Source organism: Halichoeres trimaculatus, unplaced genomic scaffold (assembly GCF_033239565.1).
Source record: "Halichoeres trimaculatus isolate MK-OKI-2021-1 unplaced genomic scaffold, fHalTri1.1 fHalTri1_scaffold_8, whole genome shotgun sequence".
NCBI classification, from domain to species: Eukaryota; Metazoa; Chordata; class Actinopteri; order Labriformes; family Labridae; genus Halichoeres; species Halichoeres trimaculatus.
Genome location: NW_027437186.1, coordinates 33,333,713 through 33,477,891, shown reverse-complemented (window position 1 = coordinate 33,477,891; position 144,179 = coordinate 33,333,713). Strand labels below are relative to the sequence as shown.

General features: G+C 39.0%; 4 protein-coding genes across 5 annotated transcripts; 2 read left to right on the top strand and 2 right to left on the bottom strand.

Annotated features, from left to right (window-relative positions):
* Window positions 1–18,323: 18,323 nt before the first annotated feature.
* agpat4 (1-acylglycerol-3-phosphate O-acyltransferase 4 (lysophosphatidic acid acyltransferase, delta)) lies at window positions 18,324–27,606 on the top strand. The gene is made up of 9 exons (XM_074675716.1): window positions 18,324–18,571; window positions 19,351–19,532; window positions 21,667–21,836; window positions 21,922–22,083; window positions 22,176–22,329; window positions 22,446–22,548; window positions 22,636–22,711; window positions 25,309–25,507; window positions 25,914–27,606. Exons 2-9 carry the CDS (start codon window positions 19,355–19,357, stop codon window positions 26,003–26,005), a joined length of 1,134 nt encoding a protein of 377 aa, XP_074531817.1. The 5' UTR covers window positions 18,324–18,571; window positions 19,351–19,354; the 3' UTR covers window positions 26,006–27,606.
* Window positions 27,607–41,930: 14,324 nt separating this feature from the next.
* On the bottom strand, window positions 41,931–47,822 carry prokr1b (prokineticin receptor 1b). Its single transcript, XM_074675985.1, has 3 exons — window positions 47,615–47,822; window positions 46,552–47,129; window positions 41,931–44,699 (listed from the first exon to the last, which is right to left on the bottom strand). Exons 2-3 carry the CDS (start codon window positions 47,007–47,009, stop codon window positions 43,994–43,996), a joined length of 1,164 nt encoding a protein of 387 aa, XP_074532086.1. The 5' UTR covers window positions 47,010–47,129; window positions 47,615–47,822; the 3' UTR covers window positions 41,931–43,993.
* A 508-nt stretch (window positions 47,823–48,330) lies between these two features.
* bfsp1 (beaded filament structural protein 1) lies at window positions 48,331–63,646 on the top strand. 2 transcript variants are annotated; one of them, XM_074675948.1, is made up of 9 exons: window positions 48,331–48,432; window positions 55,250–56,046; window positions 56,752–56,812; window positions 56,997–57,092; window positions 58,390–58,482; window positions 60,147–60,260; window positions 60,907–61,127; window positions 61,799–61,890; window positions 62,086–63,646. In XM_074675948.1, exons 2-9 carry the CDS (start codon window positions 55,673–55,675, stop codon window positions 63,234–63,236), a joined length of 2,202 nt encoding a protein of 733 aa, XP_074532049.1. In that variant the 5' UTR covers window positions 48,331–48,432; window positions 55,250–55,672; the 3' UTR covers window positions 63,237–63,646. The 2 variants fall into 2 exon arrangements, with proteins under 2 accessions (XP_074532049.1, XP_074532048.1); XM_074675947.1 differs by having other exon boundaries at window positions 55,202–56,046.
* A 2,112-nt stretch (window positions 63,647–65,758) lies between these two features.
* pcsk2 (proprotein convertase subtilisin/kexin type 2) lies at window positions 65,759–114,439 on the bottom strand. Its single transcript, XM_074676507.1, has 12 exons — window positions 113,900–114,439; window positions 112,050–112,154; window positions 100,211–100,324; window positions 99,681–99,789; window positions 96,472–96,509; window positions 86,961–87,037; window positions 85,908–85,996; window positions 85,244–85,419; window positions 79,634–79,849; window positions 76,928–77,028; window positions 73,491–73,718; window positions 65,759–66,844 (listed from the first exon to the last, which is right to left on the bottom strand). Exons 1-12 carry the CDS (start codon window positions 114,086–114,088, stop codon window positions 66,355–66,357), a joined length of 1,932 nt encoding a protein of 643 aa, XP_074532608.1. The 5' UTR covers window positions 114,089–114,439; the 3' UTR covers window positions 65,759–66,354.
* Window positions 114,440–144,179: the final 29,740 nt, after the last annotated feature.

Below are 144,179 nucleotides of genomic sequence, written 5' to 3'. Positions count from 1 at the left end.
GGAGGCTAAAACTTCCCCAACAACGACCGGCTTCATTCTTCTGCATAAGGAACAGACAGGTGACATCACAGAGACTACATCCGTATATGACACAGTCTAAGATTGAAACACAGGGTCCCTAAAGGAAGCCCGCAAGTGTGACAGAGTAGGCGAACACTGAAACACAGAATGTAATTTTATAGTCTGTCAAAATTGCATGTAGTATGTTCAGCTTAATCAAACAAATTCAAAAATTTCAACCTCACTTCCAATCTGATAAATGCACATTTCAGCTTCAAACCTTTTTTTTTCCCCTAAAAAGATATTCAGGAAGTAGTTGAGATTACAAGCACATTAAGAGGAGCAAACAAAAGGACAGACTCGTAAATTGAAGGAAAAACAACATCAAACGAGTTGAACTCGTGCAGGAACTACACTTTGATGCACAGTGCAACTGAGTATTCTGCAGTTAAGGAATGAAATTGATTCTTGCATGAAGAACAAGATCTGGTCAGAGTTGTTTCTTCTTAAAAAAAAAATCTCACAGTTTAGGAAGATGTAAAGTTTTCAGAGTTTCCGTCTTAGAGCAGGAACAAGGCAGTGAAGGGGTTAAGCCAATGATGTTGAGGCCAGGAAAAAATGCACCATTAGGGAAAATGGGGGGGGGGGGGGGGGGGGGGGGGGGGGGGGAGTGGGGGCCTGCTCTCGTAGCTGTGTGGCAGAGATATTTGGGTTGAGGATTTGGAAAAGTCCACGTGGCACACACCAAAGAGCGGCTTTATGGGGCTGGCACCGCTGGCTGCTTCACATCCCGCAGCACGTTCCACGGCGGTTCACGCTGGTTTGCCAGAGGATGTCAACGTGTGACACAGTAAACCAGAACTTTCTGCTGAGGCAAGAAATAAGGAACGAGCGAGTGTTTTAAAGGATTAATGACTTCAAGAAATCTGGCTGCAAAGAGCCATCAAGAAAAGCTCCCAGGCCAACAAATTCTTGTAGAGAAATGTCACAAGGTGATGGTTTGGATCCACTTCAGAGATGAGATCATGTTTGCTCAGTGAGCTCAGATAGTTTGGTGTCAATATGTATTAATGTTGGCGGATGTGGAGTTCAGCACCACATTGTTAGTTTTAGCAGAAAGTCGCAGACTGAGGGAAGCCTCTTATTCAAATATTTAAGAAGATCTGTTTTATGGAGCATGTTCTACCTCAGTCACAGAGCTGGCAAACACCAGCTTATCCACGGTGGGCTGATGTAACTGCAGCTTATACAATATTTATCCATCTGTGTGCTTCAACTTCCTCTTCACTTTCTTCCTCTTTGACCATCTTCCATGCCACGTGTGTTTCTCAAAAGTCATCTTCAAGTGGTGCTGGGAAAATGAAAACAGGCTCCAAAAAAGGGTGGAAATAAACTTTGAATCTGAATCATTTAAAGTACAGGAGTTTAGCGAGTAAACAAGTCTGAAGACGATGTGACAGGTCATAAATGTGTAAAGCAAAGTTTATTAGTCTGAGAGGTTTTCCTAACATTGTTTTATTCGTTGGAGCAAGAAAACTATAACAGTTACTGGAATAATTTGGTCGGTTTAGGCCGTAAATCATCATCATTAAGGTCGGTCATTAAAAGAGACGACTTTTACTCGTTACTTTGTGTACTTACACACTTTTTAGTAGAAAGGCAGCTGTGGCTAACTGGTGGAGTTGTTATCTCTCAATCCAAAGGTCAGGGTTCGATCTTGGTTCATTTGTCACATGCTGAAGCGTCTTTAGCCCGTTTTCCACCAAGTGGTTCAGTTCAGTTCATCTTGATTTGGCACACATTTCGTGACATGTCTATCAACTAATCCTGGAACAGATCCCCAAATTACCAACTTGTACCGTCCCACTTTTTGGGACTCTTCCAGAAGGTGCAGCTACAACACTGTTGTCTGTTCATTGGTTTAAAGAATCGCCACTAACTATAGACAGCTGCTGTAATTCCCCTGGCGGCACACAGTCTTCTCTGAAACAAAACTTAACTGTTCTTTGTAACAAAAAGTAATGTGTAAATAATTAAGAAGCCGAATTGCTGAATGTCTCCCATCATTGCTCTTTGTTTACTGTGTTGCGCTTCTTTTCTTTGTTGGATTTATTAAGCAGGTACACTGTTTCAACCTGCTATGGTGTCACGCTTTTATGTAGCTGACATGGCTATCAGCATCCGGCTTTAACGCCCTGGGGTGGATTAATGCACAGGCTCACCTAGGCTGCAGCCCAGGGGCCCCATATGTGCAGGGGCCCAAGGCTCCAGAGGCTTAATTTGTATCCTATTTGATCCCTGCCTGATTCTCTCTCAGCTCTTCAAAACAACTAGAATAATTAATCATTCTTTAATCAATTTAATTTTTTTGCTTTATATTTTACCAATTATTTCTTAATTGAAGAAAAAATATGATTTTTTTTTTTTAAATTGACCGTTTATTTTCAATTTGCTGTTATTAATGCATAATGTGTATGTATTTCTTTTAATCAAAGTTTTAAAAATAAGTCTTTTAATGTTTTCACGTTGACAGTGTTTACTACTGATTTACTGCAAACAAAAATAAATGTTTATGCTTTTATCAAGAGGTCTGTCGTTTACACAGTGTGGCAAGTCACCCATTGGGCTGGAGTTGGTTGCTTATTTCTATTGCAAGATCTGGCAGCATTACCTGGAGCGTGTGCCTGTAGGATAGCATGAACCATAAAGAGGGGGGCCCACAAAAAGAACAGCCTAGGGGCCCATGACTACCTTAATCCTCCTCCCCTACCAAGAGTGGCTGGGGAACGTAAACAGGATCAGGCTTTACCAATTCAACCTGTACCAAACTGTACTGATCCAAAGCGGACCACTTGGTAGAAACGGGCTTTGGAGCAAGACACTGAACAACCACTAGAGGGTCACAAGCCAGTATTCTTGTTGGTGTCGATCCCAAGTCCGGATAAAGGGGGAGGGCTGCATCAGGAAGGATATCAAATTATGCCAAATCAATCCAGCAGAACATAAATCAGATATGAGCGATCTGCTGAGGTAACCTGTATCTGTGACCTTACACACCTGTGCATCTGATTCAGCAAATTTGTGACCACACTTCTAAACTGCTGAGTTGTCAAAAAAAAAAAATCACCTTGTTTAGTGTGTGCCAGTACAGGAATGAGTACCCAGATCCAAACCAGTAAATGAACCAGGCTGTAAATGTAATTCTAGTAAAAGTCAGCTTTTTTTGGTTAACAGTTTCCTGCAGCCAGCTTCAAGTGGATCTCAAAGGACTGTAGTTTTTAGCATTTAAATTTTTCTCAGGGAAGAACCTTTCACCAGTTACATTTTGCATCTATCACTGAGTAAAAGAAGAGAAGCAAGGGGTGAGCTGGCCTCACATTCGGCAATTTTTGGCCCCTGGAATCGTAAATATGGTGTTTATCATTTTAGCTCTGACAAGAACAAACTGAAAGACCCAGACGCACAAAGACTCAAAGTTGGGGAATAAAAAGGCTCTTTATCTGAGTAAAAACGCATTCCAATAACAACAACAACAAAAAGTAATTTATAGAATAGCTTCACAAACAGAAGAAAAGGTATCAAAACAAAAGACTTCAGAGAGTTGACTCAGCAAACAAAAACATGATGATACATGACAAACAAGCACAGGACAACCTGGGACACAAACTATTTATAGTTGAATTAAAGGGAACAAAGAGGCCGGGAACAACAATCACAAAGGTAGGAAACACATCAGGGGCCTGTACCACGAAGCTGGATTAAGTCATCCAGGATAACTCTGCGACAACTCGCTGAACTTCACCGGATCTCCGTCATCCTGATCTGCTGGACTACGAAACTCGTTATCAACTCGATAAGTGAATCCGGCTGTGATCTGTGCGTGCACACATGAAATGGGCGTGGTTATCGGCCCCGGAGCATTTTCCACAATTGAGAAGAGAGCAGCCTACGTTACGGCAGAGGAGCAGTAAATAATCCTGAAAATATACGAGGAGTACCGCAGTATTATCCAGGCCAGGAGCAACATGACTGCGGCTGCGAGAAGCCGGAGGGATTGCTGGCAAAAAATCGCCAACTCTGAATGCGTAAATTTCCAAAATGCTGATATTAATAGACCTATCTCATCATGTGACGACACGAGCAGTCAGGTCCTTATTCATTCATGTTGTCAGTCAGTGTGCGTGTGATCAGCATCATGTCCGATCTTCTAATTAAAAAGAGTCCACTTTCCTACAAATCCCAGGGAAAACGCTCATTATAGGCAGTTTGTATTGCAGATGCAATAGCAGTGGGGAAAAAAGGGCGTGGGAGCAAATAAAAAATAAATATAAAAACATCCTTCAAAGTGGTCAGTATGAAAGATTCAATTTGCACACATTTCTACTTTTCCCTGTCAATGTCTCAGTTATGATGATCAGTAGGATATTGTTTGTTCACAGCCCATAAGAAAAAATGTTGGTCCAAAAAGACAGGGGGCGGTCCCGTGCCGGAGGACTTCACTCCGGCTGAGCAAATTGGTGACTGAGCGGTCTTTTATGCCCGCCTGAGAGAACTGATTGGTCAGCGGGCGGTCTGTCACACCCTGTGAGCTCTTATCCTGGAACTTAACCAGGTTTGGCGTTCAGCATCAGCTACAGAGGCAACGTGTCTGGCGAAAAAGAGATCCACATTCGTAGTGCGGAAAACCCGAAACTTATCCAGGAAGTTATCTCTCTAAGAGCTAATCCAGCTTTGTAGTACAGGCCCCAGGACAGAAAGTGAGGATAGCTAAAAAGAGAGACATTACAGGAGAAAACAAATTTTAAAAAAAGTCTTTTCTTGTTGTTCCATGACGGAAAAGATGCCAGGACGACTGACAGAGGATACCAATCAACCTCCATGTTTGTTTATCAACTGAGGTCACGTTCGATCACTTTAACCCAGACATTAACTGTGTCTAGCATTCTTGAGGAGACGATCAATGTGTTTCCAGAGGACTGTGGTGTGAAAAAGAAATGTGAAGGGTCTTCCTGTGTGTGGTCCACCACATTTTAAAATCAATTAAGATCTACAAGTTGTCTCCAGAGTGTGGCTGGCCTTAGATATGGTTGAACTGGTTTCTTTTGGCAAAGAGATGTGGTCTCTGCAGGTATTCTGGACTTCATTTAGATGAATCCTGATCAAAAATACAGCCATGCATCAGTAGGAGTATTTTTGATCAGAAGGCAATAAATTCTTCTCCTCCCCACATCCAAGTAACATCAGCATTTATTTTTCCCTCCGGCCCTCTTAATGAGTCAACCCAAGTTGTTGCTCAACAAAGAGACGAAGACGCTGCCAAAAGAAAGTGTGCTGGGAAAGAAGTGGGTCTGTCGTTTAAAATCAAGTAATCCATTCATTTCGGGGCATGAGCTCCTCGAGTCATTGGGAAAATATCCTTCCTCCTGCTCTGTGCCAGCCGTAGGGCGCACACTCAGTGCTCCCAGAAAGAGTGAAGGAGTGAAAGAGTGAAAAAGTGAAAGAGTGCTGGGCTGTAAGCAGAAGTCCTGCAGCACCGGGCTCCAAGCTGTCTGAGAACCAAGCGCTCTGATATTACTCACGGCTGCTTTGAGATGCTTCACGTCAGATACTTTAGATGACAGGAGTTGAGACGAAAGCAAGAAGAAGAAGAAGAAGAAGAAGAAGTGTTTCCAAGTGAAAAGGAAGGAGTGGAGAATCTTTCCCATGCAGCTGCACTTTAATGTTTGGACATGTGCTCAGCTCCAGTGAAAACAGCACTTATCTCTCGGGATGTGTGCTCAGTTTGCACAGAGCATGCAACTACGATCCCAAAACGCATCCAGGGTGTCAGAGTGCGGCTTGTTTCCACTCAGGTCTTGATGGCACTGGTGTGAAACCGGGAACAGCTGCATCAGGTCTCATTAAATCAGGTCGTGAAGTCCTGGCCTTGCAGTAACCTTGCACAAAACGAAGCCAGACAGCGCCGATAGCTGCAGGCCTCCGACGTTCTGACTCAGAAAATAAACCCTCGTCAAAAACGAGCTCTGATATCTGCTGGAACGCAGACTCCATCAAGATAAGACATCCTTCACTTCCTCTGCTTGGTGATAAATCACCTCTCATTTGCTGTAATGGTATTTTTAAAACATGCAAACATCAAGAAAGTTGTTTTAATATTTGGAGAACTGTGCAAAAGAAACAGAATTGACGCCACAGCAGCTTGAACAGCCGGGTTTTTGAGCTCCAACTACTTTAAACTTGTTTTCACAAATCAAGGTGCTTCAGCCCAATCAGCCTGAATGATGATGTCTCATTTTTGAATCTTAAAGATAACCACAAATATCTTGAATATTTTCAAATTCAAATTAATTTTGCTTCCGGTACTGCCCAATATGGCAGCATCAGCTATCAGTCACATAGAGGACATAGAGGCAGGAAGTCTAAGCCAGTGGACCCAGACGTTCCTCTTATTAGCCCTTTCTTGGTGATCCTGAGGTGTTTCCAGGCCAGGTGGAATAACACTCCCCATACCCAGGTTTATATTACGCATTTCACTAGCAAGGACCACATCATCAACATAAAGTAATTTGGCAATAAGTTATTAATTTAGTTGGGATAATGATTCTTCATACAAACTGTTTGCTGTTGGGTCCAAGTTACATTTATAAATTTTAAAGGTAGAGTCTGTAGTATTTTCCTAAAGAATTAGAAAGTTAACTTTTACATGGATAATCCTGCTCAATCATCTCTTCCAGGGATCTATACATGTGTGTCAGTGTCTGTGTGAGCCTCAAACCCTCTCCTCTGCCTGTATGTTGATGTTTTGGTTGTATCAGGACACCTCTTCATAGCCCGCCCAGTGCGCAAGCGACTTTGCGTGTTGATTAGCAAGTGGAAGAAACTATCTCAAGCGGTTATGTAGTGGACGTAGCACGGAGGAAAACAACACAACCAAAGTGAAACACCAAACAGATGAAGCTTTTTCGTAAGCAAGGAATAAGCTTGGCTTAATTTTCACTCGCTTTCAGGCATTAGAAGAGAAAGGCGATGCGAGTTAGCTTTCTGCTAACCAGGTCTGTGTCAATATGCCAAGTCTACAGATGGTTGCTGGGTTAGTGAGTGCGTCCACTTAGTCACAGCCAGATGCAGTGGGTGTGGGCTGCAGCTGGCACTGAGCCAAGGAGAAGGAGCCCAGTTTGAATTTCTGTTTACTAACAAGTAACAAAAATTCCAGCAGACACTACCTTTAAGGTAAATAAATAGTGTTCTTTTGGGGTTGAAAATTAATCTTTATTATTGTGGATTTCATTGTACAAGTTAAGAGCGTATTGAAAGTGAGCTGAAAGTAAACTAATTTTGTTAATGTGGATTTCCCACAAAACTGTTGGTTAAAGAAAATAATTTTAGTAGTTTTACTTTTGAGTCCTGTGGAAGTTTTTTTTTTCCTCTTCAAGTGAACATAAAGAGTAAATCTAAGGCTTTTTGATCTTCAACCCGCCACATTCACTGTTGCTGAAGCTCAAAGATCCATCATATCTCCCATGTTGGATGACTCCCCTTGAGACCCCTGTTTCTAGAGGAGGAAAGAGAAATTGGAACAAAAAAAGGAGGGATGTGAAATGCGAGAACAAAATGGGGAGGAGAAAATTTGCTCCTGAAACTCAGCTTTTTAGCACCTCTGAACTGATGCTGTTGCCTTCACTAATGTTAAAGTGCTTAAAGCTATAGACGTAGCCTGACGTGCACCTGGGAAAAAAAATGTAACAACACATTGAAACAACATAGACTGTAAGCAAAGACAGGTATTTCCTGCATTCACAACATTTCCGGAAATGCCAAACTTACATTCCATTTTTTCCTTCTTTGTAGGGATTTCTGTTTGACCTCCAGCAACATTTATCATCACAAATTCAATATCACACTCATAACACACATAGCAGGATGGGGAACAGGTGGTCTGACAGCACAGACATCACTTTAGGCATTAGAAAGAGTTTCACAGACAAATGCAGACACAACAGATCACAAGTGTGTATTGCTCATGACCACGTCAGCCAGTACAGAGCGGAGTCATCGCAAAAGTACAAACCAGGCCTCGGGGTGCTTTGACACCTGCAGCTTGTTGCTTTGCTCAAATTCAGAGTGAATCATTGCTTCATTTTCTTGGATTTTCCTAAAAAGAATCTGAACTTTTGGATCATGAATGTGTGTCTAAACCTCCAGAGGCTGAAGGAGCTGCGGTGTGTGTAGACGTGTAAGAGGAGAGGCTCCAAGCTTTACCACCACGGGATACAAAAGCAGGGACTCGTATGCTTTTTATGGACAGAACACAATGCTACAAGCTCCCCTCCCTTTTCTTACCCAGTGGAAACAAGTGATCACAGCATATCCCTTTACATACTGATGGGTTTCTCAGCCGCGGTGCCCTTCGCTGTAACAAAGCACACACTCCTGAAAACACACACACAGGCTGGTGGAAGATACCAGCTGCTCACTCCTCTCTCTGCTCTTATTTTCATTCCTTCCTCACAGATCTGCAGTTTCAAGAATGAAGAAGCTGCCTTTTGGGAAATAAATCAATCTTAATTCAATAAAGCTCCCACAGAAGTATCCGACGTCTTTCTCGCTAACTTCACTTTAATCTCAGCTCTGAAGAAATGCTGAACATTTCTGGGATCAGTTTATCTTTGACTGATAAGGAAGTAGACAGCAGTCAAACTGGTGCTAACGTTTTCCACGTGTTCTCCGCAGACTTTTTCCGCTCGGTGCCAACCATTCATCTCGCTGCGTGCTGACTGAGTGAAGCCCACTTATCTCAAAAAGTGGAAAAATAAAAGAGAAATTGTTGCGGCTTTCAACACGAGAGGCTGATCTGAAGTATGTGTTGGGAAATCTTCGACTGTGCCAGCATGGACGGCCTCGACTTCTAATAATAAATCTGGATGTTTGGAGTCTTTTTAATTGTTCTGACTTTGTAAAGGAAATGTTGGCTGCAGACTTGTTTGAACACACTGCTGCTGATGTTTGTAATAAGAAAGAAATGTTGGAATGTGTGTGATGGAAGTCTTTGGAGGCATTTCTTTCACTCCTCACTGGCTGCTCGAGGAAAATGACTGTGGAAAACCATGGGGAAACAGAAAATCCAGCACAAAGTCAGACTGAGGAGGTGATAGAGGGAGTGTTTTGGCACATAAAACTTGACTCACGTGCAGCTTGTCAGGTAAACTGGGAAGAGTTGCTCAAGAGCTCCTCAGCAGCATGGAGAGTCAGGCTAAGACCATGTACACACGTAGCCGGGTATTTAGGAAAAAGCATATATTTTTGTACGTTTACGCCTGTCGTCCACGCAAAACCGCACTTTTAAGTCACCGAAAACGATGTTTTCTAAAAACTCCGGCCAAAGTGAAGATTTTAAAAAATCTTTTTTTTTTTTTTGCGTTTTTTCAACTGCGGGAACAAGGGTCTAAATTTAGTTCTGGGGTAATAAATTCACCCCTAAGAGGAACTTCTGGGGGTGTGGCCTGCAAGTGGCACACTTTTAAACAGTAGGTTTAAGATGACCCCAGCTGTGATTGTCTTGGTTTAGTACGTCTTCTTTGAGCCTGATAGTGTGAGTGTGTCTCTGGTATTGTTTGAATGTCAACAATTTTAGGATGAAACGCAAAAGTATTGTTGCGTTTTGGCCTCTTGTTTACACACAAACTGCATTAAAGTCGACCTAAAACAGAAACTTTTGAAAAGGGCCTCCAGAATTGACTTGCTGTGAAACGCAATCTCCATTGTAGCCATGTAAACAGCAAGCCAGAGTTTTCAGTGGAAACGCCAACATCAACTACTGTGTTTTTTGCGTTCTTGGGTGAATGGTTGTCGTATAAGTAGGACCTCTGCTCCCAGTCTCCCAGGGTGACCCTGAAACTGGAAACCAGCTGAATGTGTCAGTGGATGTTAGGGGTGGGTAAAACTATTGATGAATCGATGCATCAAAGTATTTCCTCGACAAATTCAATATCAATTTTGCAAATTCTCTGAATCCATTGGATTTGCAATGTGCGTGTTATTCGCGTTGTATGGACGAGGGCCCCCGAGACTAACAACAAAATAGCCAAAGCAGCAGCAGCAGCAGCAGGAACATAAAGCCAGATCCTTCAGCTTTAAAGTCAGATGTTCTGGTTGTTTAATTGCTCCAAAGGTGAGGTGGCATACCACATGTGTTCACATGGGGCATGAAAATGGATAATCAAAGCATTTAAATCAATATCGAAATAAAGTGAATCAAATTGACTTGAATCAAATCAAATCGAATCAAATCCAATCGAATCAAATCAAATCAAATGGAATTGAATCAAATCCAATCAAAACGAATGAAATCAAATAAAATAAAATCATACTGAATTGAACCAAATCGATTTGAATCAAATAGAATAAAATTGAATTAAATCAAATTGAATTAAATAAAATAAAATTGAATCAAATTTAATTGAATCAAACCAAATTGAAGTGAATCAAAACATAAAGAACTGAAGTGAATGTGTCCTAGTTTAGTTAAATCTGTTTTAAAATCAGCAGATAATGATTTAATTGATCTAAGATGATATTGATGATGTAAGGCTGTTTGAGAAGGATGCTTCTAGCTAAAAGTCGTGAATCAACGTGCTAATCTTCAAGCCAGTTTTGGGGCGAAACACTGGTCAACGTCTGCCGTCGAAAGCATAAAGATGGCGGAGATCAACTAATGTTTCACCATTGAAACTTGCTTTTTGATACAGCTTTACCACTTGCACTTGTCCCCTTTCAAGCCTCAACAAATCCACCTGCAGTGAGATAATGCATGATCAAAACCAGCACAGGCTAAATCAACTCTTTGCTAACAGGCTAACGCATAAAGATGTTCTCTGCTCTGTCCTACTGCCCCCTATTAGTCAGGTTTTGAGTTGCACTTCACATCACTGGCTTAATTTTTATGATCTAACCTGTTCTCTGGCGCAGGAACCATGTAGCTGCTGTGAATGTTTTACCAGGAACTAAAATTTCCTGGACCTTTTAGTTGATAAACACTTTCTGGAAAGTGACTGATCGCCAGAAGCGGCGGGGGTTGTAATGGTCTAACCAGGAACGGGATAGTCCTTTGCGACTTCTCACGTAACCTGCATGACATCATGTGGCTCACCTTAGCCACGTCAGGAACTGCAGAATCTCTTTGTATAGGTCTATGTTATGGTGTTCAAACATACTTATGGGCTTCCCCTACCTGCATCACTTACAGGTTTGACATAGAAACAGACTTGACAAGAACAAAGTCAGCGGTGGTGTGAGTACAAACATCAAGACTGGATCTTCATTCTTGAACGCTCACCTCAGGATTGACCGGAGACCAGTCCAGGGTACATTCTGTTTCTCGCCTAGTGACAGCCGGGACCAGCTCCAGCTCCCCCGCAGACCCAAACAGGATAAGTGGTATTGATAATGCATGGATCTGATCATGATTCCTCCACTCACCCTTTTTTGTAATCGCTTTAACATCTGCTGCCAATAGCATTGTGTTCAGAGACAATGAAAATGAAACAATAAAATTTCATGCTAGCGCTATTACATAAGACTGACATCAACCGCTGCTCTCTCACATGTGCTGCGACCGCCGTCCAGAGCTCTGCACATGTGGCCTCATGTTGAATCACTTTCTCATCCCCCGGCATTCAGATCCACTGACATGTGTCAGAGGACGCAGGAGGAAAAAGTTGAAGAGGAGGACGTTTAATTGCATAACCGTGCAGTATTTGAATGTTGCTCACCTTGGTGATGGCATTACATCAAATAACTTCAGTCAGGCTAAAGCTTTTTGGCACTTCAATCAGGCCTCATGTGAGGGCCCCCGGAGAGCAGGCGAGCAGGTGTCTCCAGAAAAACCTCCCAGACCGTCGGATGCGTGGATGAGGCCCACGTTGTCTGATGAACGAGGCTGCAGATTTGAGCCCTGCAGAGAAACAGACACAGAATACATCAGGATCTCATTACTGGATTTCTGGATATATACACTGTGTCATAAAAAGTTTAGGCCTTGAGCTGTGTTGTCACTTTTTCTGATTTGTACTTTTTTCCCCCTTCGTCCCAAAGCCTCATGCATGCATTCAGACAATCTGAGGACATTATCTCCTTTCATGAAACTCCAACGTGCAGTCATCCAAAACAATGTAATCAGATTTAGCGCCTTATTTACCAAAAGTCTGCAGAAAAACCTAAATGAATGCAGCTTTTTTCCAAGACGGAGTTCTTTCTGAATTATTCAGACCATTTGCACAAATGTTGTCAGTCACAGTTTTACATTTAGAGTATTATTTAACTGCTGCTGGATCTATTGCATCAGCTGGTCAAGCATCTGCATGTCCAGATTTTTCACTTAATAGCCACAAATTGTTCTCCATAAATAATCCATCACAATTATTGGCGAAATGCTCCCACAGTGAGATCCCAAACTCAGAGGAAAGACACGTCCTATTTCCTTAAAGAGTTACACAAAGGAGTTAAATCAGCAATAATGTGTTTTGGGTGAAAGGAGTCAAAGCCAGTCACAGGCTATTGACGCAGGATGGCTCATAAATCACACTTACGCAGTGATTTCGCTTAATCCTCCGCATTCTTTCGACGGCATCCTCGTCCAAATCACCCCTGTGTTGCTGAGCCAGAAGTAAAAGTTCTTCCTGGATAAAAGCAGTTGGCTTTGGCCGCTCGTATCAACCTGTCTGAAGAATGTCAGCTGCAGGCGCTGGTTTTTAAAAGACTATCTAATTAATATCAAGAAGTAAATAAATAAGAAAGCTGTTAAAAACTGTTCTGTGCTCCTAATAGGGTGAAAGAAGAGATTAGAGAGGATGCTTCAGTGCTGAGTTGGCCAACTTTCCCAAATGTCAAAGAGGCATGTCGTCCAGCTTCATTACATCTGGTGTTCAGTTTGATCTCTCAAGGAAGCTTTTTCAAATTATCTTTATAGCTGCTCTGCTTGATTTAACAGTGGACAATAAATAAGAACAGCAGGATGTTATGCAACAAATGTCAGAAGCTGCTCTGAGTCACTACATTAGTCTTATATGGTGTCGAATTTCCAGTTGGACTAAAGACGGGCCATACAGCTTATACCATTAAAACACATATCTCATTAAAGACGAGCCGGCGTTTCTTGGAAAGTGGGTAATTTCTTGTGGTGGGTTCCCCTCCCATCCCCACAGTATAACTCTGAGTTCAGTATCCTCATATCAACTGAACTTTTTCCATGAAAGACTCAGGGAAATGTAAATGAGACTCCCTCCTCGCTCAATAAACACTCTGATGGTTACTCTGCTCATGTCAACAACAAATTTAAAGAGTGGTGTGATGTACATTTTCCATTCAGCAGCCTGTCCTGTGGACTTGACTTTTACACTGTTGGGTTTTTGCTTGAGATACAGATTATTCTTTAACCCTTAAAGCCCCGGCCTCTTTTCTGGGTCTCTGCTAAAAAAAAATGACATAACTAAATTGAAAAGAGTAGATGTCTGCACTGCAAAAACTGAAATCTTATCAAGTGTTTTTGTCTTATTTTCATAAGAAAATGTCTTTTTAGACTTAATATGAGCCACATTCACCTGACCAGTCCAGAAAAATGTCTTATTTTGAGTAGTTTTAAAACAAAAATAAGGTCTGGATTGCTTGTAACAACTAAAATAAATCTGCCAATGTGATAAGAGAAAAGTTACTTGTATTAAGACATTATTCTAGTTTCAAGCAAAATTTTCTTGTTCCATTGGTAGATCTTTTTTTTTACTTGTTACAGCAATTTAGACCTTATTATGTCTTCAAGCAGCTTGAAATAAGACATTTTTCTGAACTAATAAGTTGAATGTGACTCATGTTCAGCATAATAAGACAGTTTTTACCTAAAATAAGACAAAAACACTTGATAAGTTTTCCGTTTTTTTTGCGATGTGTATCTACAAGGTCAATGTAAATCTCTGGTGTCATAATAAAGGGAGTACATGTGAAATTTAAGAGGTGTCAGTATTAGTATTTATGTCACTGGCTCAGAGTAATAACTTAAGTATTACGTTAACAAACAGAAAGTTGGGTTGAAGTATGACTTGACAGCATTTGTAGCTGAGTTTTCTCCTTTCTAATCAATTTTTCTATATTTACATGATAAGTGCTTTGTTTTATACATTTTTTTCAGTCTGAACTGAACAGGTGCTCATCCTGCAGGCTGGATTCTGACATCACAGCACAGTGTGAGGCCTACAAAAATATAAAACTTTAAACTTCTTGCACATGTAGAGTAACACATGAAAAGATAGTCTTCTAGTTAACAGAAGATTTATACCTTAGCTTTCATTGAAGACAATGCATATGTCCAAACACTGACTTTTGAATTTATAGCAAATGATAGCATTTATTCATCCTTTCTGTCCGCTCTCATGATACCCACTTCAACTGCAAACATTAAAGTACCATCCAGATGTTTTACTCCTGCTTGTAGTAATTTAGCTTTAGAAAGTGACTCAATTGAGTGGCAACATTAAAATTCTCCATGCTAACGTCTGCAGGAATTTGTGTTACTTGATAGAAACACAACAGCTCCTACTTCTTGGCTCACATCCAGTGTCTCCAGCTGTGACTACACAAACACATTCAATTGCCCAGCAACTGCCTTTAGCATTGTGTTTCTGCCTGAGAACCTGTGCACCTGACTTAGCATGTTAGCACAAGCTAATCATAGGTATTTGACACATACCTGGTTAGCAGAAACCCAATTCGTGTCACTCTACATTTTGTGCTGCTCTCCAAGTTTCTGAAAGTGAGTGAAAGTGGAGCCGAGCTTCACTCTTGTTTAGGAAAAACTTTTATATTTTGGGTGTTTCTCTGCACTTAGGTTGTGTTTGACGTCCTCTGTGCTGCATCCACTGTTTTAGCGGATAGCTTGTTTTGCTCGCTACCATCAACACTAAAGTCACTTGCACGCTGGGCGTGCTGTGATTGGCTGAAGAAACCACACTTACACTCCATCCAAAAACCCAAAAACAACCAAAACATCAAAATACAGGCTGAGGAAGGGGTTTGAGGCAGACAGAGACACTGACACACATGTACAAACGCCCAGAGGAGACGAGATGATTGGGATTATTCCGATAAAAGTTGACGTTTTATTTTTAAGAAATTCTGCAGACTCTACCTTTCAGGGCTTAAAAAACCCTGTGTTATTTAGTCATAGACTGTAGAATACATGGACATAGTCTCAGTGACATCAAATGTTGAATCAAAATGTTTTTTCAACCAGTAAGGATTTTTTTTTTTTCTTTTTAAATTATTGTCTTTTTTATATGTGGTTTCCAGTGCTTTTGCCGAAGCCTCTAGTGGATGCTTGATGAACTTCAGGTTTATCATTCCACACATGATTAATATTTTAAGACCAGTTTGGTTTTAACACAAGCCTGATGAGACAAAGAGCCAATCATGGTTTGAGAGTTTGGCATGTCGACAGGGAAAGCTTACCGGATTTCAAAGGAGGCTCATGCCACCTCAAGCCAACCCCCAGGACATCCATCATCTTTACTGTTTCCCTGTTCAGGGTAGAAGGGGCCTATTCCAGCTGTATCGGGGAAAGGAATAAATGGAGAGAACATGCAAACTCTACACACAAAGACGCCCTCCAGCCAAAGGGCATCCAACCAGGAACCTGTTTTTGTTGCTGTTGTGTCATGAAGTCAGCACTTTTGTGACTGGATCTGCAGAAAAACACGTGTATAAGAAGTGTGCAAGTTGACTCAGCTATTTTACGTTCACTGTGTGATTTTCAAACATCTTCTAAATGCGTTCAGACTCTTATATTCTGTGTTTCCTCTATTAACTGTGTAAAATCTGCAGTGATCCATCACTTCTGCAGCTACAAAGTGACTAACCCGTTCTCTACTCACTGAACATTTCCCCCCTGAGCCCCCTCACTCTCTTTGTTGTTGGTATTTGAACATAAAACGCTGCCTGAGCTGCCTGACTTTATGTTTGGACCTCTTCAGACAGCCATCCCTTTTTCTTCAAGGTTATTTTAGTCGTAAAAGACACGAGGGGCTGGAGCATTTGGGACCTGTAAAACGAGAACTCTAGGAAACACTTTTCAGCAGCCCCCTAAGGTGGAACAGCCTGGGACCCCACTGACCTCTTTTTAGGGTTTCTGGATCACAGAGAAAAATAATCAAACCCTGTTTTGTTTGGCATGGAGGTGACTTATAGATAACATGTGATGGCTTCTGCAGACAAAACAGAAAAAAATGTGTTGCACTAAAGAGTCAGGTCAGGGAAATTTACCCTGAGAAAGTTTTAGTCATTCAGCAGAGCTGATTGATGCCTCTGTGCTGCCCTCTAGAGTCAGCAAGAGGAAACTGTCCAAATATTTTTAAAAGAGAGCCACATTTAATTTTGTGAAAATGACCAAGGGCCAACAGCTCTGACATATTTATGAACGATGAAAATAAAGTATGAATTCTCAGCTTGTTAACAAAAATAATCGTGATGTTTCATATTTAGATCATTTTGACCTGGAAACAACATTTTTAGCCACTAATTCACATCTTTAATCTAGTCATGTATCCTTGGATATGCTTTTTGAACCCTCACATTTTCACACCATGATGAAATCATTCATTTAGAGCTGTAAGAGTTGTTGAGTTTCTGCAGAAAGAACAGAGCTTAAGCTTTATACAAGCAACCTATGCATTGTCCAAATGTAGTTCTGTGAAATGAGACATTAGATTAGATATATTTTAGTTTTATTAGAGCATGTGATTCATTTCAGTCCCATAATAAATACGTTGTAGTCTGACAGCTGGAGGCCAGATTAAAATGATACTGGTACATGATTGGCTCCTGGGAATGTCTGATGTACAGTGACTGACCGGGGTTTAACACCAGCCAGATTAGGCTGATCTTTACAATGAGATAACATACTTTTATATTATTTTTAGTTCATTTTGATAAAGCAAACTTTTTCATATTCAATCATCATCAACTTTTTATTTAAAAGAAGAGATCTTAACTGTCTTGAAAAATCATCAAAAATGCATTTTTGAGGACTTTTCTTTGCCCATGTTTCTATGATGACTGACAGGTGTAGTTTGCTAAATTGTGCAGCAAAACCGCAAAATATTGCAATACAGCCACAAAAATGGCATCTATGATACAAAAGGCAATAAAGAAAAACACTTTTATTTTTCAGTAGTCTGACAGTTCATGAAGGTGGAATCGCACAAACTTGACTTGAAATTAGCTGCAATGTTGATACAAAACCAGCAGAGGGAGCTGTCAACAAAGTTACACAGCGCCTATAATCTCAACAGGAAACTAAATAGGAAAAGATGCTTCATTGTTTCTTCAGTTATTCTTTAAATCCACTCGTTTCAAGGAGCTTTTATCCTATTCCTCTATTTTTTTTTTTTTTAACTTTAATAGCCTGTTTTGTTCTTATGCTACATTATGAGGGGAAAAAATACACATGACGTATGTGTACCACCCCTACTCTGAATCACTCACTCAGTGAGTTTCCTATGACCAAACAGGGTAACGCACAGAGAAGTGAAATTTTAAAAGAGATCTCACTCTGTTTCGTTTTGTGGCTCCAAAAAGAAATTCATGATGGTGACTTGATAAATGGTTTGTGTTTTTATCAATTGGATGTATTTATGGCTCAACGTGATGACAGAGCAACTATAATGACTTAGATGTTGATTTTTACTTTATTTGAAGGAAAGATTCAAAACGTTCATAACTATAAAGAATGTAAAAGAATAGTGTTTAGTCTTTTTTAATGCCATTATATTTTAGCATTTGCCTTATTGTAATTTTTTTTAAAGTCAAATTGTTTGACCCTATATTAAGGATGAATTTAGCTGGACAGGGCATGACAGTCAGCTATAATTTCACATTTTATTTATTTATTAATTTATTTATTGATTTATTATTCATTGATTTATCATTTTTATTATTTTTGTTATTATTATTATTATTATTATTATTATTATTATTATATTTTTTATTAGACATTTCTTTTCAAAACTACATTTTATGCAGCTGAGGCTATGCTGAGGATTTCACAGATTTGTTGAGTAAATAAAAACTCCAACATATAAAAAACATTATGAATATAGATATGTAACTTGTTCCCTAATGAAAAAATCATCTATCAAGTGAGTTGAAGAAGTTTTTCGGATTATTTCAGTTTTTTCTGATGTAACTACCCGAGGACAGATTATGCATGTTTCTGGTAGCATGTCATATCTCGCAGTAAATAGACGATCTTTGTAGCCAGCCTCTCTTCAGACTCTCTAGAAGGAAGCAGCGCTGACATGCGCCTCCATGCCCGGCTTCAGGCGCGGCTTTCAGATGGGTGTGGTGCGCGAACAAGGGGAGTTGTCTTCCTCCAGTGAGTCGGCGAGTGGTGAATCTTGACACTGAATGAACAAAGTCTGAAATCTGAGGGAGAGGATCCTTCCGTGGCATGGTGACTGACTTTGTTTTAAATGTTTATTTTCCTCTTTTGGAAAGTTAACCCGGGATTTCTGGAGCCCAGAGACTGATCAAGGTAAGAGTCACGTGTTTGAGATTAACCAAAGATCTGATATGTAGGAAGGTACATCAACCTTTCGCTCAGTCTGATTCAGTGTGATGAAGTAATATTACTTTTTTTTGCTGTTAGTTCATTTCACTCTTTAAATTTAACCACCTTATTTTATCATTCCACATGTGAAAGTTTTAAAACTTTGCATCCTTCAAGTTGTTGTTACTAGTTAATCTGCAGACTTTCAGCTTGTTTGTTTATTCATAAGAAACTATTTCATGTACAATTATAAAGAGAGATATTTAAAGATATGTGGGACAAATGGTCAGGTATGTTATCAAAACCAGACTCTTGGGATTATATTTGTCATGTTCGACTCATTTTTACAAACTTCTGCATCCCTGTTCATACTTTATGCTGCCTGCGGCCTGAAGTAACTTGTTTTACTTTGCAGGACTTGCACGTAATGTTTTTCCCTAAGAAGCACATGTAATGCATGTAAACTGTTATTACTTTGGCTGTTAACACGTAATGATACAGTGCCCCTAACCCTGTAAAAGTCACATGCACTGTCAACAGCAAACTTTAGCACCAGGCCGAGTATGCACAGTCCATCTGAAAGGCTCCATTCAGCAGGAAGAGCGAGAAAGTCCAGTCAAAGACGGCCTTTATACTCCATCGGGCTGCTGAGTCTGCTGTCACAGACAAGAGCAACACGAGCTGATGTCTCTGTTTGACTTCTCTGCGTGATGAAATGTGTCTCAATAGAAGGTGTGATGCTTGGGTTTGTGCAACTTTTGCAGAACAATGGGGCTCCTGCAGATGCTGAAATCCCAGTTCCTGTGTCACCTGCTCCTCTGCTATGTGTTCCTGGTCAGCGGGCTCATCATCAACCTGCTGCAGGTCTGCACTTTACCTCTGTGGCTGGTCAGTAAACAGCTGGCCCGCAGAGTCAACATCAGACTGGGATACTGTATCAGCAGCCGTGAGTACTGACCTCTGATACAGTTTATAGAGAAATCACTTCCCCTTTTTTGTAAACATGAGGCAAATGACCTTTACATTGGCCTACCCCGCCCCCTTCAGCTTATGCAATAATAGACATGCTGAGACTTGAATTAATGTTTCCCATGCAGTTGAGAAGTGAAAGCCTCTACACCTAAAGATGAGAAGATTTCGTCATAGTCTCTTTGATGTCTTTTAACGCTTTAATTTCTCTCTAAGTCTGCTGTCAAACTGAAATCAGAAATACATTTGCGTCTATAAAAATGAGAGCCAGGGCAAACAGATTTCCTGTTTAGACAAGATAAGACTTTATGATTCCAAAGGAAATTCTTGAGTCGTATATAAAAAAAGTTCTTTGTTTGAACCTGTTTGCTTGAGATCCTGTGAAGCCGGTTTTCTACGTACAAACTGTCCTTGAGTAAGAAAAAATAAAAGCAGTGGAGACTTTTTTGATATGCACCAACATTACTGAGCTTTAACTCCAAACTGCACCAGGTGCAAAGTGCATTTTAAAGGCCATGTAAGGACTTTATACGTGTCCATAAAACAGCCTCACTCTTATATATACGCCTGCTTATAATCCAAGATTTAAAATGAGATTACCAGTGCTAAAATCAGTGATTTCGAAATGCTATTTCCCAGTATCTGTGGTTGGATTCGATTTTTCCATGACAACACAAATACAGTTACAGAAAGTAAACTTCTGTGAGTCATTTTATGGTAATGTCGGACACTGGAGCTGGACTGTCAAAAAGAAAAAGGAGGCCAGAGCAGTAGAAAGCTAATCAAGAGAGTGATAGAACATGGGTTAATCTGTTTGTGTTAATGTTGACTCCAACCCACAGTCAGCAGTTATTCTGCAGTGGTCTGTTCAAACTTGAGAGTCTATCAATAAAATGAAGAGTGAGGTTACGTTAGCTCTGATTGGTAGATGACTGGCAGAACATAACCAGGATTCACTTGCGTTACAAACACGTTTCAGAGCACCTGGGTGCGAGGAACACTAAACAGATTGTCTCCTCACCTTTTGGACACTAAACTACAAACTGAGTTCACAAAGTTTGATTGTTGTCATATGTTAAACTGTAGCACCACGTAACTACACATGAATCCAACGCTTATTTGCTTTTAAACAAAGAGACACAGAGTGTCTGTTTGATTTTACATGACTGATTTATAATGTTTTGACCATCTAGGGCTTTCATAGTGTAGACAGGGAGAAACTCTGTGCAGAGAAGCATCAACACAGCTCCTGAAGGCCTGCAGTTTAAATTATTTCTTATCATTTTTTTAAGGGGCAGAAAAACATACTCCTGTGGGTATTGATAAGAAGACTGATTTTTGTGTCTGTAGAAGGCAAAATAAGCTCATAGACAGTAAGATAGTCACAATGTTAATTGAGTTAGCCTGTCAGTGGGTTTTTCCCTCGACATTAGCATTATCGGCCTTCGGATTAAGAAATAAGCAGATGCTGACATGCCCCAAAATGCCAAATATCGGCCCTAATAATCGGCCTGGCCAGTAATCGGTTTCTCCCTAATATTAACTTCAGTAATTCAATATACTCATTTTTAGCCTTTTACCCAAAATATTACTACTCTTATCCCACAGTGGGGCATACAGGTTATAATTTGATGCGGTTATCGGATCAGTATCGGTATCAGTATTGGTCGATACCAAAGCCCAGGTATCGGTATCGGAACCAGAAAAGTTGGATTGGAGAATCCCTATGCTAAACAGATAGTCTTTACAGAGTCTGAAATATTCACACCAACACCTTCTACTGTGACTTACCAAAGAGGATTAGGCCAAGTCCTCCGTACACTGAGTCCAGTTCACCTTCCTTTACTTTGCTTAATGTGATGTAACCAAAATTTGCTTCTATTTCTTCTCAGATCCTTTTTTCTTCTGAAATCTTGATTCACTTTGTTTTGTGTAAAAGTCAGGTGAAGTCAGTGATTTACCACACTTCCCTTTTAATGCCTGCCCTGTTCCTTATCAGTTTGATATCGTGGTTTAATCAGCAGCACTTACACTGGTTTCACTCTGTGTCTTCCAGGTTTACAGCTTTGTTCCTGTTGTTTTGACTTGTCTTGTTTTGCCTTAATCCTCAGAGCTGGTAGCAGTCCTGGAGTGGTGGTCTGGGACTGAATGCACACTTTACACAGACCCAAAGAGCTACCTGCTGTATGGAAAGGAAAATGCAATTGTTGTTCTCAACCACATGTTTGAAATCGACTTCCTGTGTGGTTGGACTTTCTGTGAGAGGTTTGGTGTGCTGGGGGTAGGTGAACTTAAATCACTCATATCAGTAGTTGACTGTTTTTTACCCATGAGGCATTTTTTAATTCTTTGTGACCTGTTTCCAGAGCTCTAAAGTGTTATCCAAGAAAGAGCTGAGCTACGTACCTGTCATTGGATGGATGTGGTACTTCCAGGAGATAGTTTTCTGTAAGAGGAAGTGGGAGGAGGACCGGAGGACTGTGGCTCAAAGTCTGCAAAACCTGAAGGATTACCCAGAAAACTTTTGGGTGAGTTGAAGTCTGAGAATTGATTTCTGTGTTTGGATTAAGAGTGAGACATTAGGATTAATTCTTTGAATAATCTTATTTTTGGGGGGTAGTTTTTGCTTCACTGTGAAGGAACACGCTTCACACAGAAGAAGCACCAGATCAGCATGCAGGTGGCTGAGAGCAAAGGCTTACCCAAACTGAAGTATCACCTTCTACCCAGGACCAAAGGGTTCTGGATAACTGTTCAAAACCTCAGGGGGACTGGTGAGTGTGTTGTATAACCACAGATACTGCGGTTGGCTGTGTTTGAAAGTGAAATGATCAAAGCATTTGCAAATCAAATGAGTGGTAGACTTAACTGTCAGGCTTTTCTGTTGCAGTCGCAGCCGTTTATGACTCCACGCTGAACTTTAGAAACCAAGAAGCACCAACGCTGCTGGGAATTCTTAGCGGGAAGAAATATCACGCAGATTTATACGTGAGGTACAGTGAAAGTCAAAATGAAGATATAATATGTTCTCGTTGATCTCATCGTTCTCTGAGAGCTCTGACGTGTCCTGTGACTCACAGGAGGATCCCTCTGGAGTTGATCCCAGAGGATGACGCAGAGTGTGCTGCTTGGCTCCACAAACTCTACCAGGAAAAGGTGAGACAGCGTCAAAGGTTGAAGCACAGATGACTCTAGTGCTGCAAAATTTTATATCCCAATAAAGGCCAATTTTAATTCTAATAACAATATGTCTCCTAGGGCTGCTTTTTTAATCACCAAACCATGTGAAAAAGTCAAATGATGATGATGATGTGTACAGACAAAATCAGGAGCCATATTTTCCCATAAAATGACAGTCAAAGAGAAAATAAAGAGAAACATTTCACCCTCTGCTGGAGAAAAGTGGTAACTTTTTTCCAATTTAGTTTATAATCAAAGACTGAAATGAAGAATTTGAATCTGGAAAAAAATGATTTTTTGACAAAGAATCCTGATTTTGATATTGTCAAACCAAAAATCCTGATATATTGATTTTTGATCTTTTCTCCCAGCCCTAATGTCTTCCTATACAGTATTTTTCCCCAAAATTACCAGAAATCAGTAGCGTTGCTGCAATTACATTGGCGTTAATTCATTGTTCATACAACGTAATGACTAAAATACAGCGGTTGGGCTGTGGCAGGTCTCAGCGTGTGCACAACCGTCCAGTTTTGGCTGGATGCCGGAGCTTTGACTCGTCAATTTGCCGAGCCCGAGACAGGAAGTTATGCACAGAATCTTTATTATACAGTCTATGGAAACTACCTGAAAACACTCAGTGACTTTTAAAAGAAAACAAACCATGCCCAAACCAGATTGTGTTTAGCTTGACTACTACAACAAACAGACATTATGAGAAGAGCCAGACCAAAAGTCAACAGGTGGAGTGGAGTGGGAAGTGCAAAACTCCACGGTCTCTTGACTCCAGCTGTCTGTCAAACATGCAGCCTGTGTGATGTCCACAGGCAACACCCAGACCTGGAGATCTGGTGTATTTGAGCCGTTAGTGGAGCAACAGAGCCGGACCAATACACATCAAAATCACAAAATAATCAATAGAGGGTTATATTGTATGGTAGACGTCTTTATATTGCACTAGGATATATATCCTAATATCGCACAGCACTAGATGATTCGATGCTGACCCCGACTCCAAGAATCTAGTGTTGACCAGAGAATCACAAGCTTCAAGTCTGAAGACTTTTCAGCTTGTGACGCTAAAAAACATACAGGAAGACACAAAGACTGCATAAAATGATCAAATCAGCTAAATAATCATTGTTTAAATTATTAGAGAAATGAAGTAAGGCTTGACAAACAGTTAGTGTCTTTGTATAGGCTGTTGCAGAGACTATTCATTAAGTAATGATAAAATCAAACTATTATCTTCTACAATTCTAAAATTTCATTTTGTCCAAAGCGACATAAAACACACGCAAGGATTTAGACAGAAGGAGAAATCTTGGTGAGTGCAACAAAGAACTTCTTGTCTTTAGCCCCCCGCCCCCTGTACAACCCACTCCACCATAAAGATGCGCTCATGTTTTGGCGACAGAAGCAGCATTTAGGGCTGATCATTCAGATGAGTTAGCCTTCTGTAACCTCCTTAGACCCAGCGTCCACATATGTGGTCATCATATTTCTGCCTCTCAGACCCTTGATACTTTATTTTTTTAAACTTTGACCTATTAGCCGCATTAAGGGACACTGCCCACATCATCTTTTGGTGGAATCACAACATTATACCCATTTTAGTGAAAAATCAACACATTTAAGTACAGTAACACTACTAACAAACGACTAATAATCAAACCTCCTGCAGAAAGACTAAATTTAGTTATTTTACTTGCTAGGTCTTACTGATCCAAAACATCAAGGTGAATTAAAAATGAACACCAGACAAAAGCTTGAGGTTAAAATGAATTAAATCTGTACGGAGCCTAAAAATGTCTGGTTGTTCTGCAGTGGGTTGTCAGAATGATACTAGATCTACTGATTTCCGACAGGATCCCGACTGTTTCAGGGCAACCAGTGTTTTGGGATAAGGAGTGACCGTGCTAACTGATGACCTTCAGCTGAATGTGTCAGCAGGCGGTCACCAGTTAACAAGGTCACACTTTACCCTGAAACACCAGAGACATCTGTGGCTGTGAGCTATCAAATATGAACTCTGTATCAACCTCAGTTAACCAGGTTTGACTGTTGATAACTCATTAACTGGTTAAAATCTGAATCCACTTCTCACTTTGCCTAGTTAATGAAAGAGTTGGTTTGAAGCCAAAGTTATGACCAGTGATGACACTTAGGGCTCGATATAGAGTAAATAGTAAAGGGAAGTTTGAACTATGATCATGATTAATGGAACATATTCTCAAACTAGGTCAAAGGTATCTTTATTGTCCCAACAGAGAAATTTGTTTGCAGCCAGAGACAGGCAAGACAAATAAAAAACAAAAAAATATATCAAATAAATACTCCACATGAAATACATATGACATGAAACATGAAGCCCAACAGAGATTCGTCAACAATAAGATTAGAGATGATAATTAAGATTAAAGAGATAAAAAGGGATTAACTATTTACTATTCTAATTAGAAAACTGAAACTAAACATAGATACAACAAATGGATTCTCTACTTTTGCTCCAGTGTGTCTTTCACTCATCCGATGAAGTTGGCTTTTGATTTTCCTCTGCTTTAATGTGTTTTCAGGACGGCTTTCAGGAGCATTACACCCAGACAGGGCGGTTCCCCGGCCCTGCAGTAACCCTTCCTCGACGCCCTTGGACCCTGATCAACTGGCTCTTCTGGATCAGCGTGGTCCTCTACCCGCTGGGCCTGCTTTTCGTCCAGCTCATCAGCTCTGGATCACTCCTGACCATCCTAGCTGCTCTGGCTGTCTGCTCTGCAGGTTGGTTTCATGCATGAGTGCCAAATGATCCTGAAGCAGATGTAGATAACTGTTCTTTCCTTCAATTTCTTCCGTTTTGTCTTGCAAAGCGGCAGATTTGACGCCTGTAATGTGAGTATGTGTTTTTCGATAGGATGTTTTTATCAGATTGGAAGCATGCCCGTAACAACAGTCTGGCATGATTTTACTGAGTAGAGTTAATCATTGAACCACATGGAGAGATGACTAACAGAGAGATGCTTTCTCCTACAGCATAAATAAGAGTTTATGTTCGTAACAGAGGGGAAACAAAGCTGCTCATTTACAGTCCTGAAAAGTCATTTTGAGGCAAATTTTTTATCAGTTGGAAAGAAAATTTACTCCTACAACAGTTTAAATATCATCTGTTTAAATCCTTTCCTCTCAGTCTCTCTTGGCGTCCGCTGGATGATTGGCCAGACTGAAATAAAACGAAGCTCCAGCTACGGGAACAAGGAAGTTCCTCTGAACAACAACTGAAGCCTCCTGCAGGTCTGTTGGCAGCTGAATCTAAACACCCGTCTGACGGGATCTGCTGGTCCAACATGTGTGAACCTGCTTCCCGGTTCAGTCTTCCTTTAACACTTATATTGTGTTTGGGTCAAATTTGACTCGTTTTCAAGTCCAGGTATGTAAAAAGTACCATTTGCATTTTGTACCATTTGGGGATCAATCACATTTAATGAACACAAACTCTGACAGAAGTCATCTTTGAGGTCTTTATTCCTGCAAGCCACAGATTTCACACCTTGAGATGTGTCTTGCCTCCCATTTAAGGGAGCTGTTTGCATTGGAGGGTGGAGATTCCTGACATTATGTTAATACTAACTAAATCAACACAAAGCTAAGGTAGTTGAATCTGTGACAAACAAATTTTAAAACCTCACTCAAGTACAAAACACAGGGAATGAAATCCAGAGAGAAAGACGTTTGTTGCAGCCTCTCTGATTTTTTTTATTAACACAAAGGGAAGTTATTACAAAATAAACTGAAAAGAGACTGAGACAGAGACTCTCCAGCTCTGAAACTTATACCAGTGTCTTATGTATCTTCTTTGTTTTAAAAAAGAAGATGATGGTGTTTATTGATTATTTGAAACCTTTGATTTTACTGAATAATGCCCTAATGAAATATCATCATATCCAGATGTTGTTGCAGGAAGATTACCAAGATTTCAAACAGTGAAATAATATTATGATGTTGTTATTATACAAAAGAGAACCAATTATAATTTTATTAAGAAGGATCACATTCTAAATTTCATACTAAGTAAATCTATAATGTTTCCAAAGACTTGAATACAGACAGTTAATTGTCAATACCAAACATGCACAGCTAATGCAACCAGTGTTGGGCAGTATTTAAAAGAAGTTTAAGTTTTAAGTTAACATTCAGTCCCATCCCTATGGGGTCTGAGGGTGGCTGAAGCAAAATTAAACAAAAGAATACTTTAATATAATCGCTCTAGTCTATTGCATTATGGTAAATGTTACTTTTAGTGTCCTATGTAACATGACTGATTAGCTAAACATCATTTAACTTGACCCTTAGACATTGTTTTTGGTTTATGATCGGTTGAAAATAATATCTTCATTGTGGTGTTTTTCCATGTTGTGCACTCCCTCTTGGTTGATTTGTTTTTAGCTCAAAACCTGTGAGTTCATTTGAATTTGAACCAAATACAAACACACTTGGCAGAGCTCACAAATGGATAGACATGACTGTGGATGAATACTATCGAGCATTTCAAGAAACACAAGGTGATATTTTTATATGTATTATTTTATTTGTGACACTACACTGTCATTGCTGAACAGGTGGAGATGAGCACAAACAGATTTGTTCATATACTCTCTTCAAAACCTAGGGCCAATACATTTTTTTCGACATCATTTTCATTTGAAAACAAGTACAATTTGAAAAGAGGAGAATTACCCGTCTTTTAATTTTGGGTCACATTCATGGGTCACTGCATGACTGAGGTGAACTTACATTTCTGAGGATGAAGCAGTAGATGGTAGAAGAGCAGACACATAAACAGTCAGATTTTAGATACTCCAATTGAGAAGTAAATTAAAAGCAGATACAATTTGCATTTATTTTTTACAAAATGTTTCCTTTTTTGCTGCTGTAACTGTGTAAATTTACCCAATGTGGGACAAATAAAGAAGTATTTTATCTTATCTTGTCTTATAAAATCTGTTTTTTAACACTTTATGCCTTATGGAGTTTCACCACTTTGAACTAAATCCTCTTCATCAAGCTGAAAACAAGGCCACAGGGGGAAGGAGACTATTCTAGTCTTGCTTTGCTCTTAGAGGTGTTAAGTTTCATGTGTGTTTTGTGTTTTTAAAAAAGGAGATACTTTTTTTGTAAGTCTAGGCATGGCAGTTATGCACAAAAACTTTTCAGGCCTATAGCTCGAAGTAGCCAGAGGGGCTGCAGTTTTTCTCATCTAGGGGGCGCTGTGGTGACTGTAATAATGAATTATTTTGCCATTGTTCAATTTTCTACTACTACTACTTTTTCAGCTTCAACTTTTCCTCCATAAAAGAAACTGAAGAAAATAAAACAACTTCTTTTATTTTCTCTCCTAGTATCTCGTAAGGTTTCAAGTTAACCCAATTACAACAAAGCTGGATCCCAGATGCTGTGAAATCTTTTCCTAGACCCTCTCAGTGAATATTTAATCCTTTCTTATTGTATTGTATTGGTAATTTTCACATTTGAAATGCTACAGTACCGATTTCCGGGACCTGGCAATCAGTATCAGTACTCAACAGTACCAATTTGCAGTACTTTTGTGAGTTTGTGTGGTAAAAACTATCAATTAATAATACAAAGGACAATGTTCTATTTGATTTCACATTTTTATTCTTCAGTATATAACTTTGCAATCCTGCGTTCATGTCTAGCATGGAAAATCACCCACTCTCCCACTGCCTCACAGTCATAAGGATGCATTTAGGTACCTAAACATGGTACCTTTTGGTCTTACATGAATCGGTACCCGATACTTTTGACAGAATTTGGTCGGTACCTATAAAGTACCTAATTCAGTACCCATCCCTAATGAAAAGTAAATAGTCACACAGACACAGGGACGCCTTGGGTGGGTTCGGTGAGTTCCAATGCAGCAGTTATGTTCTGCTTGCAACTAGTGTTATAAAAGCAATAACATTTTTATGACTGCTCTTTAATGTATGTTTATCTTTATCTGTGATACTAAATATAGCCGCAGCTGCATTTGGTTAAAGTTCAGTGCCAAGGGCCTTGATATGGTATCAAAGATCACACTCCAATATATTGCCTCCAATATGATTATACAGCAGGACATGACCAAAACATATGAGTAAAATCATCAGGAGTATTTGACATCTTTCACAACCAGCATCTACACCCGAATATATCCTTAAAAGTTTTTCTCTGGAGAAATGCCAGTTGTAAATCGATGCAGAACTTTAGATTCTATAATATGTGAAACCTTTCTCTACAAATTTCTGTATCTCTGGAACGGGAGATTGTAGAGACATGGGACCATGACTGGCGTCTTCAGCCACACTAAATTAGCTTTGACTTCATCCAGTCCCAAGTCTCTTGGATGTTTGATTCTAGAGTTACGGACCAAAAACTTCTTCCCATGAAGAATGAATGAATGAATGGGGGTGTAGTTGGTTGAAATTTCCCAGGTATTTTTAAGCATAATCAAGTCTGTAGAGGGTGTTAAGGAGTCTGGAAGTTAGAAGTCAGTCAGGTCCAAGGCATGAGTTAAAATTTACTGATCCACTTTGCCTCACATTAGAAGGTCTCAGAAACTTGAAACCAAGTCCCACCCCCTCTGTTTTCATGTTTGCATGTTCATTTGAATTTTGTCATTAAAACACTTCCATAACTTTAAGCATGAGTTAACCAACTTTTACTGAACATATCATGAACGTGTCATACCTGATGGCCCAACTTGTTTCTGTTTTGTTTGACTTATGGGGCAATACAAATTGAAATGACTCCATATAAACCAGCAAGTTCGAAAAAAAAAAAATCATGTTCAATTACATTGTCTTTAACTTTTCTATAGTTATACAAATATGCATTAATGGCTCTCTTATAGGGCTATTTTATTTTGCAAACATGTAAGATCATATTTTTCACAACTTAAATGACTGTAATTTATTTATTTATGTATTTATCTATTTACTCAAAAATTATCTAAAAAGAAAAAAATAACTATCACTTGTATCTATCACTCAGTATATTTCATTTAAAATACTCTAATTTGATAGTGGTAAAAATAAATAACTAAATAATAATAGATAACCCCCCCCACACACACACACCCCCACAAAATAAATGAATAAATAAATAAATAAATAAATACATAAATAAATACATAAAAAAAAAAAAAAAAAAAAAAAAAAAACACCTACTACATAAATCTACTTGTGCATTGTGTGTGTTATACTTTTTGAACACAGGATGGCACTGTTCAATAACCAAAGCTTGTTTCTGTCGGTCACGGCAGAGTGTGGTCCTGCTTTTATTGGCAGGTGATCAATTGTGCCCTTTTGCAAACCACGTTAAAAAGTAGGTGAAACGTCAGCGCCCTGTTTTCACTCTCCTGCGTCCATCATTAATATGTATGTGTCACCTCCTGGAGGAAAGACAACAACAACTTCGGGCATTGTGAAACTGCAGATTCAGTGATTCAGCTAAATAAGGTCACTGGATACACAGCATAGATATTGTTAACACATAAATTAAATATTATTCTTCTTTGGTTGAAACAGATTTGAATTGATCGTATGGTAAAGATTAAAGCTTGTGATGAAAAATGGAATGACAGCAAAAGTTGATGCTCACATGGCTCTGTAGCTCTACACACAGTTTTAAAGCTAAATTGACTTGACACTTCTCACAGAAAATCAATGTTTTATATTTCAAAAGAGCTGTTAACACATCAGGGTCAACCATTGATCAAAGGGAACCAAAATCCTCCACCGACTGGAAACACACACAGTAATATTAGTTACAGGGGGAAAAACAATTTAGTTTATAGGGGAGATGAAAGTTTTCACTTTCTGCAGTATGTTACTGGATTTAGCAAACCAGAATTTGTATTCAGCAGTGTGGTGTATGGCGCCCCCCTTAGCTTTGTGTGAAACAGAGCACAACTGCTAGAAATGAGAAGTAGGAAACAAAAGATTCAAGGAAAATGGTTTATCGGGTGCAATCTTGTCACTGAGCCTTGTGAGGAGTTCCCTGTTGTAATAATCAGGTCAACAGTGTGCATTCAAGGCATTTCCACTGAGTTTTCAGACACCAACCATCAACCCTTTTCTGTACAGACAATATTGGAAGGATATCTATGGAAACTGCTGAGACACAACTGAAAACTGTTTCTGAAAAGGACAAGTTTACATCTGTTTGAAGACATGGATTAAAGGTCCCATATTCTGCTCCTTTTCTGCAGTTTAATATGTATCATTGATGTCTTCATGAAATGGTAGTAACATGTTTTGGTCCAAAAAGCCAATAAATCAAGCACAGCAGCATTGTTTCCAGCCTCTCATAGCCCCTCTGTTCAGAACGCTCTGATTTAGTGGGCGTGGCCTTCATATGTAAATGAGCCACAGCTGATACCGCCCCGCTCTTCCGAGTCACTGAGAGCAGCACCATGAGCTCTGAGTGCGCAATGTTTAGAAAACAGCAAAGCTTGTTTACTGTAACATTACAGGCTAAAACAACAGGCTAACCGCAGCTAAAGTTAGCATCCTGAAGCTAACACAGATCTGTGTGACAGGACACTGAGGAAAAGCTCTTACATCTGCTCCACAGCACACAGCATTTAAAATACTCACATTTCCAGGGTCCCAGGTTTGTTGGTGGATGGTTGGTAATGCTCCTGGATATAGGACCAGTCTATTCGCTAGCCCTCTGTTGGACTGTCCAAAGTTGGAAAAGCAGTCGGCCGTGAAGTGACTAGCACACACATGCACAGTTTTACTGAGTGTAGCTGGAACATTTCCTGATAAATGAACTCTAGACACTTAGTCTTGTCTTCTTCCGAGATGGGAAGCTTGTGCATGGAACTATGTAGCTGTTTACAGCCAAAAACAGAGCAGCGATGGCTCTTCAACTTTGGCGTTCTCAGGGTCTGGGGGTATCTGCTCCAGTGGACCAATCAGGTCAGACTTGCTCCTGATTGGTCAAAAAAAGGACTCGCCAATGTCAGCAAATCCCCAAAATCCAAACAGCTCATTTTAGGTCAGGATTTTACATTCACGAGCACTACGAAGTGCAGGTTTTGTCATTAAATATCACATTTTGTGGGCTGGGGGGAAAGTCAAAGACCCACAATTTTCACTAAAAGGCTTAATAAAGTGATTTTTGCACAATATGGGACCTTTAAATGTCTACATTAAGAACAGACTTATTCATTTTTACACAGTTTAAACTCTATTTGCACTTTATGCTGCCTTCAGTTGCCTTAGTTTTTGACTTTTTGGACTGCCTCACACATGAACAGCAATGTTCAAATCTCATCTTTTACAGCTAGAATTATTTCCAGGTCATCACAGTCGTCCATGCACAAATTGGAAGCGGGAAGAAATCTCTTGATTCTCTGCATGAGTCACCAGCCTACCACCATCTTATACTGAACTCCAGCAAATGACGTTCTTCCCTGAGCATCCAGGGGTCTTTCTATTTTGTGTAACCAGAGCTTTGCAGCCATTTCCAGCAGACGCAGTCCTCTTCTTCTACAGAGATTGAACTGCTCTCTTTATTGTGTCTCTGAGCTTTCTTGTTAGCATAAAACAGCCCACAATGTGCTCTTTTATGACTTTGTATGAAAATGCAGGATCCAAACTTGCCCTGGAAAATTACATTGGAGGAAACATTATAGTAACCACTTCCATCCTCCTTTCACCCATAAACTGAAGTGGCTCTTGGGAAGTCTTACATGCAAAGGCAAGAGTCCTCACTGCAGCCGCCATAACCCTCTGCTGCACGTCTTCCCTCACTCTTCTCCCCAGTCTCTCTTCAGCTGTCTTATCAGCAAAAGCAAAAACATAATGAATAATTTTATAGATGTCAGGTTGGACAGTAAACTCGCTGCACAAGTTAATTTTTTACGACTCACGGTCGAAGCACCCAATTTATGGACTCAGACTAAACAGTCCAATTGACAAGCACCACCTGAGTGCTCCTCACACTGTTTGTGTTAAATCAGGACAAAGATTTGACAGTTGTCAATAAAGTTTCCTGTAACAGTCTCCCACATGTGCAAGTTGGAGTCATAGAATATGACTTTATCAATAAATATAACACAAAAATTTTACTTTCTGTCATGTAGACAAGATCTGAATGTGTAAAAACTTTACAGAAGCTGGTGAATCTGTTGGTCTCAGTTCAACCGTTTCTTGGTCTCTCTCTGACAGAAGCTCACCTCCTCCCATCTCAGGCAGAAAGAGCACACATATTCAGTATTTTTCACACTTATCTTCTGGGCTGAAAAAGCAAAGCCCCAGATATGGAGTTGGTCTTCTACGCCGTCTGCTATTGGCCAAAAATGTATACATGTACGCACCAACACACACACACTTGTCTCTTCAGAAAATGTGTTATATTATGTGGAGGAAGGAAGGTGAAAGAAAAGAGGAGGGAGAAGGAGAGAGGGAAAAGGTGACGAGGATTACCAGGCTATTGTTCTCTTAAGCCGCATTTCCACCAAGCAGTCCGGTTCAGTTCAGTACGATTTGGCATGGTTTGGTACGGTTAATCCTGATCCTGTTTGTGTTTCCACAGCAAACTGTGCCCTCTGGTGGTAGGCGGTGTGTAAGCCAGATGCCAAAAGCCACATCTGTTAAACAGTAGCGTGACGCCATAGCAACGTGACACAGTGTACCCAGCAAATAAATCCAATGAAGAAGAAAAACTGGACGCAGTGAACAAAGAGCAATGATGGAAGACATGCAGCATTTCGTCCTCTTTGAGATTAGCATGTAGCCCTTTGATACAAAGTGCAATCAGTGTTGTAGCTCCTCCTTCCAAGAGCAGATCAGTTCAGTCTGGCACCCATACGAAAAGGGTCCCAAAAAGTGGGACAGCTTGTCTCGGTTATTTGGGGATCTGTCCCGGGATAAGTCAGTGGGAAGGCCACAAAATTCAAGGTGTACCAAGACAAACCGAATCCGTCTGCTTGGTGGCAAGTTTAAAATAGTTTTGGATTCGTCATTATAGTTTAGTTTTAGTTAGTTTTGACATTTTTTTTCCATTAGTTTTGGAGCGGGCACTCTAGTTTTTATGTAGTTTTAATTTTTGCAACAAAGCTTAGTTTTAGTTTAGTTTTAGTTTAGTTTTAGTTTTTTCATACCTTATTAACCAGGTGCAGGATTCAAAAAGGTCAGAGTAAATATTTTGTAATACTATTTATTTTCAAGTCCAACATAGAGCTCACTGCTCAGTCAATGCTGATACTGAAGTGTTGGCTGCTGCCTTAAACACAAGAAAATAATATAAACTTAATATAAAAATATAAACATAAATTATATAAAATAATGTTAACATGAATTAAAGAAAAATAATAAAAACATAAATTATATAAAACAATATAATATGGGCTTAAATAATTAGAAACTTGGACTCCGTAACAATAAAGTCAGACTCACATGCAGTTAAACTATTACAGATGCTCTGGTTCATTGCTCCTCTAGGTTTTGTCGCAGCACAGAGCACAGCCAGTCAGTGCAGTAATCAAGCACGTCCCAGTAAGTCCCTGTGATGGTGCTGTACGGCGCTGACAACTGCCTAAAACTGTCTAAAATTGGTTGGGAAAATGTGTCAAATTAATTTAAATCCTAAAGGCTATTAATATTGACAAAAACTATAAGTAATGACATTTTGTCTTTAATTTCGGTTAGTTTCAGTTAGTTTTGTGAACACAAGATACAGTTTTAGTTTACTTATCGTTTTTGTTTTCTTTTCTAGTTTTTATTAGTTTGCGTTAACTGCAATGTATTTTAAATTTTAGTTTTCCTTTTTAGTTTTGTTTTAGTTAACTATTACAACCTTGCTTTGTGGAAACAAAGCTTTAATCAGCCCCTCAGTAGAATGACCTTGCCTCTGTGCAGTAGAAACATCTACACCCAAACTTGTGAAACAAACTATGTGAATATAAAACCCTGTGAAGCAAACTGTGTTAACTCAGTGACATTACACAGCAAACCTTTAGTTTACAGAAATTATAATGCACTTCCAAAAAATATAACAGTATCTTGTGTTCAGTTTCGTGTCTGCCATTAAATGCAGGAACTTTATGTAAAAAAAAAAAAAAAAAAAAAAAAAAAAGCCTTAACGATGGAGGCTTGGCTTGTAAGGAGTTGGGTTGGCAGCTGTTCAACCTAAAGTCCTGATGTACCAGAAAATATGATTGAGTCTTGAGCACCTCTGTTCACTGCACATCAATGCGGCTTGATTACAAAATCAGTCGTGAAACTCAAAGAAAAACAGAGCAGGACCTCCCTCAGTTTGCATAGTGTAAGTCTTGAAACCTCCTTCCTGTCTCACAGTAAGGAGTGAGACAGTGATTTCAAAGGAGCGATAAACCACATCTGTTTTCACCACTGAAAAGACCAATTTTTTATTTTTACCCTTATTGGCAAAGTGTATTTGCATAAAACTCTGGCAAAGTCTCTGCTCTTGTACTTTCTTAGAGTAGGTCTGCGTTTTAGCCTTTGCTGTGATAAGTACTTTAAACCTCTTTTGGGCTAAAAGCCTCTCTTCCATCACCTGTAGATCAGACACACATTACGTCTGCATAAATCAGCTGTAATCTGTCAGAAGCATTTCAATTAAGCCCCTGCTGGACATCAAAGGGGCACACGTCTCCCCAGCTTACCTAATGTGCTCTGGAAATAACACGTTATGCATCGTTTGTGACGAAAGTGGTGATGTAAACGTTGACAAAGGTCATTGTTATGCTTGCATACAACAATAAATACAGGCATATTATTGAAACTTAACAAGACTTTTTGTTTTGATGAGAAATTATTAAGATGTGTCTATTTGAATAATGAGGCATGACTCTTTAAAAAAAAGAGGAATCAACATTTGAAGCTAACCTGTGCTTCAAATGCTGCATCACGCTGGAGCTTTTAGTCCCAAGCCGAGCTAAAGAGAGGTGACTAACCACTTCAATAAATAAGAAAATGCTGTTAATCATACACCACAGCCTTTGCAATCATGTCAGACCAATAAAAGAACCTCAGGCAGTAATAGACAATCGCTCAAGCCGGCTCCTCTGCCAAAACATCAACATAATCAGCAGGAAAAGCAGTTTCTGTTTCACACTCAGTGACTGGGAGGCTTAAATGAGGGTCGGTGAAGTAGGACTGGGAGATGCAAGCAGCTACAAGCAGGGCACTCATATTGGACTTGAAGTGATGATCAGAGTCCTGATTATGCAGGTCATGTTATGAGCACCAATGAGGAAACAGGTAGTAATTTAAATTTGGCTTTAACATGCATTGATCTTTGACAGTAAGAGCTAATTCTGCTGGTATGACATGAGGATTGGAGCGATAGAGAAGGGATAACATCTGCAAATATATGTCACAGAAAGACAAGAAATAGTGGCTGCACATGCATGTAATCATAGGTAAAGGTAGAGTAGAGGATTACATAAGGGATGGAAGTCTGTGTATCTTGATACATGCATATATTCATGGTACCTCCTCCTCCTTTGGCTTTTAATAAGGCTTTGTAAATGACAAGCCACGCTCGGATAATTTCGATGATCTTACTCTTTCCCCAGGCGGACTGGAATTGCATAACAATTTTATCACAGTTATGGTTTGTGGATTCTGCTGTACCTCCTCTTTCTTTTCTCAGTAGTGCCTATCTCCAGGGGCTTCCTTCACCACTCCCTGTCCAGCCTCTGATCTTGTGCATGGAAAGGCTGCGCAGCTGTCTCTCCTCACCCTCTTCTTCCTGTCCTCCCTCCTCTGCCAGCCTCACTGAAACTCCACCCCAGGCCCCATGAGGATTACTGCAGCCAATTAGCTGCCTGTTTTTTTTTTTGTTCCCTTTTTTAATACAACAAATAGCCCTTTTACAAGCCTTTGTCCCAGTCTGTGGTCTCACAGTTTGGATCATGTAAAAAAACATTGGCTGAAGCTACAAACACATTTTTCAACATCCACACTTTACAACTGTACACAAACACAGATCGATGAGCAAGAGAAACGTGCAGCCTCTTCTCAGCTTTAATATCAACACTTAATCGAGATGATTTACAATATGGCGGGGTAGACAGCAGGCTGCATGACAGTGGTGATGTATTGACTATATTATGTTGTATTATAAATTTCAGGCATGCTTTTTTTCTGATGCATTATATTCTCCAGAACAGATGACATATGTGGTCTACAGAAACAGGGCAAGGTCACTGGAGAAGTTTTAAAAATGTGTGTCAAACCATGAGATAAAAGCTTAAGGATGAGTCTTTACTGAAGGACAGTGAATGTATTTGTAAAGCTTAGGTATGTTTTTAGTTTTCAAGTTTCATAGTCAGTTTTTGAACAACACAGTAATTGCTGAAATATTTAGAGGCCAGGATTGTTCCCTGCTTGTAGCCCTTGGCCCAAAGAGCAGCTTTTTTTTTCTTTCCCCTTTATGGTTGCTGATATCTTTTGGTGACAGACGTCTTAGTTTTGTACAATGATTTTTTTTAAGTGCGTTTAACTCACTATTTCCTTTATCTTGTCTTGACTTAGATCTTCAGTTTAAAAAATCTGGGCAGCATTAAAATGTTTCCAATAATAAAGTGATATTTCCATTGAGAGAGAAATAGATTAGGGAAAGACAAGTGTTAATTATAACTGCGCTGTGAAGAGGATGTTTTAATGAGACTGCAGTGCAGCCTTTTGGCCCGAAGTCTCACGCACATTGTCGTGAAGATATGACTTTTAACAAGGTGTGTTTTATGGAATTAAATGGAGATCAGATCAGAAGAAATTTTCTTTGTTCAAGACAACTTTTTATCGAACACAACATGCCGAGGTAAGGTATTTATCAACAGTTATGTAAAGCTACGGTTTGAAACATGACAACAAACATGAAACCATAGTCTTAACCTGACACACCAGATGAACAGTTTCATATATCTGCCATGCAAATATTTCACTAGTCCATCTGGGTAGCAGCTCTTTGGACTTGTTTTCAGAGGCGGGACCTTCAAAAAAATTAAAAGCTGGTGATTGGACGACCTTTCTGATTCTCACACTCACCACAGACCAATCCACATCATGCCACGGTATGACGTAGCTTATGTGCGCCGCTGCTAAGAAACAATCAATAAACAACTACAGGGACACGAGAAACAGCTGTGATAATGGGGTTAGACGGCTGCTGCCGTTTTTCTAAAGTGAACTTCAGAATCAAAAGAATGCTGACGAGTACGAAAGTCTGCTGACGTCACATCTGCTTGTCATTTCCGCTGTTCCCGCCTCTCTTCCCTGATTGGGCTGGTTAGAATTTAGCTGAGTGAATTTGTTGGTCATTGTAGCCGGGCAAGATGGATCTGCAGGATTTCAGGAACTTAATCAGGCAGGTCCATCTGCTCTGTAAGGTTACCGTAGTCTTGTAACAGCCTATATTTAGCTCTACTAATAGCCTGGTGCTCTGAGACACATCTGTAATCTTAGTGAATCCTGGTTATGTCCTGCCACTCATCTACCAAGCAGAGCTAACGTAACCTCACTCTACATTTTATTGATAGACTCTCAAGTTTGAACAGACCATTGTAGAATAACTGCTGACTGTGGGTTGGAATGAGCTTTAGCACAAACAGTTTAGCCCATGTTTTAGCCTTTAGCTTGTGTTTCAGCATTTAGCTCGTGTTCTATCACTCTCCTGTTTGGCTTTCTTCTGCTCTTCTGTCCATTTTCCTTTTACAAAATTAATCACAGCAGTTGTTTTCAGCAGATAAAAACACAGATCTCTCTTTTCACTACTAAACTTCTTCAGTCAGTGTCCTGCTGGACTCGATGGGAGATCTGAGAAGTAGCATTTTGAAACAACCTATATTGGTGTTGGTTATCTCATTTTAAAGTGTGGATTAGGTTCAGGCATTACTAGAAGAAGGGAGACTTTTTCAAGATCACTTGGAAACTCCTCACAGCCTGTTCAAGATGTTCTGGGAATAATTTCTTATCAGAAATTTGTTGAGGCTTTGACTCTTGTTGCCAGCAGACTGATATATTGTCCTGGTAGGGTCCAGACACTTGTGAGGGATAATGGTGTGGAAATGATGAAGATGGTTCTCTAGACAGCAGCAATATGACAGGCTAATAGTGCCAGTGTCTTCCTGTGCCAGTCAACCCAGTGTCTCGATATCATAGCATCCCTTTCCACCCAGACCGCTGCGCAACACTAGAATTTCAGTTTCACAGCTGTCAGCTGAGAGCCTCTCAGTTGCTATTTGCAGACACTCTTTAGTGCTGGTATAACAAAGGCCAGTTGACAAATGGAGAGTTCTTCATTTAAGCTGTTAAAGGAGCGCTATTGATTTAATCGTCTTCTACTCAGCACAAACTGAGCCTGAAATCAGAATCATTATTCATGACCAGGCAACGATTAGCTGTCACAGGATGTCTCTGCTTTTAAGCTGGAGGCCATATAAGGGCAGGAAAACAGAGAAAAATCGCATTAAAAGGCTATCTGAGCGCTGTAGCCTTAACAGCCCAGGTTTGATGTCTAATAGTCATTTGTCTGCTGAACATGTTGGCTCCTGGCAAGGCCCACCTGTTGATGCAAAAGTGAGATTGTTGCTTTTAGGAACAGAGAAATGGAGCAGCTTTAGTGTAATCCTCTTTGAGTAACATCTTTGTGCTTTTTAGGGCAGTAGTTGAGAAATTATGTACATAATAAATGTTTTATAACTTGGCTTCATTTTAGTTTAAAACCAAACAAGTGCATCGTCATTGGTTCTCGATTTCTTGAGACAGGATTATTCAGAATTATTCAACCTGAGCGTGGCTCATCTTTGGTAGCAAATAAGCTAACAGAACCAACCTTTTATCTTAAGCTTTGACTCTCTGAAGAATGATTTTTCGTGGAGTTTTCCTGAAAATAGACTTAAAATTGATTTTTTTTTTAATTCATGTGCAATACAAGCCTAAAATATCTAACAATCCCCAAAAGCTAATAAAAACCCTAGCGCTCATAAATGTCAGGTTTGGTTTATTGGAAAAGGTCATCCTCTTGGATGGGTTTAAATGAAATCGCCTGACGTGTACAAGAAGACTTTTATTTGTTCATTTATTTATTTATCTATTTTTTTTTACTTTTTATTTATTTAGTTTTATTTTATTTTATTTTATTAATTTAATTTAAAAAAAAATCATTTTTTTTTTTTATTTTACATCCGACAATGATCTTTGTCAGGAACACATATTTTAATGTAGGGTTTGGATTATTAACAATTCAGCAGGTGATAAGATCCAAACCTCTCTCTCTCTCTCTCTCTCTCTCTCTCTCTTTGTATATATATATATATATATATATATATATATATATATATATATATATATATATATATATATATATATATATATATATATATATATATATATATATATCATATTTCTTTGTGACAGTAATTAACTCTCTAGACCCAAGATTTCCAAATACATAAAGTGCTGACAACGTTGATATTGTATGAAAATTGCATGAAATTGCCAAACTGGTTTGAAAGGTATTTAGAGCAGCATAACTCACATTCATCTTTGCTGTGGAAATATTGATAAAAAGCCATTTGAAGGTTTAGGTATTGTTATATCTTTCTTTCTTTTTATTTTTATTTTTTTAACTTAGAATTACATCATTCTCCCTCTTTTGCATTTCAGTATTAGGGTTACTGTATTTTAACACATTTTTGCTTGTACTGTGGTTCAGTTAAGTTCTGGTGAGTGACATATAATTAAATATTGCCAGTAAATCAGCATCATCATCATTCTCTAAGTCTTGAAAAACATAGTTTAAATGGCGTTGGTATCAAAACAAATAAACAAACCTAACTTAACTAAAAAGATTAATGTTCATTGGAAATCATTGACTCAAATACATGTCAGAGCACAAAAAACAAAAGCAGATTTTCCAAGATCAGACTCATAGGGTATGTAACCACTTAACTTGTGTTTTTGAAGGAAACTTCAGAGCAATAAGTTGTAAACACTCGAGTCTCACCGAGAAACAACTCAGTGTAGCCAAACATGACAAGCTGAGCTGCCAGCCGGCAGGAAAATATATCTTTTTAATACGTTGTTTATCTTTACAACCTAATAGAGGGTTTTCCTAGAAACTGTGGTACATACTGAGAAAAAAAAAAAACAGATTTGTTTTGCCGGACAGTTCACCCACAGGGGCCAGAACTCAGTGAGTAATGGAGACAATTTGAAGGGGGGTAATTGCAAAAAACATTTCCTGGTATCAAACAACAGCCTGCAACAAAATTAGCATAGGATGTGACAATCTTCACGAGCTTTCGGCAGAGTAACAGCTGAATACAGATGGGCACAGAGGATGAAAAATGAAATTACAAATAAATGTGTTAAGATAGAACCTGTTTCTTATGGTCCCTGCTTTATTAGATGATAAATGGTCTGCACCTTGTAAACTGCTGTGTGTGAGGCAGCATCTTAATGGTCTTCTTAACCCCTTGCAGTGTGTTAAACAGTTACAGTTAGAAATCTGTCAGTAGGTCACTGTTCCCCCTGTAAGGGAAATTATGGAAATCAAACACGTCCTCTGCCACAAACAGCAGGAGGTGAGGGGTGAGTCCTGAGCTGGTGTTTCTTAGCCTGATTTAATTCTGTCTACACTTTAAATAACACAGCTAACAGCTTAGTGACCTATATTGTGTTTTAACTCAATAAATGCATGCTGCATACTGTTTTCATGAAACTGGGTCAAACAACATCATCAAACAGCTGACCCTACAGCTTACAATGTAACGACATGATACAGAAATGAAGAAAATGAATCTCGGTGAGGCTTTTTGTCCTTTTTTTTTTTTTTTTACATTGATAGACAGTGATTTACACTTCAAAGAAAGCAAATTGAGCTTTATAAATCAAAGCAGCACTTCACTTCGTACTAAAAGCCCGCACAAAAGCTGATTTACCAGGAAGCAAGCCAGTCTTTTAGAGGACAACTGATCAAGAAAATATTTATTTCTTCAGACACTGTAAAGACAAGGTAATACATCTCTTATTGACATTTAAATACTTTACAAACCACAAAACAGCAACTATACAGAACATTGTGAATCAATTTTTAAGGCAAAAAACATGAATAACTCAAAAAGTATTATAGTTATTTTTTAGTTTCAATAACATTTTACCTTTACATTAATAAATAACAGTTAAACAGAGATTTTGCACTAACGGTGTTCAGTGTCATGGATCAGGATGACAGTGACAGCTGTTAAGTCTTTTAAAATACATAGTATTCATCTGCTACACATTACATTTCACAAAAACAGAGTGACAAAGTCACATAAATGCACAATATTTACATTCTTACATCACCTAAACAGCCTTTCTTTTTAAACTGTGACATAATTACAGACTTTCTCAGAGGTGTTGGTTGGCCTACCCTGTAAACCCAGACTTTGTATGTAATTAAAAGATTTGAATCATTTAAAATTACTTTAAAATGCGAATTATTTTCTACTTATTTGCAGACATAGTTGAATGTGTGAATGAATTTAAGTTAAATGCCTCAAATCAATGTCTTTGAGTGTTTTATGGTTTATACACCATGCTCATGTTGCGTTAAATTGTTGCAAACACATGGCTTTCTTCTGATCTGTTGTTTGGGAGGTAGTGAAGCACATTGCTTAAGTTTTTTAAAACTTTAAAAAGTCCAGAAAGCTCTGAGAACATTTGCTTGTCGTTACGCTCACTTTAACAGGTGTGCTGATGCTGAGTAACGAGTATAAGAATATCAATAATTCTGCGAGCACATTAGTTTATCCTTCATCGAAAGTGTGAGAAAAAGGAAAAGATTGAAAATTGTTGCATTACTGTTTCATGATTAAAGCTTCTGCAGAGTTTATCTGTCATAAATTGTAATAAAATCTACTATCACACAATCATTTTTTTTTTAATCGTCTCTACAACTTCATCCTATGGATCATTAAGTCTGTTTTCTCAGCATCATGAGTGTGTCAGTGGTAACTGTCATAAATAGAAATGTTGAAAATCTTGTTGAAAAAACTTTCATGGATTTGTAAAGCAAGGCATTTTCTTTGATTCTCAAGATTGTTTGAAATTAAACATTCTGAAATAAAACAGAATAAGAAAAAGACATTTTGCTATCTCTTTTAGGTCTGCAAGAAGGTCTATTCCCAGCTTAGCCAGTGGGCCTTTCTGTGAGGAGCTTGCGTGCGTGGGTTCTCTCCGGATACTCCGGCTTCCTCCCACAGTCCAAAAACATGCTCATCAGGTTAATTGGTCACTCTAAATTATCCCTCGGTGTGAGTGTGTGTGTGAATGGTTGTCTGTCTGTGTGTCAGCCCTGTGATTGGCTGGCGACCAGTCCAGGGTGTACCCCGCCTCTCACCCAATGACAGCTGGGATAGGCTCCACCCACCCTCGACTCTGAATAGGATAAGCGGTTCGGAAAATGAATGAATAAATTTTGTTATCTCTATTTATTTATTAGAGTCTTCTGCTGCAACAATATAACACATTTTGAAAACATTAAGTTGCCTTAATTATTTTAGTTAAATCAACTAATAATCTAGTGCAATGGACTTAAAATTTTATTTTTTATATTCATGCAAAGCAATTGCCTTTGCAAAAGGTTTTAAGTTAAAAGAACTCTGCATGAAGTTTGTTCTAATTAAAAACTGAATTGGTTTTCATTATACATTACTTGATTTTTTTAAGGCAACCAGTTTCCTCAAGATTTTTAAATAAACTCAGCTCATCCGGGCTTTCAGTATTGTGGCTGCAATTCTCATTGCAGTAGTCTCCCTGGTTCGGCATTTGGCCCGTAACTATTTGCTGAATGTCATTCACTCTATACACGTCAGCACATTTCCTGTCTCTTTACAGCTATCCCATAAACAAAGGCAAGAATCACAGAAATCTTTTCCTGCTATCCTGTAAATTAGTATTGTTTAGGTATCTTCTACTCTCCTTGAAAGCAAACCTTTAAGAGGCAGCTCTTGTAAAAGGTAGAAAGCGGAGTTTTATAAATGGGCAAGCAGAGAACAGATCCCTCTGATACATAAGAACAGGGTTTACTCATATAACACTCAAATCCGCTCATGGCTCTATGCACAGGAGTATTTACAGCTGGAACATTAAATCAGTCACCTCTTACTGTTTGTGATTCTATACACTTGATATACAAATGTACATTTTGAATGACAACGGCTGTTGTGTTGCATGTTCTCATCCTTCATCTCAGGTGAATACATTCAATCTCCTCCGTCACAGGTATGGAGCAGGTCCTCATATCCATCTCATCCACTGTCTTCCCTGGAGCATACTTTGACTTCCAGCGCAGCAGCACAATTTTCTTTAAGTACTTTATCGTGTTGTTTTTGACGCTAACAAAACAGAAGGTATTTATCATGCTGTTGCTCATGGTAATGCACTCAATGATGTAGAAAGCCACCAGTGAGTTCTTCTGGCGGGAAATAAGCGTTGGGAAGAAATCTCGCAGGATGGCGAAGCCGTAGTACGGTGCCCAGCACAGGATGTAAGCGGTCAGAATCATGATCAGAACCATCACGGTTTTACGGCGACACCGCAGCCTCTTCCTGATCTGTTCTGTCTGGAAACCTGGGACGTTCTTGAACCACAGCTCGCGGGAGATTTGGGCATAACACATCGCCATGATGATGACAGGCCCGACAAACTCCAGGGCAAAAACAAACAGGAAGTAGGAGCGGTAGTAGATCTGTTGGTCCACAGGCCAGATCTGAGCACAGAAGACTTTGTGAGCGGCTGAGGAGGATCCACCATGGGGGTACGGGGTCACAGAGGCAAAGTAAGCAGAGGGGATAGATATCAGGATGGGGACTATCCAGACTCCTGTAATCAGGCAGTAAGCTGTTTGATACTTCATACGAGGTTTCAGTGGATGGACTATAGCCATGTACCTGGAAAGGGCAAAGAAAAGAATCATAAATTGAATCAGACCGTCTATTCTAGCAGGCTTTAATTTTATAAATTCAGCCAAACAGCTGCAGTCACTTATGGTAGATTAGATTTAATAACAGTGCTGTGTTATACAGTGAAGGAGATTTTCATACAGGTAGAAATTGTATTTAATTGCTCAATTTGTTGCCCACCTGCTGCAGAAATTATGGGCATAAAAAAAAACAATAAGTAGCTCATATTGAGGCATGAGTATTAAATTCTGACAGTTTATTGCCAGTTTTAACTCTCTATTACATCCAAAATCTTAATTTGTAGGTAATTTTCATAAAAATATGAGATATAAAATATTACATCCCAGGCTATTAAAAGGGCTTTTGAAGAATGCTTATTTTGGAAAAACATGAATTAAATGTCCGGAGCTCGGGTTTAACTTAGTACTTATTCAAGGCGTACTAATCTAAAACTAATCTTTTGTAAATGATGTTGTACATGTAAAGACTTCACCTTTCAAAGACCCAATGTCACTCTAACATTTACTTTTATACACTTTCAAACACAGACTACTTTCCACAAAGAAGACGTCAGGAGCCAGAAGATTCACTGATTAAAGCTGCTCACAGTTTCCTGCTGCCTGTTGTGAGCACCAATAAATCCACACAATTGCAGGGAGGTATTGATTTAACAGTAACTTATAATCATCACTTTGGCGCACTACAGATTCATAATCCAGCCTCATCAGCAGTCTCTGGGAAACATCTTGACACCTTTGTGAAGAGCTTTATGTCCTACATACATTAACGCAGGTGTCTATGTTAATGTGTTTACTATAGTGCAGTGTCATCACACTGTATAAAAACAATAACCATTAAAAAGTTTTTCTTCTGAGACAGAAATCGATTGTTCAAAGACGGGATGAGAAAAGAACTTACTATACTCACTAAAGTTTGAAACTTTCTTTAGATCAAAATTGTATCTTGTTGTAAAAATGCACAAATACTATAGAGTTGCCATTCAACTCTGTTTCTTTGTAAGTACGTTCAATTCATATTGGTATGCAAGATTCATTTCTCACTGCCCACATATGTTGGATTGATGAATGATCAATTTTCATTGGAATGCTGTGGCAGAGTGGCAGTTTCATATTCATCCAGTGCAAAGATCGTGGAGTGGGCAGGTAATCAGTGTTCATAATAGGCCAGTGATTGCATTTTTGAGGTTGGGAAAAATGATGCATTTGCATGCCAAACAGGAGGGAAAAATGAAATAACAGACACAAGGCTCTAACAAACCTTTGTGCACACATTTTGTTGCCAAAATGGATGGAATATAAACTCAGTGTAAATTAAGATTGCAAAAAATATTTATTGTGGTTGTTATGAGTCCTGACATAATGACAGATTCAGTTCCAGTTTCTTTTGGGTGTAGAGGAGCATACATGGCGTCTATTGCTTATAGAAAACAAGAGCCTCTCTCGAGATTAAGTGGGCGGAACAGAAAGATGGTTGAGGATAAACTAATTTTTTGACCTGTTGCATGGTAAACAGATGTACAAGAAGACTAATTTCTGGGGATTTTTTTTAGATTTACTTCAAACTTAAAATGAATCATATGAAAATTATGTATGAAGACGTGATGTGCCACAGAGGGGATTCTATATCCTACTGTCACACCATTGCTGTGCTGTCATGATGCAACAGTTGTGTAAGATTTTTTGATGTGGTGAAATAAATTCTACTGACTGATAAAACATGAAAGCTTTATGAAATGATTTCACTGGTAAATCCCTTAGAAATTGTGGCTTACACAACCGAGCACACTGACTCACAGAAATGAAAGAAATAACGGACCCACCTGTCAACTGCGATGGCAAGCAAAGCATTTGTAGACACGTAGAGTGACACCGTCCTCAGGTAGTTTACAGAGGCGCACAGCACCAGCCCATGATCCCAGGAGAGCTGTTTCACCACATAGTAGTCCACCAGGAACGGGCAGCACACCACTGCCACGATGAAGTCTGAGATGGCCAGGTTGGCGATGAGCAGGTTGGTGAGGTTGCGGAGTTTTTTGTACCGTGTTAGCGTGGCGATGAATATGAAGTTTCCCAACCCACACACTAGCACAATGCAGACAAGAACCACACCGATGACAATGGTGGCCACGAAGAAAGCCTGACCCTGTGTGGTGTCTGGGATATCTTCAGGTGGGATACCGTAGTCAAGATCATCTGTGTCCATATAATGATCCAGTGTTAATGCTGGGAGACTTCCTGTAAAATCTATTTCTATGTGGCTAATGTTGGAGTCCTCCATGTCTTCAGACACACTTTGTTTTGAGCAGGAAATGAAGAAAAAAGTGAAGCTTGATGAAAAATTTGATCCAAAGAAATAGCTGCCAAAGAATCCTCCTCAAGCAGAGCAGCACATCTTCACCTGGAACAGAAAGTGCCAATGTCAGTTTTATTTATGCATGTCAACAATGTATCATAAAAACACCATATATATTCTCCTTTCTTCAGGTTTGACAGCACTGTGGTACTTTTGATGAAAACTGTTAGTAGATTAGGTCACTGAGTCAAGGAAAGACGCAATTTATGGGGATCTTGTCACTTTGCAGCCAGCGTACATCACAGACCTGGCTCAGTGTAGAGACAGGATATAATATGCTGCAAAAGTGGCCAATTAACCTTTTCTACATGTGTATGAGGTAAAATTAAACACTTACACAGAAATCAGTCTCAATGAAAATATGCATCACATTACTTAACACCAGATATGTAAAAACTAAGTAAAGCTTGCTGCATAACAAACACACTACACACTAACTGGCTTGTTTTCATGCAGTATTATCCTCATAAATAATCATATTAAATCACGAAAAAATATCAAAATATCAAAACAAAATATTTTGGACTTACCACTAGACGTTGTGGACAGTTTTGTGATTTTCCCGGTTAATTTAGAATAACTCAGTTTCCAAAGTGTTTATTTTCTGACAGTCCCAGCGGTGGAGACGGTGTGTCGCCGCATGTGACTCTCTGAGCTTTGAAGCGGTGAAGATGTTCCTCTCCTCTCCCCCTCTCTGGCTCATCTGAGAGACTTGCATCTGCTTCTGCCACCTCCACTGAGCAACAATGACACGTTGGAGACACTACGTCACGCGTCCATCAGCAGCTGCAAGACGGGCAAGTGCACGTGCGCGTGTGGGTTGTCGCGAGGGCTAATAGGGTTAAAAGTTCAACGGCTGAATCACTGTCCATCAATTTAAAGTGACGGTCTCTGCACTAAAGCGTTGTTAACCTTTACATTTTCTCAAAACCAACAGTGAAAGCGAGGGTAAAATGGCAGGATATCCACATTCACTGACTACAGGCTGCAGGAAAAGCTGTGAGTAAATTGTTTTTAGTGTTAAACCTTTGGTTTACAATTCCGATGTTAGCAACAGGTAGCTAGCTGGCTATAGCTAACATAGCAAATGTCTAGTAACGCAACCAATTATTTTCATGATTCTTTTGGAGTCTCAACCCAGAAAGGCTTCTTTTATTTTTACACATGTTCAATACTAGTTGAATTTTCAGTAAGAGTAATTATATTAAAAGTGTTCTCCGTACCTGCATGACCACACAGAATCTGGATAAATCTTGAGGCAAGCTGGGCCTCAAAGGATGCATCAACAGGAAAAGGACGAAATGCTACCATGGAAGATTGCAGCTCCCTGAATTCAGGAACATCTCAGGTTTGGACCATAGAATTTATATTAAATGGACGTAGTCTCAGTGACGTCACACATCCGTTTCTGGTACAGAGTTTTGAAGCCAATCCATGGCCAGATAAACTTGTCATCTTAAACCAGGGGTGTCAAACTCATTTTCACTGAGGGTCACATCAGCATATTGGTTGCCCTCAGAGGGTCAAATGTAATTTTAAGACAATATAAAATATAGCTAAATCTAATTTAAAATAAATGCAGCTACTGCTTCCTAACAGACACCCTCTGAAAAAGACTTTTAGCCGCAAATTTCTTTAGCCACAATAAAGCTAGCTTTCACTGCTGCGTTGTTTTTTCTTGAACATATCCTGAGGCAATTGTAGTTTTCATTCTAAATCTTGCACTATTTGTTGTTTTCTTGAAGGCTCACTTTGTCATACTTAGCTCAGTGTTTGGTTTTAAAATTGCAGATGTTGATTGTACTCACTGACAACTGCCAAGCCTCATAACACAAAAGACATACTGTTTTTTTTCTCCTTGAAGGACAAACATATATTCACCTTCCCATCTTTCTTGAAGCAGCCTACCATCTGCATTTACTTTTTTCTTCCTGGACATTTTGAGATCATATTTTGTATTTCTCAATTTCCCTAGTTCAGAAAATGGCAATGATGAGAAAACACAGTAATCTAGTGGAAACATAATCATTAGGTATTATGGGAAACGTAGTTTATAGTCAATGCACCCAGTTGACTTATCTATTATAAGAAACTCAGATCTTTTAAGCTCTAGCAAACCACGTGAAATTCCTTACAGTGTGTTCTAATAGAGAAATGAGCTGTCCAGATGTAAGACATTTTTGTATTAGGCTGTAAACATGTTTCTTTCTACTGTATTTAAAAAAGTTTTTTTGTTGTTGGTTTTAGCTTGGTGTGAACGTGGATTCTAGTAATTCCAGAGTCAGCCTCAAGCGGGCACTCAACAAAGGACATTTTTTGACCTTTTTTTTCTTTTCTTTTGTCTATCACTTCTGCATTTCCTCATATTTTTAGATTGGAGGTTTCTGCCTGAGTACTAATTTTCGGTGGGTCTGTTTTTATGTATGCTACGCTGGTTTTCAGTTTTGGGAAGTAGAGTAGTGCTGATGGAAAAACGCTTCTATAAATTCCACATATGGTTTAGAATAATTCAAATTTGGTGAAGTGACTTTAATAAATGTTATAAATGTAAACTGTTACCTTTGAGATGAGTAAAGATGTGATGGCAGCAAAATAGCAAAGCCATGTAGCTGTAACACTTAACAGCCAGCGGTGATAGATTAGTTGAAGAAATTTAATATTTTTTCTTTATTTTAGTCTTGTTTTGGCTTAGTCTCTAAATGAATAACTTCTGAGTAAAATATTGTACACATCTCTTTCTCATAAAAGCCAAGTAACAACAATTAGTAGCTTGTGCAACTGCTCCAGTTTTTAAGGTTCAGTTTTAACAAGGTTGGCATCCAACCACACTGACCCTGAGATGTGCGTCAAACTATTACGAGGGTAAAAGCTCGGCTTATCACTTTGAATGACTGAGACCTGATGTTTACCTATTACCTCCCATTCCTCTTGTTTTTTAATTTCATTCAATTTCAGTGATTGTGTGGGCTTGCTTGTCTTTTTTTGTTACATGTGCTGGAGGGGATCACGTGTGTTTCTTGTGTTTATGTGAGAACTCATCAGCCTGATGGCTCTGGTGAATGTCAATGCCCTTTGGTCAACAACCTCTTGAGGTTGCAGTGATCCCTTACGCAGTCTATGGTAATGCCCCTCTTAAATAAGCCATACAATTTCCTCAATCCCATGAGAGCTGAAAGACATTAGTCAATTTAGTTTGAAACCACCTGTATTGCACATTGAAAGAAAACCTTATACCATACATCAACATACAGAGAAAGCTAGGTGTGCTTTGCAGACATCTGCCCTCTTCTTCTATACTTCTATTGTTACTTCCACACAAAAACACCGCTAAATAAGGCTCTAGTTCTCATCGTGTCGTAAAATGGCGCTACCTCTGCTGCAGAGCCACAGCTGGCGCTCGCCCCCTAGTGTATCAGTCAGCACGCAGGTAGTCTGCCAGGACAAAGAGACACGATGAGAACCAGCTGTGTTTTTGTGTGAAAAGTAACACGCTGAAAATTCTCTAAAGCGTGAATGCAGACCGATATCAGATTTTTTCGGTGGGAGTCCGTTTATTTGTGTTTATGATCAAGTAAAATATGGCCCCGTCTGAGTGCAGAGGAAACTGGCAGACGAGCAGGGAGGGGGTGTTTGGTGCGTGCGCTCTGGGCTTCTGCTGCACAAAAACACTGCTGCAGGGGTCATTTCTGCCCTAAATCTTGTGAAAGGACCCAACTTGTTCCATCCCGGAGTATCACTTTAACAGCAGGTTAAAACTGTTTGACTTTTTGTAGCTTTTGTAAAATATTTTAAATCTTTGAGCTGAATTTTACCCATTTGCACCTTTGGTAATCTGCTGCATAATGGTATTGTATAATATATTATGTGATATATTGATTTAATTTAGTCTTGGGGTCATTGTTTGAGGATTGTTTTTTCTCCAGCAGCCTAATTTCTTATGTCACATAGATTCAAAATGCATATCAGATGTGCATATTTTACACCTAGTGATTACCTCAGCCATCACTCCATCGCAGTGCACTCGTGAGTGAGTGGAAGGTGTGAATAATTGAGCCGTGATCCCTAATAACATCATGCAGGTATTGGGGAAAAGGAGAAAACGAAAAAGCAAAATTAAAAAAAAAGCTGTTTGTTGTTCACATCCATTTCTGTGGCTAACATGGATTTCAAAGGAGCTTTGGGAGAAAAAAATAAATGTCAGGGACAAGCTTGTGATGGCATTCACTTGTTTATTTCTGGCTTGCAAAGCTTAAGAAGGAATTGGGGAGCATTGTTTGCTCTGTTTTCGAAAGCGTTCGATGCAAAGACATTGTCTTGAGAAGCTGTTTGCTCTATATCTCTGTGATCAACCAGCCTGAACCGCAGATAAACCCACACACACACAGCACTGATGGCCCTGTAGGATCAATCCCTTATTGTGATAGGAGGCTGGCATTACTTGTCTTTTCCTCACCTCTGACAATCATCTGTCAATAGCTGCCAAATGGCTTTCTGTGTTGTCTCCCAGTGCAGTAAGTGCAAAGAGCTGCCTGATAGAGTCAATGCAGTTTGAACATAATGAAGGAGAATAAGAGACACAAATGGCCCTGCAATGGGCACAGGATGAGAGAGAAGTTGCTTTCTACTTTGAAGCCTGAACACAACCACTTCCTCAGCCCATAAGAGGTGAAGAAAAGGGACTTTGCATGTTCCTATTATTTCTTATATCACCCTCTAAACATAAGGTGCTACATGCTTGGCCTTGCTAGTGTCTGTCACTTCTGCTCTCGATCAGGGGGATAAACACTCAGCTCTCATTTCCAACCCTGGACAGCTTTCTAATCTCACCTAAGCCTCAAATTTACTGCCAGTCGTAACCGATGAATATAGATAGAAAATAGGGAGCAGCTTGATACTTATGTTCTCACACAACCATCAACAATTTGCTCCAAACAAGACCTTTAATCTATGGTCTGTGCGTGAGGAAGGACGGCTATTCAGGTGGTTTATAGGTGACAACTTTATGGGGGAATAAGAAGCCATGAAAAAGAATCCATACGAATACATTTTTATTTATGAGCTTTAAATCTTAGCTGAGGCATTTTGTGAAAGTCAAATGTTGAATCTGCTCATTGAAGACAGTTTCTACTTAACATTTTACATCTCTCACCAGTTTTTTCAGAATCCCCTTTCTTTTCGTGGTGATCCAGGTGTCATATCAGAATAAAATCTTACACTGCAAAAAAAAAAAAAAAAGAAATCTTATCAAGTGTTTTTTTGTCTTATTTGAAGTAAAAGATTGTCTTATTATACTCAATATGAGCCGCATTCACTCAAATTCATTCAAATGTTTTTTTCTTTCAATTCATTTAAAGACAAAAATGAGATCTGAATTGCTCATAACAAGTAAAAAAAATCTGCCAATGTAATAAGAAAATTTGCTTGAAAATTTGCTTAATACTAAAATAACTTCTCAACATTTGTATTCATTTATTTTATTTTATTTGCACCAAAAGTTAGAAACAGTTACGTTGGCATAGAAAAGAAATGCAAGGAAGTGCTGGAGAGGTACAAAAAACAACAACAACAACAAAAAAAAAAAAACGTAAGGTGGGCTATCCAAGATACCTCCCCAAGTTTTTAATAATAAAAATACAAGAAGAAAAAAAAATCAAATTTAGTATATACAAGAAACTTTTCCCTTGTTTCATTAGCAGATTTCTTTACTTGTTTCAAGCAATTCAGACCTCATTTTTGTCTTTAAATAACTGATCAGTTGAATGAGGCTCATATTGAGTATAATCAGACAATTTTTACTTCAAATAAGATAAAAACACTGGATAATATTTTAGTTTTTGCAGTGTAGTTGTATTTGAGTGAAAGAAAACAATACACTGTATAAGCTATGTAAAATATAACTAGGCCTGTCACGATAATCAATAAATCGATTAACCGAACGATAAATGAAAACGTCCTCGGTAAGTTTGCCAGCCTCGATAAACTGACACGTGCATGCATGTTTGTTTTCCTCCTCTCTTTCCACCAAAGAGGCTGAATGAGAAGATGGCTCACTACGTCTATCTTTCCTAACATCGGGGTGCATAGATTCTATAGCCGATTTATAGCGGAGTGAACATCTGTCAAAAATGCGATCTTTGGGGTGAAGACAGGGTTGCTTGCACGCACACAGGGAGAGAGCTGAAGCGAGCGTCCTGAGGGGTAAGAAGGAAACACACGCTAATATGAGTGATGGCACGAAAGATACGGTTCTTAAGTCGCCTGCCACAGTCCCAGTGTGGGAATATTTTGTTTTTTATCAGAATGAACAAAGTGTGAGCTCATGAACATCAACGAGCTGATATGTTGCATTTGTTTGAAAATAGTGGTGACAAAGAAGAAGAAGAAGGGGAGGTGCAGCGGAGCCTTGTTCTTTGACAATCCGCTCTTACTGAGGCTTTTGGTTTGCAAAGTGTTATTGAATTATTATAAGTTATTGTTTTTTTGTTTTTTTTTGGAGTTTCGTTTTTTCTTTATAGACAGGGTCTATGTTTTATTGTTTTTGATTAGTATTAATTATTTTCATTGACATTGTATTTTTTTTCTCTTTCTTGTTTGTTAAATTTATTATAATTTTTGTTTAATTTATTTTATTCAAAAGATCCTGACCTTTTAATTTCAGTTAAATACTCTTAAGAAATTAAAGTTTCTTGCTTTTGATATGGTGTACTCACTTTATTATTCCATTTATCATAATTAATCAATGAAAAAATGGAAAAAAAAATCTAAATAATATCGTTTATCTGCAATAATATTTTGGAAAACTATCGTTATCGTGACAGGCCTAAAAATAACTAAAATAATCTACGATGCTGCTTCTTAAATGTTTGATAAAGAGCATTTCAATGTGAGGAAAATCCCATGAGGATGTGGGTTCATGCCACCACATGCCTGATGATGGAGTGGTTTACTTCAGGGATTATTGGGGTTTAGATTCATGTGTTCAACCGGAGATTCACTCAAGCTCAGCTTAGGGGGGAACATGCCTGATCTTAATAGCTTTTCCTTGATGGCTGTTTTGGCACAATAGGAAAAAAACTCCACAAATATCACCCATTGACTTGTTCAGAGATAATGTCCAATCACTGTAAAAAAAAAAAAAAATCTGTAATGAAAGGCAAAGTCTTTATTCCAAGGGCAGGGTGAGACAATTTGACAAATCCAATTAAAAAGCAAAAAAAGTACCATGTTGTTCCGTCAGATGAAGTGGATTACAAGTTTGTCTTGGTGACAGTTCATTACCGTTAAACTTGTTTTGTGCAGTTAACTAATCTTTTCTTCGGCAGCTTCATTAGCAGCCTGCTTGTTGAGCCTCGGGCCATGAGCATAGCTGGGGTCGAAATGTGCTGATGAAAAGCCATGACGTGTGTTTCACTCAGCTGTTTTACAGTCAACTTGCTGGATCTGTCCAGAGAGGCATTTATGATGCTGTTACATGAGTGTGCAGAGAGCAGGCAGAGGACCCCATGTCTCTTCCTCATTCTTTCAGTCACGTTTCACTTAAATGTCATGGCAAAGAAATGGAAATACTAATGGGAATGACAAAACTCTGTACAATAGACAGAAAAACGAATTTAATTAGCTGGCAGACACACAGTCACATACACACTAAAAGATAACAGCAGACATTATCATGTGGCCAATTACACGTGCAGACGAACAATAAAGCAAATGTAAAGCATGTAAATCAGTGTTCGCGGGCTGGCCTTCATTTTTTTCCTTTCAGTGATGAAAGCTTTGGAGTCTGTCCATATTTTTTTAGTTAGTTTGTTAGAAATCTGTTGGCTTTTTGTGGAGAAAGAGCATTAAGAGATCCTTACAATACTCCACCGACTTCACAGTTTGAAGTCGCTTGTTTCACCTGTGTGTTTTTATCATTGGTATAAGTTTTCTTGATACAAACCAGCCTTGATATGTCAATGCATATTTGTTCAATCATAGTACTGTTTATGATCAGGATTATAAGTTGTTGTTTTTTTGTGCTCAACAAACATGACTCAGTTTCTGAATTCTGGGTTGTTTTTGTTGAACACCTCTCTGATCTGATCACCCGTCTGTAAACAAACATCATTTTTCTCCAGTGCAATGCCCACAGTCTGTCAACACTTGGCAGTATTTGTCCCCCACAGTCCTCACGAATGACCCTGCACGAAATTTCCCCTGTGTCCTGCCGTGCCAACCTGCCATATCAAGCAGGGATCTAGAAAGCAGCTGACTAAGAACTGAAATAATGGTGTGTGACCACCCAGTGCTTTCGCGGGCCAGCCGCTTGTTTGTGTTGGGGGTTCTGCTTTGTCATCAACAGCGTGGCTTCTCTAATCTCTGGCACAAAGGTAACAATAAACTCTGGAAGGCCCCAGGTTCACAGCGTGTGCGGCCATGACCAGGGGGAGGTTTTGAGGGCTATTTCGCCAGCAGCCAGTGCTGTGCAGCGTTTAGTCTAGCATGAGACAGCCAAGGGTGAGCACCCAAGTTTTCACACATTAAAGGTGCTAAAGGGGACCGAGCACTCCACGGGATACCATCTACCCAGAGGAGAGAATCGTACCAACATGTTCAAGACCAGCTACCTGCGAGAGGTGCGCAAGGAAAAGTACGAGCGCTCAGATGTCTTCAATGAGGAACCAGAGGACTCTGAATGCTCTGCAGGCATCTCAGCCATCCAGGGCTGGGAGAGCCTTCAGGAGCTCAACAGCCGCTTTGCCCGCTACATCAACAGAGCCAGAGTCCTGGAGCAACGCAACGCCGTGTTCCGCAAGCAACTAGAGACGCTGCAACGGATGGAAGAGGCCAGCGGGCTGGAGGAGGCCTTCACAGAGCAGATCGAAGTCAACAGACAGCGAATGAGAGAGCTGTTCTCCGACCATGCCAAGCTGGAGCGAGAGCTGAGGGACGCATGCCGAATGCTGGACGAGTACACCAGCAAGTAAGTGTGGATGTTTTTATCTGTGCGTCAAAGGGAATATCTCCTTCTGGTAGCTGTGTGCAAATGTTTCTAAACGGAACAAATAAATATTTAGGAGAGCCCAACAACCAGGAAAAACAAAAAATAACTTTTTATTCACAATCTGTGCAGCTGTCCAAGTGATCTTTCTGTCATCTAAGCTCTAGCAAGATGCATGATAGTCCTTATTTATTAGAGAGGATTAAAAACACTTTAGATGGACAGTTTATTGATTGTCCCAAAATTTGGTGTATGGTTGCAAAATGTAGAAAATAACCCCCACATGAATTAGAATTTCTAGTAAAATAAACATATTCAATCTTAATGGTCGCATCACTGTTGAGTAACCTCGGAAAAACCTTGTAAAATTAAACTTAAGAAGTTGAAATAATTGAGTGTCATGCGAACATTTCATTTAAAAGGAAAAGAGAAGTTTAGTTCTGGGAGTTATTGACCAGTACTTTCAACTTCCACTGTCAACAAACTCTACAGTCACTGTTTAATACAATTCATACTTAGAGCTGTGATGATGTATTTGTTTATTCAAATCTGTGAGAACATATCAAGGACATTTGATAAAAGAGGTTACTGATGGTCAGTGTTCTCAGTATCTTGTATTGAAACTGTTCTGTTGCACTGTTTGGTTCTTGAATGTTCACAAATGAGACGCTTCAATTTTTTTTCCAGGTTCAGAAACGAATGTGATTACCAAGAACAGCTCCGGGGCACCCTGGAACAGCTAAACAAGGTCCTGTATGAATGACGTGATTGTTTTAGTTGATGTAGCGTCTCTGAAATCTCTGAAAACCCTGGCATGTCAAATAATGGATCCAGCACAATTACTTAAGTACCCTGAACACGTGTTTTTCCACCTGCTTCTGTTTTGTTATTCTCTCCACTCTTTTTCTCTCTCCTCCTTCTTTCTCTTGCAGGAGGCTGACAGTGCTTTGCTTAGAAATCTGGAGTATCAGATCCAATCTCAGTTCCTTCAGGATGACATTAACTCAACCAGGGATCGACACAGGAAGGTCAGTGCAGTTATCGATAAATAATCAGAACATACTAACTAGGGCTGCACGATTATCGCAATCGCAATCGCAATCGCAATGTCAGCACATGCAATTACGTAATCGCAAAAGAGGATATCGCAATCGCAATCGCAATGTCAGCACATGCAATTCAGATTTTTCTCCATGATAACCAAGCAAATCTGTAGACTCATCATGACACAACCTTTTTTATTAAATCGCAAGCACAATCGCAATCGCAATATTTTCCACCTAATCGCAAATCGCACCTTTTCCCCAAATCGTGCAGCTCTAATACTAACCTAAAAACTTGTTGACCGGAAAATCACTGAAGTTACTGCTCCAATAATTCTAATATCACTCTTATTTTAACCCAGCCCATTGAAAAGACACACAGTTCGGTACTGACTTACCTAAATTGAATAAACCTCTTTAGCCTTGTCCCTGCAGTCTGACAGAGGAAAACAAATGCTGGACCTCTTTACTCAGAATGGATCATCTGGATTATTTCAAAGCCAAATTAATTTATTGCTCTGCTACCTTTATTAAACTTTTCCCATACTCCCATGTTTTTTGGCCCATCAGTTTCTTGAGACCATTGTGACTCATTTGTCAAGGCAAATGTGCTAAAAGTGTTGCATGTGACCTCTTTACCCTTTTCAATTAATGAGGAAAGGTTTGTTGAGAAAATGTAGGATGTGTAATCGCAGGCACAAAGCTAGAACATAAGAGAACATAAAGACAAAAGTTCAAATATTGCTGTCTCTGCAGGACAAATGGCTTAAAGGTGCAACACGATTAGCACATGGATGCTGAGACTAAAGAAAACTACTCTGTTACATAACCCATCACCCTCAAGCTTCTGGTGATGAATTAATGTATGACTTTGCGGTATTGAGATAGCACATCAAAAGGCTCTGCTGCTACAATGTGATGTGGGAGAGAAAAGGGTGCATATGATTACACCGTCCTTTAAACCTGAGCTTTAAAGTATCCTCCTTTGGAAAGAGGACACAATTCTTCTCTTTATTATTAAGTCTGACATCATACTCAAACAAATGGATTTAGAAAAAACTTTGAAGAAAACCTAACACCATTTATGAATATATATTACAGCCAGATGAAAGTCTTTTTGTGAGGCACCTTTAAGCTCTCCTACAACCTTAGCAAGAAATGCAAAGTAATTAAATCTGTGTGACAGAACTGACTGAATAAAGTGAGTAAAGTGTGCAGAATGCGATTGTTGAAGGATGATCTACATTTGTATTGAATCTTTGTTTCTGCTTTTCTTTCTCAGAACCTTGCCGAGATTCAGACCTATGTGAACATTTTGCAGCAAATCAACCAGACACTTCCCCTTTCTCCCAACGTGTCAGTGGGCATCTCAGAGGTGAGTCAATAACATTATGTGTGTGTGTGTCAGAGAAGAGGATGGTGTTTGCGTTGTGAGTCAACATTTGCCATGTGCCTGAGGTTGGTGAGGTTTGTTCCATTTCAATCAGAGAAAAGAGAAGCTCATACAGCTTTAAGATGTGTCAGGCTGTAAGTTATGTGGTTAATGAATCACATTTTCTGTTTCTTGCTTGATAAAAGACTTGCCACATTCAAGACAATTCAACATATTTTGTTAATGATGAGATTAAGAAATCAGGGGAAAAAAAAGAATAATGAAGAAATGTGAGAGAAAATCTATTTTTGTAAAACAACATTTTATAAGCTGCATTCAAGCAAGAGTCAATTTCAGCTTTTCAGTTGAAAAAACAAGTGGCTCAAAGCTAAGCTGCTAATAGTGAAAGCTCCTGATTCAGCTTTTCATATTTTAAAGAAGTAAATTAAAATAAAAAAATATAGATTTTTTTGTTTTCAATGGAAAGGAACAAGTATTTCCTTTTTATCAAACTTTATTTAAGTTAGCTATGTAGTATCTGGAAGTTAACGTTAACAGAATTTACTTGCTGGCTTAATTTATTTCATCAAAGAAGTATTTGAGTGTTTATTATGGCTTACGGTTAACACCACCTCTAATTAGCATTAGCCATTTGATATTGAAAGGTAGCTAACATCTGACTAATGTGTTCTTTTACCTTGAAAGTTTACCAGCTGTATTTTTATTACAAACCTCCCTTCAGTTGCTAATAAATCAACAAGCAGTGAAACGTGAATCCTTGTCAGATGGCCGCCTTGCATTAATACAGCTCACAGCCTAGCATACAGCACTTAACAATAAACCAGCACCAAGCCTCCAGCGATACAACCAGTGTGCCGGTCTGTTGTATTAGTTATCTCTCTCTGCATCTGCTACTCTTTACATCAAACACGTGCGTACAAATCTGAAAAGATACTGACCACGTGTATGGACACATGTGCAGGCAAGTAGTTTTAGAGTGTGAGGACACATAATGAAGTAAATTCAATGGGTGAGCACATCTGTAGTCTGTAAATGGTTATCATTGGACACATTTCTCAGGGCTTAAGCTTCTGCATAGAGAAAATGTGTAAATGGATGAGTGAGGACAGAGCGCACGAGTTCCTGGAAGCTTTGCTGTGGACATCCAAACAAATGAGAATATAATGAACATGAAGAGTATACGACTGATTGAGATGCGTCATGAAAAGTGTAGAGAAGTGTATCTCCTTTGTATTGTTTGACAGGAAATGAAGAGGTTTTTTTTTTAATAAGTCAGTACATGCTTAATCATATCTCGTACAACAAATGTTTCTCTGCAGCAACAAAAACCTTTAAATTTTATGAACTATAAAGAGCTTGAATTTCAAGTCGACTATTAACCTGATATAACATTTATGAAGAGTTGAGCTCTTATCCCTTCAAATTTATCTTCACTGAGTTTCTAAGTAGCATGCACTACTCTTCAAATACTTAATGATTTTAAAACAAGTGGGTAATCAATAAAACATCTTGTGATCTTTTATTTAGAAATCATTCACCGAAGCTTTTAAAACCATGAGAAAAAATAGCTGCTTCCTTGCTGGATGTGTGTGACGTGAAGACAAACTGCTGCTCTGCATGTTCTCATATGTGGCCGATGTTTACAGGAGCAGGAGAAGCTGCTGGCACAGAGGAAAGTTCCAGAGCTGCACAAACAGCTGGAGGACATCAAGAGCGCCCTCTGTCAGCTGCAGGCTCAGAAACACCGTCTGCAGACTGAGGTGGGAGATTTTTGCTGATAACAAGCAAAGTGACTCATACACAAAAATTCAGCTGTATGTAAAAGAACTTAAAGGAACTTAGGCTTTCTTTTACTCATGCTGTGATTTGCAATATCTTCTGATTATTGTAATCATGATGTCAGTCATTGTTTAATTATGTTAGTTCACGAAAAACAAGGACAGTCACAAATTACAAAAGTCAAAGTGATTCTTTATATTTTCTCCTTTCCTGTTGAAAAAAAATAACATTACATTTTTAACAACACATAGAGCAAAGCCTTCATTGTCTTCTTGTTGCGTGCCCTAGTGTTGTACTGCTGCAGGAGAACCACTAGATGACAGCCAAGACCATCCAATGAGAGTGGAGTAGCGAGTGAAGCCACTTTCTCAAAGTTTAACTGTCTTTTTTTTAAGTTTTGCTCTTTTTACAGTAACCACTTTTTATTTGGATTGAAAAGACAGTTTTCTTGCATTTTTCACCCCAAGTATCGGGTAAAGATTCAATGGTACTTGTCCCCTTGTGACCATTTTTCTTGGCTTTTTTTTAAATTCTAGGACAGGCATAGACAACTCCATAAGGACCTTTGAATTCATTGATAACACTTTCCTCATTTTCCTTCACTGTTGTTCCTGTCTCTTTTTTTAGACCTCAGTGTTGGAACAAGCCATTAAAAACACACAGGAGAGTTACGACGATGAGATCCAGATGTACAATGAGAAGATCGAATCTCTCCGCAAGGAGATCGAGGAGGCTGAAAGGTCACTGGAGAGGTTCACCAGTGAGTGTCGCCACCTGGCTATGTACCAGACATCTCTGGAGAATGAGCTGGAGAGGTACAAGAGGATCATCGAGAACGAGGACAACAGGTAGGCTGCTGAAAAAGGTGGGGTTAGGATGTCAGCTGTTCATGAATTCCATCTCTTAGTTAAAAAACATCACAGAAAAATGTCTTTTAGGCACCACAAGTCTCTTATAAAGAAGAGGCTGTACATTAAAGTATTTTTAAAAATTGTTATCAGGTTGAAACGTTTTTAATCCTAGAAAAAACTGAGGGATCAATTACTTACTACAAAGTAAGTTAAGGTAGTCTCTCAAAAAGAAGGCAAACCTGTAATTAGAACTTGTCTGAGTTTAAATGTAACTTGAAACCTTCGCAAACTCTATACTCATTTTAGTTTAAAGAAATTCCAAATGTAATACCTATAATTATTCCATCATGAATGTCTCAATGCAGTGTCATAACCTTCTACGTATATCTGATGTCAGAGGATCAAATCTGTGCTCGTGAAAGCTCTGATGTGAGGGTCCCCTGACATAAAAGCGTGAGTGCTGGATCATCCAGCAGATGGCGCTGTGCAACCATATTTTACTGACAGTTTTTTCCTTGTCAGATGAGCTTTCTGTGTTGTTCAAAGTCAGCTATCTGTTTTCCACCCTTTTTTTCCAATTGCATGTTTCCTTATGGGATCTTCTCTGTGACATAATGCTGCTCACTTATTTGTTTGACATTTGCTTTCTTCTGCTCTCTTCCCTGCAGATTGAATTCAGCGATAATTGGCACTCCCATCACCCTGTTCACCACTAATTATCGCTACACTCACACACCCTCTGCCTCAAGCAGGGGGAGAGGTAAGGACACAGGGAACACGTCACTTTGACTTTACTGTACGCAACTATCAGCTGCCATTGAAACAACCTTTGGCACTTTTAGTGATTCAGTCACAATCAACTGTCAGATTTCTGGGACTGAATATAAACACAAACTATGAGCACAATGTTGTTTTCTTAACTCATCAGTTTTAACTTATGAACTTGTGTGTCCAGATATCACCCTTGCTATCCAAGATATCACCAGCATAAAGCCCCGCCAGAAGATTCTTGCTAAGAAGGTCTTCAAGAAAAAAGAGCTGTCTCCAAAAGACGTGATCGACAGCGGCCAGGAGGACAAAAATGGCGCGGCTGCTGGAGAGGCTCAGGATGAAGACACTAAGGGAAACCCATCTGAGGAAGTCCAGGATGAGAGGATGAAGACTGCTGACCAAAGACCTGTTCTCACAGGAGTGTCTCCACAGGATGTCCCAGATGGAGCCCAGATTAGCAAAGCCTTTGACACTCTTTGTAACATTGTCAGAGACAGAATGAGGAAATATAAGAAACCTGAGCCAATTGCAGACTTCTACACCAAGGGTCGTTATGTTCTCGTCACCGGTGACGGCAGCTACCCAGATCCCTGCTTCTGCACCTCCTCACCATCAGCTGGCCACGTTGTTGTCACAATTAGAGATGAAACAACGCCTCCCCATGAGCCTTACAGACACAGGACACCGTCTCCTGCACCTCCTCAACCGTTTGTAGGCCCAAGGCCCCTTAGTCCCACTGAACCTTCTAGGACTGGGGAAGGAAAGGACGATAACAAGGGCAGCAGGGGTGTAGACAATGGAGGTAAAGGGAAACATAAGAACGGGGACCCTCAGCCCTTCTCCATAGGTCCAAGCCCAGGCCCTCCACCCCCTGGTCCAAGCACCGGCCCAGGCCTTGGTCCAGGCACAGGCCCAGGTTTTGGCCCAAGCACAGGCCCAGGTTTTGGCCCAAGCACTGGCCCAAGCTCTGGCCCAAGCACAGGCCCAGGATTTGGCCCAAGCTCTGGCCCAAGCACTGGCCCAAGCTCTGGTCCAAGCTCTGGTCCAAGCTCTGGTCCCAAAGATCCAACCCCGGCTGCGGATCAACCTAAGAAAACCAAGGACGACACAGGTCCAACTGGTCCTACTCCAAAGCCTGCTCCTCGGGGTACAAGCACCAGCTCCAGCTCTAGCACCAGCTCCAGCAGCTACACCCCTGATGCCCTGAGCTATGAGAAGGTGGAGGTGGTGGAATCCGTGGAGAAATTCTCCAATGGCCGTAAGGTGAAAGGTTACGAGGAGACTTCCATGGTGGTGGAGACCATGATTGAGAAGTCCAGCAAGAAGAAGCATTGAAACCACGTCACCTGGTAATGAGTCAGATCCAAATCCACCAAAGCCTGATGTGGTCCTGAACAATCCTGATGTTGTCATCAGGCTACATAAATAAAACCGTTCCTCAAACTTCTGTAATAAGACCAACGTTCACATTCCTGCTCTGATACTCGGTGCTCTTCCATTTGCTTGCAGTCTCTGGTCTTGCGTCCAGAATACGTTTGGCTGGTTCCATAAGTACTGCTGTTGTTGTTCGATCCAACATACACACACATGCTACGAGTCCTTTACTGTCTGAAAACTTGGTACGATGAAAACTGAAGCTCCACCAATAAAATTCACAAGAAAAGAAGAGAAGCTGTGCCACCCTTCTGAACTCTGTCGTAGAACTCCAACTTTCCCCTTTGAGATATTTAATTGGATGCCACTGCCTGCCCTCAGCACAATTTTGCTGTGTACTAATTTGCTTTGATATATTGATTAATAAAAAGATTCAAACATCAACTGAAATTGTGGTTTGTGTGCTGTTTGCTTCTAGATTGACATGATGTACCCTGCACTTCACACCTCAGACAAACTGTGAAGCTCAAGCTACACTGGCAACCTAAATACTGCAGCAGTCAAAGGAAACTCCCCGTTTTACAACACTTACAATGTTGATCCAGTATTTCCTTGGAAAGAAAATTTGGAAAAGATCCCTAAGATAAAGTATATTTGTGATATTTGTATTTTGCCTAATATTCAAATCAAAAGAGGAGATAACAGTTTATGAAAATTAAGCAGGAAACTGTGGGGATAAATCCTAAATGCAGTTGTCCTCTGCGTTAGAACTTGTACATTGTTGTTCACAGTTTTTTGCTCAGCTACTTGTCCTTAAACTACAGAAATATTTTTTCTTTTCTTTTCCTGCTCTCACAAAACATTATTGTTTTGTTTATTTTTTGGCCACTACGGGGTGGCAGACACAAGGTGTCACAAATGCTACACATTTTCTCCCCTTTAGTTTGTATGAAGTGGCAACCTCCAGGTGATTTAAAAAAGAACCCAATGAGAAAGTGCAGAAGACTGCAATTCCTCAAGTGGCCACCAGGGGCTGGCTGCAAAAGCTGAGAAATCCTCACCAAGTTCCATGTTCAAACGCTTAACTTCAGATGTTACCACTCTGGAAAAAACACCCAACGTTTTGGGTTTGTAGCACAATTTTTTTTTTTTACATGTTGTTGATTTTTTTTGTGTGATGCTGCTAGGTTGCTAGGTTGCCAACCTAGCAACTTTGTTGCAATATTTAGCAGCTTTTAGGCTCCTCTAGTGACATTTTTTTTCTTTTCAGAAAAGCAACTAGCTACAAATCTAGCAACTTTTGTGGAGTTTGGTCTCTGATGAGAAAGCATGTATTGATCATCAGCTCCCGCTGCTTCGCAACGACAAAGAATCGAAGAAAGTTCATTTATAGTTGTAGACATATCTATGTTATTTTTCCACTTTCTGTCTCTCGAATAACCATTAAGTCTATGCTCATGGTGCTATTCCTCTTTCCCCCAGCGCAAATTAAGTTACATACAAATAACTAAAACATAGAGTTTTTATGCAAATTAGGTGATGACGTCATTTGACAACTTGTGCTGACATTAGCTTTCAGCTGAGTGTGAAAGGTGAGCCAAGTCGTTATTATTTTTATCATTTATTCAAGCATTTCAAGCTAGCTAGCTTAAAGTGTTTGCTGGCTAGCTAATAATAACAGTTCTGTTGCCCTATTTGGAAGTTAATATTCGTTTGTTGTTATTTCTATTGTGATATTTTTAGCTTTAAAAGCAGCTTGCATGAGGGATTGATGAAACTACAATTACAGGCTTGTTAACTGCTAAAATGTGCTAAACATCTGTTACCCGTGGGAGAGATTTCAATTACACTGGAAAAAAAAGAAATCTTATTAAGTTTTTTTGCCTTATTTTTAGTAGAAAATGTCTTTTTAGACTTAATATGAGCCACAATCACCTGATCAGTCCTGAAAAATGTCTTATGTTGAGTTTGTTTAAAGACAAAAATGAGGTCTGAATATCTGCCAATGGAACAAGAGAAAAGTTATTAACCCATCATTCTATATCAAATATCAAAATTATACCAAATTTTTTAGCAAATTTTTCTTGTTCCATTGGCAGATTTTACTTGTTTCTAGCAATTCAGACCTCATTTTGTCTTGAAATAACTGAAAACGACATTTTTCTGGACAGATCTGTTGAATGAGGCTCTTATCAAGTATTACAAGACAATTTTTACTTAAAATGAGACAAAAACGCTTGATAAGATTTCAGTTTTTGCAATGTTTGTTTCATACTTTTTGTAACCATGTTATCAGTTGTTGGCAACAATATTTTTGGAAGAATTACACTCAATACTCAAAGTATTTTGTGAGGATGTCAGTGATGAACTTTTGATGCTAAATGAAGAAGCTTCTTGTTATGACTTCACCAGGGTTTCTAGGTGTTGTAATGAAAGCGGTAACTCAATCATTTTATTATGTGTGCTGTAAATCACTCAAGCGCTTTAATAAACAGCTGAATAGATTTATTATATTATACGTCAAAGATTATGAAATCTGAACTGAGGACTACAGGCTGCAAAATAAAATACATATTCCTTTCTTTGTTTATAGAAACAGTGCGTGTCACATAAAAATATAAACAGAAAGAAGTATCACTGCTCTGTTTGCAAGATAATAAACTTTAAGTAGAATGACACAGAAAATCATTTACAGTCACAAACTGTACAACAGTTGGCAGAAGAGAGGTGCAGGGCAGTTAAAGCAAGAGCATGAAAGAGTGGATTATATATTCTGTCTATGTACAATTCTGTAGAGTGTAAAAATCCAGGTGATACAGTTTCATTTCTCTAGAATAGTTATTAAAAGTTACACTTGAATGATGGTTCGATTACAGACACATTCATTGAAGATCGGGGTCTAATTGAAACACTTGAGAACAGAAAGCAGAGAGAGGGAGATAAGAGGTAGACGAAAGGGAGGAGATCGACTGAGTGAGAGGAACTGAGGCGACGGATGTGAGATTCAGAGAAAGATAGAGCAAGATTGCAGAAAGGGAGAAAGAGAAAGTGAAAGATTTGACAACATGCAGATGGGGTTTTAGTTGTTTTTACTCAGCAAGCTCTTCAGACTTCTCTCTACAGCCTCATCCAGCTCCTCCTCCAGCTCCTCCTTTTTAGACATGGCCAGTTTGGACTGATAATCGCGCACTATCTGGTCTATGTAAGGGGCACTTTGTGTTCCATGCAGCATGAGAGTCCACTCCTTCAGGACGCCGCGCTGTGGCTCCTCACCCTGAAAGCCAACCTCCAGCACCCAGGTCCCACGGGGGTCCTCGCCCCAAGTGTGGGTGGTCATGAAGGGCCACTTGTCGAAGCCCACCTTGGCGTCGTCGTCGCGGGGCCTCCGGCTCAGCAGGATGGACTTTGTTCCCATTGGTGAGGTCATGTTGATGTTGAGATCGCCCCGGCGACTGGCGTTGACGGTCACCACGGCCTGGACGTGCTCCAGGTAGCGGACAAAGTTGTCCTTCCCCTGGCAGGCTTCAGTGGTGATGGCCAGAACCAGCTTGTTGCCAGACTGGATTTTACTGAAGGAGGCGAAAAAAGGAATGGAGAAATTAAAGCTTTAAAGCAGAGAGATTTAAAAAAGTCAAATAGTATTGTTAAAAATGAACAAAGTCTGATAAAAATGTCAAATAAGGCAGAAATTAACAGCCCAAAATTGAGCTCCCCTCTGGCAGAGACTCTGAAAGCAGGTGAAGGAACTGTTTTTTCTCCTCGTCTCCTCCTCAGCCCCTGCTTTCTCTTTGATTTCAAAGTAAATGCAGTACTTGACCTATTTTTCCTCCGGAAAATCACGGCTCCTTTTGAACCTGCACTCTTATCTCACAAAAGCAGTGGTGATTGTCACATCTTGGTGCTTTACCATGTAATTTATGTCTAGCAGCAGCAGGAATGAAAAACTGTGCTATTTGAGGCCACACATAATGTACTCGCTGCAAACCAGTGATCATAGAAAACCTCTCTTTACTACTGCTCTTCTGCTGTGAAAGCTTTACAACACAGAGGCTGAAGCTAATGGTTTATTTTTCCTCTGGTGTATGAATTTGATCTTTGTCTCAGTTTGTCAGAACAGAGTGTAAAGCAGGCTGCTCTTGGAAATGTTACTCCTCTGTACTTTTGGAAGACTCACTGTTGTTCCCGTCTCTCTGACTGATGCAGAGATGAGTGGGAACACAGCAGGACAGGGGTGTGGCCAAAGCCTTTAAGGAGGCTTAATGACGTTATTAGAGCGCAAAGCTGCTCAATAGATGGTGGGAAACGGAGGGGAAGAAGAGAGGGAAACACAAAAACTGAGCAAGAGAGACACTTGTGTTGAAAAATGATTAATGGGGCACTCCGATAAGAGCAGCAGTGAGCTTCTTAGTGCTGATGAAGTGAACTACTCTTCCCAAACAAACAGAACATGTCACAGTGGGGTGTTTTTACATGAAGTCACACCCTTGGTAAATGGTGTGAATCCTTTAAATGTGTCAAAATGAAAAAAATGAAAAATGCTGCATGATATTTTTTGTTTTCATTTGTGCCATTTTATAAGTGTATTTATCATTTTTATGACCTTATTTAAAGATATTAAATCAAACAAAACTAGATACTGAAATGTATGTTTTGCTCTACAAACTTAAATTAGTTAGATGTACATATGATGTGTGTTAAATGATTACATAATCCATTTTGTCTCATGTCCTGATTTCTTGTATTCAATGTGTGTTTTGTTTCATGTTTCCTGTTTTATTTTGTAGTTATTTTGTAGTCATATCCCCCGGCGTGTCTGATTTAGTTTCACTTCCTGTGTCTTGTTTCTTGTTAGCCTGTGTGTGCATAGTTTCTCTGTTTCCTCATGTCTTTGTCAGTTGATTGAGTGTTCGTCCCTTTGAGTATTGTTGAGCCCCATTTCCACCAAGCAGTTGAGTTTGGATAAGCCCAACTGTGCTCTTCTTGGTTGGTGGCGTGTAAGCTGGATGCCAATAGCCACGTCACCTACGTAATAGCGTGACGCCACAGCAGTGTGACAATGTGTACCCCGCTAATAAATCCAACAAAGCTTGGCTAAAACTCGGCTTTGGTTTCTCCCAGTGTCCCTGTGCTCTTCTTTGTCCTGTGGATTTGGCTCAGTGAGATATTTTTAACCCTCCTTTCTTGCTGAAACGTATGTCCTCCAAATTTGTTAAAACCATTCTTTACATTATCCCCCTTACTAGTCAGCACCAGAAAAACTGGTTGATAAAACTCACTACTAACATTTCTATGCTTAGCTATCTAAGCCATCAACCACTAAAGCCCAATGCTCTACAACCCTGATGTAAACAAGCTGATGGTCTGCATCTCGAAGCATCTCATGGTTTGGCTGTGCTTAGCTCTGCTTGTGTTAGCCTGAATCTGAAAACCAGTTAGACATTATTTACCTGTAGATTCCCTATCTGTTCAATCATGTAAGGCAAATTTTGCTAATTTGACTGTTTTCTAACTTTGAGATTAGTCCATTACTCTAAATTTGAGAAGCAAATAAAAAATTGACTCAATTTTGAAACCATTTCTTTTTATAAATATTTTTCCCATTTTGATAATTACAAATAAGTTAATTTGAATAAGTTTGTTATGATTTTACCTAAATCTTTGTGATAACTACTTATTTAGGAATTTGTATTTGATGAAACAGATGTCTTTTCACCGGCAGCTTGTTAATTTTAATCATTACACCAAAGTTTTATACGACAGCTCTTATGTTTTTTGTGAAAAAAGTTCCTTTTTTATATATTCTTTTAGAAAATTAAGTGATTTGATGTATTGGTGCCCATTAAAATGTTTCCAGCCAATTTCCATTTTAATTTTGGTCATTGTGGCCTACAGCTTAACAATTGAAAAATGCCATCTCAAAGTTTTTGAATATTTTATTTTGTGGACTTTGTAACTTTGTATCATTATTATCTTTATTTCATTTCTGCCATTTTTCCAGTTTAAGCCATTTTACAACAGTCTTGTGAATTGTTCATCAAAGTGACTGAATCTGTGAATTTCACGCTGACCCATCATATGACTGTGTGCTCAGCAGGTGCACAGCCCCCATCAGATAATGTGTGTTAGTAATTACAGCAGCTGGTCACAGAGCAGACAGAGGGATGCCTCTGAAGGGCAGCACCAGCAGAGATTAAAACAACCCCACAGCTCTCAGGGGCTCATGCATGCCAGCTCCACCGATAATGAGAAGTCCTCCTCCAGCAAAGTAAGCCACAGCCACCCAGAGCAGCCATCAGATCAGTGCTGAGCCGCGTGTTTGCAGGGCTGTGGCTGTGTCGGTGTTTATTGCCTCTCTCTGGTGTTACACTATCATCAGAGGTGGGCTTGTTGTAATTATATCTCTACCACAATAGAGGCAGCGAAAGCCCCACAGTGCTGCTGTGGAAACAGTGAACTGATGAAAAACATGACACAGCCTGTGACACAGCTTTTAACACACTTCTGATAAATAGCTTGAAAAAAATGGGATGCTGTTTTATTCTCATGAATTCTACCTTTCAAGCTGTTGTTTGTTTGCACACTGAGTTATTGCTCATGGCCTTTTCTGCAATAAAAGCTTCATTGATCAAGAAATGACAAGCGAGCCGATAGCCACAGGAGCCACATTGTAACACCTTATTTATAAACTGTGGCAGCTTGTTTCAAAATAAATAAATAAATAAATCATGGAGCCACTGTTGCTTACGGTGGTATAGTGCATTCACAAAAAGAAAAAAGAGAAATACATAATAATACTAATAATAAAAATCTTTTTTATACAACTGAACTAGCTCATAAAAACAGGTTTGTTTTTATGAGATACTATCTCATTAACAAACAGAAATTACTGGAAAGCTTTAATGTTCTGTCCAGCAACGTGGGGGTGTCACCACCAAAAACACACTTATTGACTAAATAACAACAATTTGGTTGAGGTTAAGAGACTCCCATAGCCTCAACCCCAGAACCAATTTTGCATTAAATACACAAAGTAGAAACTGGATGTAGAAAACTAGCAATAGAGTGTTCTCACGTGACAAAATGAACTCAAGCTTGACCATGTTGGAGGTGCTCTCATGACAGAAAGGAATTGAGCTTGCAATTTGTATAGGATTGTTCTCGCACAAAATGGTAAATTAGTGCCACTTGGTCACTGCACTGATCTGTCAAAAAAAAAAAATCTTTTTGTAATTCTTTATTTTTCAACCCTGAAAGGCAGACATCAGGACAAAAGTATAGAAGGTAATAGAGTTAGCTCTGCCGTTCAGTCTTTTTTTTTTTTTTTTTAAGTATAAGGAACTAAGTGTAACATGGGAGAGACAAAGTGATCAGAACCAACCAAGTATGCAGCATAAATTAGTCTTGACAGGGAGAAAAGTATAACAAAGCCACCATAACACAAAAGCTAATTAAGGTTATATAGGACCACAAATTTCTTAGATTGTTACCTCCACAAACTCTGTGTAAGTGGATTTGGCAAATTTAACCCAGTTACTCCACAGTTTGACAAAAACATCTTTTGGCAGACGTAAACAAAATGTAACCCTTTCCATGGCATAAATATCATTTTTACAAATGTGTTGTGGGGGGGTTCGGGAAGCAACCACCATCTAGTAATAGCTTTTTTACAGGTGATGGTCAATATGCCATTAAAGCATTTATCTCTATTTTTTATTAGGGAATCAACATTTCCTAAAAATAAACTATAAAACCGTAGAAGTATGTCTATTTCAATGATGGATTTTTGTCTGACTACCGAAACTGATCGCAGATCGGGTTGGGGATGCAAACAATTGTCCGAAGGACAGAGAACATCGTGGCAAGCTAAGCTACACCAGGATTTCCAAGGCGATAATGTGTCATTAATCTCAATATTTGAGTCTGTTCACAGCATTTCCTGTCAGGTCGGTCATGTACCACTTTAGTAAAAGTACATATATAATGATAGAGTATAACTTGATTAAGAGGTAATTCACAGCTATAAGTAGCTCAGAAGTAAAACTCAGTGTTTTTCAGAGGCTTTTTTAAAGTAAGCCTCTTGCCAAAAGAACATAATGTATTCCGTGGACCTCCTCTTCCATGACAATTATAGTAGTAACATCTTTGTTTTGATACCTTTGGGTACATCATGATAATGAAGCTAACTCCTCATATTGGTCTCTCCTGCTTGTTAAGTGTAAGTGCAAACACTCTATCGCTGGTAATTCAGTGTAAAGTGTTACCCTGTTAACTGGTAACTCTCAGTCAGACAATCATCGATACGTCCAGCTTAGCAGTTAGCAGTTTGCGCCATCACTCTTGACTCCAAAACATCAGTTGCTCTATAACGGTCAAAACTTAAGAGGAGCTGAATTCATGGTGAAATATTGTTTCTGGAAACTGAACACAGAATAACCGGACATTCTTATACAGAAAACAGTTTTAGTTTGGTGTTCAAAGAACGCTAACTTGATTTGCAATAGTGATGATGCTAATCCTGTTTTTCGAAATAGTATCTTGTAAAAACAGGAAAAACAAATACTGTTTTTACAAGATAGTTATCACAGATCACAGGATTTTTTTTAAGTTTATGCAATATGCCACTATAGCTGCTTGTGTGATGCTCAGCATTGTAAAAAAAATGAATGAAAAGCAAATGCTGGTTCAAATTTTAGTGGATGTCTGTGCTTTTCCTTCATCATCACTGGCCTTCAACCCTGCAGACTACACAATCAGTTGGAGTAGAGCGTCCAGTCCTTCGGTGCCATTTTTTTTGACAAATGGGCTCCTGACAGAGCTTTTTTTTAACTGTCCAAGCACGAAGAGGCAAGTCCTCTTTGCCATTTGCATGAAAAGCCTTCAGGGATGCAATAAAAGCAGCTCTGCTCTTAAGGGATGCTCCTTTTTATCTGGCCTGCACTCAAGGGACACACTGGGGGGATCACTTTCCCAGCATGTTGTCGTGACTGCATCATCTGGCGAGCGCTGATTAGAGAGTGAAATAAGGATCCAGGGGTGTTGATGCTGGCGCTGGCTAAACTGAACCGACAAAACAAACCCAGCGTGCTTTTCTTTTTATCTACACCTACACATTGACATTTTAACAATACATGTAAAAAGCTCCTGGTTCACATCTGCACGTTAAAACACCTCCACTCGCCCGCAACCCCTTCCTAGCTGTCAGTCAGTGTAACTGTTTCCAGGGCACGCCATGCTGGGCCATTTGTGGCACTCTAATTAAAAGGAATAAAAGGGTTTGCCAAGGGAAACCACCAGGCATCACACACAGCAGCTCAAAGCTTAAGTTAAGGGAGATGAGAGTTAAATGGATAAAAGATCGCTTGTAAGGTGTGCAGGGAGGACAGGGGAAGGAAGACATGGTGATTCAAGGAAAGATATGATATAATAAGAGTGAAGGCTACATGATAAGACTTTGTGTTTAACTACAGCTACATCTTGCTATGTGTGAGATGGCTTTATTACAAAAAATATGATGAATCTGAGTGCAAAACTACTTCAGCTAAAGGGCTAGCAATGAGTTCAGTCATATCTGCCGTACAGCAAATGTTAGCTTTCTTGTATTTTTATGGATGAAAAATCAGTGAAGCTAAAGTTCATACCAGGCCAAGGAAGACTGTAGCAGCAAAATGTACATTTTTTCCCAAGAAATAAAAAATACACACTACATTTTCCAACACAGTGACAGGCTGACATTACCTCAAAAAAACTGACTGAAAATATTCCCTCTGTTATTTCCAGTTTTTAATGGAGTGACAATGGGTGTGAATTGTAACATCTTTTTGACATTTCACCGGATTTTTACAAAATTCTGTCACAGAGGAACTCATTTCAGGTTTAGAAAAAGAAATGCATTAAATAAACAGCTGCTGTCACAATAACAGTCCTTGTTAGTATTGCATCCATCAGACAGACTGAGGAGCTAATCTGAATATTATAGGGTTATGAAGTGGACACTCCCATCGCAGATGTTTTATTGAATTAAACCTTATTGGAATTACTCAGTGATTAGATAAGAATGTCTCCTGGGCTCTGCATTGTTTTCCTTTTAAAATCTTCAGAGACAGAATGAAACCTGAACACCACTAAAGCAACACTCATCATCGTCTGTTACGCTATAAAGTATGTATGTGGCGTGACAGAGAAAAAAAGAGAAGCAGGAGAAGAAATGTGACTCACTGGGTCTCCTGAATGGATCCTGCTACACAGTGAAAACGCTCAGGCACTGTTCTCCAATCCTTGGCCATTTTCACCATCCCCCCAGCGTCAAGCACACCGTAGCCAAAGAGGTGATTGAACTCAAGACCCACACCGTTTCTCCTCCACTGATGGACTTCGTCATGGAGCTGGTTCCTCTTGGAGGTCAGGACTGAGAGGTGCTGCATGTCTCTCCATGTCAGGTTTGGGCTGAAGAAGACAAAAAATCACTCTTTAATAAGGTTCATAGCGCAACGTAGCATAACCAAGCGGCAACACCCAGTTAGTAAAAATGAAGCCTACAGAAGTAGGTCTGTTCATTGAGAATCCGCTTGAGACTGACTGCAGGAAGACCGAAAGTCACGTACAAACCCAGCCATAAAAACTGATTTTTACGGCATTAAAAACATATTTACAGCCTGGTTCAAAAAACAACTTGGGTCTGAGACGCTGAGTTCAGCTATCAGCACACACTGTACGGTGAGTGAATTTTTTTCCAACTCCACGGTTTAGACGATATCAGGATCATTTGATTATCCTACCAGAGATATAGCTTAGGTCATGTGACTTGCAGGCGCCCTGTAGTTGTTCAAAAGTAAACTAGCAGCTGGCGTCATATCAAATGTGGTTGTGTCCACAGGTTGGCTTCATTCCACTGTTTCAGGAACAGACGGGTGATGTCGGGGAGGCTACATCCATGTTTTATATAGCGTAACATGTTGCAGCATAATGTAGCGTAACATAGCATAATGTAGCGTGACGTAATGTAACATCATGTCACATAATGTGCTTGCCAAGTAACATTAAATCCCAACTTCAGCCCTTTTCAACCTTATCAATTTGGTAAAGAATGTTTTCTACCTCATCTCACTTCAGCTAACTTTGTACCAGGGGTGTTCAATGTTTTTTCAGACCAAGGATCCCCTAACTGATGGAGAAGCAGAGCAAGGACCCCCTTATTGAGTGTTATATTCAACCAGGCCTAGTACTAGGGGTGGGAGAAAAAATCTCTGTATCAAAGTATCAGGGTTTTTTGTTTAATGGTTTTAAATTGTGATTTTTTGATCCAAAATCTTTTTTTTTTCCAAATTTAAATCCTTCATTTTAGTCTTTGCTTATAAGCTGGGTTGAAAAAAAGTTGAGATCCCCTGAATAAATCCTGAAAACTGACTCACATGTGATGTGCATTTTTTGGGAAAATATAGCTCCTGATAAAATAAGTAGACATCATCAATCAACTTTTTCACATGGTCTGGTGTAAAAAAAAATAATAAGAAAAAAAAAACTAAAAAACGCAAAAATTGGTGATTTCAAAGAATCCCTATTTAAATCAAATTGGCACCCCAAAAAACTGAATCGAATTAGGACAAAAGCATATCATCCCAGCCCTACCTAGTACTAGGTATAAAGAAACCATGTTACTGTGCATTAGAGGTGGGTCTGTAACGCCACATGATGTTATAACCCCAATCATGTAATAATGTAAAACACTTTTACGTCATTATATGATATCATCACATTTTGTAATAAAATTCTTGAACGCAATATGTAATAAACTTTGCCAAATTATGTAACAAGTTCTTACACGGTTCCCGCATGTAAAAAGCAATACTTACTACATAATTCAGCAAACTTAATAACATATTGCCTTCAAGAATTGTACTAAAAAGTGCAGCAGATTATTACAAAAGGGGTGTTATTGCATAATGAGGTTAAAATATATTACATTATTACATATTGGGGCGTTATTACATAATGAGGCGTTACAGCCTCTTCCCCTGTCTAAAGGAGCTTGAGGTAAATGCTGAGTGAACCTGTGTGCAGTTTGAAAGAGCTGCTGTGTTGCTGAATGTGCTCATTTCTGACTAAAAGATAAAATCTTTGGCCTCTGTGTATCTATTGATTTGTGTTGAAAGACAATAACATGAGTAAATATTAAAATTTCTGGGAATAATTACTTGAACAAAACAAATTCCCTCATAAACCAAAAATATCACGGACCACTGTGAAAGACCTCTGCTGTACATTATCACAACTGACTCACACAAGGAAAAGATAGTTGGATGTAGTATAACAACAAACAACATAGGAATATCCATTTTATAGCGCCATGATCCCTAAGTTGACCTCAAATTTTCATGTCACGTTTCTCAAGTAGTGAGTTTAACAGTGAATAGTGAGTTCTCTTTTTGTTGTTGGGTGTCAGTTTAAGGTATCTGATAAAGTATTAACGAGACCTAACAGAAGCTAAACTGGTGGAAATTCTTGAACACATTTTCTGAAAAGCCTTTGGTATTTTTGTACGAACAGTAAAACCTGCTTCATGGTTTTCCCTCTGCATGTTTCTGAGTACTTAACACCCCTAAGTGTCTGTACTTTGAGGCACAAAGACACCAGTGTTTGCTTCTCCCTCTGTTATCTCAGCTCTGTGTTCTGACAGCTTTGTCCAGGCTGACTCATTCACTCCTGCTGTAGCGTGATTCGAGTGTGTTTGGGCAGTAAAAAGGCCATGCTCTCGTCCTAACAGCCTCGTGGGTTATTTGCCACCGGACAGGGTAAGCATCCGCTCGTCTTAATGGCAACATCATTATTGTGTGTGCAGAGCAAACACTGTTGCTTTACACAACCCCACTGGCGGGTGTCACTTTATGGCAGCGGTGTCTTGTAAAGCTTTAATGTGAGAAATGAAGCATTATGAGGGAGAGTCTCTCCTCTGAGGATTTTTGGTGCAGCAGTCGTTGAGGTTTTTGATTTTTACTTGTTTAATCATGTGTGGGCGGCAGAAGTGGCAGGTGTTTTCAGTTATTTCCCCATTTACAGGGAACAAGCTGCTGTGACTATTACTATTCATGTTGAAAATTCAAAATTTTACTGGAGTTAATATGACAGTTGACAAACAACATCATTAGATAAGATTAGATCATGTTAGGGAGGTTATGATTGTCAAATACCGTGGAGAATTTCCATCGGTAAGAGCCCCTTTTCACACAGTGAAGCACATAAGCGCTAAGCCTGTGTAGACTATTCAAGCTACCTCTTATATGAGTCTGTACTTTGTAAGAATCCAATTTGACTTCAGTGATAAATAAGCAATTTGTGAAAGGTACAGAGGTGACGTCGGCTTTAGAGGAGTTCAGACAGGGACAGAGGCTTTGAATCAGGGATATGAGCGCACAGACTGACAAAGAGGTTAAAGACATCAGCGTGACATAAAAGCTCAAGGTTGTACTAGGAAAGAAAAGCAGCTAATAAATAAAAAGCATGAAAACTGTTCCTGAATTGTGAAAGCAGCTTTTTTTCAAATCAAACCCTCTGAAATATGAAATGTAAAATATGACTTTGTTCTGTACATGAATCACACTCAATAAATCTAGATCACAGATATTGTAAGTGCAAAGACGGAGCAGTAAAGAACATACTTAGCCTCAAGAGCCAGGGCAAAGACACCGGCTGCCTCTGGAGCGGCTGCTGATGTTCCAGAGTGACGCAGTGTGCAGTTCCCGTACAGGTCTGTGGTAGCCTGAAATTACATAATCAAAGAAGAGGACAAAGATACGTCTTCAATACAGGATATATATCTTTTGTTTGTACAATACAGTAGCTACTCGCCTAAAACGTTCTTTTCTGAGGAGCTTTTTTGAATTCCTAGAGTGATGTTAAAAGTATACTCTGCAGGATTTTCCTTAAAATAAATTATCACCTTCTACAAGAATAATCCTGCCCATCATCACTTATGGGCCTTTACACATGCGTGTCAGTGTCTGTCTGTCTCAAACCCTCTCCTCTGCCTGGATGTTGATGTTTTAGTTATATCAGGGCGTTTCTGGGCAGAGAGTCAGTGTGGTTACCTCAGCCAATCACAGTTTGCTCTGAAATCTTATCAAGTGTTTTTATTTTATTTTAAGTAAAAATGTCTTTTAAAACTCGATATGGGCCACATTCACTTGACCAGTCCAGAAAAATGCCTTGTTGCTAAGTATTTAAAGACAAAACTAGGTCTGAATTGCTGGTAAAAAGTAACAGAAAACTGCCAACAGAACACGAAACATTTGCTCAAAAAATATCTTAATACAAGTAAGTTCTCTTGTTCCATTAGCAGATTTTTTTTCACTTGTTTCAAACAATTTAAACCTCATATTTGTCTTTGAACAACATGAAACAAGACATTTTTCTGGACTGGTTAGGTGAATGGAGTTCATGATGAGTCTAAAAAGACATTTTGGACTGAAAATAAGAAAAAAACACTTGATAGGATTTCAGTTTTTGCAGTGCAAGAAACTTTGTGTCTTGATTAGCAAGTAGAAAAAGCTATCCTGAGCAGCTACGATAGTAGACGTAGCACCGAGCAAGAAAAAAAACAACCAAAGTGAAACAGAATGCTAAACAGAAAAAAGCTTTTTTAATCAACGAGAGTGAAGCTTGGCTGGACTTTCACTAGTTTTCGGGCACTTGAAGAGCAGCAGGGGACAAAGGGTGACACGAGCTAGCTTTCTGCTAACCAGGCATGTGTCAAGTACCTGTGATTAGCTTGTGCTAACAAGCCAAGCTAGCTGCATGGGTCTCGAGTCTTTCCTGCATAGAAACCCAATGCCACAGGTGTTCCTGGGCTAGTGAATGCGTTCACGTAGTCATGGTTGGAGGCTGTGGGTGTGTGCTGCAGCTGGCACTGAGCCAAGCAGGAGGAGCCAAGTATAAATTTGTGTTTCACTTACAAGTAACGAAAATTCCTGCAGACCCAACCTTTAAGATACCACTATAACATACATAATAATACCAACAAGTAAGGATGTCCCGATACAGTTTTTTTGACTTCCGATCCAATTTTTACATAAGTTTCGCCGATACCGATCCAATACTCATTCTGATAAATCCCGTACTCTGTTGGGTGATTCCATTGTAAATGACAAGTCTTATTTGTAGTTTTAAAGTGAGCCCTGTTGGTACCTCCACGAGCAACACTCACTTTACAAATTTTACAAGACGTTGTTCTACTATCATTGCTTTCCAAAGAGAAGTAGTCGCACACAGTGGACATGTTTTGGGTTTGATTTAACAGCAGCTGTAAAGTGAGACAGTGCTGAAAACACTGCAAAACTGGACACATTTTAGTTGAATATCTGCACATTCAGTTTGAAAATCCAGCATTGTTACTTTCTGTCCATGTTTAAAACATGAGAAAGTATAATAGCCCCTCTTTAAACACAGATAGAGAAGGATGGCTGTGAGTTCAGAGTGTACATTAGCTTAACTATAACATACACAATTCAGCAGGCAGCTTATAGGATAAGCAGTTAATTTGGTTCCTAATTAGAAATAATAACAGATTGACTAAAATTAGACTGCGAACCCTGGGGAAGATGTGAAGCTCTGTCAACAGCTCAAGGTGATTTGCATAATCACAAACCCAAAGACGGCTGCCTTCAAACACTGAGAAATTCAAGTGACACTCAAGCATAGCAGGGGAATTCAGGCTGTTGTTCAGCTCAGATGTCGAAGCATTTCTTTTCTAACCCTGACCATCAAGGTCTTGGATTTTTCCTCTGTGTAAAAGTATGTCATGCTTCAGTTGCCACGTGCTTCAGTCTGATGACTCACTTTCTTCCTTTGTCAGGAAATACCCACTGGTGACACAATCCTCCAGGTAAATGAGCCTCTTACAGTAGAGTTCTGTTTGTGCCACACAAAGGTCAGTCGCTTGATTCACTTCAGTGTCTCCTGTTTTTTTCCTTTTTTTACTAAAGCACAACGCAACAAACTCATGATGAAAGACATTTTTCACCATCATCATACCAAAAAGGAGTCCCACAAGTCCAGAAAGACATTTCCAGTGTCTGTATCTAACACGCCTGCTATGCTGATCTGAGTAGCTGAGCATGATGAGGTCTGGAGAGGTGATTAGAGGAGATCACTTTCTCCACTTAAAACTCAATTTTCCTATCCAGCCCTGCTGGCTAACAGCTTCTTATGCTCTGATCCCAGGTCCTAGAAAATCTCCTGAAGGGCGTATCTTTAAAAGATTCTGATAAATACAGAAGCAGACATTATTATTATTATTATTATTATTATTATTATTATTATTATTATTATTATTATTATTATTATTATTATAATTCTTAGACACTCACAACCCCAGCCTCTGGATTCCTTTTGCGCCCGTTGCTGAACGTGGATGCCAGGGTGGAGGAGCAGCTCTCATCGTACAGGGCGGTGCGTCCGTCATTGATGGCTGAGTTGATGGAGATAGTCCACATGCTCGAGGCATAACCATCACAGTTGCAGTCGTCATAGCTACCACCGTCTCCTGATGCCCACACGTAGATGCTGCCTTTACCTCCGCGCCCCTGAAACATTACCAAGATGAAATATGTCATTCTCCTTCTTATTATTACCCAGGCCTGCAGGGGTGAAATGAGACGTGGGAATTCGGGAATTTCACCTGACTATAACTATCAAGTCAGTGTGTGCCAGTGTTGTAATGGTGGTTATAATGTTTCTCAAAGTGATTAAAGAAGCAATCACATTTGTAATACAAAGATGTAGAAAACAAGTACAAGATGTTGAAATATTAGAGACTTTGTCTACAACTCACCCTGCTGAATTGGATCTATCAGGGCTGTCTTCACATTCAGCAAAATGAAAACTTACTAAGGTGTAAGATATTTTTTGATGCATGATTATTCTTGCAGTGGAATGGAAGATCTGAGTAAAAATGGTTGTTAAAACTACCACAAACAGCTCCAGACAGTACAACCGTTCACTGGTCAAAGAATATAAAAAGAGAACAAATCTGAGTATAAAGAAGGGGAAAATGCTTTTTCTAATTAGACTTTATCATGTCCCTCTGCTACCTCAGAGAAGTTTAACATGATTTACTACTGAAATAAATAAATAAATAAATAAAAAAGTCTCACACTAACTTCAAGACCAAACCCTACAACTTGTCATGAAGCATTTTGGGAAATATAAAATTCCACTTGCCCAGCAAAATAACATTTATAAAAAAATCCTTCATCCCCTCAGCCATAACCCTCCTGAAAAACAATAAATAGCCTAAAATTCTGTTTGTTTCGTTTGATTCTGTTGTTTTAATGTGGATGTGTTTATGTTTTCATTAAAGTTGTACATGCTGTCTCCTGAACCAAGTATAAGAAGAACTTCTGTCACCTTTGAGGTGCAACGACGATAAAGTTTCTATCTATCTATCTATCTATCTATCTATCTATCTATCTATCTATCTATCTATCTATCTATCTATCTATCTATCTATCTATCTATCTATCTATCTATCATCTATCTATCTATCTATCTATCTATCTATCTATCTATCTATCTAAATATATATGTATTTTTTTTCTTTTTTTCTGAGGAATTTACAAACAGATTTAAGGATTTCTATAACTAATAAATATGTAATGGTTTGAAAATCTGCATATGTTCAGGATGAACATCCAAAATTATTTCTTTAAATCCATCTTTAAAATTTCAGGAAGCACAATACCCCCTCTTTTAACTAGACATGCACCGATCGATTGGTGCCAATTTTCCAATTTTGGGGGATCGTGATCGGTGAGGAGAGATCAGAGATCGTTGATCCACGACTGATCTTCTCTACCTCCAGGAAGGATTGACAGCCAGCCATTGTTGCTTTTTGCTCTGAGACCCAAAACTCAGGACACTTTATTGGTCTTTGAAGTTAAAATGTAAAGATTTTATTGTTTCACAGGCATTATTAAATGATTTTCAATAAAATAAGATTGGAACATCGAAGGCATATGCTGTCAGTTATAAAAAATAAAAAGTAAAAATAGGTATCGGCCCAAATCGGTATCTGCAGGTCAGGCTTTTTAAAGATCGGTGATTGGCCAGAAAATTGTGATTGGCGCACCCCTACTTTAAACTGTTTCCTGGTCTTAGAGTTGATCCTTTAAGGTGGTCAAAATCTTAACACAACACTTCACTCACATGTGTGACACCATCATAGACTGTATAAAGCATGGACGTAGTCTCCCCGACGTGCTTGTTTCTAAAACGGAAAATGAAGCATATCGGCTATTGTGGCCATATTGGTAGTGGCAAGGGCTTCGAGTACAGCTATAGGGCGCCTGCCTGTCACATGACCATGAGCTGTGCTTCTGATTGGGCAAGCTCCCGATTTCTTAATATCCTGTGAACTGTGAGTTAGGAACCCCCCCCCCCCCCCCCCCCCCACACACACACACACACACACACACACACACACACACACACATACACACACACATACACACACACACACACACACACACACACACACACACACAGTGTGTACTGGCTGTAAATTGGTTTATTTCTGCTTTGAAAAAGGCTTTTTTTTGGCTTGGTGTATATCTGACTTCAGGTACTTCTGGAGGTTGCCACTTGGACACCATCCATCAACTTTTTTTTTTGTTTTTTTTGACTCACATTTCATCTGTTTTATTTTTCTGTTTGTTTTTTTCCCTACAAACTTGATTCTAACTGAAAAAAAAGAAAAATAAATGAGCAGTTAGCAATGCAAAAGTTAATAAAGGTTGAAGATGACTCGAATGTAGAAGAACCACAGAAAAGCTGAGCTCAAAAACATGATGGTCTTCCTTCCAGGGTATAAGAGTACAGAAATGGCAAAAAGAGGAATTTAAACTGGAAAAAAATTCAAGTGGTCGTGAAAATTTAAAATGTCATTCAGTGAATTTTTTGAATACGATAAATTAGAAAAAAAGCAAGAAAAAACAGTAACAGCAGCATTTTTACACACCACTTAATGAAATACCCTGATTTCTGCAGCACTCCCACCATACCGGAGCATCTCTTATTTAATTAGATCAGGTCAAACAGGTGGAACAAAAGCCAAAGCTCTAAAACTGGTGGCATTTTCTGTCTTTTCTGCTCCTCCTTTTTCAGCACCCTGTGTAAATTCAAGCAGGATAAAGTGCCATCTTTGCTCCTGATAGAGTGCCTGGAAACATGAAACAACTGACTGTGGCTGCACGCAGAGAGACTCCTCTTCACCAAATGATGCACCTGTTTCTACAAAAGGCAGACCGCTTCTCCACAACAAGAAAAGATCAAGTGGAGGAGGAGGAGGAGGAGGAGGAGTATGTCCCTCTCTTCATGGTGCTTATTTATGTCGCATTCTGTTTGAATTGCAAAGGCCGGTTTGAGCAGCACTGAGCTCACCTACCTGCTTACGGCCTTCTGCTTGCACAGTCAAACAAAGTGCTTTCATTCAGCACAGTGCATCATGCCATTAATTTCCGTTATGGTTGCAACATGTAAAAAACCACACAAATATGATGGCGATGAAGATTTGAAGCCACTCTGTCTAATTTAGTTGTTAATAAGACATAATGTGCATCTTAATTTAAAACATTTCCCCTTTTTGTCTAAAGTGCACCTCATATTCAGCCTACACAGCAGCTTATGTAAGTGATCATTAGAATCTAAGAGGCAGATAGCAGAGTGCCTGCTTGATTAGTTGTGTTTACATGATCAGATATTACAGTCATCTTTGCTCCCACTCAGCCTCCATGCCAGAGACCAGTCACTTCAGAGCAACCTACACTGCTCAGCGCATGGTGCATGGTGATTAATCCAGCGGGTAATTGGAAATGTAAGCGTAAGCATGGCAACTCTGTGTGGGGAGAGTTAGAAGAGCTGAATTATGACTTGGCTGAAGTGTCGTTGAGCAAGATGTTAGCTCTTTGGGGGCTCTTAGCAGCCCTGATATTGCTGTCTGACTTTTTAGGGGTTTGGTTAATTGACACTGCAACAGTCTTGCAGAGTCAAAATCAGTGTTGCACATTAGGTATTTTGATACTCTGAGTGCTAGATTACAGTTTTTACCTTGAAACCAAGCAGCAACCTTCGGGCTAAGAATATGAGACAATGCGGAAGTGCAACAATCTGCTATTTCTGGAGTGTTCACTTGAGGCTGGTTCCAGAAGTACCAGAAGTCACAAACACACCAAGCCAAAAAATGTGTTTTCAAAGCAGAAATTAACCTATTTACAGCCTGGTTCAAAAACCGTCTCCTGTCCGAACTGAACTGTTGTCTAATTCGCCAGTTCAGAGGATATTAAGATTGCGAGCTGGGCCAATCAGAGGTGGTTTTGGTGGTTTGTACAGTCTATGGTTGAAACTGTCTGCCTTTTAAATCAGTATCAACAAGGGAGCAACCTCTGTGTACAACCTTGATGTTTTTATATTTCAAATAGGCAAGAACAGTACAAAATAACCATTAAGTGTAGATCATAAATTGCACTTTTTATTTCTTTTAAGTTATTTTTTAAGTTGTATGCCTTTAATTGAATAGAAGAGAGGGGAAGGGTATTTGAAATAAGCAAAGGCTTCAGTCTACACCTTTTTGTTCCTGTTTTGCTATTTGTTTTGTTGATTTCCTTTTTTACTTGTTGTTTGGTGTTAACTCAGAAATAGCATTAATTTAACATTTTTTTCATTTTCACTTCATTGTGCAGTTTTTATGTTAAAATGACTGAAATAAACTAAGGACCTGTTCACACTACAAGGTTTCATCCGTACACTTAAATGCAGTGAAAATGCTGTAGTAAGCATGCCAAGCCTTTAGTTGGCGCTTTAACTGTCTTATCTAGAAGTGGTGTTTGGTAGATCTCCACTGAAGTAGAGTTGGGCCGATCATCTGGTGTATTGGTGAATGCTAAGAGCAGAAGTGGAGCAACAGATGCTCATTTTGTTGAAAGACAGGCTGCAGATTCAGCAGCACAAGCACAACATGGTAGTCTGCAACGATCGTAACAATAATACTGTTGTACTCATTGACTGTATAAAACATGGACGTAGCATCTGCGATGTCACCTGTCTGTGCCTGAAACCTTGAAATGAAGCCACTCCGCAGATGCAGATACATTTGCTATGATGTCGGCTGTGAGTGATTGGAAAATCAAACGATCCTAATAACTTCTAAACCGCAGAGATTGAATAAAAATTTACTCACCATACAGTGTGTGTCGATAGTGAAATCAGCGTTTTAGACCCAAGCCTTTTTCAAACCAGGCTGTAAATATATTTTTAATGCTGTAAAAGTCTGTTTTTATGGCTGGTTGTAAGCGTAACTTCCAGTCTTTCTGCAGCCAGCCTGAAGCAGATTCTCAATGAACAGCGACTTTTAGCACTTCCGCATGGGCTTGATTTTTACTAACCGGATGTTGCCCCTTGGTTGTACTGTTATATGCACTTGCACTAAGCAGATGTTAGCATTTCCGCTGAAAACTCCAGCTTACTGTTTTTATGGTAATGTGGTGGCACCATTTCAGAAAAAATCCACTCAGGCCAATTTAAAAAGCTTGCGTTTTAGGACAGCTAAAGTGCCGTTTGTGTGTAAACACAAGGCTGAAACACAATACTTTTGCGTTTCACCCAAAAATTGTTGTCGTGTAATTGGCTTCTTAACTAAACTAAAAAACTGAACAGCTGATAGTAGAGGAAACTTTTGATGTATTTAGCAATGTGCAGTTTCTATGCAGATGTGTAGCTTTTTCAAGTACCATCTGTCATTGCCATCATGGCAGGTAGCCCCTGTAACGCCATGGCTACCATGTTTGTTCAAATAACCATCGTCAGCATCTTACTTCTTTTGTGCGATCAGTGGAGTCTCCTTCTAATTTCTGCTCTAACTCAGCTTGAAGGCAGTTTACTGGCTCAACCTTTCCAAGGATGATTTATGCATGATGATGCCTTACTTTGTTGACGCCATCAGCCATCGCCTGCAGCGTGAGCTCTCGTGGTCCATCCACTGTTTTGCCGTCGTCAGTCGGCCCCCAGCTGGCACTGTAGATGTCAATAACCTGAGGCATGTGGCTGATGGATGATGCCTCAATGATGTCAGTCATGAAGGGCTGATCCAACATCCTGATTCCTGGAAGAGAAACATCTCCATGTGAAGCATATGAATTCTGTGTACTGTTAGTTCCTCATCATTATACCAGCATTAAGCTAGCGAGGACGGTACACTACAACCCATTTATAGACAGAGCAGTAGTGTTAGCTATGGAGTCTCACACAAATCAGACAGTCAATACTCATCTTCTTCTTCCATGGAACTCCCAGAGCAAATTTAAGGAAAATCAATAAAAGCTGGAAGCATGGATGGGTTTCACTGACCTCTACAGTAATTTCCCATAATTCAGTAGGCTGTGGTAAACCATTCAGCATGCTTCAGTACCAAACAACACAGCTCTTCCACAACATTTTATACACTCTGCATCCAGTATTTCCCTATGAGTGACTAACCCTTCATGATTCTTTCACCGTCACGTTATCAGAGCTGTTATTTGCTTACATTGCTCTCAGCTCATTGTTATACCCCCCCGCCGCGTCCAACTGCAGCGTTATTATGACACACACCTGCCACCTTGGAGTTGTAGGCGACTCCCACGCCACAGATGTTGTTGTTGGCTGCTGCAGACACCTCCCCTGCACACCGTGTGCCATGACTGTGGCAGAACAAAAATAACACAACAACGGGATTAGCATTCATTTACATGCATTTGTACAAACAGTTACGGTAAGGGTTGGGATTGATTTTTAAGATCAGATGCTACACCTGTGTCTGGCTGGAATGATGGGATTGTTAGTGACATAAGATTAGCATTTTTTTTTGTTTGCATAAATCGATCTCAATTTTGCATACACGCAAAATTTAACCCGAGAGTTGGCGCCTACATTCACCTATCATTCATCTGTGTTTGCCTGGATATGTTTGCACATATCAGGGTTCTCTGTGCACCATGTGATGTGTGTCTTTTTCTCCATCCCTCCAACCCCCACAGGGACACTGCAGAGAGTCAACCCCTCACTCCCAGCATGCATTGCAACAGACAGGCAGCTATTTATAACAACCAGCTGATTAGCCTGAGAGTTGTGCCCGACAGTCAGCAACTGCTATGCTGGCAAACCCAAATACCCCTTTTTTCACTCCCACACACTCTCTTTCTGTGACACACACACACACAATATATATATATATATATTTAAGCAGATAGAGGCACAGTGGAGGAGTAGAGGCGGAGAAAGGATGTGTTTCTCTTTGTTCCTCTCCTCGACATGTGTCGCTGAGGCAGTGGATCACCCAGCGTGATTGGGAGATGTGAGGCAGATAAGGTGTTATCAGACAGAAGGTCGACATTGTGAACACTGCAGCCCTGAGCGCAGACTAGACTTGTGCTAGTCCGCCTTATCTCTTCCAAGTGAGTGGGTAAAAATAGGCCCTGTTTTTCTATTGTGCAGTGTCGGACAACAGCTCTGTTTATACTGCACCATTATGTCTTAATGGAACTATGTGGAGAGAAAATCAATAGAGGAGAGCTTCCAGACACCAGGGAGAGCACACACATGTGCACACATAAAACACACTGGCTATGTGTGTATACAAACAGGGGTTGGCTGAGTGAGCTTTACCTGTTGAACCAGTCGTCTGTGTAGCGGGGAAATGGGAACGGGTCATTGCTGCTGAAGTCATAGCTGGCGTCGGCATTCTGAAAAGACCAGAAAGATGCTTTTACAAAAAAATAACAACAGGGAGAGGAAAACAAAGGATGAGGCAGCAGAGAGGAGCAATTCATGGTGAAGTGCTGACCTTATCATGACTGCTGCGGAGTGCAGCAATTTTTAGTTTCTCAAAACATGAGGTCGAATGAAAAACAAACACCCAGCTGAAAGTAGTCAGTTACAGTGGGGGAAGTTTTCCTTTCTTTTTAAATGAGCAGATCACTACAGAGGAAGCTTCTATTTTTTAAGTGTGAAGTGAGAGCTGGCCATTGGGCTCTGGCAGGGAAGTAGTGTAACAGAAACTATTTCAATGAAACAGTGTGGCGTACACTTCCTGCAAACAAGTTTAGTTTAGTTTAGTTTTATTTGATTCTTGATAACATAAAAAATAGAAGCACAACACAAAACAAAATAAGTCTCAAAATGAATAAAAAGGAGCAGAAAGAAGAAAAAATCTTATAGTTTCTGCCTCTTCACTCACACGATTGTCAAATAGACAGGCCAACATGCCTTTAGCTTTGCAAAAATTTAGGAAAAATAGCAGTAACAACAAAAATAGTAATAGTATTTATACAATTTTTTGTACATAATTATGATAAGCAAAGCAAAGCAACCCTTAATCGTTAAATTAAAAGTGCAACTTAAGCGCAAAAGTACATCCACAAAAAAAAAAAAAAAAAAAAACCTGGAAGAAATGCTTTCCTAATGTATGTGGCAATAGTGTTATTATTTTTCCCTTTTATTTATTTTATTTAGTTTTGTTTGTCTTCTGATTATGGGATGATACACTCAACTCATGACACAATACAATTTCCAATACTGGGTTAATGATACATTTTTCTCATGATTGAGAAAAAAACTGTGACTGAAAAAGAGTCTTTTAATTATTTCTGCAACTGCAAAACAAAAACCACGCTATGAATGCAAAATGTAAAGCACACACATATACATCTTAATGTATAAAAACTACTACATACAGAGAATTCCCTTTTTAAGTCTCTGAGGTAGGGTCAACTGTGCAAAAAAGGTATGTTATTTTCTTAAAAGTGCAAATGAAAATATAACTTTTTATAAAAACTTTTTATTATATCAAAATCACTAAATAATTAATTTCCAATAAAAATCTACTACAATGAAAAATCTCAGGTTTGCATGTGCTGCATGATTTACAAGTTTTTTTTCAAGGGAAATCAGCCCTTTGCTGTTGCAATTAATCGTCTATCTCAGCCAGTTTGAATCATAACACATTAATATCAGTTTTTAACTTCCTCACGATGCATTGTTACACAGCTACTGATTTATGTTTGAGATTGTACAAAATGAATCAATAGAATATGGCTGTGAAAGAGACTCAGAGAGGCTAATACTGAACGTAGCTAGCTGTTCGAAGACTTTAAGCTAAGCTATGCTAACAGGCTGAAAGCTGAGCCTTTGGTAATACTGTCCAGGCATATGAGATATATCTCCTTAAAAAAAAAAATCAAAATCAATTTCAAGGTAAAAAATTTTCCCCCAATGTAATATTTTAAACAGGCCTATATTAAATTGAGGAAGCATAATTCTAGTTGAAACAAGTAGATGGTGACAAACTAAGCCCAAATCTGATTATAAATCTGCACTCTGTGGAGATATTTTAATAACGTGTGGTCACAACGGGGATTCTGAGCTGAGGAAATGTCTCAGTCACTACCAGCATTCAATTTCACACAGCCCAAAGTAATCAGATCAGAAAAAAGAGCAGGAGAAAAAGGAAGCAGCAGAGACACCATGATGAACCAATACAGTATGTGGTGGCGTTACTTGAATGCAGTATTTCCTCATTTACAGGACCAAGGAGTAACACACCTGAATGACGTTAACATAGACTTTGTAATACAGTGGTTTAGTCTCTGTGACATCACCTATTGGTAGATAAAGGAATAGATTAAGACTTCATCACATTGGAAATGCCGACCCAACCTAACCTTTGATTGATCAAGAAGATGGCAAAGTTAAACCTTCTGGGAAAACAGATACAACACCAGACAGACCGTTAACTCAGCCATGTTCCACTGTGTGTACAGCTCTTACCCTTTACTGTCATTTTCCCTGATACATTGTAGGTATACTTGTTGAAGTCATTTTAAAATGACACCCAAAGGAGATTTCTTGGCATTTGCAGCCAAGTGGACACTTGAGGAACTGCACAGTTTCTAAAAACGGAGGTGGCTCCATGGTCCAGACTTGGTGTGAGACCAAAAATTCTTGCAAACTGATCTCAAAGAAAATTCTACCTACAACAACCAAACACAACTTCATAAAAACTGGTTTATTTACATGGAATTACAGCTGCACAGTATATGGTTCTAGTATCATCATCGCAATACGCGCTTACGCAATATTCATATCGCAAGGTTATGCAATATGTGTAATTCAATGCTTGTTCTAGAAACGTCTATTAACTTTAGTTTTTAATCGATTCTTATCTTTGTAAAAATATTCAAGTCTACAAAAAAGGTAAAACAGGAGGAAGAAAAATTTGTAAACCACTTTGTGTCTGCTTCTATTTAATAAATATCCTCGAGATATTATTTGGTCGTGGAGGTAAAATGAAAAGATGGGACCTCTGTGCACAAGTGTGTTATTAAAAATTGACCTGTAGTGAGAAGAATCACTTGCAGGAAATATTATAGATCAATATCAATAATTTACAGATTGCAGCATGATTACAACGCTTTGCAAACATAAATAGTGTTCACAGAAGCAGAGAGAGGCAGAGGCAGTAGCAGTAGCAGTAAATTTCAGAAAATATTGCAATTTATGTCAAATACAGTGGAGCGAAAAAGTAATTAGCCAGCCATTGATTTTGCAAGTTTGCCTACTTAGGCCATGTCCACATGCAGCCAGGTATCTGGAAAACAACATATATTTTTATATGTTTAGGCCTGTCAACCACACAAAACTGCAGATATACATCACTAAAAACGATGGCCAAAGGGGAGGTTTTGGAAAACTCCAGATTCATAGTTTCGGGTTGATGCTGGTAAACAGAGTTTCGGCTCTCAAATGTCACAGTTAAATGACAGGGGCTCATTCTGATTGGCTGACACAGGTTTATCTTTGGAAAACACTGCCTGTTTGCCTGCTGCGTGTAGATGAAAGAAGTCTTAAGAACGAAGGAGGGGGGTTAACTCTTTTTTTAAAGTACCCAGCTACAAGTGTACAAGGCCTTAGAAAGATGAGAGGTCTGTAATTTTCATCAGAGGTACACTTTAACTTTGAGAGATGAAACAAGAGAAAAAATCCAGGAAAACATTGTCAGATTAAAGAATTTATTTGTAAATTATGGTGGAAAATAAGTATTTGGTCACCAACAAACAATATTTCTGGCCCTCACAGACCTGTATCTTTTATTTAAGAAGCTTTTCTGTCTTCCACTTGTTACCTGCATTAATGGCACCTGTTTGAACTCGATATCTGTATAAAAGACACCTGTCCAAAGCCTCAAACATGTAGACTCCAAACTCAACCATGGCCAAGGCCAAAGAGCTGTCCAAGGACACCAGGAAGTAAACTGTAGACCTGCACCAGGCTAAGAAGAGTGAATCTATAATTGGCGAGCAGGTTGGATTTTTAAAGATATTTTTTCTTGTTTTGTCTCTCATAGTCAAAGTGTATCTCTGATGAAAATTACAGACCTCTCTCATCTTTCTAAGTAGGACAACTTGCAAAGTGCCCCACTGTATATATGACAGGAAACAGGAATATGGCAATATCTGTTTTTTGTGTGTAATATCATGCAGCTCTACATGAAATGTTGAACTCAAAATGCTCAAGTCTCTGAGCTAATACTGATAGCTAAATTTGCCCTAATAGCTACACCAATGTGCACGTAATATGATGTATCGGAGACTCTTTGGAAATGTCGTGCTCATTCTATAGCACGCTTAAAAGGTGCATTCAGGCTCTGGCAGCCAGCTGTGATGTTTCCTTTCTTTACCTGTCGCTCACGTTGCTTTGAGTGCTGTTTATTGTTGCTGTGTACTCAAAGCAACAGGTGCTTTGTGCGGTCATGAGCTCAGAGAAGCCACGGCAGAATACATCAGCTGTATAATCAAACACATCATATCAGTCGTGGGACTGTTTTCCAGCACGCTCCAGCCCCACAGCTCTGCTGGATGGCATTTACAGGAGATGACTCAGACAGCGACAGCGACAAAGGGAAAAGCAAAACTGCCAAAGCTTATTGACCCGATAGAGAAACACTGTAATTATCCCAATGTGGAGCAGGTAAGTAGAGGAAAGCAGAAATAGTGATGCACACTGGGGTTGCATGTTGGAGAGGGAAGTTAATTGTTATTGTGATGATGAATAGAAATTGAAATGTCATATCAACTACATCTCCTGTTGTGCTATGTTTAACCTTTCATCTTAGCATTAAAACCAGAACAAGCAGGTTCCAGAAAATCACATATCCTCATACCGGCTCCTCAACACTTAAAGCACCTTTAGTATCACTTCAATTCAGTGGTCAAACATGGGTTTGGCAATTTTTGTTTTTGTTTGTATTATCTATCTAGGGGCAATTTTATTGTATCTTACTTTTGCTAAGTTTCGCAACAAACGCCATATTTATTTCTGTGGTTTAATTATCATATCTTATTAGGTGACCAACTTTCATTGGACTGTTTATTGGGGATGTCCCGGATGTCCCTATCCTTAGTATCGCTGATCGGGAATTCTAGCGGATTCTCTCAACCAATCATTTATGTTAGACATCATAAAGCCAAAATTGCTGCTTAACATCAAAGTGTCAGTAAAACCTATCGCTATAAGTGCGCCAAAGAGAATGATAAAATAAGATATGGTACAGTTACATAGAACAGCAGCCATACTTAATATATTACAGAAGATGTGTACACAACCAGAAATGTAACAGCAATAGCATCTGCTTTACAGCACCCTACGGTGACTCTACAGGGACAAACGGCTCAAAGGGCAAAAAACAAACAAACTGTAGTATCATGTGCTGATGTCAAGTGAGGATGATGGTTTGATCAGTTTGACAACAGAAGCCTCTCCGCACATGAGACTGATCCCTTGCCAAGGATGGTTGAGGTCAGTTAAAGTTATAATCCAGTTTGTAGCAAAATAAATATTTACGTGAAAGGGGAATACGTGACATAGTCCCGTTGGTGTCTAATATGTACGTTCGAAGTCTCTCACTGTCTTCAGAGAGTTGCGTTCAGAGCAGTCTCTGACTTTAGCGTGCTGTATTACATGCTAAAAGTTGTCCACCATTCAGGGTTTGCTGAAAGCCATGAAAAGCTTAGATTTTTTTTTTCAACTAAATTTAGTGAGCAAACTGGTTGTTTTCTGGAAATGTTCTGAAAAGACATAGATTCAAAGCGATGTTGATGAAATTCTGCCATTTTCTGTGTCATGTTAAGACATGTTTCCAGCTTCGTATGTGATACATTCAGGTCACCTCGGAAACTTGAGAATCTGACGATTACCCCAGTGTTTTTAATTTTTGGACTGGACTCAAGGCTTGTAAATGCCAGTCATTTCAAAATAAATGGTATTTTAATCCCGCCGGCTGGTTTGGGATCCAGAGTTTTAACTTCAAAACTAGCTGGACTAAGTTAAATGTACTTAATAAGCTTTAACTTTTTATTTTTTACTATTCATTATTGTTAACACACAAAACAAAAACTGTGCTGCTTCACTTTCTCACTTCTTCAGCAAAGTTTATCTTCCCAAACCCAATAATCATACTGGGACTCGGTATTGGCCGATGCTCAATATTAAATAATTGGGATCGGGGGCAAAAATTGCTGATCGGGACATCCCTACTTTTTTTTTATATCAGGTGGTTTTTGTTTTTTATGTGACGCCTGCTAAAACGATTTCCAATCGACAGTGCCAACATGGCCACAAAGTATTGAGTATTGAATCTTTGCCTTTAGCTTTTTTTCCTCATACATGAAACAAACTAAATTTAAGGAATATGGTTGGTGGAAACAGGCACAGTGACGCTGGATGAGGTAGGAAGTCTATGTATTCATTATTCACAGCATAAAAAACATGCCACCCCCGAATATGATTCCTCTTAACTCACGTCAGGAGCAGGAGTGTGCTTTTCTTTTTTCCTTTTTTATTAAATGAAGCAGAAAATGCCAAGCCTCCGGTAACAAATGACACAGGAGCATGTCCATGAATCACTCCAGCTCATATCTTTTTCCATCAATCAGACTCTTCCTCTGGTGTCCTGTGAGCAACCTGGGTCACAGTAATGTTTCAGACGCCTCACCCTTCCCTGGAAACTCAAGCCCATTTACAGATCTGTGAGTGAAAGCTCAAATAATAGAGGCCAGCACACTCTGTTTTATCAAGTCCAGGTGCAGAAAAATGAAAGGCTTTTGGCTCTTTGGCAAAGTGACTAGACAGTTTTGCCTGAAGCAATTTTGAGATTCTTTATCTTATTTCCAATGCAATAAAATGAAAATGTTTTCATAGTCATACTTGGGAGCTTGAGTTAAACTTACTCTGTGTGTCGCAGAATAGAAGATTGGTTTTAAAATATACACAGTAATACTAAAAAAAAGTCATTAACCTCGGGTAAATTGGAATTCTTGTCTTTTATTCTACTCCTTAACCACCAAATTCCTCAGACTTGTGTTTGTCCTCTGACTCTGTTTCAGACTGGCATAATGAAAGGTAAAGACAAATACAAACAGTCAGAGTGAAGCTTGTCCTCTATCGGTTTACTGTAGTCTTAATTTATCGCTCAGTGCTGATGATAAAGAGGATTATGTGCACTGATAAGTCCTTATGTATCCCTCTTAGTGTCATTCATCATGTTATCTTGTGGATTTGAACAGGGCTGATAACCCTAATGTAGGATCTTAATCTTCAAAAGAGCTGATGCAGGGATCTGGGTAACATGCCCTTGCTCAAAAGTCATCTAAAAGATTTCTTAAAGAGGGGGTGTTATGCTTTTGTTTAAGGTCTAGCTTGTACTTTGTTGTAGCTTGAAATGATTTGCAGCTCCTTTTTTTTTTTTTTTAAGAAAACCTTTATGTCAGCCACTATCTTAAATGCTTCATTTGTTTGCTGTGTCTTTAAGACTCCCCACCCTTCAAATCCCCTTCTTTCTGACTGGCCTGCCGTCTAGAGGCCTGTCAGGGGCAGAGGTATGGGCAGACCTTGGTGTTTGAGGCCCACCCCTTCAACATGTCATAAAGCCGTTGGATCCTTATGCAATAACCTCATCATTTCAGCAAGTCATCTAGAGATCTCGTGCTTTTTTAAGGATCAATCATTTTGATCAGTCTACAGACAGATTTTGGAATAAAGATAGATAGGTAGATAGATAGATCCATGTTTTGATATTGAATTGTGTAATATCTCCTCTTTAAAGTTAAAAAGAAAAAGTACCATAAAAGGAACCATAAAACAAGGTGCAAGACTCTAAAAGAGTGGAAGAAGAAACGACTAAGGATGGGAGAAAGAAATGCTGGGTCAAAGTATAAAGATTTTTGGTTTAATGATTTTAAATTGTGACTTATTTCTTCTTTCTTTTTTTTTTTCAAATTTAAGTCCTTCATTTTAGTCTTTGTTATTAAGCAGGTTTGGAAAAAGTTGAGATGTTAGATACCCTGAATAAATCCTACAAAAAAAAACCAAAAAAGGTAAAACAAGGCTTCTGAAAAAGCAACCTTAAAATCACAAAAAATTAGAAATATCAAAGAACTGCAATCTAAATTGAATCAGCAGCACCCCATAAATTGTATAAGAATCGAATCAGGAGAAAAGAATATTATCCCAGCCCCATAAACAATACCAATCTGTTCTTCAAAGTTAGGTTGCAGACCCCACAGCTGATTCAACCTTCTTTATTTCCTTTTATTTAGTTGAAAATGTATTCAATATGAAATTCATGATATAAAATCATAACATGTTGTCATGGTAACCTCCCAGAGTGCACAGCAGGAGAGTTACACTCAAAACAAGGACACAAACCCCCAAACACACCCCCTGCTGTTTACGTCCTCATGAGTCACAATTAAAATGCTCAGTGGCTGATCGAAGCCTGCAAACCTGGAGGTTTATCACACAGTTTGTGCACTGATGGTGTTTGAAGGCATGAAGTCAGAAAGAGTAACTTCAGCTTGGGCTCAGAAAAAAGGTCAATGTCGGCTTAAAAACTCTCTTTTAAAAGAATAAAACATTTCGGTTCCCCTCAGAAATATTTGGTCAAGCCATTTGAACCGCCAAAGTTTTTTCTTTAGACTCAGGAAAAATTCAAATTCATTAACCTTATCATACTGTATCTTATCAGTGTCATATGATCATAACACCAAACGGTAAATCTCAAAAAGGTCATACACAATCCGTGCTCAAATCAGGTTCAAACAAAGATCCACACAATCTGTCTGCATCCAACTCTAACCTGAAACGACGTGTTGTTCCATTTCTTCTGATATTATTCAGCTGATAGTAGGAGGTCTTTGTCGGCCTGCGCAACACCATGACGACAGTAACAAAACAGGATCAGTGTCTTACTCTCCAGCACGCGCGTTCACGCGCTCCAACACACACTCGCGCTCTATGCACAGCATGATCTGTCAATGCATCCAGTGGAGTGTATTCCTGCACCACCCCAGCTGAGACGGCGTGTTATTTTTGGGCCAAGGCTCGCCTCTGTTCACAGGCAAGAAACATGCAAAGGATGGGAGACCTTGGCAGTAAGTTTGCACATATGCGTATGGATACAAGCTGAGACCAAACAACCTTTAAGAACTGTGACTGCTTTAATATCTACTCAGAAATTTGTATTAGCTAACGAATGAGAAGAGTAAACAAAGGTGAAATTCTTCTTACAAATATGAAGAATCCAGACATAAAAGTGCTGTTTTATAGCAAACTAAGAAACATGACTCACTCTTACACAACACCTCAGTCTCTCTGTCAGGTTCACATCAGTTCTTACTCAGATTCAAGACGACACCTTAATGCAGTCGCACTGATGAAAACTGTATATTTAAAAGTCAGATCAAGCTAAGCCTTCTGCATCTCTTGTTCCATTTAGCCATCCCTCTTGTCCTTTAAGTTTTTATCAGTATTCCAGAGATGGAGCATCACATTATGCAGCGCCAACTACCCTGGCATTATCTCTGCTTGTGACAGATCGGCCTGCCATTGTGCCTGCCACGGCGCAGGGTGCATTAACATTAAACAGCTCGGCTTGCCGTCTGCCCGTCCCCCCGCGTCCTCCCAGAGTACAAGGAGACCCGGCAGCTATGACGGTAACTTGGGGAGCACCTGTCACTGCTGGAGGTGCAGCTCAAAGCTCGTGAAGTCTGCCACCTTAACCCCTGCTTCAGTTAGTGACAGCACAGCAAAGAAACACAGAAAAGTATGAACACGAGGTACTCACATAATTTGACGCCAGGTCTGGATGAAGATAATCGATTCCTGGAAAGAGATGTTGACATTAATCAGTGAGAAGCAGGCTTCTATCAATTATCTTAATGCTATAACAGCCTCATTTTTACACTTTTTACATTAGCCTAATGAGGCGAAACAAATATGAATGACAGATTCAAATCCATAAAAACTCTACATAAAATAGCAGAAGTGAAAAAGAGCTGAAACAATTAAACAGATTAATGGAAAAGCATTCACCAAGAGTTGTTTCAGTTAATGATCTGCATGTTTTTTTGACTTTTCCTTGCTTTAATTTACAGAATAAAATCTATGCGTCTTTGTATGAGCTACGGTTCAAACACACAAATGAAGTAAGTTGTCTATATTTATATATGTGTGTGTTTCCTGTGAATAAATAAATTGAAGAAACAAGGCTGCCATAACTTTGGATTGGACGTTGGTCTCTTTAAGGAGCAAGTCAGTGACTAAAATCTGGCTGGGATAGCCACTACAGTCTTAAATCTGAGATTTAAGTATGGGGTCTTGATCTTTGTGTGGCAACATTACAGTATGGAATAAAGAGATGCATAAAAAATTAAGTGTATTTGTCGGACCCATAGGCTTTAAAAAAAAATAGATGTCATCTTGCTCGGCTCAAAGTGAGGTCGCCACAAAAACTGCTCCCCCTGGTGGGTGGCTGCAGTGTAGGTAAAAAAAAATCCATCTCCCCAGTCATTCCAGATGGGCTGTGGTCAAACTTGAAAAAATGAATACACCGCGTAGAAACGTTTCTCACATCCGATTGCTGTCGTTATTTGAAGATATCATTCGGCTGCCAAGTCCTCTTTTTTCTGAAAAGTTACATTTTCATTAGTTATAAGAGGTGAAAAATTAGGCTTTACGTCACGTTTAACAGTGATTGACAGCTGCTGTTTTTGTGTTTTTTTTCCGGGGATTGTAAAATCTGTCGGGAGGTAGAGTCAAGAAGAGATTAGATTCTCAAAAGAAAAAAATATATATCATATTTGTCACCCAGCGTCATTCAGATTCTCCCAGAATCCCTCACAGTCTCTACTGCGCAGACTCTTCAAAATTGTACAATGGCAGAGCCAGCTGTCCACTCTATATACAGTCTATGGTCAGACCTTGTTTTCACGGTTTAAGCTGCATGGCAGTCAGTCTGAACACCTGTAAGATGATAACTCTAAGTTTCTACTGGACTATGTAAACAGTATTACTCCCCTCTGGTATATCTTAATTTGTCTACAGTGAAAAACAAAACAAAACATGTGACTGTCACTTTACTGTTGTTTCAGAACAATGAACAAGTGTATGTTGTTCCAAATGCAGCGCAATAAAAAACTGGGTTATTGTGTCTGAGGCTGTGAGTGTGTGTTGGACCACATAATGAGCAGTTTACTTCCTGGTTGCACTCCAAATTGCATACTTATAGGAGTGTTTATTCATCGCCACCTCGAGCACAAGGCCTTTTTCTTTTTTGAAACCCATAGAGTTCAGGTTATAAACTTGCACCTTGCTTTCTTATATGGTCATTTTTGCTCCCAATAGTTTCAGTCATTCCCACTGAAGTTAAGTCAACAATGCATCACACTAAATCTTGCTTTAACCCATTGATTCCTGTGACATTTAACTAGTTATACAATAGCTCAAGAACTTCAAAATTAAGGTTTCAGGAAAATATAAGTTCCAGATACATTCCAACTAAAATCCAGGATTCTGAGTTGAGAAAATGTCGTCGTAATTTTCACTGAAGCTGTACACTCCAGATATTCTCACAGAGGTGCTGCGAAGAATTGCATGTGAAAAATGAAATTTTTCCTCCCATCTTGTTAATAAATGTTCCTTAAGAAGTCAGGTTGGGCAGATGTGTTAAAGCAGCTGGTAGAAGTTAAAGAATTCACTGCTTGTAACTCAGCAGGGGGTGGTGACTCATGTCATGTGACCAGTGTGTGACAGGTACAACTGCTATGAAACTAATGAAGCTGCTTCATACTTTTTACTCCACTATGTTCTTTCCTTCATATGATGATACTGTGCGTACAGCCTGTCACAAGTGATGTATAAATACATACATGTGACTTTTATCATAGTGTTGAACTCTGCTCTGCCTATTGTGGATATCTTGTAAACATTACAGGGTGACAACCGCATGTGCTTTTAATGGCATGTCCCGCCTTCTGACACCTCTTTTCCTTTTCCTGTGGAAACGCAATATGCTTGGACTTGTGTAAAAAACTTTTGCAGGGCAGGCTGTCCTGAAGTTCTGTGGAGATTTTCTGGGATATATCATGAAAGAAAACATTGATTCTTTTTAAAATCAAGCTTAAAAGCAACCTTTTTAGCCTAGCTTTTAACACATTTTACATTCTACATATTTATTTATCCATTTGCCTACGTAAATTCTAAACTTATTCTGTTCAATGATATATAATCTTAATATTTTAAAAATAAATATAAACGTATTTATCCTTTTGTGTTTTTTAACCAACCCTTTTATCTTCTTGATTTACTTCACTGCTTCTATCAGCTTTTTAATTTCAATTTTTTTTCAATTGATTTTTTTGTTTTAATTCGTTGTTTTCATTTTCATATCTTGGGTTTTAATATATATATTTTTTTACCTTAACTGTTTCCTCATGATGGCCTCAAGACAGTGTTTCCACAGTTGATAAAAATAATGATAATAATGTTATTATTATTATTAAGGTTATTATTATTATTATTATTATTAAGGTTATTATTATTATAATTACTTTTGTTATTATTATAATATATTTTTAAAGATTTTTTTTTAATTTTTATTCTTTTTTTCTTCTTGTTTCTTGTCAAGCACTTTTTGTTACCACTCCTGAGTATGAAAAGTGCTTTATAAATAAAGTCTGGCGGATTGATTGATTAATTAAATAATTTGGATTGCTTTGTACCAAGTCATGTAATGACATGTTGCTCAAAAAAAACTAGGTATTCATTTCTGCATTGAGTGGTATAAAATAGCATGTTATCAAAAGAAAACACCGTCTTGTTTCTTATTTTCTGTGAAGTTAACATTTCTTTCTTTCTTTCTTCCATTCCTTTAACTCTTAATCAAAAAGACATGAACAAAGTAATCACTGAAGTCAGCCTGATGAACGAAATGCAGCTATAATTAAGTGCTTTCAGAAGACACTCAGGGGTAACAAAACAACACATTAAGCTCACCATCATCCATGATTGCGATGGTAACTCCTTTCCCCGTGTAGCCCAGCTGCCAAGCTTCAGCCACATTAAGATCCAACCCCGGGGTCCCGTCTGCTTGGCCCGTGTTTATCTAATCAACCAGACAATATGGAGAACATCCGTGACTCACAGCACCCAGGTGAGCCTCGATTAGAGAAAGCAGCCCACATGCAGAACGTGTTTGTGTGTGTGGGAAGGAGAAGTAAAGGTGGAAAGAAGGGGAGGTAAATGTCAGCGGCATATTCATCTGATGAAAAAGATGAATGATGGCCAAGCAAGGCGCAGCATAAAAGTCACGCTCGCCCGTTAGGGTAAACAAGAGGGGAGGAAACCAGGCGGCATCAATGTAGCGATGAGACAGTACTGGTCAGGCTAATTACAGAATGAATAACAATGTTGATTCAGAAAGTGGTGAGGAATATGCTGGGCCTCGGAGTAATTAAGGTGGAAAAATGTGGGTTGGTCATAAAGGTCAGGGTGGCAGGCAGACGGCTGCTTGGCTGATTACTCACCAGATACCACTGTTTGGTGAATAGAGGGTCGCTCATGTTGACTTCGATATCATTGATATTTCTGTAGCCACGCTTCTGACGATCGAAGCCTTCCTGCTCGAAGACATTCTTCACCTAAACAGAGCAAAAGAAGCACACGGTCACATTCATGGTCACGGTTTTCAAGGCCTATGAGGAGCATACATGGAGAAAACTGGCAGTCCAGGTGGGCATGAGTCAAGCTAGAAACGGGTTGGGAGACACGTTCTACTGTGTGTTGAAGAAGTCAACAAACCCAGCTGGATGATAAAATGAAAATGAAGGTTTTTTTTCTTTAACCTCGCTCAGAGCTGCAGCTGGAGCCCGGGTGTACAATCTCACCTGCCACACAAGAGATGGAGCTTTTTTCCCCCCTCTGCGTACATTTTTACACGGAGGAAAGAAAGCAGCAATTATCCTCTTATTTACGCTTGTCTTTCTTTGTATCACCCTGAACAAGCAGATGCACAGCTGTGTTTTGAATGCACACGGAAAAAGCCAACACAATCACAAGCAGGAGGAGAAATCATGGAGCAGAGAGTGGAAATGAGGGGGATGAAAGTCTCCGATGAAATTCAGGTGCTTGATTAGCACGAAGATGGTGTCGGATTGATTTCGTGCCTGTGACAATGGTGTTGCGTCTCCGTCTCTGCTGCATAAAGAAAGTGAACCGCAGAGCAAACAATACACTCCCAGCAACCCACTGCATGACAAACATGGTAGCCCGACAAGTTTTTCATTTTTATCTTGAAATCTTACTGGAAATCAAACTACACTGCAAAAAAATCAAATCTTATCAAGTGTTTTTGTCAGTTTAGGTCAGTTTAAGTCAAAACTGTCTCATTGCACTTGTTATGAGCCACATGCAGCTTATCAGTTCAGAAAAAGTGTCTTGTTCCAAGTTATTTACTGACAAAAGTTAGGTCTGAATTGCTTACAACAATTTAAAAAAAAATCTGCCAATGGAACAAGAAAAATTTGCTCGAAAATTTACTTAAAACTAGAATAATGTCTTAATTCAAGTAGCTTTTCTCTTGTTCCATTAACAGATTTTTTAACTTGTTACAAGCAATTCAGACCTCATTTTTGTCTTGTCTAACTTGAAATAAGACATTTCTCTGGACTGATCAGGTGAATGTGGCTCATATTAAGTTCAAAAAGTCTTTTTCTACTTAAAATGTAGGTATGGGTACTGAATTAGGTACTTTTATAGGCGCCAACCGAATTCTGTAAGTACCAGGTACAGATTCACGTAAAATCAAAAGGTACCATGTTTAGGTACCTGAATGCATCTTTGTGTATGTGAGGGAGTGGAAGAGTATTGAAGAATAAATATGTTAAATTGAAAAAAAATATATTCTGTTATTACACAAATTGATATTTTTTTACCACATAAACACAAAAAAGTACCGAAAATTAGTACCGTTGAGTACCAGTACCAACTGCCAGGTACTTGGCATCTGTACAGTATAGTTTCAAATGTGAAAGGTACCCATCCTTATGAAAATGTGACAAAAACACTTGATAAGGGTTTCAGTTTTTTGCAGTGTAAAGAGGGTAAGGAAGCAAAGAAGAGACTAAAACTTTCACCAAGTCACCTTTCACCAAAAGCTCTTAATTTGAAAGTCTAAACTCATAAAAATCTATATTTGGCAACTATCATAATTTTCTGGCTGATCACCAATCTCCTGCCTGACCTGCCTATACAGATTTGGGCTGATACCATTTTTTTTTTTTTCATAACTGACAGCATACACCTTCAATGTTCCAACCTTATTTTACTGAAAATCATTAAAAAATACCTATGAAACAATAAAACCTTTATGTTTTAACTCAAACAACCAATTAAGTGTCCTGAGTTTTAGGTCTCAGAGCAAAAAGCCACAAAGACTGGCTGTCAGACCTACCTGGAGGTATTTAAGATCAGTTTCATATTTAAGGATGGGCTGATCACTGATCCCCCAAAATTAAGGAAATCGGCACCCATCAATCAAGCAACAGTTTAAGTCTGTCTGCCTCTTTCTCTGTGTGCTTTCACAAGAACGAACTTACTCAAACAAAAAGAGAAAGAAAAAAAACACCTCTTGAGTCCAACATAACCCAAACCAAGCACCTGAAACCAGCTCTTAATTTGAGGTTTTTTCCAACTGTCTGCCCATCAGTGACACTAGAGGTACTTTTGTATTTCTCCTTTTATAACAGAAATATTGTTACACTAAAAAGACAAGTCACTGCCCCTATAAGAAGATAATTACAGGCAATAACATCCTAAAAGTTTTAAAGTAAGACTTTCACAAGAGCAGCATGTTTGTCATGTCGTAAATAAATTAAACTATAACATCTGTACTATATGGGGAGCATGACTTGGAAGCATCTCTCAGGGAGCTAACCAGCCACATCTTTTTATTTTTTACTCCAAACCTCAATCAATCAAACCATTTTTTTGCAAACTTGAAGTAAGTGAAGTAAAAGTCGAAGCCTCTTCTGCCAAAATGAGTTTGATTGATTTTGTTTTTGCTGCGCTGATGATTGCACAGAGCTGAAATGAGTTTGTTTTTGAAAGTATCAAAGTACATCCTTTTTTTTACTTTCTGTTCTGTCAAACTCTGGGATTTACTTTTCCTTGTGTTTTTCAGTTTTCATTTCCAGAGTTATTTCCTGTCATTACCCTTGCTTTCTTGTATTTTTTGAGTGGATTTTATCACTCAGGCTTCTTAGTTAAGATTCTGTGTGTTGTGTTTTACTCCGGCTCTTGGTGTGTTATTCTGTTTTAGTGCCTTTATTTTTTGATTGCCCTCCATGTCCTTCACCTGTGTCTTGTTATCACACCTGTGTTTTGATTATCCTAAGTGTATTCAGAGACTGCATGCTTTCCCTTCATTATCAGTTTGTTGCATCTTCCTCCAGTCGTGTCCAGAGGTTCTTAAATTTGGTTTTTCATTTGGACTGCTGAAATCTTTTTGTATCCTTATCTTGAACATTTGAGTTTTGGAACTTTAAAATGTGATTTTTATGATCTTTTTTTAAAAAAAGAAACATTACAAAAAACCTTTCACACTATGCATCTGAATCCTCAACATGATTTACCCAAAAGTTACATATTTGGGATCTGATTAGAAATTCTTTGTTTTGCAACTGGCGTTCACAAAGCAATATCATGACACATGCAATTTATTAACAGACAGGTATAAATACATCTCTCATAAAAACATAACAGCTATTAATGTCGTCATAGTACTCGTGCAATGAGTTATCGGACACAAAGTTAACCAGTCCCTTGTATTTGTGCAAAAGCAATAATTTCTACAACTTGCTCAATATCTTATCTGCTGAAACAAGTGATCAGAGATTTTTGATTTGGTCTGTCCAGTGTATGTGAACCTCCTCCTTCTTGATGAGGCTCTTTAAGGATGGCCTCTGTTCAGTTTTTAAGTTTTTGTTATTGATACAACTTGACCAGCAGCTTGAGGAGTCGGAGCAGAGTTAAAATCTCAGAGCAGGTTGTACTTACGAATACTCGTTGATTCAGATCAGAAAAACCAGGGCCAGGTAGGGTCTGCTAGAACTGTCATTGCTTGTTAGTTAAACACAAATTCAAACTGGGCTCCTCCTCCTTGGCTCAGTGCCAGCGGCAGCACACACCCACAGCCTTCGCCATGACCACATGCTCACTCACTAGCCCAGCAACCACCTGTAGCATCGCGTTTCTACATGGGAGAGACTCAAGAGCCGTGCAACTGACTTAGCATGTTAGCACAAGCTAATCACAGTTATTTGACACATACCTGGTTAGCAGAAAGCTAACACACATCACTTTTTTTTCCCGTGCTGCTCTCCAAGTTCACTAAAAGCGAATGAAAGTCGATCCAAGCTTCACCCTCATTTAGGATAAAAGCTTTATCTGTTTTGCACTTCCTTTCACTTTGGTTTTCTTTTTCTTTTTCCGTGCTACAGCCACTATCATTGCTACTTGGGTTAGCTTCTTCCACTCACTAATATCAACACGGAAAGTCACTTGCGCACCGATTGCTTTGTGATTGGCTGATGTAATCACCCCTACTCTCCGCTTAGAAACATCCCAAAATACCCAACACATCAACATACAGGCTGAGGAGAGGGTTCCAGGCAGACACAGACACTGACACACAGGTATAGAAGCCTGTAGAAGACGACTGAACAGGATTATTCCTATAAAAGTTGATTTTATTTTTAGTAAAATCCTGCAGACTCTACCTTTAAACTCAAACCCAACAAATGCTAACTTGCTATGCCACTTGCCTATTGATCCTGCATAGACACAGGGATACCCAAAGGTAAGTTATGTCTATAAACAAAGCTAGACTCTAACTTGATCTTCATTAAAGATAATAACACATGCTGCTCTTTAATCCCATGGCTCTTGTGCCTTTCTGTTCCAGGGACTAAAAGCTGCCTCTTTCTGAGCACCTGAGCAGCTTTACAGTTAGCCACTTAATTCACTGCAAACCTCTTGGTAATGATGTCATCTTTTCACTGGGTTTATATGTATGCATAAAACAACACATAAAGAAAGCAGCAGGCTACAGATGCTCTCATTAATGAAAGTCTTTGGTGGAATTTTTCAACCTTTTTGACATCTACAGCCTTTTTCTAAGTACAGCTAACCCAGCTGTCTTCTCCTGAGTCCTTATTAATTCTACCTCGCATCTTTCCTTGACCCTGTGATGTTTAAGGTCAAGAAAAATTAGTTTGAAAAATGCAAAAGTCTGAGAATGCAGTATGAGACATGAAGAAAGCATTTAACACAGAGACATGTCTTAATTCTTAAACCTGAATCATTACAAACTAAATTTTTCTTTCACCAAAGCAACATTTAGAAAACGAGTCTGTGTTCCTCAGTGATCCTTTCCCTAAGCAAACCAGTTTGACATGAAGGAAAAAAGCGATGGTCTACGCATGTTTACCGCCACAGATAAGAGACCAAAGCAGCACTTAGGATGGCCTTTTGAAACGGCCAGAGCCTATTCATCCAGATTTTTCTTTTATGGCACACTCCAAGCAATCAGAAGGCACACACATTGTAAATCAACACGCCAGGAAGTGCTTTGAAAGGCAAGTCAGTCGTGTAAAAATAAATCACTTCATTTGTTTATTCATCCCTCCTCTTTTGAAATAAATTTCAGCTGTTGTTCAAAAGGGAAACCACCAACACTCTCCTCACATTATCCCTGCGTTTCCCCCCTCTTCTCCATCCATCATCAATTTATTCCATCACTTGGCAGGAGAGCTGGTATTTCCCCTGAGACAGCATGTCACACTGCCCACTCACAACATCAAACAGTGCCCATGCACCACCATCACTCTCCGCCTTTTCTGCCCGCTGCCTGCTCACAGCTCACAACGCTTCACTTCACTTCATATCACAGAGCCAGGCTTCTGTCTCCGTCTCTCCTGTCTCTTAGCCCAGCCTCATTTCCCTGCTGGCTTTCCCAGGCATGTGTCTTCAGGGTCAAGGGATGCTACTCATTCACGAAAAAGAAAATGTATTCATCCCACCTTTGTTTAATTTACATCCTTGTGCTTTAAGTGGAAATTGAATGCATTGTGTCATCTCAGAGGAAAGGAAGGATTCAGGGATGAGTGGATAAGGCGAAGGCCTGGGTGTGCGGATGAATAGACGTCTCATTTGAAATCATTGTTTGACATGAGACATGTCACGACAAGAGAGGAGGACAAGGATATGTAGACAGAGAGGAAGATTCAGTGGTATTGTAGAAAAGATGGTTGAGTCAGAACTGGGTCATCATGCTCCTCTAATACAGTCTAACAAAGAAAAGGCTCCTGGGTCCTCCCTGAATAATACCCTTTACATATCATTCAGTATAATTTTATCACCGTTAATTCAATGTTTCTTTGTATTGTATATTTTTATACAGTAAAACAGTTTCTGATGCCTTTTTCTCCTTTATTATAGGCTTGAGTAACCATGTCGCACTGTGGGTATAACTCCCAGTTTCTTATCTATCATCTATCCATCTACCTATCTTGTTACATATATAAATGTACAAACAAATTGACAGGTACTAATCTACAACGTGTCAATGTTGTATACAGCTTCAGTTTCCCTAAGGCCTCGCCTGATTTTGGTGTAATTTAAAGGTTTATCTTGTTATCTGGGCTTAAAAACTGCCTTAAATGTATTATACATTTTTACACTAAAATCATTGTTGAATATAATATCTATACAATCATATTTACTTAAAGTTGTTAAGGTAGAGAGTGAATTTTAAGAGGAGAAATGGTAATAATATGTACTGTGTACACCCTGGCCACCCCTACCTCTGCCACTGCCCTCATTGTTCCCCCTAAGTTTGAAAGTCTGGACACGCCACTGCTCAGAGACACACAGTAGCAGGTTATTTCACCAAGAGCTGGAGGAAAACTCCTGTTGTTGTTTATAGAATGAGAGGAAAAATAGACAAACTACAACTTCTGTCCCACAGAGACAGCAGAAAGGTGACTCCTGTCTCCTTCACCCGGCAACGTCAGGTGCACCAGTGCCACCAAGAAAAAATATGAGCTGCACTCTGAAATTATTTGTTGCATTCTGGAGCCCTGCAACTATATATATGATACTACGTTCCCATATTTGTATCTAACCCCCAAATGAGCCTACATACTACAGTTAGACTGATTATCAGCCAGGCTGATTATCGAGGTGATATTTGGCATTTTGGGGCATGTCCACACTGGCCTTTTTTGTAATCCAACAGCCAATAAGAAACCCATTCAAAACTGTGTTGTTTCGCCTCTGATGCAGCCGTATCGCTGTCTACAGTTACTACTCAGTCCCCAGCACTGTCCCACCCACAGTACCATCTGATTGGTTACAAGCAGAGCCATGGCTTGGGTAACAGCCAATCAGCAGTAAAAGCTGTGCGCATGCAGCTCTGTCTCTCATTGAAATTTTGGTAAACTTTTTTACGATAGAAAACTTTAGCTTTTTTTTTAGGCTCTCATTTAACTTTATAAAACATGCTGCTGAGCCTGGGAGCTGTTTGATAAACAAATGCTTGAAGGCATTTGAATGCAGTTTTGTTCAAAATTTTTACACCAATATTTTCACTTCGACTGCAAATTAATATCGGCTTCAAATATTGGTTCTCGACCTCCTTGCCTACTAATAATCGGTATCGGTATCAGCCCTAATAAATCCATATCGGTCTATCTCTTGTACATACACATACCTTTTTATTCATGTACCCTTTTGTTTTTGTACCCATCTTTAACTATAACTAACTATGCATCAATCTCCTTCTGTACCCAAGTATTTATGTAGGGACCCATTTATTACCCATACTCCATATTTACCATCTACTTATATAGCCAAGTACAGTATGCTTTTAACTGCCCCTCTATAAACATATTTGTACCATCCTACATACCTTTGAATCCTTTTTCTATTCTCCTTTTATGTACCCATTTACAAATCTATCTGTGTACGTAATATGTGTCTTTATATCCTGTAGAAGAGCACACACCTACATACCTGTGATGATTTAGGGTTTAAGTTTCCTTATCTTCAGTCTTCTGGTGTTTCTTTGTGTTTCCTGTCTTATTTTTCTGTGTTAATTTCAGTTATTCTTGTGTTTTCCCTGGTGTTTCATGTTCACTTTGTTGCTCCCTGTTTGTTTTAGTTCTCCTTGTGTTTCCCTCCTGTTGACTGTCCCTTGTCACCTGAGCCTTGTTCCACACCTGTGTTTAATTGCCACTGCCTTTAAGTTTCAGTTTTCATCCGTGCCTCCCTTGTGAGCTTTTCTAGTGTTATGGGGTTTTGTTTCTCTTGTTAGAGTTCTTGGTTTTAAGTTTTAGATTATTTAATTTAGTTCAAATGAAGACCTTTTTGTTAATCTGCATTTGGGTCCTCCACCTCCTTTTGTTCCTTGTCCTTCTGGATTCATGACACATACTTATCTGTGCTGTATTTCGTATCCATCTATAAATGTAGTGAGCTTTACTCCCGTCTCTCTATGTACCTATCTACTTAGATACCTGCCTATCTTCTCAAATAGTTTTGAAGTCAGTACTTACATCTCATTGCATTGTGTTATTTCTCCTGTCTCCAAAGTAGTTCAAAGCAGAAAAAATGTTGTTTTTTTCCATCCTAATTTACTCCCTTTATGTACCTCTAATAAAACACTCATAACTGACAGCTAGTTAAGACGTCACCTGATTGGTCATATTATGTTAATCCACGGCCCAAGGTTCAGTGATTCAGGATTTTCCATCTAAAAGGCCAAAGGTCATCCAATTGTTCTGTGTGATTAAGACTGACTCTTGAAATGGGTTTATTATACATACTTATATTCTGATAATGATGCAAATGAGTTTTATAGAAATACTGTGCAGTCCAACTATATAGGGTTCATTTTCCCACATTTTCTCCTCATGAATGTCCCCTGCAACAAACTGCTTCCCATCTTTGACAAAACCATTTCTGAAAAACCTGATATATGCCCACAATGCAGCTTTGAAACGGGGAAGAAAAACGCCTTCAAATGATAAACAGTCCACATTAAATCAGACTAGCGGACCTCATTTGTTCCTGAGATGCACAGAGATCAATACCTGTGTATGAGCACATCAAGCATCTGATTAAAACTCAGAATCTGGAACATTTAAACCTGCCCATGTCCTTCTCCCTGTCTCTCTTCCATCAGCAGCATTAGCTCGCTGGAGTGGCGTGCATTTATTTTCATTAGCACCTCTCATAAACACAATTAGAGAGGTTAGCTGATTGTCTGCAGCAGGACCTCCTCGCTCAAGGCCTCCGGTGGACAGAGCTGAACACACAGAGCTGAGCTCAGCGTGGAGCAACTCTTTCATTTAGATAAAAGCCTGAAGACACAGCAGATCTTTGTGTTTTATATAACATAACAGGGCAGAGCTCATTTGTCCTTTTGACAGTGGTTCAGTCCACATTTTAATGTTGAATTGTGATAAAATAGCAAATATTAGAGCACTATATATCATCAAGTGTGAAAATTCAAAATCCTGCTAAAACTGAAAAGTGCTGGTCAGACAATAAAAAAATCTAAGAATATTGATTTTAACTAAAGGGTATTTTGGTGAACAAACTTTCTTTTGCAATTGGGTGTTTGTTTTGTTTTGGTGTGTCTACTGTCCATTTAAACCAATGCTGTTTAGTTTTTCCAGTGCTTAGTATCCTGGGCACAAATACCCCACTAGTGTTAGCTCTATGATTTGTTTCTACACTCACGGTCACCTCCAAGGACAAAAGTTTCAACTTCTGAAACACTACTTCACTTGCTTAAGTCACTAAACCAAGGTGGGGCGGGACATCTGATACGAACCCTGTCAACAACAATGGAGGACAGATTACAGAGCATAACTTGTAAAAAAGAAAATGGACGCCATCTTGCTTGGCTCAGAATGAGGTCGCCACAAAAACTGCTCCCCCTGGTGGCTGGCTTCATTATAGGTAAAAAAAAATATGTCTCTCCAGTCATTCCAGATGGGCTGTGGTCAAACTTTAGAAAATGAATGCATCTTGTAGAAATGTTTCTCACGTCCAATTGTTGTGGTGATTTGAAGATATCATTTGGCTCCCTTGTATTCAAGTCCTGTTTTTTTTCTGAGGAGTTTCATTTTCATTAGTTATACAAGGTTCAAAACAAGGTTTTATGTCACATTTAACGATGATTGACAGCTGACGTTCTTGTGTGTTTTTTTCATGGAAATAAGTCGGGAGGTAGAGGAATGAAGTGATTAGACTCGCAAAAGAAAAAAACAATAATAATTGTTGTCACCTGGCTCCACTCAGATTCTCCCAGAATCCCTCACAGTCTCTAATGCTCAGACTCTGGCTGAACAACTGAACCAATGGTTTATAAACCATGCAATGGTAAATAGCAGAGCCATGCTGTCCACTCTATATACAGTCTATGGTGCAGAGAAGTGAACCAGATTTATTTTTTCAGGTACATTTAATTATATGATTTCCCATAGGGATGTTCAGATTCAATACAGTCATTGGTATTGGAGCCAGATATGGCTTTTTTTTTTTGGAGGATTGGACAGCATCGGATTTTGTTAGGTGATTGGGACTGATCCAGCTTTCATGTGTTTTCAGCACCGTCACGCTTTATGGCTGCTGTAAATCAAACCACATTGCAAACATGTCTGCTGTGTTGGACTACTTCTCTTTGAAAAGCAATGACAATGAAACAGCCTCTTGCAACATTTGTAAAGTGAGTGTTCCTCGAGGAGGAACCAACAGGACTCACTTCAATACGATAAATATGATTGGTTATTTACAACGTAATCACCCAACAGAGTGAGAAAGGTATCAGTAATCGATTGGTATCGCCAAACATATCATAAAAAACTTGGATCGGATCAGAAGTCAAAAAATCTGTAACAGGAAATCCCTAATTTGTTTTACTGTAAACTGTCTTCAAATGAAAGAGAATATGATGCCATGGGAAAAATTGTGTAATCTAACAAGAGAAAACATTAATGAGACACTCTGAAGTTAAGGTCATGCAAATTAATAAACATCCAGGTCTATGTTCCATTCTGAGTTTAGATAATCAGTCAAAAATGTTATCACGTATAACTATTAGCACTCTTTTAGCAAAAACATAAAAGGAATAATATCAGCATACACAAACAAAACTTAGCATGCATTAGCTATCCATAATCACGGTAACACTGGTGTAACGACAGGGCTGACTTCTTTTGTCATTCTAAAATTTTGCACAAACAGTCAAACCAAACACACTCACAAAAACATCACAGAAAAAGAGTGCTGGTAACCAAAGCTGTCTTTAAAGGAAGCTGTTTCCTTTTCTTAAAAAGAGAGTCGTACAAACCAATTTGTGCTCATTGATTTCGCAGGAACCAGCAGAGTTTGGGGTTGCCCTGAACTTGGGTCAATTTTTCCTCGAGAGTAATTAAACAAATTCAGGGAACTCAATGGATTTCAGGCTCTGATGTGACTTTGAGTGGTAATACAGTGTGTATAGGGTAGATATACCACACCATAGTATGCTTTCAGTATGGGACTAACAAAACAAAACAAAAATGGGACTAAACTCAAACTGTCTGTCTGTTGTTGTCCATATTCTTTCAGGACTTAAGTATCTTTTCCAAAATGAGATTTATTATCTTTTCGAGCGAATAATTTCCTGTTGGAAATGACTGCAGTGATACCAGTCTCTGCTCAAACTGACAGCTGATATAATAAGACCAAAAACTCACAACCCCAACAGGAGACCACTGATATCACCTTTTACACCGCAACACTTTCAAATTACAGAAAATGCTCACACTGTGTACGCTCCAGTATCTGAATGACATGAATGTGCGTCAACATTATTATGAAAGGCAATTATTTCTGCTTTAATGTATATTTGCAAACATAAGCTGTCAGTCCTGGGAGCTTATAGACACTGAGTCACAGAACAACACAGATAATCAAGCTGCCCACTGCAAACGGCATCAAAACAATGGGTTTTTATGATGTTATTGTCGCTGCAGGTGAATACAAAACAGCTGTGTTGTTTTTCTGTCATATTTCGTTATATTTTGTTTCCTGTTTTTGTTTGTTTTCTTTTTTTCTGTTACTTTGTGTGATTTTATACAGATCAGTCACTTTGCAGGATTTGGCTTCCCTTCTCTGTGCTGTTCTGCATGGAAACAATCCTCCCCGTCATGCAAACTAATGGGGAATCCATGCGTCTTCCTGTTCATGCATGCAGGTGACGCACGGTGAGATTTTCTCCCTGTGCTCCTCTCGATTGTGTGTGTGTGTGCCTACCCTGCGGTCTTTTAGGAGCCTCTGTCTGCTTCGGGCGCTGCGTTTGCTCCGTCTCTTTGAAGTGTCCTGAGGGTAGAAGTGAAAGAGCCCCTCTCCAAAGGGAAGCTGTGCACAGAAAAAAAAAAAGAGGAGGAGGAGGAAAGATGAATCCAGAACAGAAGCAGGGACGAGAACAAAGTGGCTGCAATCAGAAAGTGTGAGATTGGCAAATACAAAGAAATACAATAGATCATAACTGGAGCAGGAGGAGGGCAGGTCATTCTCCAGGTGGGGGAACAAGGGGGCTGATTCAATGGCTTTAAATGAGGCTCTATTTTAAGGCTCTGGAGAACAGTGCTGGGTTCAACCGTGATAAATCAGCAGGGCAGGGAAATGAGATGCATCATCGAGAGCTTTCCCTCTGGCACTGCGCTCACATTAAAGACCCCCTTATGCTTTAGTAACAGCAAGGGGACAGGTCAATCCTCAGAGTAAAGGCTTTCTGCTGTGCCTGTCACATCCAGTGAGAAAATAAAATCACAGAAGCACAGGGATTATTCTTATCTTTCACTGCTCTTTAGCCTCGATGCCAGAACAATAGCTCGTATAAGAAAACAGCAAACACTGCACATCCAGTGAATGCTCCTTCATTAAGTAATGTTTACTTGAATGTTTGTGGATCACAGATCTCTGTCTCTCTTTTATCCCTCTGTGTGCTCTCATTTGCATGTGGGTGCCCAATTCAGTGTCCCCGGTCTTGTTAATTAAGCAACAATAGAAGATAATTCAGCCGACACAGACATTGTTTAATGGTGCATATCCCATTAAGACAAATATAGCTGCCGATTACATAACCTAGGAGGCAGGGAGGTAGAAGATGTTGGGGAGAAGGGAGGGAGTCTAGCCCCTGGCGGTCTGGAGCTGGGTATCAGACAGACATCATGTAATGATGAGTTACAGATTGAAGGAGGATCATTCTGATGGTGTTGTTGTGGAGGTAAATCCTCATTCAGAGCAGCAGACACCTCTCCGTTCTCTGCTACGCTTCACTAGGTAACGCTCCAGCCAATTTCTCATGCACATTTATTTTGGCATGAGACTGAACACACACACACATACACACAGATTGTGAGGGACAAATTGCTTGTTTCTTTCTGGGATATGAGCTGTGTTTGCTAGCTAGTTCACAAGGTGTACTGTCATAGGTGGGTTACATGCTATTTTGAGAGGGAAAGGCTTAGATGTCAACATTCATACCTTTATTATAACCTCTTTGTGAAAAGAAAGAGTTTGAAAACTGTCATTTAAAAAGGCTGTCTTTAAAAATCCTTCTACTTCTACTAACCCAATTAAATATAAACAAGCAGTACTTTAAACATGAATGTAGTGTTCAAAAGCAAAAAGGTGGAAACCAAGGAGTATATTTTTAAAGGTGGATTTTACCTAAAATAAAAACTATAACATATTTTGTCTCAGTTTGAACTGAAATTGAAGGTTTAATATGTTTTGACTGATCCTTAGGCAGCTTTAAATCCACAGAGGCCATGGTCCCGTACAGGCAACCTACTGACCAGGGCCTACATTTTAGTGTGATGACGTCATCAAATTAAGCCCAAAGTGTAATGAAGTCGAACTAAATGTAAACAATGAAATTTTTCTTAAATTTTCTCTTCTTTACAGGACCTGTTCTCAGTCATGTTAGCTTGTTTTTGACAACAAGACAAGATATCGCGCCTGGTTTGTTTATATTTTTGTAACAGAAAATAAAAAATCGTCTGAAGTGATGAATCTAACACTTTTAAGTTTGAAAATCTGGAACAAAAAGCTGATATTCCGAGCATTACGCAATTATTTCACCGGAGCATCCTCACCTTCCGGGCGCTCTGGAACCCATGTTGTGTTGCAAGTTGGTGCGCCTCATCCTGTGCGTCCTCGTGCAGCTGAACCAGAACATGGTCCGTTAAGACTCCTTCTGCAGCCTGCGTCGCGAGCAGCAGCAGCAGCGCGTTCAGCAGCACTAATAATCCCACGGCTGTCCCATGATGGGGAGATCCACGCATCGTGTCTGGCTTGTTTCAACCCGCCTCTCTGCCTGCCTGCCTCTGCCTGCCTGCCTGCCCGTCGGAGTGGAATCTGTGTGCGGGATGCTCCTCTGTAGAGATAGGAGGAGGAGGAGGAGGAGGAGGCGGAGGAGGAGGAAGAAGAGGAGGAGGATGTGACAGGGTTAGGATCAAAGCATCTCCTCGTCGGTAGCTGGAAGTAGTAGCGGTTTATCCGTGGTGGAGCCTCTCCTGCTGTGTGGTTCGAGTGATGAGGATGATGTGTGTTGAGGACCAAAGCTGCATCCTCAGCGTTCTATCTCTCCTCCTCCTCCTCTTCTCCTCTCTAATTCATTTACCTTACTCGCTCGGGTACTTTCAGCGCGTGACGTCGTACCAATGGGCTCGGGCGGGTGTGTTCCTGGTCTCTTTCACCCTCCCCCGGATGAGCACGGGGACACTTCTCAGCACCTTGGAGAAATCCTCCCCATCATGCCTTTGGGCTGATGGAGATTTTATTGATTATCCAACATGAACAAAAGGCATCCCTGACCTTTTGACTGATGTTCTGCTTGAATATTTACAACACTCCTGTAGCTCAGTGTAGCATGATGATGCTATGATCGAACCATAAGATCTGGCATGCCTACCTTCATGCTCACCATCCTGACCCTCTCTGTGTCCTGGAATGTAAGAACAATCCCATCACGCTGTAATTGGTCATTTGAATGTGAACAGCAGGTAGTAAGAAAGGAAACCGTGCAGGAGAGAGCTGCTCTTACACAGGCAGCTCATTAAAGGACCTCAGCTCCTCTGTATGCTCTTCTCCTCCTGCCTCCCTGCTCCACACTACATGAATGGGATACAGGGCCGCTGTAGTCTGGTGAAACAGTGATGTTCGAGATTGGAGAGCAAGAGGGTGAATTAATAATACATCGACGCTGGTTACCTATAATTGGTGAGGTAAAAGCACAACGCCAAAGGATCTAATGCGTTGTGCTGCACAGCCAGCAGTTGTTACCACCGCAATCTTAACAGTTCAATGCACTGGCTGAAATAAAGATGCCCCCTGAGTCTCTTTAAGTCAGTGGCCCATTTACAAATCAGCAGGTTTTCCCACCGGCTGAACTCCTAATGTGTTTGTGCACATGAGCTTGTGGACTGAGAGCTCCAGGATATTTGTTCTGTATCTGTAGACGTCTCTTTAGGTCTTTGCATGTTCATGTGCTTCAAAGCTCCTGTGAGGAATTGTAATCTAATGTCGGTCTTGTTGTCCTCTTCCAACAAAGAGTGCGTCGTTTCTCCCTGCTGTCTTTTTCATCATCTGTGACTTTTTTTTTTCTTTTGTGAAAATGTAAACAAAGGCTTTGAACGCAGTGCTGTCAACTCTCTCACGTTGAACTGGTGGCAGCAGTAGAGTCATGAAAACTCGCTATGCAGACAACCACAAGTGACTCCTGACCTTCAAGATCTGAAACGAAAGAAAGAAAGAAAGAAAGAAAGAAAGAAAGAAAGAAAGAAAGAAAGAAAGAAAGAAAGAAAGAAAGAAATACTGAGGTCCAAGCGAGGGTCAGACATCGACTCTATGGGCAGGGCAAGGAGGAGTCGTCACAAATTATGTGGAATAGTAGAGTCACAACTGTTTTTATTCTTGTTGTTGTTTTGTTTTTTATGTTTCCAGTTCAAACTTAGTTGTAGGCCAACTTACTTCACTTTTTGACTCCACACTTTACATACACCTGGAGAATGTCTGTAAATGTTCAGGAGTGGGAGTCACTATACTTTGCTTGATTGGTGCCCAGATCCCAACAAAATTAATAAGTAGTAAAAATAAACAAAACACTATTTTATTTGTAGATCAAAAATGACTTTCATGTACAGATAGACAAAGTATTCATTTAGATACTGATTGGGAAAAACTTAAGTCTGATTTATAATGCTGTCAGGAGTACTACATACTTCTTGGGCGATTGAACTCCTCCGAAACACATGGGGGCAGTGTGGTCTGTGTGACTGTCACATCCCTTGTTTCCAGACCCACTGTGTTTTCTGCTTAACTTTTAAACAGTGATCTTGAGTGTTTTATGTTAAATTAAAGTGGTGAGAAGTTGGGATGTATCACACATCAACTTTTATAAAGAAGAAGAAGGGATGTCATTGGAGATTAAATGTACAGCAAAAAGGATGTGATGCAAATACAGGAAACCAGTGGCGTGATTTTTTTTTTTTTGTTGTTGTTGTGAAGGGCAGGGGAAGACAAGGGCACTTAAGTGTCTGTTTCAACTCCCAAGAGGGCAATTTAGCACATGTTTTTTTAACAACTGACCCCCATCTGTGCACACTACTACAGAAAGTTCAATGGAGCCCAGTGGACCACATGTGTATCAGGAAAGGGTTACGCTGACAAGGGTCTGAGGGTCACTGCTGATTCGACTTATAAGGCTTGTTATTATCTTCACCTTTACAAACTTAACATTTTATCATCAGAAAGGTCAAATATTAGTGTTTTTGCACCCTTTAAAATTTTCTGCTCCTTAACTTTTAGAGTTATTGCTGAATTATCTTCTCACCCAGTCAGTCCTTTAACTCTGCTGAACTCCGTGCTGATTTTTTTGATGCTTGTTTTGTATCTGACTGATTTAGCTCTTTGTGCCTCTTGATGTCCCACTATGTTCCTGCACTCTCCTGCTTTCTTTCTTTTTGCTGGTGAATACTCAGAAATCATCAAAAAATCTAAAGTTTTTTACAGTCAATAAATTAAAAGTAACATCTTAAATACATACATACACTTCATACATGTGTGTCAGTGTCTGTGTCAGCCTCAAACCCTCTCCTCAGCCTGTATTTTATTGATATTTTGGTTGTATCAGGACATTTCTAGGCGGAGAGTAAGCATAGTTACCTCAGCCAATCACAGCACGCCCAGTGCGCAAGTGACTTTGCATGTTGATAAGCTGTGGGAGAAGCTATCCCAAGCAGCTATGATAATGGACGTAGCATGGAGAAAGAAAAACACAACTAAATGGCAAACAGATAAAGCTAGGCTTGACTTTCACTCTCTTTCTGGCACTTGGGACGCAACGCAAGTTGGTATGTGTCAAATACCTGTGATTAGCTTGCACCAACATGCTAAGTGCACGGCTCTCGAGTCTCTCCATCGTAGAAATACGATGATACGGGTGGTTGCTGAGCTAGTGAGTGTGTTTACAGTCACAATCAGAGGCAGTTGGTGTGTGCTGCTGCTGCTGCTTACCTTACCTTTTAATATCCTGCCATGTTTTTATTAATGCATTTATTACCAATTTAGATGCTAATTAACATTTTTGCCACAGTGTCATCAGGGCATGGGGAATCATGAATCCTTTCCACATATTTCTTTCAAATGACACGTGGAGTTGGGTTGTTTCTGTCAACTCAGCTGTCAAGAAATAAAACACTTTTGCAATAGGCTGACCAATCAGAATCAAGCATTAAACATATCCAGGTAATTTCTCAGGACATTAGGGCTTTTTAAAAAAGATTTAAATTGTAAATTCAGTGGTAGAAAGAATATCTTTTTCTTGGTGCACTCCTACTGGTGCAGTACTTGTCCAGTCAAAAGTGAGGTAAATGTACATGGAGAGAATGAGAAAAGCACTATAGAATACACACATGCATATTTTATGAGCTGTGTTTTATATTCAAAGTGTTCATCTCCATTGTGCGCTTGTATCAGCGTAACACCCCTCTGTCGCATGCAGCATCCACTGTCAGATAATTATATTTGAGGGATGTAACATGGGAACAAAACAGCCCATGGACCATTTGTCACACAAGTCTGGAAAAATAATGAAGGTAGATTTTCTATAAGTGGATCCGTTTTACTAATCACTGTTTCCATGCCCCCTGCAGACCTCCACCCACACTCCTGCGACTCTGCAGCAGCAGATTATTTATTTAGCTCGGGCAGTCGGCATCCCTCTCTTCACCATCTCTTCATCGTTCTTCACTGCTGAGCTCTCAGTCGTGACTCCTGTTTCTGCTGCTGATTCACAATTTATTTCATCCTCTTTATTTTGTTTGTCTGGGTAACCTGCGAGGAAATCTGCTGCGTGCTCTGACTGGAAGTTTTTTTTTCTCTAACAAACCACCAACAATTTATGTTGTAAGAGGAGTGGGTGTATTTGTGGAGCTGCCTCTATGACTGTGTGAGGGAATACTCGATACACATGACAAATATATGTTCACATTAAAACTTTTTACACCAATCATTATTCTTTCATGATTGAAACAGGGTTAATTTATTTCTTTTTATTCACTAAATATAAATAATGCAGCTTGACTTCTTTGACTCTTAAAACTACGGTGGCCCTGAGCTCTATTATGGTTCTCTTTCCATCAGTTGTGTTGGAAAATGAGGTAAAAAGTGTGGTTCTTTTTATCTATTTATTTATATAACATTGTATTGGAGTATGTGTAAGAGAGCTGTGACTGAAAATCCGCAGCAACAACAAGCATGTTGGGACATGTGCATCACTTTTAAGTGTCCTCTGGGGACACTCCCGTTGTGTTGTGGTGTATTTGCAGCGCTTTTCTCTAATGTGTCGTGTTTTGGTCTTTGCAGCATGTTTTCTGAGTGCTGTGCACGTGTTGTCAAATTGATGAAGATGTTTTCTAAGGGTGTATTCACACCTGTGGCTTGTTTGCTTTGTTCCAATTCAGGGGTAAAAATGACTTAATTGTAGCGGTTATCACTTGGTTCGTTTGTGTTTAGAAGGCAAAAGTCTCTTCAGTCCAAAGTTGTAAACAAATGCCACGTGCAATCATTTTTTTTTTTCTCTCATTGGTCAGAAATTATACCCGGAAGGCAGGAGTTTCCTTATTTCCATTCCTTCAATCAGTGATGTCCTTACCCGCTTTCCACAAGGAAGAACAGCCATGGAGCATCAACAACGTGTGTGGCTAGTTAGCGTTTAGCTGGCTCATGTACCAGTGTGCGCTATATGTCCAACATGTAGTTTTTAAGAGTCCCGACTGTGTTAAGGCACTTTATTTCTTCACTTGACCCACAACTCTTCTTCTGCTGCTGTGGTTGATTCTTCTTCTTCTGCTGTTTTTACTGTACAGTTGTCAACTGAGTTTCTTACTGCCCCAATCACTACAGTGTGAGCCACAGTTATGAGTCAGTTGTGCAAGATGCTGGGGTGGTTGTGTTCTCACTGCACAGGAACCGCTATAGGACTCGAATGATACCAGCTATTTTTCAAATTATCGGTACTCGTGAAGGCTGCAGATATCAGCAGCAGATACTCTAGGCAAGAAAATCTTACATCGAGCAAGTCGTCCTCGCCACTAGCTGCTGCTAATTGCTATGGTTTAACACCACGGCAAATGTGCACCAGGTCCTGTTCAGACAACATGAATGAATCAGGGAGAGTTTACTGTTTAACTGTTTTGTTTTGCACTTTAGTTTAAAAAATACTTTAACTCAGACAGTTGCTAGTTTTGTTGTGCACTTTTAATATATATATTTTTTAATATTTATAGAAAAAAAATCTTAACTCAGGGAGAGTTGCTTGCGTTTTATTTGGACTTGATGTCAGAGTGACTGCTCTGTCTTCAATCATAATCTGTCACTGTTAATTTAATTTTAAGTATCAAAAGTACTAGTAGTATCTTTACTCAGTATTAGCGAGTACCCAAGAGAGAGTACTCGTACTGGTATCGTTTAGCCCTAATTTTTGGCAATCTCGACCCGCTTGTTTTGTCCCAAATCTGAGAGCATCTGAGAGCGATAGCTGTGTTCACGTATGAACAAACAAACCAGGGTTTCAGGGGGGCTGCTCACTGTTTGGGAACAACTGCCCCAAACAATCTAGGTGTGAATATTTCATTAATTTGCTTGTGTTTGGTCTTTTTGCATAAGTTTCCTTATCCCATTTGGCCCCAATGACAAAAACTTGTATCACTGTCATTTTCTACTCACAATAAAAAATCTCATCATTACAAATGTAACTTTTTCCACTTAAATGCTTCAAGACAACTTAAACACAGATTTTGGTTTACAAAAAATAGTTTCCGAGTGGTTTCTGTCACATGACATCATCTGCTTCCTGCTCCTTCCAGTAGAAGACATAGTGAGAAAGAGACAATTTTTATAAATTTCTTATGATTTTCCCCCAAAACATATTTAAAATTACCAAATCATCTAAGTCTCTAGAGTAACCCTCCACCAAAAAATTGTGCCTGGGATAAATATTTTTTTGTTCATGTGATTATAAGTTGTCAGCGGGCACATAGCTAGTTGCTAACTAAAGGAAAACACTGCCTGCAGGATTGCTCATAATTTACTTATTAGCTACAACTTTCTTGACACACAGTACTTATCATAGCCAATGTCCACTCCTACCACTTCCCATCCCCACCACACACATCACCTCTTAAAAAAAAATACTGTCTTAGTTATTATTTTTTACTAACTTTATTAGTATAATAATTATTATTATTTCTATTTAATCATCAGGTGACCTAGTGACACGCTGTGTGACCACAGTCAACAATTGTTGCCAGTCATAAAAATCCAGTTTTCCTCAAAACAAAGTACAAAATGGAAAAAATAAATTACAACATGATTCAGAGGGACTCAACTGGTTCAACTTCTGTTCACCGGCCTGCAATGAACGCATAAATAAAGCTTGAGTGTGTGACATTTCAATAAAGAGCATGGCATCCACCTGATGATTACATTCAGCTTCTGAGGAAATCTCATTATGTTCTGCACGTACTTAGAAAATACAGGAGATTCAATTTCATTTTTGTAATATCTGAGGCTGGAGATTGTTACCCATTTGCTTTTATTCCATCATCATCTGCCAAACTTAACTATCATTAAACTAAGCTATTATTAAATTCAAAGATCGTGAGTGTGTCAGCGGTGATCCATGAGAGTGCATTGTCCTTGAAACAGAGTGAAGACATAAGGACTTTTAGAAAGATGTAGTTTGAAATAAATGTCTCAGTGCACACATGAAACTAAAGCGATGAGCAGAAATAGTCTAAACCAGGGGTAGGCAACCTTTTCCATGACTCGTGCCATTTTAAAATACACTCATGTCCAAAGTGCCGATACTTACTTTCTTCATAAAATCATCAGCAGTCGATAGGAAAGTCTCCTTTATGTATTCCCGACCAACAAATGGTTTTCTATGCTTCGCTATGCAGGGAGAAATGGTATAACTTCCCTCCGCTGCCTGGTTTTTTAACAGTACAGAAAGTTTAGGATGTTTTACTCTGTTTTACATATTTTGCTAATGCTAATTTTGTGTTTGGTCTCAAAAAGAAGCAGCACAATTTATGTCGACATACCACACTTTCACACGCAATAAATCCATACTGCCTTGTCCAACTATGTTGGAAAAAACGAGAAGAACTTGGTTTTCTTGCCATGATGATACCGCTAAATGGATGCAATTGCAAGCTAGCAGACTGGCATGCCAAGAAACACTTGCAAAACACGTGTGCACTTATAACGTCATGATTTAAAGGTATTATCTAACATAAATTTAAATTTGACACAAGAAAATTTATGGTGTGTGCTCAATTTCTTGCAGTTACGCCCACTGAGTGGCAGAAAGAGGGAGATGAATGGCAGCGTTAGCTTATATACTGTCTAAACTTTAAAACAAAATCAAAAAATGGGGAAGAGCGAGTTGTGCGATTGATTTAACAAACATGTTGGAAAAGCAATCAGAGCGATTTTTTGACAGGCCACCGAAAGACAAAGAAAAAGTGATGGATCACCGCGATTTCAAGAAACAATCCAAACGGAAACTGAATTTGGGGTTCCCATTTTGTGTCAGTTAACTTTAACTTATGCTTTGTGTTTTTTTAATCATTCCTTAAATTACAAATCCCTAAATGTTAGCATTTTTCATTCATCCTATTTTTCATAATTGAAACATTTTGTCTTAGTGCGATTATGAAAAGGGGAACTCCAGCACAAGCAGCTGTAGCTGTATTGTATAAAGTATTTGGTATAAACGTTACTTAAATACCCTCGTGGAGACTATACATCTATTAATAATACAGTCTATGTTAAATGCCAAAAGTACAGATAGATAATATGTGTATTCACTTGGGTAAATACACTGTATCCAATAAATTGAATCATGTAGAGACTTTTGTTGCTTTCAGGCTTTGCATTGTGTGTTTTCCTGGTGTTGAAATCAGGTACAAATTTATGTAGATGATTTCTGGCCACATGTCGATGTATCCCGGACCCCTGGTTCTTTGTTAGCAAACGAATCAATGTTGAGTCCAACTCTCCTTAATTACATGTCATATTCCACATTTTAACCAGTCTCGCTGTGTTTATTGACGCTCTCTGCAATGCTAAGTGGGGTTTTGCCACTCAGTCGGACTGAAGTGGAGGGGAAGTGATGTAAAACACATACCCTCTATACAATAAAATAGTTATTAAAATTATTTATTTATTTATTTATTTATTTATTTATTTATTTATTTATTTATTTATTTATTGATTTATTCATTTATATATTTATTTATTTTGTCCTCTGCCTTACTGTAATTATTATCTCCATGTTGTGTTATCTATTTATTTGGTTATTTATTTATTTATTACTTATTTACTTATTTATTTATATTTTACATATTTATTTTGTCCTCTGCTTCACTGTAATTATTCTCTCCATGCTGTGTTTTATTTATTTGATTATTTATTTATTTATTTGATTATTTATTTATTTATTTATTACTTTTATATTTATTTATTTGTTTATTTATTTATTACTTATTTATTTATTACTTCTTAATTTTGTCCTTTTCCTCTCTGTAATTATTTTTTCCGTGCTGTGTTATTTATTTATCTTTTTATTTATTTTTTTATTTACTTATTTATTTATTTATTTACTTATGTATTTATTACTTATTTGTTTTACTCCTTAATTTTATTTTTTTACTAATTTATTTTGTCCTCTGCCTCACTAAAATTGTCCTCCATGCTGTTATTTATTTATTTATTATTTTTGATTATTTATTTATTTATTCTTTATTTCTAATTATTTATGTATTTATATTGTCCTCTGTCTCACTGTAGTCATTCTCTGCGTGCCAACATAAATAGCCTTACCTGACAGCAATGGCACCCGTGCTCTAGGTTGCCCACCCCTGGTTTAAGCGCTTTTAAAAAAAACACAGAGTACATCAGAGAAGAATTTCACAGCACAAAAAAAAAAGTCTCAGTCCTCCTTTAACTCTTATTCTAAAGGTCACGTCGTTCTTCTTTTCTGTACTTCAAAAGAAAAGACCTCACAGCTTTGTTCTACAAAAGGCTGTTTTATTTTGTAATGTAATTTGCTTAACTGCACTAAAAACCAAACACACCATCATAAAAGCAGTAAAATGTCCAATCAGCTGGAATTATTGTCTTTGGACGAGTGTGTTCAAAGTAACACATCTCTTAAAATTCCCTGGGTTGACTGTTTATTTCAGGCTCGGTTGACTTTTGCACATTAGATGTCTTACAAGGTTGTTCCAGCCTGTAAGATAACATAATATTTTAAAAGAGAGGTTAAAACAAATGGATGTGTATCTGCAGCAGTGTTAGAGGAGGAGCTGAACACCGAGGATGTTTAATTTTTAATACTGGCCCCAGGCTGAGAGGGACGCAGGATGAATGTCAGTGTTTCTGCTCTGAGTTTTAGTGGAAACAGGGGAGATGAGACTGCCAGCTACACAATGACACTTAGAAAACAATCAAGCATGCACACAAACAAGCAGAGTCCTCTGTAACCTCTGCTACCAGCATCTTAACCACACTGGGATTCTTTGCTGGCACTCTCAGACTAAAGTATTGATCTTATTTCCAGTCCTGAACCGTAGCACACAGTTTTTATGCAGTTTACGTGCAGAGTTTATGAATACTTCATGTTTTTAGAGAGCTTCTATCCCTCTGCTCTCATTGAGATGCTAATTTAACCAACACACTCCTCGATGCAAACCTTCACAGAAAGAGCGAGTGAGTGTAAACTTCACAGTGGAACCAGAAGAGGGGATCAGGAATGCATCAGAAGCTAAAGATCTTCTCTCCCCCTCCCTGTAGTTGAGCTGTCTTTTCAGAGCCAGCTCTATATCATACTGCTCCGTCAGAGGCAGCCCGTCTTGCAGGATGGGATACGTCTGAGTGAGTGGGGGATTGTGGGTACTATATCGGCTCTGATTGCTGTGCAGATAGTGTCACTTCTAATGGTTTCATTCGTCCGCTGTCTCCATCCCTTTTTCTGTCTCCCTCCTTCTCTTTTTGTATCACAGGAAGCCTCTGCCTGCCTCTGCTTCTGAGAGATAAGCGGGCAGCCCTCACAGGTAGACAGATATCAAAACCCACAGACAACGCCAGTCTTCATACTGGCAGAACGCTGACAAGTGATGACATATCATTACCCCGCTGTCACAGGCTTCAGGTTGATCAATTTGGCTTCAGCTGTGGTCTTGAAATAAGATGTGGGAGCAGGTTTCACATGAAGAAACCAGGATGTTATCAATACTAACTCCTGTGCTGAAGAAGACACATATGAAATGATGTTTTGGGGCTTTGAGCTTATAACCCTCAAAAATAAAAAATAAATCAAACAAAAAATGAAAAAATAAATAAATTAAAAAAATGTATATTTGTAGTTAAAGGACTAAAGCCAGCCTCAGATAACAGGTGTTTTTTTTCCTATTGTCCTTCACAGTTAGAGTTCTAGATCTAGATTAATCTGTACAGATTAAAACACAAGACTAAACACAGTTTTGTGTCATAAAGTGTTCTTTGGGAAGAAAAACTGATTGAATACATATATTTTATTTCAATCTATATTTTTGTTTTTATTCATTTATTTCATTATTTTTCATTTTATTTCATATTTTTCTTACTTTTTTTGGACAAAATGTGCTTTTCTAAAGTGGCGTATAGCATTCACTCAAAAAATATAAAAAATAAAAATTTCCTGTTTTAACAAGATACTATCTCATAAAAACAGGAATTCGGAAAAGTAAAGGAATTTATAAAAATCTTAAATTGTCAGCTCGATGAAGAAGCATGAAACATTTAACTGTTAACTTCGAGATATTAAAAAGCCTACCTTACCTGTATTGACCCCACACCTCTGATTAGCATTAGCAAAGCATGCAGAAATAAGTCATGCAGCAGAGCGTCATAGGAAATCCTGTTTTAATGAGATAGTATCTTATTAAAACAGGAAATTCTTAAGTTAATAAATTCCTGTTTTTATAAAATAGTTATGTCATAAAAATAGGAGTTTTGTTTTGTTTGTTTTTTTTTTTTAAGTAAATGCAATACGCTGTCATAATTTTTAACTTTTTGATCAAAATATTATTTTTTGTTATTTTTGTTTTTGTTGCATATATGTGTCTTGTGTCTGTTGACATTAGGGATGGGTACCGAATTAGGTTCTTTTATAGGTACCAACCAAATTCTGTCAAAAGTACAGAGTACCGATTCATGTAAAATCAAAAGGTACCATGTTTAGGTACCTAAATGCATCATTGTGACTGTGAGGGAGTGGAAGAGTAGGCATTTTCCATGCTAGGCATGAACACAGCATTGTAAGGTTATATATTGAAGAACAGATATGTTAAATTGAAAAATCTTTATATTCAATTATCAAACAAATTGATATTTTTTACCACATAAACACAAAAAGGACCTAAAATTGGTACCGTTGAGTACCAGTACCAATTGCCAGATACCAGGTGATGGTTCCGTATCGTCTCAAATGTGAAAGGTATCCATCCCTAGTTGACATGTGGGTGTAAATGCATGTTTCTAAATACACTGAAAATTGTATAGATACTTTTATTTTCTTTAATTTCCCTTTGTTTACCATTGATGTCTCTGTGTGTGGATTTGTGTTAAATTGTTAAAAAGCTGAAAATCATATGAAAAGTGTTTTAAAAAAAAAGAAATATAATGAAATGTAAAGTTAATTATAGCAGTCTTGATACATTAAGTGAGTTATTTTAAAACAGACGTGTCTCTTTAAACTTGTAGCCAAAAAATTAACTTTAAGATACAGTTTTTGATGTTTTTTTTTTCTTTTTCTGATTGAGTCATTATATCACTGGCATTGGCCTAAAATATTGTGTGGGGTGGTATGTTACCACCTATGGCCCACACAATAATCTTAATTTCACCCTGACAAGAGTTTCTCCTGCCCACTTAATTAAGATTTAATTGCAGCTATCGTACAAGAGGTGGGCTGTAACGGTGTGTCATACAGATCTATTACTTCCATCAGGCCAGCCGGAGGAGCGAATAGCAGGGAGCAGAGGAGCAATGCTAGGTTAATGTTGGCGCTTCATGCGCTGTGAGGCGTAGCAGACAGCAAGGCCAGCTCAGGTTGAAGCTCAGTCTCCATTTTTCATGGGCCAGAACTCAGCAGAGGAGAAAATAAATTGAAATCATTACTCTCCCTTTTATTTCTTTTATTAGATATTACAGAGCGCAGGCTGTGTACATGCCTCCTGCTGAGCTAAGAGACCACAGGAAAGACTAAAACACCAGAGCTTATTCAGGTTTAACAACCTGCAGCTTCCATTTATTATGTCCAGTGCTACACTGCTGCAAAGTTTTGATGTTTCTCTCCACATGGTGCTGAAGCCGACACGGACACTATTGATATTCCTGCCTATGCCTCTGCTTCGCCTTGAGCTACCCTTGAACAAAATGTAAGCAGTGAGAAACTCTCATAAGTGAGTCTATCATGCTATTCATGAAGTGAACAGGTAGATTCTGAGTCTCTGTGGCACACTGGATGATTGTGGAGGACGTTGGGGCCATGTGGTAGGTTATGTAACTTATCGGAAGAGCAAAAATATCAGGATGTCGGTAAATAGGGTGAGTTTCTTCACTAAGAGCTGGTTCTTTTTGTTAGAGCATAGTTTATATCAAATACAAAACCAAAGAATAAATCCACATCCTATCATATTGTTGTTTCCCAAGCTACATCATGTTTTATTCACAACTGGAATGATAAACTCTGCAATTGTGTCCCCTTCAGAAAATGAAAAACATGTCATTTCTCTACCTGCCTTCGTCTGTAAATCCTCTTTAAAAAGTAAAACATAAACACACCAGGTCCTTGCTAAGGCTTATAGAATACTCTATTATTAATGTGTTGGGGTTTATCAGTCTGCTATAGAAATGCAGTTGTCACACCGCACAGTAAAAACCTCCTGCTTCCCTATTCAAAGCATATTTTTGAAAGTTCACTTTAATTGAAAAAGAAAAACAACTGCCTGAGCGGAGATTATACGTAATCACAATAATTATTTCTCCCGTGTATTATTTATTTGGAGGTGAGTTTTCAGTGTTGCTTAATGAATGCGCTGCCTCGGAGGGAATTAAATCACACACAATTTATCAACAGAGATGAATCACTCTCACTGAGAAGTGGGAAATAAAAAAACACTCAGTCTTATTTGATTAACGAGCAAACTTACCCAGAGTTTAAGGGAAATGACATCATTTATAGTAAGTTAAAAATGCTAGAATCTCATTTCTATTGTGTTTCATACTTTACAGATAAAATAGTTTTTGCTCCTTTGGCTGACAAAATTAATGAGAGTCACCAAAGCCTGTCATTTTATTCTTTTCTATTCCTTCACTCGGGATGGATGTTGATAAGATTTCCTTGATACCAATGCTCTTGATTCTGTTTACTGATCTGGTTCTTTATCGATTCCCTTATCAATTCCTTCTGTGAATTTTAGCAGTTTCACAGGTTTTGTGGGTCAACAATATTAAACAGAGTTAATAAATGTATTTTATAATAAAATAAATAGGTAAATATTGCACGTCATGTGACACTGATGTACAGTTTTGTCATATATCATTGTCTCAAGTAGGCCATCTGGTGTCTCAAAGTGGTTATAGCATTATTCTAAGTTTTTTGGAACCTTGCCGTAGTTTTGAAGCCAGCCATGAGCCTGAACGTAACTTTTCTTTCATTTGCATGCAAGTATTTTGATATTTGGAGTTTTCTTAAACTTAAATCTTACCTTTTTAGTCTGGCCTTTAACCGAGTTTTAATTTTACTTTTTTTACCTATATATCTAATTTATTTTGAACTTTCATCTTCTTTAAGGTGTTTAATGCTAACCATCCATTTATCTTTTTTTAATGCGTCTTAACCTGATCATTAATCATCTTATTTACTGCACTGTTACTTTGAACTTTTTAATTTCGTATCTCAAAGTTTTAGTTCCAGATCATTTTCTCTTTTACTGCTTTAGTATTTTAATTTTTATTATCTAATTTGTTTCTTTTAGCTTGGTTGTTTTATTTTCTTATTGTGAGTTTAAGATTTTACTTTACCTTCAGTGTTTCCTCATTAAGGTCTCCAGATAGCATTTTCCACAGTTCCTCAGGTCATCTTCTTAGATTTTAATTAACTGTGTTCACCATGTGCACTATGGGTGTGGGTTGGTGGGTTAGAGATGGAGGGTTGTACACTGATGTGTGTTTTTTTTGTTGTTGTTTCTTTTGTTTTGTTTTGTTTTGTTTTATCCAGCACTCTGTGATTGATTCTTTTTTCTTTTTTTACAAAGAGTAACTGTGATATATTCCTGTGATGAAAATTGAAATTCTATTCCGAAGCCACTCATACCGATGTATGCTAACGGCTAGCATATTAGTGCAATTTCCTGTTACCATCAAGCTAGTGCTTTTTTGTTTGTATCATTTTTGGTAAATAAGGAGATCTATACTTTATTGAATGTATTGAACAGGAATCTAGTTTAAGACAAACGTACATTTCTTTGTGTGTTCAGTTCTTCAGTAAAACTTCAAGCTGAAAATCCTGAATTGGAGTTTTCTTGGGAAACATTATCTAACTGCTAAGCTAAGACAGCTGGGAATCATTACGCACAAAGGCTAACGATATCAATGGATTGAAACATTTCTTTTCGATTCTCAACAGGAACTGGTTTTTGATTCCCATCCCTAACCTTCACCTTTTATAATCTCACACTTAATGCTGGTGACTGAAAAGCTTCAGCATATAACAAATCACCAATTTGAAAAACTTGTTTCAATCATGAGTTGTTTGGTTGAAAAATACTGCATTCTCTGGTTTGCCAGTTCAGCAAACCCTCATTTTACCAGCAGCCACTGTTGTGTTGTTGTCACTTAATGGGATGATTTGTCTCAAGCACAACAGCAATCAGCGAAATGATAACAGCGGGTGCTCCAGAGTTTACAGCAAGTTTCCGTGTGAGTTGTTATGAACTCTGAGTGAAAGACTCGAGCCCAGCATGTGCTCAGAAATGATGTTGATGTCATGACTGCTGCGGCTTAATTGTCATTACTAATGTATCATACTGAGTGCCCCCCCTCACCTGCCAGAATCAAACACCTTGAACACATTTGCTGCTCAGGATCTTGATTCAGGAAAACATTACCTCAAAGCTAATTTTTCTAATCGTGTCTCCTGAGCTGGACGTGGTCCTGAGCTCCTCACCGCACTGCCAACTTTCCCATTTCCGTTCATACCCTCATTAAGTCATCAGGGAAGTAAGCCACCACCAATCTGATGTCTGAGCAATTGAAAGCTTCTGTTGGGCCGTGACGTTCGACGTTTTTCACACTCAAAGCCTTTTTTTGGGAGTGTGATGAGACAAGCTGACCTTTGAGGCTCATTGGAAAATCATCACAATGTTACTAAGGTCAGTGCCACAAAGCTGAATGAGCTACATGACCTCGGTGTGGATATATGTGCATACGCAAAGAAACATGGCTCAATGGAAAACTGGCATAAAGGCTTATCTTTTCAATGTGTTAGCTAATAGTCGGGTCTGTGTAGCAGCCTTTGGCGCTAATAATGGCACTGGATGATATCTGCTGGGTGAGAGATGCAACAGACACTCAGAGCGTCAAACCCTGTAACATGAATAGACTCTGGAGATCCCGCCTCATTCTTTGTTGATATTTCTGAATATTAAATCAGCTTCTTGCTTCTTTTATTCCACCCTTAAAGAGATTAAGAGCTAAATACTTCAGAGCTCACTTGTTTTGATTATGGCTAATTTCAGATGAGTGTATGACTTCAGAAAGAGGACTGACTGAGTGACCTTGGCTGGATATGATGACATGAGCTGTACCACGCAAACAGCATACACAGCAGTCTCAGTGTGTGGGCTCTGATGCTCTTTCCATTTTAAAGGACATTAGGCCTAATGGCAATGGTATCTTAGAGGTTTCCAAGCCTCTTTCCAGTGCTATACACTCACAGCCAAAGAGCAGAGTCCATTAAGAGAGCAAACAATATCCTTCAGGCCATGGAGGGCAAAGCATACATGGCTTTTTCGGAAGCACAACTGGTCTATCTGTATCTTTTGATTGCAGCCTCTGAATATTTTAATTCAGAATCAAAACATTTATATATAAAAATAAACTTAAATAAACAGAAATTCTTATTTGTAGCTCACAGACAGACTGAACAGAAATTTAAATCTCGATAACTAACATTTGAAAGGTTCGAAAAACATCCATGAAATGTCAAAATTGAGCTCAGTGTAATTAAAACTGTCTCACAGACTATCAGGGAAAAGAAAGTGGCTAACATTAGCAAAGCTAGCACCAGCTCCACCACCTTCAGTCTCTTGCTCTGTACATATTATTACTGTCAGTAGTCATATGTTACTTTACTGACCTCCATATATACAAATAGTAGAGCTTAATAGCATTATGGAATTAGCCTTTAGCCAGACAGCTTAGACACAACATTTACAACCCAAAATCACAAAGATTTTAATAATCTCTTCAAACTGCTAGTGAATCTTTTGCTTGCTAGCAAAGAGGACAACATTAACTCAAGTCAACTGAACTAGCATAAAAACTTAATGTGATTCACTTAAACTGGTCAGTCATGACAGGATATGTTATCCACATTATTGTTAAAGCTGAGTTATGCTTTCTGGAAATGAGAGACTGCGTGTGGCTTGTATGCTTTTTAACACTTTTTAACACAGGCATCCATTCTCAAACTGCAGGGGTCAGCATATTGCAAGTGCAGGTCTACCACAGTGATAAACTAGAAAAGAAGGAGTTATTTACACTGTTTACAACATTTTTTGCCATTTCCTCTTTTCTGCCGAGTTTGGCCATAATTTCACACCAGGAATTGTTAGGGATGGGTACCTTTCGCATTTGAAATGATACGGTACCGTTTTCCGGTACCTGGCAATTGGTGTCGGTACTCAACGGTCCCAATTTTCTGTACTTTTGTGTGTTTATGTGGTAAAAAATATCAATTTGTGGCCCACTCTTCCACTCCCTCATAGTCACAAGGATCCATTAAGGTACCTAAACACGGTACCTTTTGATTTTACCTGAATCAGTACCCGGTACTTTTGACAGAATTCGGTTGGTACTACAAAAGTGCCTAATTCGGTACCCATCCCTAGGAATTCTTCACCACATAGTTATCACAGTGAGCTCTGTATTTACTCCTTGTACTTCAGAAAATAGGAGCTCCGGTTTGTCCATTAGTCTCCATGAAGAATTTTCAGAGGTGGTGAGGCTGCCAAAATCATATCATTAACTCCTTACTGCCTGAATTAATAAACAATTTTAAGTATAGATTGTTTTATGTGTTTTTGCATTTTTTCAGATGTTAAATTAAGTGGGGATTGTAAATCTGAGTGTAGTACACATAGGGATGGGTACCGAATTAGGTACTTTTATGGGTACCGACCAAATTCTGTCACAAGTATCGGGTACCAATTCATGTAAAATCAAAAAGGAACCATTTTTAGGTACCTAAATGCATCCTTGTGACTGTGAGGGAGTGGAAGAGTAGGCATTTTCCATGCTGGACATGAACACAGCATTGCAAGGTTAGATATTGAAGAGTATATGTTAAACTGCAAAATATATGTAATTTTATTATTAAAGAAATTTGTATTTTTTACCACATAAACACAAAAAGGACCTAAAATTGGTACTGTTAAGTACCGGTACCGATTGCCAGGTACCGGGTAACGGTACCGTATCGTTTCAAATGTGAAAGGTACCCATCCCTAAGTACACGCAATAGTTATAGCTTAATAGTTATATTATATATATATTGACATAAGAAGTTCATCCCCTGACCAATATTTTGTGACATAATGGATCTAATATGATCTGTGGTATGTGTAGAATATGAATCAATAGGTATAATAACATAGCAGTTAGCATCTATCTGCAATGCTGAGATATCTTTTCCTAAGACCTGAGTGTAAAACTGAATAATGAGTAGTAGCATTAGCTAGTATTGTTTCTAGTGTAGATTAACACCAACATATCCTAGCCATAGCCATAGCAACAACCACTTGCTCCATATGCTAATGCTTTCGGCGTAAAGGTTGTATAACTATTTCTATAAATACCAATGCCTTTAATGCATTTTTAAGTATTTCAATGTGTGCTTTCATAAAATCTCATTTGAATAACAACTAACTTTTAACAGTTTTAGATGCTAATTGCATTGTTGATTAGATCCTGTGTCACATAGTTGAAAAGGCAGCTGAATTACCAACAGCTTTGACAAAGCCTGAAAACAAGTGTGTGATATCAAACAGCGAGGACAGAATGGAATAAAGCGGAAATTTCCTGGTGAAAAGGAAGATAAGGACCTGAGATACATTTCCATGAATCCAGAGACAAAGTCATTAACACCATCACTTGACATTTCTGCAGCAGCCACAGCGAACAAAGGTTACAGCGAAAGCAGAGAAACACCGAGTAGAATAGCAGCCAGTTGTTTAAGCACAGGTGTATAATGCATGCGGATGAGCATGTTTTTCCATGTGGGCTTCTTTGTTTGCTCATTTAAGCTGCAGCCGTGACTCTCTAGGAGAGCACAGACTTTGACACCTCCATTCAGGCTCTTAACACATGGGAGAGAACCTCCATGGCTTGATCCAGCCTGGGATTAGAAATGACCACAGTCTCTTTGTGACTCAGTGGCTACAGCAAAGTGACGGCAGCTCAAAGATAAGCCTGCCACTCTGCCTACTGACCGTGAAGGCAGCACCGTTAATTAGCATTTCTGTCCTGCGCTGATTAATTTATTCAGTGAAGCCTCATTTATTTAATCTTGCAAAGGTGATTTATTTGCAGGAAGTTTAATTATTTCCTTTATAACTTTTCCAGCTTTAACTACACCTCATTGGCAGCTGTTTACGGCATTATAACCAGTCAACTGTTCATTGAGTGATGTGCAAAACTCCCGCCAGATCCATTGTGCAGTTGTAAAAACAGGCTGTGTGCAAAGTGTGTAAATAAAGCCTGCAATGGTCGCTCCAGGAGGGTCAATAAAACCTACGAGCTGAAATGCATTTAGAGATCTTCAATGAAAATCTCATTGTTCATTCTGCCCCGGCGATTTGCGAGGATACCCTGTCCAATCAATACAAGGGCCATTAGGCTTAACAAACCTGGATTCATCTATAAACTGCCCACAGGCTCTTCACAGCAACTACATGTCCTCCAGGACCGCCTGCTACCTGCAGAGGCTCAGAGGCAGGTGGTCTGGACAAAGCAGGGTGTAATTTCAATCTGCCATACTGTATTCTCACTCTGGTTTGTCACGTCAGTGTACGTGACGAGAAAGGCACAACCAGTAATTCCACTAATGTCCGTGCATGTGCTCTGTTTACACTGTCTGCTGTGATTTGACATCCAGCGCATGATTTAATACATGACCATTTTTTCCATAATGAGGCGTTCTGTTACAGCAGATTTTTTTTGTGTCGCTGTCAGTCATGTCACTCTCTGGGAACAAGCTTTGGGTGGCTGCAGGAGTGAGATATGAAACTTGAAAGAACAAGGGTGAAACCTTGAAAAATAGCAGAGCGGACCAGAACTGAGACTAAAATGTGAGAAGAGGAATAAAAAAGAAGAAGAAGAAAAAATACATTTTTCAACTGCATCTGCTGCTCAGCTCGGGACAATATATGTAATATCTTGCTGTATCTACAGTCATTCACTCAGATTTTGAGTCATTTCCCTACAACTGAGTTTTGTCAACCAGTATTTTCTCTAATATTACAATTCCTTACGTTTTCAGCCTTCTTACTTAATGAAACAACACCATTGTATGCTAATATGGAGGACCAAAAACACCAAAATTACAAATAAATGAAAGTGAAAATAAAAACACTATATATGTTTATATATATATATATATATATATATATATATATATATATATATATATATATATATATATATATATATATATATATATATATATATATATAATTTGGAAATAGAATTAAAAATCAATACATAAGGAAATAAAAGCACTTGCTCTCTCTCATATTTATTTATTTTTATTAGGGATGGGCGAGTACTGATACCAGGTATCATATCGGGCTGATACCAGCCTTTTATGTCAAACAAGTCTTCCTTGCTACTAGTTACTGCTAATTGCTGCAGTTTAACACCATGGCAAATGTGCGTCAGGTCCTGTTCAGGCAACATAAATGAACCAGAGAGAGTTATTTGTTAAACTGTTTTATTTTGCATTTTAGTTTACTTTAAAAAATACTATAACTCTGACAGTTGTTAGTTTTATTGTGCACTTTTAATATCATTTTCTTTTATATTTATCAAAAACTGTGCTGTCTTTGATCAAAATAATCTGTCACTGTTAATTGAAATTTTATGTATTAAAGTTACAAGTAGTATCCGTACTAGGTATTGGTGAGTACTCAAGAGGGAGCACTTGTACTGGTATTGGTCTGAAAAAAGAGTGGTATGGAACATCCCTAATTTTTATATTTATATATTTATTCTTAGGCAGACACTGCCAGCATTAAAGACATAAATCAAAAGTTATTCAAATGAGGGGGCGGTCCTAAGTGTGTCCTGGGTTAAACCATTTGCCAATTGGTGGATTCACAAATGAGTGCAGAAATGGACTAGATGTGACATTCAACAGCCACAGTAAGAGAAATCACCACAAGACTCTCAATACCTGCGTCTCTTTTACAACTTTTTGCAAAATCAAAGTTTGATAAAATACAATTGTGCCTTGCTGGTGTTTCTATTACAACTGGAATTGTGCATGACTTGAGTAAAAAAAAAAAAACGAAACGTCTGTACGGACGCTGCATTAATGATGATGCTGATCCATGAACGTTAGTGTTTTTATTCACTGGTCAAACTGTCGGCCGTCATCACACCAACTCAAAACAGGCAGAAGAAAACACTGAATGAAGCTCATCTTCTCGAGCTCATCTGTTCTTCCTCCTGCTGCACTCTGACCCACGCCTACCAACACTCCAGTCTCCTGCAGGAGTCTCAAGGTTTTAAACCCTCTCTCTAAACTCCCGATTTGGAATTACTCTTAACTTCCTTCTGAATTTTAATGTTGATACTGTAACGGACTGAATTACAAGGCTCAATGAATGCATCATTCGCGACCAGGACTTCAGCAGGCAACGTCTGTGTGTCGCTGGTAGCACATGAACGACACAAGTGGAGGAAAGGAGGATGAAACTTGGGAGCTTTGAGACCCACCTGTATCTCTTCCTCAGTCCGCATACAGTATTCTGGCATTTTTTGGTCCTCCATATGGTAGTGGCAGCTGAAAGTAAATGAAAGATGCATCAGATATTTATGTTAAGTTACCTTCTGACACATGCTTACAAAGACCATGAAAAGCAGGTGAACAAGGTTAAAACAACCAAATGTTCCTGTTTAAAGTTCACACGAGAACATTCTGCTGTGGTCATCCACATACGTCTGCGAGCAGGAACGCACAGTGAAATCCTGCAACACAGTTTTGTTTCACCACTTAATTGCCTTACTTAGCCTCACTGCTTTTGTAATGGGTAATTGGTTGTCATGACAAACACTCAGTCTATTCACAGCACCGAGGCTTGAACAAAAAAAAACAAAAAAAAAATCTGCAAAAACATTTAAGGAAAGGACACAGGAGATTTCTGAGAGGATTTGTACAACTCCAGAAGCTGAGGAGTTTCACTCGAATAATCTGTCAGACTGATTCAGTATTCACCTCCTGGTTATACAAAGGAAAAAAAAATAAAACAGAAAACCAAATTAGCAAACATTAAAAGAAGACAGAGTGGAAGCGTCATTAATCTGTTGAGAGGAGACGAGGAAACAAAGTAAAAACAAAAAAAGCACAATCAGTCATTCTCAGTCATATAATGCAAACACTAAAAGGATGCCATTCCTTTTCTTGTGAACAGCACAAAATGTCATGACATGTTAGTATCCAATACAAGAAGTAACATTCATCAAGACCTCAAGGTGTTTGTTACCTGAACTCATGCATTATTCATCAGGAAGGGAATATACAAGACAGTGGGGTCTGAAACCTCTATTTCCTGAAGGCTTATTTTATGTGAAGGTAGCTTTTCTGCTGTGCTTGCAGACCGATATCAGATTTTTTCGGTGGGAGTCCGTTTACTTGTGTTTTTGGTCATGTAAAATATGGCCCCGTCTGAGTGCAGAGGAAACCGGCAGAGGAGCAGGGAGGGGGTGTTTGGTGTGTGCGCCCTGGGCTTCTGCTGCACAAAAACACTGCTGTGAGGGTAATTTCTGCCCTAAACCTTGTGATAAGACCCAACTTGTTCCATCCCGGAGTATCACTTTAAAACCAGCAAAAGTCAAAATGCTGATTTTTTCTGGCAAAAAGAAAAAAAAAACTCTGTGGGCTACAAAGATCCATCCAGTAGATCATTGAGCCATACCCCTTGGTCACTTTTTTCTGTATGGTTTGTTACTCCAACTGACAACTGGAGGTCAGTAAAATTTCACAGTGTTCCTTTTTCTTTCTAAACTTAGAAATGCAAAAAAGACTTGTTTAAATGCTAGCAGTATCTTTTATTGGTTATTCATACTAAAAAATGACTTAAAACTTGTGTTAAGTGAACAATGCAGAAGATCAATCTCTCCCCCCCCCCCCCCCCCCCCCCCCCCCCAATAAATAAATAAATAAATATAGCATGCTAAATTGCAATCGCAATATTGGTCAAAAATAATCGCAATTTGATTATTTTTCCATAATCGTTCAGCCCTATTAATAATGCTAACTCCAAGGGTGGGCGGGCGTTAGCTTCCAGGCAACATATCAGCCTGGTACCTACACGTACCTACACTTTCACTAAAGAGAAAGTTTTACAAAATTGCACAAACACCAGTCACTAACCATGTGGAAACGTCCAGCTGCAGTCTCTGCTCCACAACATCTGCAGAAGTTTGTTGTTCATCTTCTGGGTCCGAATCCGGGTCAAACATAACTTAAACACCGGTATTTTGTTTATAATTTGCAGCATGCCACGCTTGGACTGCGGGTCACTTCCTGAAGGGGCGGGGCAAAACCGGACTCATTTGCATATTTAGTTCTATAGGATGAAACGGCTTGCTGAGAAATGCGATGAAACAGGGATTTTCAGCAGGCCTGGATAAATGATCCTACTGTTTGTGTGACGAAAAAAACCGCTACATACACGGTCAATCATATATCTATATTATTTTATTTTTTGTGATATTTCACCTTTAAGGATCACATCTAGTACTAACACAATGGGGAATAAAATCTTCAATAAAAAATAAAAAAATAAAAAAATATAATAATAATAGTAATAATAATAATAATAATAATAATAATAATAATAATAATAATAATAATAATAATAATAAAACAATGCAATGATTTAAAAAATAATAAATAGAAAAAAAAGAAGTCTGACTCATTAGACTTACCCCTGCCCATTGATCATTTACAGAGTCTTCCTAATTGCTGACATTTCCTGCTGTTTTCTTGTTAAAGCTAACCCCTTGATCGACTTTTGGATGTGTAGACTTAATTACTATCAAACACAACTGCTACTAATGTGACAGAGTGTCCCAGAATGATTTCTTCAGATTACAGTCTAATAACTGAGACTCATTTCCCCATGGTAACATTCATTTCCTGTGTTTTTCCTCGAGCTTCATGACCTTTCACCTCCAAGAGCGTCACCAGCTCATTAGAGCAGGGTCAGCTGCTTTAAATGAAGCATATCATGGATCGAGATTGGAGTCACTACACCTCACCCCTCCACGCTCAAATGCCATGTCTATCTCTTAGCAGACAGCCGAATCACCGAGACAATAATCCCTGAATTCCAATAACCACAGTGACGGAGAAAACAGAGTGGAGAAAATAGGATGGAAGGAAGTTGGTTTCTTGGATGGGGTAAGTGAAGAGGAGGTTGTCCTGAAGAGGGGAGTTTATTCAGGTGCAAGATGAGGAAAGAACAGAGAACAGGCATGGATGTGTTTGAGTGCCTGAGTCGATACAAGAGGAATCAGTTAATAATGTCATAATATTGATATCTTGTCCGTTCTGCTCACCGAAACACGCCTTTGACTTCCCAATTTAACCCAACCTGCACACGATTTGTACTACAGCCATCAGAAGGGGGCGATTGGGGAGCTGTGGTCCCATTTTTATGCTTCCTCTGAGCTGAACAGTCAAGAATTGAAACCGATGGTTTCTTTGTGTTGAGAAAATGGGGCAAAAAGCTGTGAAATGACACAAATTTTACTATTATGTGGATCAGATATACAACAGACACAAGAGAGAAGAAGAATAGAGAAGCTCTGTCCTTAAAATGTGGCAGCTTGCAAATGATGTAGTAGTGACGCAAAACTAGTCTGACGGTTACTTTTCCCGAAGTGTTGGACATTTATAAGGTGAGAAGACTGACGTGGCTCGTCCTCAGGCTTTGGCAGTGACTGATTCTTGCTGACTGATTGATTGATTTGGTCCAAATAAGCAGTGAGCTGGCATTTTCTGACACCATTGGAAAGGAAATCTGTGCAGACACATCCTGTCACTTAAGCCTGAAACACAGCACTGATTAAGTCAGCCACTACAGACGCATAGATGGGTTTTTTTCTTCAAGGTTTCACCTGCACATGAGCGGTATTTCTTAAATGAGACTTTTATTTCCCCTTTGTCTAAAAAAAGAACAACTTTACCCACTAAAAGTTGTTTAAGGACATTCCTCTGGCAGAAATGGTTCAAAATGGCTATGGAAACATGTTAGCTCAATGGGTAGTGAGAATGTGTAATCAGTCAAACACCAGAACATCATTGTGCTCATGTGTAATGACCTTTTTTGTAGGGTTTTGAAGCCAAAATTCCCCTGGTTGCAGTTGTGCAGCCAGAGTCTGTACAGTAGAGACTGTGAGGGATTCTGGGAGAATCTGAGTGGGGCTGAGTGACAAAAATAAAACTTTTTTTTGTCTTTCAAGAGTCTGATCACTTCTTGACTCTACCTCCCAACATAGTTTACTATCCCTGAAAAAAATACACAACAACTGCAACTGTTAAACATGACATCAAACTTCGTTTTTAACCTTTTACAACTAATGAAAACAAAACTTTTCAGAAAAAAAAGAGGACTTGAATACAAGGCAGCCAAATAAAATTTTCAAATCACCACAGCATTTCACATTTCTATGAGGTGAATTTTTTAAAGTTTGACCATAGCCCATCTGGAATGACTGATTTGATGATGCCAGATTTTTTTGGCCTATACTGCAGCCAGCCACCAGGGGGAGCAGTCTTTGCAGCCTCACTTCGAACTGAGCAAGGTCCAATTTTTTAAAAGTCTATGGTAAAAACTGTTGAATGTGCATAAGGAATCTGCAGTATAATCCCTACAGTACCAAGTAGGTTTGAATGCAAAACATATATAAAAAAAAAAAATTACAAAGCATGTCAGCATTTCCCAAAACTGATGTTGTTGCTGTCTACACAAAACAACAAAAACTTCACAAAAATCTCCACCTCTGAAGATATTTTTTCGAAACCGTAGTTTTCAGTGACTTGAAATTACATTAACGGTGGCTGCTAAATATAATGTGCAGTTCCACAAATATCCACTTGAGGCTGTTTCCAGAAATACCAGGAAGTACATACACACCCATACGAAAGAAATCAAGCTGTAAATGAGAATTTGGAGCTGATTGGCTGAGTTTTTTTTTTTAATGGTGACTTAACTGACAAGCTGGTACATTGAAGCAATTAGCAACAAGGCTCAAACATCGCCTCAATTAGGGACGGGGACCATTCCCATTTGAAACGATACGGCACCAATGCCCGGTACCTGGCAATCTGTACAGTGCTTATTTTTACTACTTTTGCGTGTTTATATGTTGATAAATATCATTAATATTTAATAACAAAATCTCAAAGTTTTTCAAATTTAACATTTTTATTTCTCAGTATATAAAATTGTAATGTTGTGTTCATGTCCAGTGTGTAAAATTATCTACTCTTACCCTCCCTCACAGTCACAAGAATGCATTTAGGTACCTAAACATAGTACCTTTTGATACCACCTCTTGTTATCAAACTATGGTCATATCCTTTTGGAAACAGGTCTCTCTTGCAAATGAGACGCGAGTCTCAAGATACTTACCTGTATAAATAAAGGATAAATAAAAAAAAATTGAAAAAAATATCCACACGTAACTGGGTATCTGGGAAAACATATATATTTTCATATGTTTAGGCCTGCCATCCACACACCACCACAGTTTTACGCCACTAAAAAACAATGTCTTTTGAAAACCTCAGCTAAAGTGAAGATTTTGGAAACTAATTTCATATTTACACCTCGAAACAGAGTTTTTAGTTCATAAGTGTCACAGCTGATTGACAGGGGTTCATTCTGATTGGTTGGCACAGCTTTCAACACTGGTACACATGGGTTTGGCACTCTTCAAGCCGCGCTTATTGGCAGATTTACCCAGTTATGTGCAGATAATTGAGTAGGGATACTCCTTCTTGAAAAAAAATCCCAGCTACGTGTTGACCAGCATTTAGTTGAGTACAGAAAAAACTCTGCTTCAGAAACAGGTTGGTGACATAACAAAGATTACATCCATGTTTTACGCTTTCTATGGCTTGGACATAAAAACTATGCATTCAAAATATCCACATATGTTCAGGAAGGGACCTGAGTCTTGCATATTGAGGGCAAAGCACTCAATTTTCCACCACAGTAAGAGGCTAACACGTGAAGTCTTCTGTCTGGTTTTATCCTGAATCAAAAAAAAAAAAATCACTCATTTTAGGGGGACAAAAAGCCTCCTCTTGTTTGACCAGAAAAAGAAAAGAGCTGTTTATGAAAACCTTTTCCCTCAGTCAGCCCGTGTCCCATTTTCAAATTTTCCTCCAAATTCAATCATTTTTCACCCTCCAACCCCATTTCTGCTCCATCTCCTTTTTTATTTGGAAGACAGATGAGACCCAGTTACTCCTTCACTGCTCCTCTCAAGTGTTTTGTTTGCTCAGGAACTGATTTGTTGAAATGATGTTTTTCTGATTATATTTGATTTCCCCCCTTTTCTAATGACTTCTTATTGAAGAAGACAATCTGTAAGAAATCAAAAACATCATCAGGCGGCTTCCATTAAGTGCTGATAGATGTTTTTTTGACTGTATCACATGTTGTGTAACAAGCCGACAAGGCAGACATGACTTGAAAAGAAAAAATCTATAAAGGTTAAGATTTCTGAGTCTTAAATGTCACTCTCAGATGCTAACCAGACATGACGCTGTTGCACCTACTGCAGGGCTGCATTTGGCAGCTGCTCCATTCAGCTCCCACACAGGAAACACACACACACACACACAAATACACACACATCAATCTCTTCTGTCACGGTATCCCAGCCTGTCACTATGGTAACATCCGAAAACTATAGCTGCCTGACAGACTATTTTTTTCCTTGACAGGAGTAACTTGCTTTGGATTTCACAGATTTGTTTTTAGGTCTTCAGGTGTACACGTGGATCTGCACCTGGAGGAAGCTGAGTCTTGTGAGGACAAGTCTAAGTGACAAACAGATTCAAAATGTTGTTGTTCTTCATATGAGCTGTTGGGACGATTTCATTCCTGTAACTTCTTAGAACTCACTTTCAAAGACGAGACGTGATCATTTCTCCATTAACCTTTTTGTCTTTGAACTTTTTTGTTTTATTGAGAGTATGAAACAGCTAGAGCAAGCAGGGCAGGGAATCAGGACAGAGAGTGGGGGTTAACCACAGGCTGCATAACACGTGGGTGTAGTCTCTGTGACATCACCCATCTGTTTCTGAAGCTGATTTTTGAGGCCTGTCGCGTCGACCTGAAGCAGACCCTTGATGAACAGCAGTTCTAGGCGACGACTCCACACTAAATCAAAAATGAAAATTTTCTACAGCTTAGTTTTAAAAAACGATTTTGGTCCAAGTAAAAAATGTCTATTGATATGTGATATAACCACCAGGCCAAACCTGTCTTTGAACTTTTTATTTTTAATACCTAGTTATTCTCTACGCTGTTTCACGTTCATTTAATTCTTTTTTTTTTTTTGTAGCTGTTTTTTTTTATTTGCTTGATTTTAAACCCTTGTGTTCTTCATGACATATTTATTTGAATGCTGTCGATGTTACAGTTTAGCTTTTAAACCTGTAAAACACTTTGAATTGCTCTTTGTATAAATGTTATAAAAAAATCTTTCTTTTGATTTTGATTTGATTTTGACTTGATTTATTTCATTCTTTAAAAAAAACACATTAAGTAGCAATAAATAAATAAATAATAAGAATAAATAATTTATACATATGAATGAAAATGGAGCAGAAAGAATAAACTTATTCTTATGTCTGCCCCCCTTCCCTAAAAAATATTATTAACAATTAAAAAAGAAATTAATAAGAGCTGCTGACCAACATGCCATATTAAACTTCACCCCCAAAACAAATCAATCAATCAATCAATAAGAATAAAAAACAAATAATAAAATAAAATAAAATAAAATAAAATAAAATAAAATAAATTAATTGAATAACAGAAAATAAAAAACAACCAAGAAAAAAAAAGCAAAGATCCATAGAAGATCTCTATGTAGACTTACCTAATTTTCACAGGGAGATTCTTATTTTAATTATTACTCTCTAATTTTTTACCATACTAGATTTGATATTTTTTTGTCTTCTTGACTCGCTTTTAAATATTGTCAGTTCGTTTATTTTCTTTCAGCGGTTTTAGCCTAACATCTTTTATCCTTGAGTTAAACTTTGCACTAGCTGTACATTAGTATAGTTGTGTAACATTTGTCATTTTTATTATTATTCAAGTTATGTTGTTGCCTCCTGTATTTGGTGATTTACTTTGAAAAGCACTTTCTGAATGTTTGTTGTGAAAGGTGCCTTGTAAATATAGTTATCATCTGTTTTTACTTTTTTATTTGACTGAACTCTAAAGGAAACACTCTGTCCTCTCCTGTGAAATAGAAAAACACTGCGGGTGTTTGTTTTTTCTGAGTGACATTTTCTGGGGAGATGTCCCCACTGGAAACAGGTTTGTATTGATCCTGGCAGGGAAGGTGACGAGAGATTGATCGTAATGCATGACAGGCCTATTTCCTGAACTGGTAAGCCGGCCTTTCTGAGACTGCCCCGGGTCAGACAAAAATACACTCATGAAAATGACCTGTCTGCAGTGGCTGAACAGATCAATGCATGCAGAAGTCGTGTTAGAGGTTCTTCAGACAGGAGAGAAACTGAGGGAAAATGTGGTCTGGTGAAAATACACTTTTGACATGTTAAGCTCTCCACTTGAGTCTTGCATTTCAAGGTAATGTATACATTTTCCTGCTCCTTGCATCAGTACATGAACTGGATTGAGTGTCTTCACAGTCTCCTCAAATTCCTGTCATCACAACGAACTCTGCCACCATAAAAGTTTCTGTTCGTGCTGTGTGCAAAAGAGACAGCACAGTGGTTGCAGAGTAGTGTCAAAGATCGGTCTAACAGAGTGAGCACAGCTTGTGGGAAGTGAAAGGTGACATGAACTAACAAGACGTTTTTCTGTCTCCAAACCTCTGCACAAACCTGCAGGAAGCAGCTTGATTGTGTTGTATGCAGCAGTTCTTCATTCTTCCCAGTGTGTGTGTCCCTCTGCAGCGCCCTCCACTTCACCCTCAGGTTTTGAGTCTCAGGTCAGGAAATGGTGATAGTTTGTTGAGCCTTGTGTCTTTGTGCTGCTC

Bases quoted from the DNA above. Each gene is read 5' to 3' on its own strand.
- agpat4 (XM_074675716.1), top strand. From the start codon at position 19,355: ATGGGGCTCCTGCAGATGCTGAAATCCCAGTTCCTGTGTCACCTGCTC. The intron at 21,837-21,921 runs GTAGGTGAACTT...ACCTGTTTCCAG, and splicing joins AGAGGTTTGGTGTGCTGGGG to AGCTCTAAAGTGTTATCCAA. The intron at 22,084-22,175 runs GTGAGTTGAAGT...TTTGGGGGGTAG, and splicing joins ATTACCCAGAAAACTTTTGG to TTTTTGCTTCACTGTGAAGG.
- pcsk2 (XM_074676507.1), bottom strand. From the start codon at position 114,088: ATGCGTGGATCTCCCCATCATGGGACAGCCGTGGGATTATTAGTGCTG. The intron at 96,510-99,680 runs GTGAGCTTAATG...ATCTCTTTCCAG, and splicing joins CATCGCAATCATGGATGATG to GAATCGATTATCTTCATCCA. The intron at 77,029-79,633 runs GTGAGTGTCTAA...ATGTAATTTCAG, and splicing joins GGAATCCAGAGGCTGGGGTT to GCTACCACAGACCTGTACGG.
- bfsp1 (XM_074675948.1), top strand. From the start codon at position 55,673: ATGTTCAAGACCAGCTACCTGCGAGAGGTGCGCAAGGAAAAGTACGAG. The intron at 57,093-58,389 runs GTCAGTGCAGTT...TTTCTTTCTCAG, and splicing joins CCAGGGATCGACACAGGAAG to AACCTTGCCGAGATTCAGAC. The intron at 61,128-61,798 runs GTAGGCTGCTGA...TCTTCCCTGCAG, and splicing joins ATCGAGAACGAGGACAACAG to ATTGAATTCAGCGATAATTG.
- prokr1b (XM_074675985.1), bottom strand. From the start codon at position 47,009: ATGGAGGACTCCAACATTAGCCACATAGAAATAGATTTTACAGGAAGT. The intron at 44,700-46,551 runs GTGGGTCCGTTA...TGCCCTTTCCAG, and splicing joins CTTGCCATCGCAGTTGACAG to GTACATGGCTATAGTCCATC.